We start from the raw sequence: 144,179 nt of genomic DNA, 5'->3' as shown, positions 1-144,179 counted from the left end.
TACAGTAATTTCGGCCTTTCCTGTTGTGGGAATAGGATAATCCCCTAGAACACATACGGGCCTGTACTCGTGGCTCTGAAATATGGTATGTACACAGACCTTGAGTTTCAATATACTTAAGAAATTGAAGTATGATCAGAGTTCTATACTTACTCGTCCTTCACAGGACTCCGTGGCATGTCCGGAGTAGCTTTGTTAGTCAACGTCAAGCAACCCCCCCCCCCCCCAAATAAATAAATAAATAAATAAATAAATAAATAAATAAATAAATAAATAAATAAATAAATAAATAAATAAATAAATAAATAAATAAATAAATAAATAAATAAATAAATGAATGAATGAATAAATAAAAAGATAAAATAATAAAACCCACCTACTTCATTATGGCGTTTATGTACGTTGTGTTGCGTGCGGTCGCTATCAGAACCCCTGGCACTTTTTTACTAGAAGCAACCCGTGAAGGTCCCGGGGTAGAATAGGCCTTCAGCAACCCATGCTTGCCATAAAAGGTGACTATGCTTGTCGTAAGAGGCGACTAACGGGATCGGGTGGTCAGACTAGCTGACTTGGTTGACACATGTCATCGGTTCCCAATTGCGCAGATCGATGCTCATGTTGTTGATCACTGGATTGTCTGGTCCAGACTCGATTATTTACAGACCGTCGCCATATAGCTGGAATATTGCTAAGTGCGACGTAAAACTAAACTCACTCACTCACTCACTCACTAGAAGCACCGCCTGGTTAGGTAATTATCATATCACACACTTCAGCTTTGACAGATCTGCGGGACTGGGAACTGGGAACCGATGACATGTGTCAACCAAGTCAGCGAGCCAGACCACCCGATCCCGTTAGTCGCCTCTTACGATAAGCATGGGTTGCTGAAGACCTATTCTACCCCGGGGCCTTCACGGGTCGCAAGATATTCATATCGATAAAGAGGATGATAATACTATGAGAAATGAATGGGGTCTTCAAAGTGTTGTAACACCATATACATCAAACGCAAGAGAGGTTGTTATCCTATTTAACAATAAGTAGGAAGTAAATATCCACAAATTCAAGACTGAAAACAATGGAAACTATATAATAGCAGATGTAACTATAGAAGGAATAAGAATCACACTGACTAATATATATGGGCCTAATTAAGATTAACCTGAATTATATCACGCCTTATTTCACAATATCGATGAATTTGAAATGAATCTCTTGTGATATGTGGAGACTGGAACATAGTTCTTAATCCTTCCATTGACTTAGAAAATGATACAAAATATTAACAATCCAACAGTAAGAAAGGTATAGTTAGATAATATGTAATATAATAATTGTTAGAAAGTATGATTTGCGGGGTAAGAAATTTTGACGTAAAAAAGTACATATGGGGAAAAAACCCAAAACAACAGTCTAGACTTGATTTCTTTTTAGATTCACAAGGTTTAGCAAACATGACTGTTCAATACTTCCAGGATATAAATGTGATCATTCGGCAATTACCACGTCCTTTTCCAGTGAACTTAAAAAAGAAGGGTGTGGTGAATACTGGAAACTAAACACATCATTACCGTATAATCAAGAATATGTAAATATGGTCAAGGACATGCTTTTAAAAGCAAAATTAGAATATTTTAACTGCACTGAAGATGAAGTAGGTGATACTGAGGACTCAAAATTAAAACTTAACATAAGTGACACATTGTTTTTAGAAGCATTTTTTATGAAAGTAAGGGGGGGAACAATATCATTCTCGTTCTACGTAAAAAAATCAAAACTGAAAATTTTTTTTTAAAAAATAGAAAAAAAACCAAAACAATTTCGACAATGGAAGAAGAAATCGGAGAAAATTTGCAAACTACTTTTGAAACTAAACTTTCTGAACTATCCAAATATAAATTAGGATTTGAAAAAATAATAGAAGATGAAATAAGAGGTTTTACAAATAAGACAGAATTCAGTGGTTCAAGGAAGGAGAAACAACAACCAACTATTTCTGTCATCCCGAAAACAGAAATTAGTTGGAATATTACTGAGTGCGCAGTAAACCTACATTCATCTCTAAATTTATTCATTCATTAATACATGCAGACACGCAATCGCAATAAATCACACTTTTGCAGAGAATATGATAAATAAGCAGTCGTTCAGTGCCGTTCCATAAACAGAATAAGAAACTATTCACACAGGAGCTGGCTAGCTCCAGGACAAGTTCCTGGCAGCCTTATTACAATGTGCTAGATTCCATTAACCAAGCGAATACTCAATACGCTAGATTTTTATGACCAATGTCATTAGATCGGTGTGAGCTCAATTTAATTTGTGCTCCCTTGGGAGAATACAACGCAGTCTGCTTTGTACCTCACAGCGTGCCTTGTATCTCCACTGGAGTTGTACAGTCACATCCCCAAGTGAGAAATCCGTGTAAGAGATCCCTGCAGTCCTGTTTCAGGAAAGAAACAACTTGACCTGGAGGTCGGTTTTGGTGATTTGGTTAAGTGTCGTCATAGCCGGACCTCGTGGATCTTGGTTGACCTTGATTTTCTGGTCGATTATTTTGGATAGGACAATCCAGTGATCAACGTCATGAGCATTGGTTTGTGTAATTCGGATACGATGACATGTGTCAACGAAGGCAATGAACCAGACTGCCAAATCCCGTTAGTCGTCGCTTACAGCAAGCGCGGTTGCTCGAGACCGATTCTAACCCGGATGTTCACGTGTATTGGTAAATTATTTACTGGATGGATGACTAGTTTGAACAGAATCCCATTTACTACTGGGCCAATGCGGAATAAAGGAACCATATGTAAACCGTATGCCATTGTCGTTAAGCACCGACGCACAAGAATGTCATATGGCAGAGGACGTGCGTGTCACACTGCCAAGCACGGCCACGGTGCTGGCACCTTTCTTCATCGAACTTGTCTGGATTATGGTCAGTGTTCTGTTATCAGGACCAAGTTCCATCAGTTTCGGCTGATTGGTGTCTAGTTTTACATATCGTGTCTGTTAAGTGTCTGTTTCCAAGATAAATGAAGACTCCATATTTGATTAGGAGGAAATATATACAACTGTTTTGAAAAACATATCATATTTTCTATTGTGGTTTTGTTTTTTATTACAAGGTTCAAAGTACTGTCAAGGCTTCACAACATGTCAATATGTCGCCTGTTGTTTGTTAACGTGTTATCGAATACATGTACCAATGCAGGTGATGTTAATCACTGGTTTGTTGGGACCAGACTGGACCTTTACAAACCCCGTCATAACGTGGTTAGATATTATGATAAACAATAACCTCCAATAACTGGATTTTACATTTGCAATTTTTCATTGTATTAGCTGTATTATCATCAATCTCAGTTTCACCTCAACCAACTCGTGCACTCATGAATGTTACAGACACATGTATAGAAACAAGGTTGAGGAAGATGCTATGGTTTTCTGTGTGTGATCACAATATCTGCTCTGAATTGAAGATGGTAGCAGATGTGATACACCCTACACCCCCAACATACACCCACGCGTGTAACTGCTTTCGCCAATTGCAAACATATTTAAATGTAAAGTTTAGTTATTTCAAATAAATGGGAAAACTTTAAAAATCTGTTTTTTAAATTTCAAAACAGAAAATCCGTTTGAAACAAAACTTCTAATAAATGTATTGATATTCACGGTTTTAGTATTTAACAGAAGTTTGCCATTTTACTGATGTCGTTTTGTCAAATAATATTCCTTCTCATCAAAGGGAAGAGTTTTTATGTAAGGATATGAAACAGTTAGAATATGTGGACATAAGAACATCTTTATACTGACTTGAAATGAGCATGAATAAAACTTTGAATATTGCACAATCCACCTTGAGAACAGAATGCGTGTCAAGTCATAAATCTTTCAAATAACTTGACACTAAAACAACATCAATGTAGGCGTAATGTTGTCTTAATTATCGAACATTGGATTACACAAGATTCAGACTGACCAATGTTGTGCGATATGACGATTTGTTTTTCTGATGGTATAACAGAACGCGAACATCTCAAAACATGAAATGTGCACATGTTGCTGGAGACAGAAGAGTATGCCTTGGTATGCCTATCTGAACGCCATTTACAGACTGCGTCTTGGTTTAACACTGCGTGCACATTGTGAACAAGTATTGTCGACATGTGGAACAGTTCCATCAATTCGTTTGCTGTCATATGCTGTTTACCAACGCTTGGGGCACTGACGGCCATGTCGCAGAAAGCACCGCAAATCGTTGCACAGAATTTCGTCCCCTTGAAACCTGTGTTGTGAATGTATTTGTCAGAACCATACCGGTGCCAGTCTTCCCTCAAAGAACCGATATTAATTTAGCCGGATTACTGTTCAGTGTTAAAACACTTACTGACAGATTCCCTCTCTAATAGTCCACTATAAGACACCATGTATATTTGGGGTTCATTTGAAGTTTTAAACTTGACATGTTACTTACAGTACTGGTGGGTTCAAAGTCACAAAAGCTAAATGACGGTGAAGTAAGTAATGGTGAATAAATACATGTCAGCAATCACTTAAAATTCATTTAAATTCATGGAACAAATACAGCAAAAAACAATGACATGGGTCAGCACAATTATGCAACATATTTCTTTTTATAAATTATCATTCTGTTAGTTACCCTTTCTTGATTCCTGTTAGGTTCTGGACAAATTTGACTGTGGAGAGAGTGCTTGGTATCCACAAATTTGCAAATCAATATCTTGGTGCATCGGAAATAAAATCGGAAATACATCTTCCACTTAAAAGTTGGCTATTTCCAAAAGAACTTTGATAAAGTTATGTGGATTTGCATCTAAGTGTGTTCATATACTTTTTACAGAATTTTCTTCAAAGATATATTCATAGCATAATGTGCTTTTCTGAATAAAATATGCGGGCGTTTATTCATTGCAGATCATACTGATGATATTACTTAATGTCATGCTTCGTGGATTTACTTAAGGACCAGCAGGAACTGATCAGGTAATTCAATCAGATGTCTTATTAATCACATTCATATATATTGGATCAGTCTGGGGCTGATTCATCAACAGCCATTAAGCCGCATGATCTAAATAGACATTCTTAGAATCTGTCCACATGCAAGACCTGGAACTTATCTAGAAACCAGCTAAAATGTCTATCTCTTACAAGGATCAGTACCACATGTTTCATTCATTGCATATTTTCCCTATAATGTATAGAGTTATCAGGAGTTATTTAGCTGCTCAGGATTTTGATCAGATTTAACAGGTACAGCATCCATACTGAAAACATGAATTCACCCATCTCGTGGCCTTGAATTCATATGTCATTAGGAAGAGTGAAATGAAGAAAGTATGCTGATTTGCAGTTGAAATCTTGGATATAAAGTATTTTCCAATAATAATATAATCTTGTCATGTGTTTTGCTCTCACTGAAATGCGTCCACTGAGGTGAACCCCTCTATGCTCAGGTTTACCGTACAGAGCCTGTGCGACGTAACATTTTCACTCATCTACTCTAGTTTGCTGAGCATCTGTCTTAAAGGTGGGCGTGTTCCCAACCGTCTTCAACTAGTAGACGTTACTAGACGGCATCTTTTGTAAGCCTACCAGGTCGACGCCGAGTCAGTTAAGAGGGTCTAAGTGTCCATTTTATCTAACACCAAATCCAAAGGCTTTTTCAAGTCTCGCCTTAAAACTTGCCTCTTCCGATCACACTTCAACTTGCCTTCCAGGACTGTGTTTATACATGTGTATGCATTTGATTATAAAGTTGGCATCTGGATTGTTACAAGCACAAGAACCACGCGCGCACGCACGCACGCGCAAGCGAACAAACGGGCTCTAGGGTGTTCCTTGTTTAAAAATCTTAAAAATTAAGAATGCATGCTATCAATTATTCCCAGTTTCAACTCAAACAACACGTGTGTTCATGACAATTACCACAAAATCTCCTCTGATTTTGTTCTGATATTGATGGAAATACAAAAGTAGTCACCCACATGCCATGTTGTAAACTGATTTGTCTTGTCAATCTAGGTGCCATTGTACACAGCGGTGACCAGCAACTCCCATACCATAATGTATTCGTAGCGCAAAGGTTGGTCTGTACAACGGCACCGTATTTATCCATCAACAATAAGCTATCTTTGATATATTCTCAGAATGGCTCTTTTCGGGCAAATGCTGAAATACAGAATGGTAAAAAAGCTTTCCAATAAACATACGGGCTCTCTGTTATGTTTTCTTTGAGATATTCTCAGAATGGTTCTTTTCAGGCAAATGCTGAAATACAGAATGGTAGAAAAGCTTTCCAATAAACACACGGGCTCTCTGTTATGTGTTCTTTGAGATATTCTCAGAATGGTTCTTTTCAGGCAAATGCTGAAATACAGAATGGTAAAAAAGCTTTCCAATAAACATACGGGCTCTCTGTTATGTGTTCTTTGAGATATTCTCAGAATGGTTCTTTTCAGGCAAATGCTGAAATACAGAATGGTAAAAAAGCTTTCCAATAAACATACGGGCTCTCTGTTATGTGTTCTTTGAGATATTCTCAGAATGGTTCTTTTCAGGCAAATGCTGAAATACAGAATGGTAAAAAAGCTTTCCAATAAACATACGGGCTCTCTGTTATGTGTTCTTTGAGATATTCTCAGAATGGTTCTTTTCAGGCAAATGCTGAAATACAGAATGGTAAAATGTTATGATAATACCTTCGTATTGTTTGACAACCCCCTCCCCATCCTAGACCACATCACGGCTCATTCCCCACACCGACATCAAGACACAGGCATGAACAAAAACGCCGGCCATTCCAGATACACCGTCGTGTGTTACTGCTTTCACCAACATCAATCCCGTGTAAAATATAAAATACATCTATATATTCGTAAATGCAAAAGCAAATTGACTTCAAACGTTAAAGAATAACATTTTCCATACAAACGAAACATGATTGAATACATTCTCTTGGTCAGCTAATCAAATACAACAAATATATTTAGAAATAACTGTTCACATAGTACAGTCAGTGCCCCTCTGATGATGACAATGTTAAAACGTCACACTGAGTATGCGCTTCTTGTGATATTTCTTTGCACGTTTTCATACATTTTGTGTTGATCCTGTGTATACTTTGTAATTATATCATTTGAATAATGAATTATGACCGTCAAAAGAAAGAATACAAGGTTTTCAAGAGGATATTATCATTGAGCCAGAGTACCAAGAGTCAGAAACATAATACAGTGGTCTTAACAACATCTTTATTGAACCTGGACCTCACACCTACTACAGAAACACGTGACGTCAGACCGGCTGAAAACCTTATTTCAATCACCCACAGGACAAGCAGGTACAGGTCCACGCAATAAATATTCACTACCACCACTTTGTTCTCCTGTATGTCCACCCCTTTCATCAGTACAGGCACGCAGCCTCCTTCTAGCCGAAGACGTCCAACGTTGGACAAAGCCACGTGTTATGTGATGCCATTCGTCCTGGAGAGCTTGTGCAAGTTGCAGTCTATTCTGTGGTGGATTTCGGCACGCGTGTGTCCTGTGCATCAGCCATGTGCTCTATCGGGGACATGTCTGGAGAATCTTTACGTTGTTCCTTTTGTCGCTGCCAGAGGCAAACAACTCGGGCCCAACACAGTCTGTGACGTCTGTGTTCAGGGGTCAACACGTGTCCTTTGAAGAGTCTGTAGGCTCTGGTACCTGCTGCCCGAAGACGTCTAGTCACCGTGTATCGACTGACATGGTGGTCAAGGTTCAGATGATGTTGTTACTCCCGGTTTCCCACTTCTTGGTCTGCCCTGTGTCTGGCCTGTCTGCATGTAACGTTGCAGCAGCCAAGAGGCGGCCGCACGGGTGCAACCGAAAGTTCTTGCAACGTGTGTCGATCCCATCTAGTGCATACCTATGACCCTCCACATTCAACTGCTGATAGTCGTGACATATCTGTAGTGATCAGTTTCAAACTGCATGTGTAACCGGTCCGCACACTAACGTTTATACCGTAAGTGCTTGCGGAACTCTGACAGAGGAGCCCAAATCATGGTTTATGCAATTGACGTTTATGCAACTGACGTCTTCAACATTTTATTGACGACATCAGCGTGAATTTCACCGCAGCTGTCAAATTGGCGCGACATGTTTAAGTATATAATTTACTTATAAGAACGTTTCTTCAAAATTTGAGAAATGGTAACTTTTGGTATGCTTTTTCCTGCCGGCCAGTTTAGTTCATTCAATGTATGTTTTTCAATGTTATTAATCCTTTCTCTGTCATTTGATAATTAAATTATTCATCGAGAAAGGGAAACTTGTCTTGCCAATGTTTCTTTCAGTGTTATTGTCTGTTAAAAGGTTATAATTGTAATCAAAGAGGACCCTGTTTCAGTTTAACTGTTTCACTCCCAGGAGGGACGTGAGGCACAATGGGTTCGAAGTTTAAAGCGACCAAGCATTGTAATAGCATTCCTCAGAGAATACTCAGTAGAATGAAAAAAGACTTTGAAGATGCTGCTTTCAAAGGATGCTAATAGGACTGAAATATGGCATTGCTTTTTGAAATGGAATAGTTTTCTGACTTTTTTACAGAAATTAGGTCAAATAAGAGAAGACGACTAAGATTAGAGCGTAATTTTATTAGATGAACGGATAATATACACTGACTCAATTTGGAATAATGTTCTTTGATTTATCCTGCAGGGTGTCATCTGTGAAGATCCGAGTTAGAATCTTCATCAACGACGAACCATGGTCGTCGGACCCGGCAACTTATGTGATTGGTTGACACATATATCAGTTGCCTAGATCGATTATGTTGAATTTGATCACTGCAGGGTCTAATTCAGACGAGAATATATACAGACCGCCGTCATACAGCTGAAATATTGCTGAGTTCGGTGTTCAAAACAAATCAAACAAATATAGGGTATTGTTGAAAAAGTTTAAGAATTTGACAACTGGAAGAATACAAAGCATACACCTGTACAAGTATCCCATCGAAATACTGCTATCTTGTGACACTAATATCAGTTTGTAAATGTCTCTTTTCTTGAACTTTCAAAATGGGATATTTACCTATATTAACAGTGCCGAAGTTATTGTTATGTGAAATGGTAAACTAAACCATTATCAGCTTTGTCTTCATCAGTTACAGATAAAGTATACAAACATGAATATATTCCCAATCACTTCACTTTGAATATCAAATGCAAACAAAACGTGTTTCAGCAGTATTAAGATGTTGTGTCTGGACTCGAAAATGCCTTAAAATGGGTTTGTGTCAAAGTAAAGCATGGCTTTCCTGTCTTATTTGTAAAATCTGTACAAGTTCGCTGATGTTCCAGACAAGGGAACGTCTGGGCTTAATGCTATCCAGTATGTGATTGTCTGTCATTGACAAGAGACGTGCTTGGAATGGTTCGCTACAGATACATTTTTCCGCTAATGATTAAGACCTCACCAGACACACAAGATGTATTATCAATATTTACGTTAGACATACTAGTCCAATTAAAAAGATAATTATAGCTACAGGCCAGCAGGGACATAAATCGAACGACGTATATTTTAACTATCGTCTAAGCGTAATGTCCCTGAAATATGTACACACATGACAAAGTTTGATTCCTCCACCCGTCCTTTAAGGGGTTACGGAACCGAATAAAACCAAACATTGTTCAATCTCTAACGTTTCCTCAAGTGATCAAGTTATCCATTTTAGCAACTCATTTGCTGCAGTTATCAGATTTCTACAATACTGAAAGTATTTTCCCAACATAAACTCCTTTACCAGTAACGCTGACAAAATCACCAAACAATGACATGACAGTTTGAGAATATCTAACCGATTCCACAGCCTAATTCAGCCTCCGAGTCAAGTCCACATAATAGCATCATAGTCTGTTTCTTACCACGGGTGTATTTCACAAGGAAAAAATGTACAAGTATATGGAAACGTTAAACATTCATCGATACACAACATTCAAAAAACCTTAGGGATCACAAGAAGCAACATTTTTATATAAGAACACTAACATATATAACAGATACGATGCCAGTTATGAAATATAAATTGATCTCCCTTCCACTATTGTCCTAGACACTTAGAAACAACCTCAAAATCGACCACAGACACAAAGCTCCTCTGATTCTTGTCAGCTGTCACTATTGCCAACAATGACCGCGTCTGTAGCTGCTTGTTTGACATTTGCTGGCAATTGCTTTGACATGGTATGAATCTTATGGGGAGCCTTGTGGAAGCCATGTGGAAGCCTTTTGGAAGCCTTGGGTCATTGAGATCATATGGATGAGGAGAGTTGGAAGTTATCCTTATTTCCGCTTCTATATTCGTCAAACTTTGTACCCCAGTACTCAACCTAGTCCAAGTGAGAGATACGATGTCAACAATATTATTCAAGTTGTGCGTGTGTGTGCGTGCGTGCGTGCGTGCGTGCGTGCGTGTGTGCGTGTGTGCGTGTGTGCGTGTGTGCGTGTGTGTTCCTACATTGTTTCGTGCATACGTGTGTGCGAAAGTCCTTGAACAGCTATCTTTATGGAGTTTTGTCAGCGTATGCTCACTTCGACTTCGCCCAGGTTCCCATTCATTCCAACACCAAAATATTGCCTCAAGGCCAGAGATTGTCAAACAATTACCGTATTGGAACATGACATCTTTGAAGATCTCAATGGCCGATTACAAGCCACTAACACTGTGTGGGGCCATTCCCCCTGGCCTAATCAATGATATGGTCATTGTTTAGACGTAGCATCCTGGATTATCAATAAGTCTTGCGTTGGTGTCTCTCCTCGGAACCGACCTGTGCGTATATCAGCGTCTAGACAGGGATAAATTGGTATCAGTTTTCATCCCGACGAAGACAGACAAATCGGCAAGTTTGGAAATAAACGATTCCGGGATAACAGGATAGATGTTGTGCAATGAAGCTTTCAGATATTTCACTATTATGCCTCGTTGTGACACGAAGACAGCCGCCCAACCCGAACAACCACCGTTTTTGTGGAAGTCGCGGTAGCTGAGCGGGTTAGGCGGCTGACTGTGTGCTGCGGTTAGGTGCCTGACTCTAGGGTGTCGTTTCGATTTCCTGATAGGACCCCTAGAGAAGTACAAGAATCTGCACTTTACCAAGAAAGTGGTATCCCAAATGTAACAATAGTATTTGACCACTGTCTAAATGGCATTGTGTAATCAAACAGACCTGTGTTGTAGTATGTATGAGTCAGTCGTTTCCAAAGCAACAGTGCACCTGGAGGCCAAGTCTCATGAACCAGAGTAAGGCTTTAACAAAAGTGAAATCAAATCAATTTCGCTAGAAGTTAGGAGTCTGCTCCTGTAATGAGTGAGTGAAGTGAAGGCCTATTCTACCCCTGGACCTTCACGGGTCCTTCTGTAATGAGAATTTCAGGAAATGTAAATGTGTAACTTTTTCATGCATATATATGAGCCCACAAACCATTGCCAGTGTAATTGGTACTGAGAGTAGATCTAGATGTTTACATTTCAGCTGATACAGTCCATTATTGCCTGATCTGTTCATATTGCGCGAACTATTGCAGCATAAACCTTTACGGTCAATTATTGTTTTTATTAATTTGCCCTGTAATACTTTGGATTCGGGATACTCTGTGGTGTTTAAAGGTACCTTTCAACTTCGTCTTTCCTGTTGCATTTCTGAGGTGCACTGAAAACATGGGAAAATAAACCTTAAGATATTTGAAATCATTTATTGTGTTTATTGAAATAAACACTCTTAAAACTGAAACGCAAAGAATACCTTTTACAAATACTACTGTGCTTGATAAAATGCGCATATTTCATTTGATGTGATTGATACAAGGATGAAAGTTGCTGAAGTCGGGTTTAGAGCCGTAGATGCGGAAGGCTTTGGCAAGACACTGACCTCCGAATATCAAGGACTTCAACAGTGAAACGATTTGTGTGTGTTGTGTATTGCCTCGGTCGGGTGATAATCAGAAGAAGGAGACGTTAAAGAATTTGGTCCACGTAATTATCCCGTAACCATCGATTACTTGCGTTAATGTGAAAAATGCAGATACATTATTTTTCTGCTCGATGCAACCTTGTGTCTCCAGCTCATGAACATGAAAGTAAACACACCATTAAACTAAACCGACGTACAAAAGAAACTTTACACCCGCAATTTCGAAAATATTTTGAAAACTCATGAAGTGATCTTGAAATATGTGGTCAGCATGGCATATCAAACACACAACATGTGAATCAGTAGCCCAAACACACCAACTTCAGGTTGTATGGTATATCATACTGGCCACCGATTTCTAGTTTACTTTATGGGTTTTCAATATATTTTCGAAATTACAGGTGTAAAGTGTGGATAACACCTGTTTAAAAAAGGTTATTCATGTGTATTATCTGACACAGAACGACCTTTCTGGGACAATTTCTACTGCAGTCTATTCGAGCTCAGTCAGACGCACCTTTCTGGAGTTCCCTGCTGAGATATTGCTAGCATATTGACAATAGCATCGTATAACCAAACCTACTTAAGTTTCACGAGTTCAACATGAATCATTGACCTTTATGTGGTATCATCACTACTGAGTAGTGATTCCGAGCTCGGGCATTATATCTCATGATTACTTTCATGGGAATGTCTGTTGCACACTCCAGACTGAATCACACAGCAGTGATTCTGCTGAATGCGACCGTAAGCAAACACCTACCAATGATGTAGTCAGAATTGTTTCTTTTAGCAGATATTTCTACGGGTGTGGAAAGGGGTTTGTCTTTTCTATTTACACCGATCAGCTTTAATTATTCTGTACACGCTCTATCTCTTTTCCACTATCTGTTATCTTTAGTTGCGGGAATTTGAATTACCTATATACATAACAAGGTGATTGTATTCTAAGTTGGAGAACCTGTTCCTTGTCTTTTCTCTGTGAATGAAATATGTTTGCAACAAACAAGGATCAGTAGTTAGGATTATCTTGGTTGCGGTCTTTATATATTTTAGATGTGACGCTATTGTTCTAAAATACTGGATTCTGACAAAAGACAATGAGTGCTTTTGACAAATTGTCTCAAACCGAGTTGTCAGGTCACAGCATCGGATGTCTCATATCATCTCAGTTACAGTTTTTTAAAAATAATTGACAATAAAGAAATACATCTTAAAGCATGTTATATAATGGATATGCAGCTGAATGTCAAACCTGTCTTGACAAATTATTCAATTCTGAAATAATATTCAGAAATAATATTTCGTTCTATGAAAGTCAGGAAACATGGTAAGGCAGCTGTCGGGAAATCCAACATTCCTGTCATGGATAAAATCAGTTTCGTGATAAAAAGGTTAATGCAGAATTTAACCAAAATGTTGAAGACTTCAAAATGGAGTTCACTTCTTTGTTGCTGATCAGTAATGTTATAACCCTAATGTGTTTTATAAAACTGTTAAAAAGGTTGATCCTGTGCCACAATTAGATGTCTGCCAAAGGGCACAATAAACTTGCTAAGCGTCAAATGGAGGACACATTAAACGAGTAGCCATAGCTATGCTAGATTTATAGAGGGTATTCTGTTGATCACAGTATTGTCTGGTCCAGATTCAGCTATTTACAGTCCGTCGTCACATAGTTAGAATAGTGCTGTGTGGAGTTAAACCGCAAAGAAACACACATACAGGTTTTAAAACAGGACATAGAAGTTATCCTCATTCATAAATTCCTATTTAGAAGATCATATTCAGGGTTATGTCCAGTCAGTGGTTCATAATTATTCCATTTTGTCTCCATATTCCTGCATACGTTTTCGCGTTTATGATTGACGCCAGAAAATCCAGTGATCAACACTTGGATCAATCTTGGAAGCAGCTGAAATGTCAATTCATTATTAAACCCACGAATACCTGTTAAAACTATCTGCAATAACACCGCCACTTGAAAATCTGTAAAATCTACGTTATATTAGTGAATGGGATGTACTTTGATTGATATATCTTTTGTGGGGTACAAAATAATCACACATTAAATACTAGAATGATTAGTTCATATCTCATTAGTTCATAAGAAAAACAAATTCTCTCGGCAAACAGTGGCATGTAGATCATGTTTTTACTGAAGAAGAGACGAGAAGCCAGTTGGTAATGAATGAAATTTTGTTTACATTCTTAACATGGGTATTCACTGCAAGGCAATTGTGCACACTGCACCACATAATTGCAAGACATTGGACGTGCCAGCGAGACAGCGGATTTCATTGAATTTATCTTCTTCAGGCAACCTTCAACAGTTTTCATACAAGAATGTTTGCAAGTCTAAACAGGAAACACGGAATAACTGTGAACCACTGTCTGGACGTCAACCTGACCATGACCCTCTAAACTGGAATTTCCGAAGGGGGATGACTCCTTAGTGTTGTGCTCTGTTCAGAATCCTGTATTTTTGTTTCTTTGCGGTTTAACAAGACATTCAGTACTATTCCAGCGGTCTGTAAATAATTGAATCTGGACCAGACAATACAGTGATCAAAAGCATAAATGGCATGCAGGTCAGCGAATCTGACCCCCGGCTCAATTAATTACCTCTCAAGCATGGATTGCTGAAGATCCTTTCTACTCCCTGATCTTCGCGAAACCTTTATGTGACAGTTTGGAGCTATTATCATTATACCAGAATCCCCCTAAGCAAACAGTCTATTACTGATCTGCTAAATTCAACACTTGATTGTTGAAGCAAGCAAAAACATTACCACTGGCAAAATATGCACAATCCTTGAAAGGGCAAAAAAGCGTTAAATGCTCTTAAGGTGTTCTTAAGAAGTTACTGTTTAAAGTCATCAAGATGTCGATGTATCCAAGGAGATTTTACAAGCATGGTCGTATAAAAAATGCCATTGCCATTTTCTCTTGGAATTTAATTCAGCAGAATTTAATCCAGGTGGCAGTTGTGTTAAAAATACCTTGAAGTTCTATTAATCTGGCATGACCATGACTAGCTTTTTATTTGATGCATACCAAGTTTATTTCTGCACTTATTAAAAATCTATTTCTGACACAGAATCCACATTTCGCAGTTTTATAAAGCATATTAAGGTGATGACATTGATGACCAGGAACAAAGACCCGAACTTCATTTTGAAGTAGTAAAGATTTCGTAGCAGAAACCCTTTTTATTAGGAAACTGATATTTTCAGTGACAGAAATGTTTGAATTCCGGACAGCTGTGTTGCCATGTTTCCTGATTGTCATGGAAGAAAAGACATTTTCGTATCACTGTTTTAGAGATCATGTATGTTTCCAGACAGGTTTGACATTGAACTGCAGGTCCATTGTATAACTTGATTCTTTAAGATACGTTTATTCTCGTTAATTATATTTAGAAAAAACCGCGGCTGACGTGAATTGTGATATCCGATGCTGTGATCTGATAATGCTGCTGCAGACAATGTGTCAATGTATCATTATATGTTTAGTTAAGGAAATTTGATCAGAATCCAGTTTTTTAGAACAATAACTCCAGATCTAAGCCATATGAAGAAATGAACCAGGAAAAGAAACGGAAACGACAACCCCCTTTACACACCGTAGAAATCTCTGCTAAAAGGTCGAATTCTGACTATATCATGACTAGATGTTTCTTAGGAAAGACGTGCTCAGTCGCATCATACTTATGACAAAATACCACCCGTTCAAACCAAGATTAACAAATAGACATCCTAACATTTCACATGTAAAGAATGTTGTCGAAATTTCATATAATTCAAATATATACAACTCGAAGATAAACTGTAATGTACCATAATGTCTACAGTTTTAGTCTTCATGCCATAAGCATTTTAGTTAACGTTGTTATCTATTTAGTTCAGTTCATATTCTCTGTACATCTTGACGATCATTATCAAAATAATGATCATAATTCAAAGGTCAGTGTGTTGCCAAAGCCTTCTACATCTCCGACTCAAACCAGATGAAAATATTGTCTAATGATCTTAAGGCTTCTTTCCCATCTTTTTTTCAGTGTAACTCAACAAGCAAATGCAACACGAAAGGAGAAGATGGACGGTGCCCTTAAACACCACAGAGTATCTCGAATAACAAAATCACAGAGCAAATTGATAAAGACCATTGACAGTAAAGACAAGTAATGCAATAGTGCACATAGATCAGACAATAATCTACTGTGTCAACTGAAATGTTTCACATCTCGTTTCAACTATCTACATCTCGTACCATCTACTCAGAGTACCGAAAACACGTGCAGTGTTTCGTGGACTCATACTTAAACATCTACATTTCTTGAAATTCCCATCACTGAAGCAGATATCTGACGGATTGCGAATCTGATCTGATTTTCAAAAAATGCCAAATTAAAGCCCTGTTGTGGCATGAGGGATCTGGCCAGTAAGTATGTACGTTTTGCCAATGTCATGCTAGCTCATTTAAAGTGAGTCACTCTACATTTCAAATTCGCTGTAGATCGCTGTAAAACAGACGTTGGCTCATGTGATTGAGTCTGTGAGTCATTTTATGTTATATTTTGCGTTTAACTACCAGACAGTAGTATTCGAGCAGCGCGACTGAACAAATACAGTGATCGTGTTTAGACCTAACAAACCAGCAAGTGACGTCATCAAGAACGTTTCAAGCTGTCGTGAACGTGAGGTGAACGTCGCATTTTCAACATCCATTTCAGGAAGTTCATTTGTATCTGGAATCAACCATTCTTTACTCATGTTGATGACCTTGTGAAGATACTCTGACCTCAGGTCATGTCCGATATCCTACGTACCAAGGTGATCCATAAATAATGACTCTGCGTATTATGAAAGTGGTAACAGTATGTATTTCAAGTTTGAAATTTTGGCGAACTCTTTTCACAAGGATGCGTAATGGTAAAAGACCTAAAGGCCTCATTATACATCATCTATCCTGTTATCCCAGGATCGTTTATTTGTCAAATATTCCGATTTTTCTGTCTTTGTCGGGATGAAAACTGATACCAATTTATCCCTGTCTTGACGCTGATATACGCACAGGTCGGTTGCGAGAAAAGACACCAACACAGAGCTTATAGACAATGCCGGAGGATGTCTCTAAACAATGACCAAGTCATTTATTAAGCCAGAGCGAATTGTCTGCGCATTATGTTAGTAGCTTGTAATCGGCCATTGAGATCTTCAAAGATGTCATGTTCCAATATGGTAATTGTCTGATATTCTCTGAGGTCGAGACAAAATTGTTTTGAAAGAATGCATGGGTATCTGCGTGTCTGTAGCAGTGAGCTGTTAGAATGGATGATTTAAATATTTGTGTATTGGGGAAGTATTAGAAATTGAATAACGTTTGGTTTAATACACTACCGTAAAGCCTTAAAATACACATATTCCATGTGTCGGGTAAGTAAGACTCTTAGCATGAAGTCCAGACGTTCCCTTGTCTGGGACCTCAGCGAGCTCGTATAGATTATACAGATAAGACAGGGAAGCCATGCTTTACTCTGACACATGTCAAGGCATTTTTGAGTCCAAACTCGATTTGTTTGCAAACACATCTTAATACTGCTGAAACAAGCTTTGCTTGTAGTTGATCTGCAAGATTCAGATTGAAAGTGTATGGCATATATTTATGCTTGCATACTCTATCTGAAATGCTGACATGATGAAAAAGCTGACAATGGCTTTTGTTGGTGTTGGCCATGGTTGTACGTGAAATACATTACCATTTCTGCAGCACGTACATAGATAAATAACCCATCTTAAACCTAAAGAAATCAGACATTTAGACATAGATGTCAGTATTTTGTAGGATGACATATTCATACAGAAATTCTGTTTCTAAAAAAGCCTTATATTTGGTTAGTTTGTGTATTAAGGCCGCACTCAGCAAAATTTCAGCTATATGACGTTGGTCTGTAAATAATCGAGTCTGGACCAGACAATCCAGTGATGTCTGTAAAGAATCGGGTCTGGACCAGACAATCCAGTCGGCAACAACATGGGCATCGATGTGAGCAATTGGGAACCGGTGACAAGTGTCGTTCACCTATCCGCAGATGCTGTGTTGAGAAGACATATGTACGATTTTATTCAAGCCGACAAATTATGCCTGAATGTATGTATGGTGGACGTGCATCGATTTCAGTTTTATGTTTGCGCGAATCCTTCCCTTTCTACCAGTAAAAACATGTCAAACAATACTTTATTGGACAAGAAGGCTATACGACCATGATTCATGTTTTTCTCAAACTTGGTTTCTGGTGTATAGTTAAAAAAGAATAGGTTGAAAAACCCCACTGATACTTCGATTTCGATTGGTTTTCAGAATATTTTGGAAACACACACGTGGTCCTGATTACGGAACTCCGACCGCGATGATAATAATAAGTATGTCTCTGCTTTTACTTGGACTGACTCGCTGACTTGGTCAACATCGTATCCAAAATACGTAGATCGATGCAGATGGTGTTGGTAACAGGGTTGTCTGTTTCAGACTCGATTATGTACTGCTAATCAAATTCAATTAGAATAATTTACCAGAACATGAAGAGTCGAATCAAGGTGAACCAAGATCAATGACGTCTTTCTAAGACGACGTAAATTACTATCAACCAAACCACCATATCTGAACTCAGGTTGGTCCCATTCATTCTTTGGTCCATTCTCAACAAGAACACAGGGATCTCTAACCAGGAATTCTCACTGGGGGATGTGACTGTACCTACAAGGTAACCTGCGTTGTATAGTCCCAGGGAGCACAAAATCGAATTGAGCTCACACTGATCTAATGACTTTGGTAATTAAAATGTAGCGCCTTGAGCGTTACTGGGTTAATGCAGTCTAACATATAATAGGTCTGCTATGTCTGTGTGAATAAAGACATATTCTCTCTATACAATGGCACTGAACAACTGTCAGGTCACCATTAAAACTATGAAATCTCATTTAGGTTATAGAAAATGCTCTGTTTCAAAACTAAATTGACGACCAGCATCCATCAATATGTTTGTAACTGTACTAACTGTATTATACAACAACTTGTGTGATCTTTACGGTGTTGGCTGAGAGTCACACATGTCTGTTGAGGCGTATGTGGGTCGCAGATAGCAAGTACGTCTCATATCAGTCAGATTGTCAGATTAAAGGATGGAGTATCAGAAGCCTCCTAATGTGTGTACTGTATTTTGGTATTATAAAGAAGGCGATTGATAAAATATTCCAAATATGGATAAAATATACCATGCGCCGGTTGAGGTCTAACTCATCATCAGGAAAGTCTTGTCCAGGACAGACAGCTACATACTGACAAGCATCAAGCCTATTCCTTCATACAGTATAACATGCTGACCGGTAGTTGCCAGTGTCTGGGACACAAGTGAGATGATTTTACCCATGTGACAAGGAAGCCATTCTTTACTTTGACGCAAAGCCATTTTAGCACAAAAAGCCATGCTATTATATAACCTGCCTGTTTTAAGTTTAGCTCAAGTAGGAGATAGGGGTGAAGTAAAACTCCATGGTCTATCTGAAAAACAGACAGAGAAAACAAAATGGGATATGTTCGTAATGGTTTAAACCTACTTACAATAATTACGATTTGGGCAGTGTATTTGTAGAGGAATAGCCCTTTTCAAACCTTTTCTTAGATCCATAACATCAGTATTTCAGATGGAATACCCGCATGGATTCGATCAAGTGTAACTTAAAGACAATTTAATGCATGTTAGCACTTTTTCAAAGACAAATAAAGTTCCAAATTGTGAAGAATTGTATATACACTCTTCAAATAATAAAAGAAAAGCAAACCCCAAATATCAATGAAAATTTGGTGTTATTCAAGGACGTGTAGTTCAGCGGAAAACAAAGATACATGAATGAAATTTTGTGGAGCAATGCATTGCTATCTTGTCCATATTTCTTGAGAATAACATCCATCACAGTCATTACTGTTATTGGCCACGTAGTCCACGGCGGTGGCACGTGCTGTGTGGGGCCAGGTGTTGTCCTGTTTGAAGATTTGCCCTTGACGGCCAACAAGGTGAAGGACGTGCAGACGGAGAATCTAGTCGATGTAACGATTGGCCAATAGATTGCCTTGGACAAGCACACATTTCGATCTGCGGGTGTATGATGTTTGAGTTTACATATGTGTACAAAATTGTAAGTATCATTTTTGAATTTCATTTTACGTTTCCTTTTTTGGAGAGTGTAATTTTGAGTCGTGCTCTAGTAAATTACCACGAATCATGTTAGCACCATATTTAAACCCTATAAGTACATGTATCCTTGGAAAGTTGTGTCTTCAAAGCCTTTTCTTATTCTAATGAGTTTTTTTTCTGATTGTTACACCACTAAACTAAACCCGTGTGTCTAACGTTTCACAAGGAGGGAAATGATTAAAGTCAAATATGGAAAAAAGTGACATTATACCAGATAATAAAATGAAACCGGACGCTGAAATTGTGTTTGCGTGTGTGTGAAATCAAACAATCTCAAGTTATGAAAAGAATTATCATATGATACACCTGGCAGTTTAACCTTTCTTTATCTGAGAAGAATTGCGTGGGATGATTGCTCAAGGAAGGACACAAATCTTGATTGTGTCACGTCAGTTAACGATGTGATGCCTGAATAACTGGCCCAGAATATGGCTTTAACATCGCTGCATTTATGAAAACACGTTAAATCTTGTGACTCAAATAATAAACACTCATACTGCGACAATGAAACAGAACAGAAATGGTAAAGGACATACTTTCAAAAAATCTGAAGCCTTACAACTAGAGAGGGTTTACATGCCTTTTTCCATTCCGTCACAATAAATGCCGATGCCTCTGACATCACAAGCAGATGAAGCCTAAGCAATACCTGTCCTGTTAAAGGGGTGGTGACCGGAGGTCGGTAACTTCTGGGCCTGCCTGCTCTGTCTGCCTGGAGCGTCTCATCATCCTTGTGACTGCATCCCATGGTCGTAACAAATTCTGCACATCTGGTTCCCATCCGCATCATTCTCTTGCTTCCTTCGATAATTTCGGCACTTGGTTTTCTCAATGTCATGTTTCCATGTCATATCTAATTAGGAATATGTTTTCATGTCAATAATTTTTTATCCCTAATTTCGTTTCTGTAACCAGTTTGCGTAAGCACTGAATGAAACATGTAACATTGGTCACGGCAAAAGACACTGTAATATAGTATTGTAATCATTTGCGAGTAGTCTCTAAATCATATTCTGATCATGACTTGGATAACCTTCAGTAAGTCCAGAAGACTATTAATTAAGCAATGTCATCAATAATATTTGCTATGAACTGAGCCCTAAAGCCCACTCAGTCTTTACGTATATAAATATATGAGTATACTGAGATGCAAAACCAAATCTTTGGAAAACAGTTTTCATCTGTTTGACCATTGCCATGGCCGTTGTTGACAGACATTGTAATTCTCACAGCCCCATGTAATCCGACATATTTGATGCATAATATGAGTGAGTGAGTAAGTGAGCAACATAAGCAACATGATTAAACCTCTATCCCAGAAACTGTGCGTGTCGAATTTGTTCATGTAGGAAAATGAGAACGTCAGATACTGTGTACACCTGACTAGGCGTGATTAACGATGGCAGTGATCGCCAACATCGAGCTAAAGCAAGCGAACCCAAAGCCTATCATTGTCCAAAGTGAAACATAATAGATCCCTGGAATTCTCCATCTGAAAACCTGTATAGGAACCCTGGATGCTGATCAGTGATGTGCATAATCTTAATGGCTGTAACACAACAAGATTGTAACCGAGTCCTCACTATACTTGTAAAAGAGACACAACCATCACTGGTGAATATCCATCAGCAATCATCAAAGTCAAGTCCAAATTTAGTACATGTGGTGTACTGGGTAAGGTTGACGAGTGTATTTAGTAACGATCAAATATTAACTGTGATATCAGTTTGACTAACTGTTATGCCACTGTTATCTTCAGCTGTCTCCTCATCCCTTTTCAACCACTACATCGCATTCTATTTCCCAGAATGATTGGGCTAAGTGACAATTCAACCTAGTGCTTCCACCAAACTGTTTTATTATTCAGTTGTATGGAGACGTAATGCTGAATATATTGAAACCCTGTGGAGTTAAAGATGGTGAAATTTGACACCTCGTAATTGTTGAGGAGAAGAACAGTTTCAAACAGATTCAATTATATCGTTCACATGTAAGTAAGCAGCACCATCAAACAAACCTTGCCACAATGACGTTTCTCAAGCTACGTACTGTTAAATTTTGCAACCCAGAGCAATTGTCAAATACTGTTTTCTTTCAGTCTAGGTTATCTAAGAACCGCTGCGGTATATGGCTCAAATATCTGCGTTAAACAATCAAATGGAATTCCTAATGATCAGGTAATATGCTAACTGAATTTAAATGGATCATACATGTGATGACTCAAGAACATACGTTCTTGAAAACCCACCACATTTTTGACGTGAATATGATTTCGAAACCACTCTAAATGATCATAATTCTAGGATTACTGTGTTTGTCTTTTGCTGTGACCAGTGTTACAGGTTTACCGAAAATAGAAATTAAGTATGTTTGACATGAAAACATGGTTTCTGATTAGATATGACATGGTAACAATTCATTACAGCCGCCATGTTTGTTATGAAAATTGTTTTGCTGGGCTGCAACGTTTCTTATTGTGCCACGTCTTACTACACACGAAGCACGCGCATCATTTTGACTCAAACGTGAAGAGAACCGTTCTATGACATTAAGAGGACATCAGCAAGCATGGCGAGGCTATCGAAGGAAGCATGGGAGGGCATTCTGGGAACAGGAACCACAATGTGAACCACAGGTGCAGATTTTACGACGACCTTGAGCAGCGGTCTCATTACAACAACATGGATGATGAGACACTGCAGGCAGACAGAGCAGGCAGAGAAGAGAGGCCCGGAAAAGACAGATCTCCAGTCACCACCTCTTAACATGGCCGGTATGTACGTATGCTTCATCTCAGAAACCGTTTCCCGTCAGTGACGTCATCAGTAACGACATTGGCAATTATTGTGATTTATAAAATAATTGGCATGTAATACCTCTCTTGATTTAAGACTTCAGATTTTGTTCTCACCGCCGATTAAAGTAAATTACCCTGTATTTCTTTTATCAGTTCAGTTTGTGTGTCTCAGTGTGTGTGTTCCTAATTTTCCTCACACAATTTGATTTGATTTTGATAAATGGAGCCATGCTTTAGTTATCATTTTCTGGATCAATTATCCACGTATCATATAGTTAATTGATATGTCATTATCCAACGCAATTCTTCTCAGACAAATGTTGAACTGCTAGCGGTATCAAACAATATCTGGCATCATATCAATTTGAAATTTCTACAAACCCACGCACACAAACACACACGCGCTTACACACACGAGGACCTCTTTTGAAAAGAAACGATGTAGTGGGAAAATGGATTTGATCAACGCTAATGTCTATCAAAATGTTACTCTCAATGTTACTTTCTCAAAGGCATTCTATGTCAAGAGTCAGCAAATATATGTGAATTAGAAATTTCAGTGTTCTTTTTCATCGTTAATATGTGGTATAATGTTTCCATTTTCATAATTTAAAACCCATATTTGACTTTAATCTTGTTCCTCCTTGTGAAACGTTAGACACAAGAGTTCGCACATTAGAGTGTTGTAATATCATCTATCAGAGAAAACTAATTAGAATAAGAAAATGCTTTAAAGACATAGCTTTCAAAGGATACTAATAGGGTTGAAATATGGCACTGCATTCTGAAAATTGATTTATGGTAGTTTACTGGAGCATAACACCAATATATAGACAATTGTCCACAAGTGATAATATGTACTGAATTGTCTTTAGAATCAAATTAATCAAATTTCTCCAATATTCCAACTAATTTCCAAGTAATTTCATCTTATAGTTCTACACATGTATGATTTCATGAAGGATTGAAAATGGGCTATTTATCTACATAATTATACACTGATCTAAATATAATTATTGCAAATAGGTTTATTCCATCGCCAGTATATCCTATTATATTCTCTGAAAGTGCTTTTCAGATAGAGTACGGAAGTTGGATGACAGCAGGAGGACTATGAGCTCAAGCTGAAACTAGCAGGCCATATACTACAATGCATCTTGCGCTAAAATGTGTTTTTAGTGTCAAAGTAAAGGATGGCTTTCCTGACACTTCTGTAACGTCTATACAGTCCAACACGCTGACACATTCCGGTCAGTACCTTTGTCCCTCCATGAAGTAAATACGTCATGCCAACCTCTAGGTACACCTGTGTTAACTTGCAACACAAGAGAGAATCTTCAGGATAGAAAACAATTATAGACAAACAGTAAACATACACGGTGGATATTTACAGGTACGTTATCACAAAATTCTTGGCCTCTTGAACATGGCGTCCATAGAGCCTGGGATATAGGTTCCAGTGATCGATTTTTTGAGCACCAGTCTGGGTACGATGCAATGAAACCAACAAAATCAAACAGGGAAGAAGTTGTTCCAAAAATAATTGCAGCGCCGTGAAAATATGTGTGGTTAAAATGTTTGTTTTAAAGATGGTCGGTTCGTTAGGAGTATACCAGATCCAGATCAGTTCACCTAGACGCATCATATAGTAACGTGTCCCATAACCTTGTGTTACGCATGGTATCCATGGTTCAGAGCTATTTTTCAGAAAACATGCATTGAGAGATGATTTACCGATGGCCGTAGTTCAATAAGGCTGCTGTGGAGGTGACTTCAAATCCTATCCTTGGTATGAACAATCGTGTGAAATTTAAGCTGTACTAGTAGAAGATGTCATAGATGAACGACAGACATTCTGTGAGGTGAATGGACATTTGCCTGTAGTCATTGTAGTTGAAATAGAAAAGTGTGATCAGGATCATCCGGGTTTTTGATTCAGTTCAACGTAAACCATTTACTAAACAGTGAATATTTTCAGACAGAAAGACAATCCACACATAACAAAGCATAACGTGTGTCATGAATTAGATCTAAACCCAAAAAGCTTCAAAAACTCGCACTACATATACATATCCTCAAATGAAATGAACATTTATACAAAAGATACGCCCCAATATATAAGTATATTATATAAGCAAAGTAACTAATTCTCAAGCTCAAATTCGCCCATCTTGTCTGAATCAACCATCGCGAAGGGCTATAGTCCTTTCGTAATGAAGTACACTTCTCCCAGCTTCTCAAGCATTCATTCAGTTACCCAAATATTGCCTCGGGTCAAGAGAATGTCAGACAATTACCGTACAGGACAATGACATCTTTAAAAATCTCAATGGCCGATTACAAGCCACTTTGAGCGGACCACCCCCTTGGCTTCATCATTGACTTGGACATTGTTTAGTGGCAGAGTTCTGGCTTGTCTATAAGCTCTCCGTTGGTGTCTGTGGTCGAAACCGTGCTGTGTGTATATCAGAGTCTAGACAGGGATCAATATTCTTCACAAAAACGACAAAAGAATGAGCAAAACAAACAATCAAAATGGTTACACGACAGATTTTGACTTTATGTAATGGAACATTTATGTCCTTTACAATTCGGCACCGTTGCAGAAAGGGTTTGTAAAACATGACGATAACACTCTCAATATTCTCAGCGTGAATATATGTCCAGTAGCATCAGCACGTCATGAACAGTTGTTTGCAATTCAACGCCGAGCACCGCAATTTTTTGGTGATGTATTCCACTTCAACATCTCGAATGCCTCCTCTGTGTAGTCGACCTCCTGCTCCAAAGAGGCATAGTCTTCCCATTGACTTCATGGAATGAGGTGACTGTCCACATATTGTCCACAGAAAATTAGATGTTGTTGGATTTCTCGACAGAAAACGTTTTCTCGATGTAGGATGGTTGTCAATTAAATTCCCAACCGTTGCCGTTTCCAAAAAACTGACAGGTTTTTGCCAAAGAGTGTTTCAATAGTTCACCGTCGTCCATCACTAAAACAGGTCATTTGTGAATGAACGATGTTCTGGCGCACAGATTTGATCAAATAAAGTTTTAGCGGTTATTAAGGTCGATGATATTACATTAAAAAGATCATCTTAAACAAAAGTTACTAATTATTCTCTAAAAGATATTTTTGTTACATTTTAAAGTGATTTTACGAGGTACTATTTTCCATAGCGTAATTATGTTGTTTCCGGTGGAGAAGTTTAATACACGAATGAATCCGTATCAGCTGTTTGAGGTCACAAGTCCTGTCTGCGGGCGGTTTTTATTTCGTGATTCTACTTTTTGAATTACATTATGTGTAATAAACAGAATAACCAACTCCGAACGAGTGAGTACCGGAAATATGCCCTCGTTATATAAAGTTCAATGCCTCGCCAAGACTCGTGAGTGTGAACATTATTTCAGCTCGGGCATATTTCCTATAATCCATTTTTCTCTAATTGTTACCCATACATGAGTAAGTCACAACATGCAAATGTTGTATATATGTACATAATTCAGTGCAGTAGGGATAATGTGTAACTGAAGCCTGCAACATATACTCCATAAAAATCGGAGAAAGCAATAATGAGTAGTTGCACACAGTCTTATTAAACTATTAGGCTATAGTATTTCGTCATGCTTAATTGAATTCAAGAAACGTTAGGTGGTTACGTACGAACGTTTTACGCCAAAAGACAATCGAACTACTGTCAAAGAAGGATAAGTTTGATCAGCGCAGAGAAAGCGTTTACGAGAAGTAAGCGCTGCAGGGCAGTGAGCAAACCTATTTGGTTTGTGAAAGGGAGAGCAGGAGTAGGCCAAAGTATGTGCATTGCACGATGAAACTGACCCCGCACGTTGCTGCACTCATCTTGCTCAAAAGACTCTCAAGTGGTCACTTGATCGTTGACAACCGGAGGCCCCCTCGCGCACAATGACAAGCCACAGTGGACGCCACTCACACATTCTAATACGGGTCAGCTGTCAGGTCGGTGCTCAACTTATCCTTGTTTGCCACTAACTACATTAAGGACTGTCAGATTGCCGACGACTGAAAACTCCTATGGAAGGTACAAACCCTCTAAACATATTTCGTTCATCTTAAGTGCCGGGTTAAAATCGAGTGGCTTCCACGTTGCGGTTTGCCCAACACTGCTTTCGGGTATATAGCTAGACGACTTATTCGACATACGCACTGTATTCCCATAACGGAATATCTTGGAACAAGCACCCTCTGGAGCATGTTTGGAACAGTAGAGGTCGCAGGATGATCCTCCAAAGCAATGCTCCATCTTGGAACAAAACTTCATTCACGAATGAAAATCTCAACGTCAAATTCAATGTCTGATACAATCAATGAGAATGAGGGTCTAAGATGTCATTGCAGTTAGTACAGGTTACACCAGATATTTTTTCTGTGTTCGGCTTTTCGTAGTTATGTGATTTCGTGAGGATTGTATAGAAAGAAAACCTCTGTATTTGTAAGTGTCATACATAGTTATCAGTACCACAAAATGAGTCATTCTTTGTCACATTGCTTTTCTTCCTTTCTTAGAATTCCCATTTGATTATGGATGATGATTCTATCCAGACATTAATTTAAGATGATGTTTGGACACGTTCCTCTGCTAAGGTTGATCGTAACCTATTGATACATATTGATACATATTGATACCACGTAAAATATGTGACTTGGCTATACTGACGTTTATGCGTATTGTTTTTATATTTATGGGCCACTAATGATGTTTTCATCTGTTCATATCTTCATCTTTTATGAAGGCCATTGCTCTTCTCGACCAAACACAACACCTTGACACAATGTCATGTGACTTTCCGACCTTGTGTCATCTATGTTTTTCATTAGTCCATTTATATAATTCTGACAACTGTTTGCACCATATGGAATCTGTTTTTGAGGACAGTCAATACGAAGTATTGTTGTGTTCTTCCAACAGGAAACGGGTAACGGACCAGATTAGAAACAAGCGAAACAGATGATGAAGTAGATGACTGGATGACTGGATGACTGGATGACCGAATGCTTTCATACGATTCCGCAACGAGTATTTCAAAGCCAAATCGTTTTAATGCTTGCATGCACATTTTTGGTTTGTGCCAATTCTGCCTTGACGGGTTAATCAGGATAATGATCAGTCCATTTCCGCAAATGTGTCTCCTCCATTCAGCTACATGCGAAAGTGTTTATTTGATTGTGAATGATACTAATGAACTCCTCAAGGGTAACCCTTCTGCTACTGTGATCTATTTATAAGAAACTGGGCAGGCAGACCTTGGTTTCCGCATAGAATAGGACTGATACCATTTTATATTTGAATGTCAATTTAACAAGGTCCCATGCAACCTCTACTTGGCGGCTAAATGAATCTGCTGGAAAGATGACTTTGTTGTTGGCAACGACATAGTATCCCACTTGTATGAATCTTAAACTATGACATCTGAAGTCAGAACCATTATAAGTGCAGGCATGATAAGTGCAGGATTATAATGATGGTTTATTTCATGATATAACTGAGCACTGCTGGCTGTAAACAACAACCATACCTACCTTAAGTACTCAGAGCCATTTTGAACTACACACGACGTTGTGCTCATGAATAGCCCAAAACCCATAGCTAAAATTCTTTCAAAATGTCAATGTCACGATTACCTTTTCTGCTATTACATGCAGAAAAATTCATTTGACTTCTAATTATTTATACCTTCGTCATCATGTGTTTAGCCTGATTGGTGTATGTATGATTAAACACACCACGCATTATAGAAACACAAGGGAAATAAATATTTGTTGACGAAATATTCCCAGTCTCTCCCCAGTGTCTACAAACACCTGGTATTTACTGACCGTGACACGAAATATGAATTGGTTATTATTTATCATTCTCGGATGCTGGTTCACTTTTAACAAGGTAGAGAACTAAGGTCAGAGGAAAATTGGTAATAAACGAAACGTTTGCCTTTGAATGCGACAGGTAACGTAAGTAGTGAGCTCCGTTACCTGTACATAGTCACCGAATATTGGTGCACAATAACAATAGGTCATGATAAAACAGTTTTTCCTCACATTTCTTTGTTGGATCTAATTTGACATGTGTAAACATGGTCATGTTGTGTCGTGGAATCTACACGGATAGCAGCACACAATTGTTCGAGACATTTATTCTGTCACATATTTGTATGTGAACTTTACAACATCACGACATTTTCCTTAATGATCCTCCCACACTGCAGCACACTGCTCTGATAATATCCTTCATTGCTGCAACAAAGTGTTCTTCTGGATGTAACTTCGTAGCCACCAGTACATGATTCCATATAGCATGTTGTAGAGACTCCCTCCCACAGAATATTCCATAAACTCTTCTTCACCGCAGCCCCCTGGTGCAAGAATTAATTATCATTTAATTCTTGGTTTTTTAAAAGAAATTGATTTAATTAATGAAATTTCATAAATCTTTTCTGTAAGATGTGTTTTAATGACTGGTAGTTTTGATTAGTAACTTTGATTGTTTGTGGCTGTACCTTCAAAGGGGGTCAAAGTTATTGTCCCCAGAGAGGGTACGTAAGACCCAAAACTTTCAAAGAAAAATTTACACATACCAATTTTTTAACTGTAGCATTTTTGTTATTTTAATTTTCGGCTAGTTTTCCTACAATCGCCAGTGGCTGAGGTGAGGGCCCATACAGGTAGCAAAGGCACTGTATGTCCCCATGGTCTCTGGTATGGTGATCTACCCTCAGCTGTTGGCGATCTATAGCCCATTTTTACATTGTTTTGTCCAAAATGATTTTTCTCCTTTTTAAGATATCTGCTAGCTAGTTTTAAGTCAGTCTGTGATCATCTAGTGTTTCACTGTCCTTCGTCAGTAGGAGTTTATACATTATGTATCTATCTTGATGAATTTAGAACTAGTTTTAGTCAATATGACTTTACATCTGAACTCACTCACTCTGGTGCAATAAACATGGACATTTTTGCGAGTGACAACCGACCAGGAGAAAGATATTATAGATGATACGCAATAAAATAACACGGCATGAAGGGAGAAATACGTTTGCGTAAACATGAGCAAAAATGTCACATTGCCGTTCAAGCAGATAACATGTTACAGCGATAAAAGTTTCGTATTTTCATCACCCAAAGTGATCGTAACTGCTAAAAGATCTTAGGTTATGTAAATAATTCATGCCTGAAAGAACAGGTTTTACTGGAAAAATGATACAATCATAAAAAAACGACTGTACCATGAAAGTTAAACGAGAACAGCATGAAAGGAAGTGAATAATTTGTGACATGAATATTTTTCACGGCTGAAGCTATAAAACGTTCGAATTGATATTTGTCAGCGGTTATGTATTTGGCTGATGCATAGAATCATGAAATGCGTTCTATAAGTTTTGAAGATTTTGTCTTGCATTGCTATCGGTTTGACATGAATATTTCGTGTGTATGAGCTGTGTAACTACATCTCATAAATGTTATATTTTATTCAAGGTTAAATGTCTTTAACATTATAACTTTCTTATGTTTTAAGTAATTATCAGCTTAAGGTTCATGGGACTTCTTGAATTTGAATTCGGTCTTCTGGAAAATCTACAATTTATTTAACTTATTTATTTAACCGCTTGCCCGAGAAATATTTTTTGTGATAAATCTTAAATTTTGCAGTTATGCGACTTCCAGACCAACGTGACGGGTTTTCACCACTTCTGGCAGCATTCTATGGGTATCACGGTCGGGGACACCTGAGACTGGCTTTGTACAATGTATTAAGAGTTCAATTGAAATCCGATTCTCAGTTTGACAAATACGTTCTAGCCAATAAGATACCCAACCACCTAATGCTGTGACAGTATGACAATACAGTAATGAGTAATGAGAAGCGTTGTAATCATGCGTCGAACTATCGATGGATTGCAATTGTTGAGTCTCCGACAGCAATTAATCGAAGGTAGAAACGAAACAATGTGGATGCCTCTATTCTATATGTGATTATTGATAGTTCAGTAATTGATTTCCGTTGACATATGCGCGACGCAAGTACAGGAAATGGCAGTTTCGTTCACTTTCATTCAGAGTTATCCCCCCTGTTATCTCTTAAACAAACATGGCAGGAAACAGGGTCTGCGACTTGAACTTTGAAATTGTGAATAGCAATAATGTTCATGTTTTAAGTGTTTACTTGAATTTGGGTTTCAAGTTTCTTGTACACTATTCAAAGAGACCGAAACTACTTCAACGTGATCTATATTTCATATAAACTGTACATTCATTTGGGAAATGAAACAATTCAAGGAGAAATAGCATGCTGCAATAGACTTTCGTTATCGCATTTGTTGCTTCCCCTCAATAGTCAGACAGACAGGATTAAGATGACTTTGCTGTTTACATTTTAGCTCCGTCCACGATCCATCAATAGTCCACCCTGGTAATGAGTAAAGTCACTGAAAGTTATCGTTTCAACCTATCTGTTTTTTCAGAGCCTTTCATCGTGGGTTCATTGCAACAGACTTATTATCACTCAACAGCATCGTCTTCATGTGTCATAGTTTGATGCAAACGCAGTCATTGTGCTTTGACAATTTTATGTCCAAAGCAAATTGTTTTGTAAACCACGTCCATGGAATCATATGTAAACCTCGTCCTTTTTATTACTAATGATGTATAATCATAACATGTTTAGCATCTACCACATGTATTTTCCCATCTTGAGTACAAAAGATCTTTTTGCTCAGAACCACCGTAACTGCTATACATGAAATATGATGATGACTTACATTATGATTTATCCTTTAAGTGGCAGTTATAGGTATTATTTACCTGTGTTGTGGCACCAATGCACATTTCTTTATCATTACTGATCGATATTGATACTTTATATCGGATGCATTCCCTAAATGACAAATTAACCTTTGCACAAAACTGGTAGTATTGCTTTACTCGATATATTATAATACTAAAGGATATAGTGACTATGCAGAGTGATTGACATAATATTGCATGAACAATAAGTTATTCACAGGGATGAGATCACTGGCCCTCGTGAGCAACCGTTCATTCAAGGACAGAGATAATGCCTGCATCAACGTCAATGGTGGATACACGCGATACTGAATTTGTGAACTTTTGACATCACATCTACTCAATGGCGTCTGATGATGTCAAGTGTCAAATAAGAGGGATTCCGATTTATATCATTCCGATATTATAACAGTCAAACAGTGACTAATGAAAACACCGCGAATCATGTTATTAGCCTTTGGCAATAAAGAAGGCATAACATCAAGTAATGGACGATACTTTATTTCAGTTGAAATTTTGTCTACAAGTAGAGCCCTTGAGAAGATTCTGTCAGCATTGCTACCGATATATAGTCTGTAACATGACGTTAACATGCAAAGAAACACACACGTGACCTTAACATGGACCGAACAGAACCATTTACACATACACCAAATTTAAAGATCATGAAGAACAAAGTCACGGGTTGCACTGTTGGCATTACATGTTCAAACTTTCAATACAGCGCTGTGTATAGTTGTGCAATAGTTGATTTGATTTAAACCACGTGAAAAGGTTTAGGCGTCATCTTTAGTGGGAACTACCTTGTAGAGTTTTAGCTTAATTGGTCCGGCGCTTTCTGAAGAAATATAAACAAACAGCGAAAGTCTGATTATGGCATATGTATCGTTAAATATTAAATATTCGTTTATCACAGAAATCATTATAATTAAAAACCATAACTCCATTATTTTCATTTGTGATATGTTGTACATAATAACAGTTACAGATACATCTTGAACATAATAACAATTCATTAAGATGCATGTTATGGGCTCTTGATAATGCTTGCTTTGTCTTTGAACATCCATGACAGTGAACATGCCGTGGTCTCTTGCATTTTAATGATGACTTGTATCATGATTTATCATCTAAGTGGTCGTTATAAGAGATATCAGCGTGCACGCAAAAATCAATACTTGAAATAGGATTGTTTGGAAATGCCAATATTTTTGTAAGTGTTCACTAAGTTTCTATAGGCGCCAATGAAAACGGACGTTGATTAAACAAAATGGTATTGAACCTTACATAAACATAGGGTTCTTAGAGTTCTTAAAGTTCTTAGGATTGATATTCAAACATATCTTACCAAGGCTTTACATGTATTTCTTTAGCATAGCGCGATCATGCAAAGAAACACACATGTAACCTTCAGAGGTGTTCACAAAGCCAGGAGTACATAAAACCAAATCGAATCATCGAGGTAAGTCAAGTGTCCCACTCTTAGTTAAACGGGAATATCATTTAATTACCTATGAACAAAATGCTCCAGTAAATATTTGTACCTTTAATCAACGCAAAACCAATTGGGGCGATACTGAAATATTGAACCATTCGAAAAAGTCCGGTGTTATCACCGGTGCTATCGCTGGTATCACATTACTTTTCCATCTTAAATTTAAACGAGCTTCTTGCTCGGTACCAGTGTAAACCGGTGGCTCCCAGTATTAGAATGATGGTACTTATCCTTTAAGTGCCCGTTACGCGCATTATTTTCCAATATTGTGGCATTGATGCACATTTCCTTATCATCAGTAAACACTATCAATACTTTACGTGGGATACATTCCGTATAAGACAAAATTACCTTATGCACCCACATCCGTAAATATGACATCAAGCGAAACATAATGTGATCATGCCAAGAGAGACGAGATGCACTGTAAAACAAACTGAAATATCACGAAGAACACAACCCATGTCAATATCACGAAGAACAAAACCCATGTCAATATCACGAAGAACAAAACCCATGTCAATATCACGAAGAACAAAACACATGTAAATATCACGAAGAACAAAACACATGTAAATATCACGAAGAACAAAACACACGTGTCCTGTCAGGACATTTCGTTTTATGACAAGAAGCATACAATCGACTCTACTCTCGACATAAAGTTCTTATCAGTATGTAAAGAGTTGTGTTGTTTTCATTTATGTCGAAAGCATCTGCCGTACAGTATGCTATGTGCGTCTGCTTACACTGAAAAATCTTTGCTGTTCTGAAATTGTTGCTGTTTGTGCTAGTCTCCATTCGGAGAACTGACCTCCAGCCTTCTGTCCAGGATATCTAACTTCCTTATCCCATCTTATACTGATTGCGGAATTCCCTGAGGTAATAGATTAACACTTTCAGTCAACTCGTAAATGGTTACACCTACAGTTTCTCACTACAGGACTCAGTTAATTCATGTCTTTGCTTTTACAGAGTTAAAATGTCGGATATGGCAATATGAAGAGGGAATATTGACCCCTGGGTGTACGAAGACAACCAAGATAAGTTTATAATTAAAATGTGTGAATTGTTCTGGTCAGTATAAGGCTGAAACAATGCCGATGTTACGATTAATATTAACTCACTCATTGATGAAGGATTGTTTTAAAATAGTTGCTACTGTCAGTCTCCAATCCGAGAGATATATTAAGATGCCTGACAACGCTGCACTTGGAAGTGACCGATACCTCCTCTGTACATTACATCTAACTTCCTTATCCTATCTTATACTGATCGAGGAATTTCCTAAGGTGATATATTAATACCTTCAGTCAACTCGTAAATGGTTACACCTACAATTTCTCACTACAACACTCAATTAATAAATATTTCTTTGCTTGTCCAGAGTTAAACTTTTGGAGATGGTAATAAGATAAAAGAATATTTGCCCCTTGTTGCCAACGTGGTTCATCAGAAACAAACCCGTGAAAGCATTTATCCGTTTATCTGGGCACAAATGTGTTATTACTACACAATTATCCGTTAGAAAGTGGCCACAGCAAGTTTGATTCTATTTGGGATTACACTTTCAAACTTTAGTGCAGAATTTAATACTTATTGTGTTGAGTCTCATCCTGATTTCGAACCCACACTTTCACAGGGGGCACATAATCGGTCTGTACATAATCGAGTCTGGACCAGACAATTCCGAGAGCAACATTTTGAGCATCGATCAACACAATCGGGCTACAACAACATGTATCAAACGACCTCACCGAGCCGAACCACCCCTTCCCGTTCAGTTACTCGCCTTTACGACAAGCATTGGCTACTGATGCCTAAGAGACACCTGTAGATGAATTAAAATATGAGACAAAATTCACCTAGTTTTTAAACAAAGCCCCAAAACAGTCCTTTCGCAAACAGTACACAGAAACCTGCTTAAAGACTTGGAAAAAATGCTAAGTACACCCATTATATATTAACCACATAATGGGTCAATGCTGTTTCCATTTTGTGATTCTTCATTTGAACGATCCATAAAGTAATGCGTTTGGTTCGAATAAATATCATTTTGTCATAATCTGCTTCATTATATAGTCCATTTCTTTAATGAGAAAGCTGTTGTTCTGTGAGACCACACTGCTGGCATAAGTGGCCATGACGTTAGACCCAGCAGTCTTATCAGCAGAGTCAATCTAGATGTAGTATTAGCTGAAGATTTTTCAAGGAAGTGAAATGATTATCGATACACAGCGATCAAAGCGATTGCTAGAATGATACACAAGGTAATCAAGCATGAATTTTCAGAGGCACTTGACAGTCAAGCAGCCTCATAATGATGAATTGAATGTGTTGTGTGATCGAAACAATATTTCATCGTATCAGACTATCTTGGTTGATGGGCAAGACATGGTAACGATGTCATGACCATCGAAACATTAAAAAAGAATTCAAAATATAGTACGAGAATAGTGATGGTATCAGGTTTGATACTGTAACACCACTGAGTCTGGACGCCGATCTCTTGCTAAACCGAACCATGTACCAAGCAATAAAATGTGTGTATCAGAGAAGTATGTTTTTGCCAATCAAGAGATTGTGAGAACCTGAGAAGTAACAGTATGTGTTTGACAATGTAAATGGGTGAAGTTCCGATAACATATGATACGGCAAATGATATTTTGTAAATACTATTATATTTAGATTAGAAGGCCTTGTGGTCTTCGTCAACATTTTCGCTACGTGTGTAAATGTTTCTAAGTGGCCGAAGTTCGAATCCCAGATTTGTCCTGATTGTGACCATTAACACTACATTTTTTAAGGAACTTTAACCGGTTCATAAAGGAAATATGGTACATGTACTTGCCATCGATAATTCTGATGGCTCGTGACAATTATCTTCAGGACACTGATTATGTTCTGCAGACCCATTAAGGTCCCGGGGTAGAATATGCCTTCAGCAACCCATGCTTGCCATAAAAAGGCGACTATGCTTGTCGTAAGAGGCGACTAGCGGGATCGGGTGGTCAGGCTTGCGGACATGGTTGACACGCCATCGGTTCCCAATTTCTCAGGTCGATGCTCATGTTGTTGATTACTGGAGTGTCTGGTCCAGACTGACTGTTGTTATTTACAAACCGCCGCCATATAGCTGGAATATTGCTCATTGCGGCATCAAACTAAACTCACTCATTATGTTCTGCACAAATTGCTTCTGCGAGTAATTGAAAACAGGCTCACTTGACGAGTGTCGTCTTTGTTTTTTAGGTAATGAAGATAAGATATGACGATACAGAAAGGTTTCCTGCTGAAGAAATTCTACTACTTAGTTATGTCAAACAGTGTCCTGTTCAACTACATGTAATGCCCTTAGGAAAGTATTTCATAACCCGTAAAACAAATGTTCTGTTGAAGTGCAGGTAGGCATTATCCGAACATTATAAAGGCACGTGACACCAAAGGAACTTGACTCCATAGGCACAGCCTGTGTAATGATCCATTCTCTTACTGGAACCCTTGGGAAACCGTCAACATTTAATCAAAAGATGCCCAATACCATGAGCAAGCACATCGAATACATTAGTCTAGATTATTTTTCATGTTTCTAAGCAATGAGTGCCTCCTGATCCTTCTTTAGATATGTTTCAAATCAGCGTACTTCGTGTGTTTGTGCATATGCACAAAGTTTCTTTATTAATCCTTCATTAATAAATCATTTACAAACGTTTTAGTTTCAGTTACGAAGTAAAACGACATCGTAATTCTAGTCAAGTAAGTTACCACAATTCTCCATACAGAGTTGCCTCGCTTTGGCCAGCCAGAAACCTGTTATTGTGGTTCCAATCCCCGTTCGTCCTGATTGTGTTTTCTCTTTGTCAACGTCATGCTTGCACCTGAGGGTTTGCTTTTACTGAGTGGTAAATGTCATTATTTCAGGCTTTTCAGAAAGATGTGTCATCACTGTAAAACTCTTAAAAGTCTCAAGAACCCTTATAATATACTACACTAGTGTTTAGGATTGTATCTGTCAAGTGAGTAAAACTGACTTGTAAACATACGTTGAAAAGTCTGTTTGGTCACATGCGATTACTGAACCATTCGGCTGTCGGAAGGTACTTCTGTTTTATGAAACACAAGTAGTGTACCTTGTTGATCACTCTATTGCCCAGATGGTTCTTTCCCATCCTGGTTGTTTGGTTGTTTCAATTGGTCACCACATTAGAGATCTCTCCTCCCCACTGACTTGAGCAGACGACCCACACGGTCTTTCATCATACTGTAGTTTGCAGGAAGACTATCTGAGATGATTACCACTACAGACAATGCTGTCAGTGTTGTCTCATACTCCATTAGCGTGATTCCAACACAGTCTGACTATGTTTATCACCTTAAACTCTATTCACAGAAAGGCCAGTCACAATCTTTACGACCCCAATGGGACTGTCCCCGTGGAGTAATTTGGTTTAGGTGGGGCTGGCTTTCTTTATGATCAGTTCACGGGAGGCTGTAAGGTGCTGGTTGGAGTCCTCGGTAGGAACTGTTGGGCCAACGTTGTCTTATTACGTTGTAATATTAAGAGGGATTGAGGATGCTTCGCTACCTGCAATGAACTGATTGTGTAGTCATGCTGTTAGTTGTGATTCTGTTTTGATTTGTACAGGGCTCATCACACCTTAGTCCAGCTAGATGACAATAAACGTGCTAAGTGGATTACTGGAATGGGTGATCAGGTTTGCTAACATAGATAAATATGTCAAGCGTGAATCATTGCTCACGGGGCGTGAATCATTGCCCATAATATCAGTCACTGGTTTGTCAGACAACTGACACTTATACTGCCGAGTGCTGCGTTAAAACAAAGACACTAAAATGATGAAATCAACCTGTACGTCTTGCAATTTAAAGATGTATGAAGTATGTATGAGATTCAGCAGTTGGGATGTGTGCATGACTTCCTTCAACGATACCACATACTTGTGGCAAAAAAATGGAGACCACATTACTTGTACAAATCGAGTACTCATGTTATCTCATAGGTTTAAACGAAAATGAGGCATTTTTATAATCTGTATGAAAAATCACTTTCGTTACACATCTGCTGATGTGATGAGGATGTCAGGACATGTTGATGTTTGCATACTGCATGCTGTAAATGAGACAACATGCTGCTGTTATTGTAAATGGTGCTGGGAATAGACAGTAATAAGACCTTGACGTTTGCAACAAGGTGTCGTTTTTCGTCGGATCGATACATAAAGCGCGAGTTATCACTGTCCCAAGCCGCAAATGGAAAATAAACTGACAGTCTGTTCAATATTTACGACTGAACATCAGTGCACAAGGATTCCGTCCAAAGAAAAAATCCATTTGGTGTAAAAGGGGAAAAAAGCTGTGGAAATGGCATGAATGGATTCTGAAAGTCAGTGATCAGGTAAGGTGAAAAGGACAAGCAGCTACTGCCCTTCCAGTAGCACCGATCATACACAAATTTGCCGAAAATATAAGAAAGTGTTAGTCTGACGCCATTCACCGGGACCTTTTTCATGCGACGGCGGCTTATAAGCAATGAGGGAGTGAGTGAATGAGTTTAGTTTTAAGCCACACTCAGCAATATTCCAGCTATGTGGTGGCGATCTGAAAATAATCGAAAATAATCATGCGCATCGATCTGCGCAATTGGGAACCGATGACATGTGTCAGTGAGTCTGACCACCCGATTCCGTTCCTCACTTCTTATGACGAACATGGGTCACTGAGGGCCAATATTCTAACCCCGACCTCCACGGTTCGGCCTATATACAAACCAGACAGGCTTTCGATGCTCCAGAAACTGCAGTGAGAGTTACGACTGAGTGATTGAACGAGAGGAATGTTTCATATGTTGTGACATTAAGCATTGCCAAGGTTTACCTTTCATTAACGTCTTTCACATGGTATTTGCTGATCTCTGGGACATTTTACATAAAGTGTTTAACATGTGTCTGTTACAAAAAGAGCAACCATTATTATTCAATGGATCAATACACGAGCTTTAGACAATTTCAAATCACCATAGCACGACAGCACAACGAAAGACGAAAGGTTTCAACACTATTCTTTAATCACGACAGTATATAACCATAACAACCAGCAGTGGCAACAATCAGTATATGGTGGAGAGAGGAGCGACACTCCCAAAAGCTGACCAGGTATAACCAGGCTGTTCTCCGGGCTTCTCTTCTCACCTGAGCTGCTAGTCTTGACTGTTGGTCTTACAGGTCCAGGCTGTTCTCCGGGCTTCTCTTCTCAGCTGAGCTGCTAGTCTTGACTGTTGGTCTTACAGGTCCAGGCTGTTCTCCGGGCTTCTCTTCTCAGCTGAGCTGCTAGTCTTGACTGTTGGTCTTACAGGTCCATGTTCAGCGCCCTTCTGTGCCTCAAATTGCCTTTGAGTAGATTTCATCGACCGTAATAGGCGTGACCAGGGACGACCAGTTTGCCTTCCTTTGGACTGTTTGCCAAATAACCAAAAACTCAGTCTTTATCTGTCCAGTGTGTCATTCATTGGTGACGACCTTTACCATCATTCATATCCTTGAGTGGTCAACTTGCCATAATCATCAGGTGATCTTGACTAGCACTGAACGAAGTGAGTCTGGAAGCAGAATGCCTGTCTACACAGCCTCCATCCATAGTGTCATGATTTTCGTGACGATTTCCACATATGCCTGGATGTTGCTACTGATGGTCTCTGACGACACGAATACTCCAGTCACATGTAACAATCAATCTGGCTTAGTGCAAACAAGGGGTTAAATTCCTACAAGAAACTGTCATGCCAAACAATTTGTTTCCCACCTAAGTATAATGATTAAAATGGCTTGACAAACACCCCCTCTCGTTCTCAAATCATCCCATGCATGTATTTTGAAACATTGTTGCATTTTATTTTTTAGAATTTGTATTCCTGGAGGAAGTAGTTTTAACGATTTACATTTGGTTTACATGGTTTACCAGAGTTTACATTTAGTAACTCTGCTTCAGTTTGCTTGAAATATCTTCTTACACAGGACACCGAGTTCTTGGCCTTATCTCTAACAATTACACTATACCGAATGCAAAATGAAGTGTCTTCATCAGGGGAAAGGGTAACTGCTAAAGGTAGCACGGATTCAACTGTTAAAACAAGGCTATCAGTGATGTTTATCGACATCGTAAACACAAAAGAAAACGAAAAGGCACTCATGGGTTTTACTGTCTGCACTCATGTTGATCAAGTAGGGGTATAGCAGTGAAGCGTCATCAGCTGGCCGTTTCAGCTGGTTCCCATCTTGAGCTGCTCATTTGTGACGTCACTTTCCGACTTTACGTCGCAATATGATTTATGTGATGTCACAACTGCTGACGACATAACAAAATGAATGAAATGTGATATTTCTACGTGTCAATACGTAGGGAATAGTCTTGCGTGAGTGAGTGAGTGAGTGAGTTTAGTTTTACGCTGCACTCAGCATTATTACAGCTATATGGCGGCGGTCCGTAAATAATCGAGTCTGGACCAGACAATCTAGTGATCAACAACATGAGCATCGATCTGCGCAATTGGGAACCGATGACAGATGCCAACCAAGTCAGCAAGGCTGACTACCTGATCCCGTTAGTCGCCTCTCACGACAAGCATAATCGTCTTGTATGGCAAGCATGGGTTGCTGAAGGCCTATTCTACCCCGGGACTTTCACCGGTGGAATAGTCGTGCGATTTCCAGGAATCGAATACCATTCGATCACGATTTTCAACCAGTCTGATTAAAGAACACAGCGACTTTTGGTTTCCAATATTCATTAATTATCTGGAACCATCTTCTGAAAAACAAGATTACTTATCTATAACATTAGGGCTGTCTAATGATTAACATGTTGGCTCTTCGTCTGAAGTCCATTTCCGTTGTCCCATGTCGCTATATTGATGGTGTGAGGATAAAGGCCTTTGTAAATCAAAGCTCAAGATTATTCTACTCGATACGAGGCATTAAACATAAGCCGTTATTGGAAGTCTTGGTTCAGTTAGCAATAGCCTTCAGATATTTGCACATCTTGGCTATTTTGCCCTGTTCTAACAATACTGGAGTTTGGTCTAAATAATCAGTCAGAAACAGTTTCATTTTAAAAGTGAGTGAGTTTAGTTTTACGCCGCATTCAGCAATATTCAAGCTATATGGCGGTTGTAAGTGTGGACCAGACAATCCAGTGATCAACAACATGAGCATCGATCTGCGCAACTGGGAACCGATGACATGTGTCAATGTCAGCGAGTGAGCGAGTTAGCGAGTGAGCGAGTGATGAGCATATGTCAACCAAGTCAGTGAGTCTGACAACCCGATCCCGTTAGTCGCCTCTTACGACGAGTATTGTCGGTTGCTGAAGGCCTTTTCTACCCCGGGACCCTCTCGGGTCTTCAACTTGAAAGATAGTTGGAGGTTGTGTAGTAAATACATTCTTGTCTTCAAACATACGTCAGTTCTGAAACAGTGATGTCAGAAAGACATTAAACATGGCCGCACTGATGTCATGATTTTCAGCTTGTCTGCCATTACATGATGAACAAAGCACTGCCGAAGTGAAGGGTTTAAATGGACATGAGGCGAAAACTTGAACCAAACAAAACGAAGTTCAAATTCTGTTTTCCTTGTCATGAACATAGAATGAATAATAGAGCTTATGAAACTTTGATCATATTTCATCAATTAGATTTCTGTCAAAAAGGGAGATAACCTTGATATGGGTCAAATGAAGAATGAACTAATAACGTGACCTAATTTTAGAAAGCAGTACCTGCCAGTTACATGTCCTTGTTTAACTCAAAATGTCGACAAATGTGCTTTTCACACCAACCCTATTGATGATCTAGACAGATCAGTATTGGACTGCTTTTTTAAGGTGAGTTTAAGGGGATTCCCTTCTAATGATCGTGGCGCACATGCTGGTTTCTCAGTAAACAGGAAATAACATTACATTTTGAATTTGCACACACACACGCGCGCGCGCACACACACACAGACATCTTTCCATTGAAGGTGTCATTCTCTATATCTCTATGTGCAGGTGTTATTTGACTAAAATAATGTTGGTAGGGTAAATATCATTTAAATATTGGACATGCCATCTTGGTCGTCACACGTAGGTGGTCTTTCAGATGATGTCACGATAACGATTGTTTCCACAATTTATTGAGTTTTCACTGTTTCTGTCGTGTCAGGGGCGGTGGGGTTGCCAAGTGGTTACAGCGTTCGCTAGTCACGCCGAAGGTCCTGGTTCGACCCCCCACATCAATACAGTGCGTAAACCTGGTGTCTCCCGCCGTGACATTGCTAGAATATTGCTAGAGGTGGCGTAAAGTACTACTTAGTATGAGGTAATGTATTTGTTGTCTCGACTTTTTTTTACGGCTATGGTAATCAGTCACGTCACAGAGTTTAGATTACGGAGAACACACTAAACCCTCAACTTATGCTCCTGTTAAGTTACAATTTAGTACTTGGAGTTGAGAGGATAAATGAAGAATCACATTAAAAATACGCTGTTTCTAAAATTTATGCAGGTTTTATTTTTTAGTGTCTCGACGTTTCATAAAGATGGGAATAATCCATCACATCGCGTTGGGAGTTTAGATTACGGAGAAAAAACAAACCCCTAACTCGTGCTGGTGTTCGGGAGGCTGACAGGTTGAATGAAGATCCACCTTGAAAAACAGTTCCCCTTTGGGAATCAAACTTTCTTGTATTTCAGACAGGTCGGCCATCACCAAAGACCTCATGTAATAAAATTACCCCTTGTAAAAAAACTTGGGCTATTTGTTTACTGAAAGAGAAACACTTTATGGTGTGTTTAACGAAAGGAACTGGATGGTAAAATAGAATTCAAACCTTTTTAGGTTGCCTTCTAGTTCTTTTGATACATATATTCCAATTCTTTCATTTTTGTGAGCCGATAGCATACAGCGGCTATTAGGTTCAAGAGAATCAAAAGCTGAATCTTTACACAATTTCGGATTAATCAAAGTCTTCAATTAAGTTTACGACCACATCTCGCCTATTGTCTTAAAAACCAACTCTTCAAAAATGTGTTGCCGTCGACCTCCAACAAGAAACGGAAACTTCAGTAAACTGCAATGTTTTCTAACTCTCAGACAGTTTGGTTCATGCGGCAGATGTCTTTATTTACGAGAAGTACTAAAGACACTGGAATTAAATTGCTTTGTCTTCCTGTAGTAGAGCCGTCATCATTACCTTTTTACGGACTCTTGAAGATCCGGGTTAGATTGGAGTTAAGTCCGGGTGTGCGACGTTTAACGGTAAATTATATAATAACACCCATGCCTCACCCTCTTTACGTTAAGCCTGTCAGGACATTTTAGTCTCATAGTGGACGTGGCCTTATTTCTTTTGAAAGTGTGAAAACATAAACGAATCGGAAATTATTTGGTTCGTCACTTGCAGCATATATTCACAAATCCATATATCATGCCCAAAGCAAGCTAAACGGAGAATCCATCTTCTATTTGGTAGAAGTAAGAACTATTTCATGAATGATAAAAGGATTTCAGTCTCGATCTGTTGGCTGTTTTATACAACAATTTCTTCAGACTTTATAGATAAAGCCTTACGTGCAAGTATGAACAGGCTTTATTGATAGCTGAAAATATTGTCGATAGTAATCCTGCTTCACGGACTCACACAGGCCTGAAGTAATCATACCTGATACCAAAATGATCAGATTAATTTACTGGATTTTGACATCTTTCTGTTTTTGTGGTCGGTACTACATGTATCATGTACTGGACAGATTCCCCTACAATGCCAGGAACTAACAATAAAGACGTGACATAGATTTAGAATATATTGAAATGTCAATCTGACCATCCTTTGTCCTTGTGTCATATGTCACTATATTATAATCTTGGCATGTGTTTTCATTTCAATTCTCAGAAGTTTCATGGGCATTTCGAAATTGATAGGGTAATACAAGACATTCGTTATGGTTGTGCAACGTCTTTATTATTTACACACGACGTTTCTGGGCTAATACTTGCCCTGTGGTCTAATGGTGACCGTGGTTCGTTCCCCAGTTGTTTACTAATAGACACTAAACGGTGATGCCTGTTATCCCAAATATCATTTCGGTATACTAAATGGCTTGCTCACATATGGCATCACTGTATTGTGTTTGATTTGAGTGCCCATTTTTCAGTAGCGGGTATCGGTGACTCCGTTGGCGAGTTCTATGAGACTGGTACAACAACATGCACGCACACCAGCACGCACACCAGCACGCACGCCAGCACGCACGCCAGCACGCACGCCAGCACGCACACCAGCACGCACACCAGCACGCACGAGCTATACACGGTCAACAACCTTCGACGCCAGTCTACATCATTCAAATCAATTCATGACTGACGGAAGTGTATGTGTTGTTATATGTAGACATGCTATAAAAAAGTTCAGACTCTTGAAGATCCGGGTTAAAATTGGTCTTCAGCTACCCTTGCTTGTAAGAACCGACCAACGGGATCGGATGACGTGGATGTCATCGCTTCCCAAATGCGTAGGTTAACGTCAGACTCGATTATTACCTGATCGTAGTCACATTGCTGGAGTTTTGCGGAATGTGGTCTTAAAGAACAAAATAACCAAAAAACAACCGACCAACTGTTTGACATACTCAGACCCCTTCCATCCGCCATCCTCCACACACACTGCCCCCTAGCTGCTTTCTTATATACTTTAGGGTTGACCATTTCATTGCGTGAATGAAGGCTATACATATCTACAATTAAAGAGAAATGTACCGCGAGAACATAGACTTGTTCCGTGTGAATAAATGTGACGATGTGTGCTCGCATCATCAACAGTATTTGTTAAATTCCTTTACGTTTTTCCATCTAAAGTTACTGTTTTGATCACTTAATGCACTTTGAGGGGAAGAATGTACTGCCAAAGGTGATGTCAGTGTTACTTTCTGTTATGAGTGCGTTTAGTTTTCAAACAAAGAAAAAAACCATGTTCCTCCTTTGTAAAAATGACAGACAGAGCCTCGGGGTTTAGAGTAACAAGTATTGCCACAGCATCCCACAGAAAATACTAAATAGAATGCGAAACTGCTTTGAATACATGGTATTCAAAGGATACTAATAGGACTGAAATATGGCATTGCTTCATAATATTGTATTTAGTGTAATTTTCTGAAGAACATGAGTCCAAATCAAACGCAAATGTTTGCAAATAGGAAATTTATTCTTCTTTGATAAGAGATTATAAGCCTGGAATATCATCTCGGGGGACACCAGAAATCGGCTTCACGCATGTGGGGAAATCGAACACGGATCTTCGTTTTGTCGATTGAACGCCTTAACCACTAGGCTACACCAACGTCCCTAAACGCTGACTAAAGACCATCCCGGATCTTCGTTTTGTCGATTGAACGCCTTAACCACTAGGCTACACCAACGTCCCTAAACGCTGACTAAAGACCATTAAAAAATTAATTCTAAAAACCCATTTTATTCTTAGTCACTTTCATTTTCAGACAGAGTATCCACGTTGACTGTTCTGTGAGTGCTCAAGTTGAAACTCGTAGATCAAACACGAGCAAAGTTTCTCGAGCTAAATGGGTTTGTGTCAAAGTGAAGGATGTCTGTCCTGTCACATCTGTAAAATCTACCGAGTCTCGCTGATGTCCCATACACTTGAAACATCCGGTCAGTATATAATACACATAGGAACGTTTAGACTTTCTGCAAGCCAGTATGTGGCTGTCTATCCTGGACAAGTGACAAGCAATATATGATTTGGTTCTGTGGTTTTCTAATACATTTTCCTCCGTTACTGAAACAAACCTCGTGTAACAGGCATAAGTGAATGTCATCAGTGAACCTCAATTTGTGAAAGATCTTCTTCTACCAATTCTTTAATGTGATGTAGTGGATAGAGTGTTTCGACATGGAGTGAATGAGTGAGTTTAGTTTTACACCGCACACAACAATATTCTACCTATATGGCGGCAGTCTGTAAATAATTCGAGTCTGGACCAGGCAATCCAGTGACCAACAACATGAGCATCGATCTACGCAATTGGGAACCGATGACATGTGTCAACCAAGTCAGCGAGCCTGACCACCCGATCCCGTTAGTTGCCTCTTATGACAAGCAGAGTCGCCTTTTATGGCAATCATAAGGCCTATTCTACCCCGGGACCTTCACGGGGATTTGGAGATGGAGGTCGGTGGTAACCAAGCTACGTCATATTGATGTTTAGAGATGGTAGTTTTTGTTATCCTTCCTGATCTAGCTGGTATAACTATGATTGGTTGTTTAGTCCATATACTGGTCTCAGTTGGTTGTCAACTTTAAGCCGCGACATAGTATGGACTGGTAATGAAGAAAAACCTATAAGAGAGGAGAATACGCCACGACTAATAAACAGACAGACATACACGCACACATGCACACATTTCATATACATAATAATCTTGACGCTCAATTCATCTCTTCCGAAAATGAATTCAACCGTATCAATTCCTCAGCCACGCGCATATGTTAACATCCTTATCCATGCAATTCTAACATCTGACTTCTACAATAATCACTCTGCACCACACATCCCCAACATTTATTCATTTACCACTGGCAGTGACACCATGACAAACAATCACATACGCTTCACTCTCAGAATACCTTACCAATGTTCAAGAGCCAAGACCGTACCATCACAGACTGTTGCTAACAAAGGGTGTGTATTTCTCCAGGGAACACACTCAATCACAATCAGCAACACAAGGTCTCTTCTGACCTATGCCACTGACCAATAAGACAGGTCACTATTGCCAGCCACTACAATGGCAGCGTCTATAACAGCTTGTTTGACATTTGCTGATAATTGCGTTGAGATGAAATGAATCTTTTGGGAAGCTTTATGGAGACCGGTTGGTTTACTGAGATCGTGTAGATGAAGGGAGGTAAAGGTCGTCATTATTTCTGTTTCTATGTTCGTCAAACTCTATACTCCAGCGCTGTGTGTCCTTGTCTCGAAGAGTCTTGTTTTGTAATAGTGCTGTCAGCAGGTGATTGAAGTTATCAGCCACACTCCTTCACTATTGCTGAGCGTGGATGTACCATCTATGTAACAACAAGCCAGTACGAGAGGAATGAAATCAGTTTTCATCAGAAACATTCGCACTAGCTGTAAACAGGAGTAGGTGTGTCGTGGAAAGCATAGGCAGGGTTGCTAAATTATTTGACTGTCACATACTTTGTGATTTCCATAGGAACATTTAGTGTGCCATGATAATCGCTGCATCTTGTGACGATGTCCTTGGCATTCGATGAATGATTAGGAGTGGAAGTTTTGTAGATATTTCTCTAACAGGAAATTATAATATTAAGTGTAGCACAAGTTACATTTGTCCACTATCCACATGTGCACTGAAAGCTTTCGAGAACCGAACCAATTCTGCCAGAAATTACGTGGTCTGGACTTGTGGAACTTCCGATTCCTAAACTCATGCTCATGATATGGGCAGAATTGCATAACGGACTCTGATTTTACAAGACAATCCTTATGGTTCTGGTAAGGGATTTACCGCTTATTGTCACACAAACATAATGTCAATATCTATGAATACTAACGTTCCCTATGTTTCTAGTTAAGTCAGTAATGTTTTTCTTGTCGGCAGTTAAAGAGAGGAAATGTAGTGTAAAATGACTTTTCAATGCTGCAATACTTCATAAAGTGATGTAAACCACACAACGGAGATAGCTTTGTGGTGTTTGTTTTGCCAGCTAAGCACTGTTGTCTGTCCATGAAGGAAATACATCAGCTTTCATCGAGTGTTAACTACAGTACTCGAGGAAAGACAATCCAAGCGAAACAATGTGTACTGATAAAACTTTAAGGATATATCAAGTGAACGTTTAGATAGAGTAAAAATCTAAACGTCTGTGAAAACAGAATATTGATGATAATTAGGCATAACGTGATATGCCGCGCTTGGCTCCTTAGCCAGGATAAATCAGGGGTATATAAAAAGTTAAGCTCTTGTTTGCATTGACATAGACATATAAGAAATCAAACTATTTATCTATGGTCCCGGGTATGGTGATGTAACTTCAGTTGTTGGCGATCTATAACCCATTTTATACTGCGTTGTCCTGATTTGAAAACCAATTTTAGAGAAAGATGCTAATTTTAATTCTAAATACTTTGATGTGTAATTCAACTGCGTATGAACTTCTTTTATAACCTTTCAAGTCATGATATGACTGAAATATTGCCAATGTGACTTTTACTTTTAACCCTCCCAACATACATATATGTGTGAGGGTGTCTTAACACAGTTTACATCAGTATTGCTGCATGACGACAGAGCCCATGGCATGTATGATCCAGCAAATATTCTTGAAACTGAAACTGAAAAGTGCCTCAGCAAAGGTACCATATGGGTTCTGTGTAGAATGTCTGTTTCATAACACCACAGCGGAGTGCCATCCTTGGTAAGAACAAGCGAGTTTCAGGTTAAGTGGTTTCTTAGTATTTAATATTCATACTGGGCAACATAGAATGGATTTCATTCAGGTGTCTGTTCAGTTCCTTGTTATATTGTTTTGCTGGGGTCGAATATTTCTGGTTTAGTATACACCATAATTTAATTCCTTAAATTTCATATTTATTGACCCGTGAATGTGTTCTCCCAAGACTGGGGCATTGCATTAACTGTCTTCAAGCAAGTGACACGTGTCAGAGAGTAAATGAAGAGACATTGCTTTAATTTGTTGCATTATATTACGAAAAATCAAATGCATTTTAGAAATAAAGAGATTGACAAGTGTAACTGGCAGCCCTGTTGAAAAGTAATTGTCACTGTCTACGCCGGCATTTTGTTTCGGTCCCGTGGAATGCCGGTTTAGACAGGTGTAACTCTGTGACTGTTTTAATCTAGGAGGTTCAACCACCAGTTCTGAATAAACCATTTCCAAGGGCTACAGTCTTTAGATGATCAAGTACACTTCGCCCCGCTTCTCATGGATTCAGTCTATTACCAAAAAATTGCCTCGAGTCAAGAGAATGTCAGACAATTACCGTATGGGAAAATGGCATCATTGAAGATCTCAATGGCCGATTACAAGCCACTAACACTTTGTGGCGGCCATTCCCCTGGCCTAATCAATGACTTGGTCATTGTTTAGAGGAAGCCTTCTGGTTTGTACACATTGCGTTTGTGTGTGGTCGCAACCGAGCCGTGTGTATATTAGCGTCTAGACAGGGATAAATTGGCATTACTAAACTGATAACATCAGCAAATCTGGAAAGAACGATCATTTAATAACAGGAAAGACATTATATAATGAACTGGCTAGTTCACCACTGGACATCGCAGTAATAGGGTTTCTAAATTTCAGAACTGAAAACCTCACACTGATATTGCTTTCTTCATATTACAAATAAAGGGCCTCCTTGATATCTAGCTAGGGTGTCAAATAAAAACATTTATCTACTTTTCGATTAGGACTGAACATCTTGACAAAGCCATTAACAACAACGACCACTTAAGGTTACAGCTTGAGTCTGTTGAATCGATGTTGCCGGGTCAAGGTCATACTCTTAAAGGGCCAGTAAGCTCTCAAACCAAAATGGCGGAGACTTCGGGCTACAGTATTCCTGCTGAAGGGGTGTTGTAAAGCATCTCGTGCTGCTGACGACACAGTGAGGAACCTGTTAAGGATGTGCAGCAGGCAAACATGGCATGGTTACCCATTGTCTTCCACTCCGAGGTCTGTCTGATGTCCCACCAGTATCTCAGACGTTTCACCAAAACTGTGGTTTTGTGGCAACCAATGATTTTTGAAATCCTGATCCATCTGCAAATTTCCGTGACGATTACGTTTAGGAGAAGGTTTTTATAATGTCTGTCAATATGTTTTTTTTGTGAGGATTAAGATTGTGTCAACGTTTGTAAAAACAGCATTTCCTTTACCAATAAACATAAGCGACAATTCATTTCCACACGTATCCATAAAAAGATCTCAATCGTCGAATTACGACTATATCAGGAGCATGCAATATTATAGTTGTAGGACAGCTATTAGTAAATAATCGAGTCATGTGTGTCTGAGCGTCGTGTCCATGGTAATACATGTATATCTCTGGGCTGGAAGTACACAACTAGTCTTTTTCGAGACCATTGAAGCTATCGAGAGTGGTTTTTTTTGTTTGTATTTTTTTTTTTTTGGTTTCATGTTATTTTATGTATTATTGAAGAATCATCGCCTATAATCTTACCATTAAACATTATAATGTTTTCCTAAAGAAACTATTGATGTTCTATCATCGTAAAAGACAACAGAGTGAATGAGTTATAGTTCAGAACTTCAGAGCTGTCAAAGAAAAAGGAGTAAACAACGCTCCCCGTACCATATCGGATACTTAATATCATTGGGGCCATCAACTTCAACTTCTGTGGGTTTGTGTTATTTAACATCGCATTATGGAGCAACCATTCCAGTGACTGACAGCATGAGCATATGTCAACCAAGAATGGATTGCTCCTACGACAAGAATGGATAGCTGAAGATCAATTCCAACCCGACGAAATCATATTATCAGAAATTCATAAAACCGATTCGAGTCATAGATGCATTTTCCAAAATCTCTTCTCGTGGTTACAGCAATTATAAAATATCGAATGTTGACTGTTTTCGTCTTTTCTAGTTGATGTTACTAATGTCTGACTAATTTGTCTTCAATAATGTCCGTTGTCTTTTATTCCTTAAAGGCCATTATAATGACAGCGTTGATTTCGTTCACATCAGCAGCCTGACCCATCTTCAAGGCAGCGGTGGAGGTGACTTTCTGACCTTGAAACACAAGAATCGAGATTCCCCAAGAGTCCTTTAATGAAACATGCCTCTATTTATTCAGGACATACCACAGGTAATTCATCGATCCCGAAAATTAATCATTCTAATTCCGCTGAAAAGAGTGAAGTGATTCGTCTGTTGTAACGATCAACAGGGAGGTTGCCTGGTCAACGAACAGGATTTTAGCGATTTTAGTATCTAAATATGTTTGGATGAATGAATACTTCATTACGATTCTTCAGCTCTTAATTCAAGGTCAGATGTCGGTATTTGTGCAGCAGTTAACATTTTTTTCAAGCTTCTCAGAGATTGGCTCATCAAGTCAATGATTAGAAGCTCATGTCCGCAAATTTAAAATTGTCTCTTCCGTTGAGCATCCTTTCTAGATTGTTTATTGGACTTGAATAAGACTTGATGAACTCTTTCTATCCCCGAGGAGCGCAGGCTTAACCTATGCAAGAGACAAATAAAGACAAAAAGTAAATGGGTTCTATCTCAGCTCCTGTGATTTATTTATGGGAACTTGGTAATGCTGACCTTAAATAATCCTTTTCAAAAACAATAAATAACGTCTTGCTATTGGAATAACATTTCCTGGCATTTCAGTTCTCTTTACAGCCGGTTTCTTATCCTGCTTGTTTAGCCTGGTGACTTTGAACGAAGGAGCCACGCAATGACGTAACATTGTCCATTTCAACGGTATATAGATTGCTGATTATGTAATGAGCCACCAGATGATTCCTGGTCATACAGAAATAAATGTTTCTCACTGCTTACAATGTCTGATGATGACACACGTTTCAAGAATAATATCATGAGACAATATCAGCATCAGAGCACCATAATGAAGCCAGTAAATACGTAAGGGAGGAAGGAAGCTTCCGGCATGAACGGACGGACGGACGGAGGAACAAACGAACGAAAACACGGACGAATGAACGAACGGAAGAAAGAAAGGAGGGGCGTGCGGATGGAAGGACGGATCAAACGAATCGGGGTTGTGGATTAATATTGTTTTTTTTTACCTTGGCTCGGATGTAATGAGAAGACAGGACACTGAGAACCTCTTCTTCCCCGGGAGGAAGTTCCGTGGACAGCAGCACACAACCATGCTGTTACAGACACATATCTTGACATGTGAAACAGTTGGTACCTAAAACTACTCCCGAAACCACCCTCCTTACCGTATCCTGCTACACTGCACCAGTTCTCGATCTCACACTATCACCAAATACGCACAATGTCATTATCTTGCACGGTGTAATTTGGGACCCACACAGCCAAAGAAATTTATAGAGAGCACGCTCTGGTGCTTCGCATCATTCAAGCACAATATACATTCAAATGCATGTCATTACTTTCGGATCAGAATAAAAGCATCTAAGATAATGCTCAATAAAATAACATAATTTGAAATAAGGAATACAGTTCCATGTGAATTTGGAAGAAAAACTGATACTGCCCTCCAAACTGATACATTTTGGTTTAAGACACGTTCATATTTAGTCGCCGCTAAATAACTCGAACGGATGAAAAATCGTATGTTTTGGAAATTCCACGGAAAACTGGGAAAATATAAACTCATGTAGACAGTGGGATGAATAATTCTGTGCCAGCGGTAGCTGTAATGTACATATGACTCAGTCAACCGCTCACTGGTCACTTATGTAGTTAATGCTTGGAATCCCGTTCGGTATGGCAGATTTTATCTTATATGGGTATCACTTTCTCATAAATATTTCATGTGACAGAACTATGTAAATATGTTGGATAAATTGTGTTACTCAAGACTTAAAAGACAATGAACAACAAAGTATCTGGGTTTGCTGTCTTGAGGACTTATCATAACGGTTTCTTTTCGTATCTTTAACTTGAAAGGTTTCTTATTTTCCCCTATTTATGAATCAAAACCTCATCTCAAATAATGAATCGGAAAATTGTTTATTGATTGTTGTAACATGGTACAATGCTGTACTTCCAGGCTATACGTCTTCTCGGAATATATGTAACTGTGGTCGTGACAAATAAACCAATTAATATTGAGAATGAGCCCCAGTGAGATGTCACTTAGGGTTTTTAGGACATTGCAGGGAGCATTTTGTAGGCAAAATGATGTGATTCGGGGACTGTGGAAAAAATATGAAACGTACATGCTGTAAGGCGTTTCAACCATCCGCACATTTTCTGATCTATAATAAACCGGTCTGCTTCTCACGCAAAACCTTTACCAAAGGGATCGATTTTTGTATTGAAAGTGACGTTTATTCCAATTAGACTTCCGTTCTGTGGTGGAACCTCTGACACGAATAACTCAATTGTGACGAAGCGATTTAATAAATACGTCTGCATAAAATCACACTGGAGCATACTTTCAGTAAGGGCTTCATGTTTTCCTGTCTAAATGCCTCCTCCCGAAAAATAACTCTGGGCAAGCAAAGAAATGAATTAATGGAATATGTCGAGGAAACCAATTGCAACTTGCAGTGCAGGTATTAATCTATCACCTCAGGAAATTCCCTGAATAGGATAAGATGGGATTAAGAAGTCAGATATCCTGTACAGAAGGCTGGAGGTCCAAGTGCAGCGTTGCACAGCAAATTGATATCTCTCTCAAAATAGATATTGACAGAAGCAGCTACTATTTCAGGAACACTTTTCAGCATTGCAATCAGACTGTGAAGCAGATTTGATCAACATACAAGTCGACTATAAAGCAGATGTGTTCAAGCACAGGAACATCGCAGACTGTAAGACAGTTCAAAGTAACCACATGGACATTAAAGAATGTAAAGCTGGTTTCTCCTAAACAAATGTACCGTCATATAAATGAGAAATTTCGTCTGAAAGTAAAACACTACATGTTTCCCCCTATAATCATGATGTATTTTAGATCAATGTAAAAAAAGTGACGAAACCTTCGCCATATAAAAGGGACAGTACGTAATGTAACATATTTCTTCAGACTTACAACACAAATATTCTAGAATGTAAGGTGTATTTGTTACGCGTATGCGCACTAGCATTGCAGATTGCAAATGGGCCAAAAACTTGTATTTTGGATTACACTTAATTAGCAAACTACAGATTCTTATACTATTGTTAGACACACTCTCAGAGTCAGGTACTAAATTGCCAGCATGCAGTGGCAGCGGTCATCTTAAAGATATGAAACACCACACTAAAAGGAATTCAACAAGAGCTTGTGATATACACATTCCTTTAAACATAACATAAACATTAAATTTATCAGATATATATGTCATATAACAGAAAAGTATGGAATCCGAGAAGGGACATTGTCGCGTTGTCGCGTTGTTGCATTGTCGCCCTCTCAAAAACCGTTGAAGCAAAATGAGGCAAAAATTATCCAAAGAGCGACAATGCGACAACGCGACATTTCGCCTGTTTGTCGCATTGTCGCGATGTCGCGTTTCAAATAACATTTTCTCTGTTCCTCCAAAGTGCGACACGCGACACTTTTCAAGGTCAAAATGTGTCGCGTTGAACAAACTTGAATCCATCCCATGTATGAGCCCAGTCCATGCAATTGACTGACATCGAAATGAACGTCCCGCAGCGTGTTTACCCCCTTACATGTTGTTCTCCTTGAACTTGCATTCTGCAGGTGTTTTGGGGATTTATGTATTTTTGTCATGGAATATTTCCATGAGTAAAGACTCTTTGTCACTTTGGGGAGATTGAATAAAACAAATCTTTTTTATCTCTTAAACAAAAATGTAATCTGCTTTGAGGGCAATGTGATATTTTTGCAAATGCGTATACTGCATTCAAGCTGTGATATTGCTTCGAATATCATCAAAACATTTGCATCAGGTTTCGATGACAAATGTGTCTGGGTACTTCAAAGGTGTGATGGAGCAGAACTTTCAGTTTACGTTGCTCTATGTGGGAGGGAGTCTCTGAAAACATGCCAAATACAAGCATGTGTATGTATACACTGGTGAGTGTGAATTAGAAGGACGCTTTGTTAAAGTGCCTGCGTGCCTATAGTATCAGAGCCTACCGACTGTGTCGAGGAACGCTGGTGACTGACAGACATTGTCATCCGAGGGTGCAATGGCCGACAAGAGTTAGACGTTGGCAACTCCGTAACTGGCGCCGAGTTTCTGTATATCTAGAGGCGGCTGAAGGGCTCGAGTATACTGGAGAAGAGGCGAAAGGACACCTCGCTGCTGCGTCCAGAACGTAGAGCCGTATGGTGAAGAAAGCGTTATGGTATGGGGTGGCATTTGCAGGGACCAAAAGACAGAATTGGTGGTCATCAACCGTAATCTGACCGGCCAGCGATACACTGACCAGGTTTTTCGACCGGCAGTTCTGCAATTCCTTCGACAACAACGACTGGGGATATTGTTCCAACAGGACAATGCTCGACCGCACGTTGCTAGAGTTGTCCAGAACTCCTTTCACGTCAACAACTTTAACGTCCTTCCACGGCCTGCACGCTCTCCTGACACGTCGCCCATCGTGCACTTGTGGGATCACCTTGATCGACGGATTCCTTGGAGACAGAACCCGCTAGTAACAGTCGAAGAATGGAGGCGTATACCAGCTGACATCATCAGACGCTTCACCACTACAATGAGAAGACGCGGGTTTGCGCGTATTCAAGCCAGAGGTGGCATACTCGTTTTTAGTAACTTCAAATCCCAGATTGCTGTGTTTCACGTTTGGACCGTCTGACAGTGAAATCGCCATTTTGATCCCATGCCGACCAAAATGTGTTTAGAAAGTCTCTGTTAAAGCTGTCTTTTTTGCACTGAACATGTACATATGTCCTTTCTTAACAAATTACAACATTCAAATTTCACTTTGTTCTTGTCGTTTTTCAAAGCTATCAAATTGTACAAGGGGAAAGTTTCTTTTGCCCGTCAGTTTATAAATATATACATCTAACAGAACATTGTTTTAGCATTGATGACTCCAGCAGAAAGAATATCACTCTTTACTTTTTTCATATTTCATAGTTTGCTCTGATCCAATTTCAGTGCCTTTTTGAACTGTGTGTCATTGTCAAAGAATGGTAACATGTAACTAATGCTTATTTCCCGAGTCAGGGCCAGCAAATACCTTGTCTCAGTGAACACCCGTGGGCAGAGAACCATAACAGAGTCAGCAGTCTCTATTTCCTGACTAAATGGATTAGGCGACATTGTTGTGTGGTGCGTTTGATCATACATACACTCATCAGACAGACATGTGATGACGATGGAATCTATCATTAGGTTAGATGCATTTGTTCAGAATATTATGACTCTATTAAAGCCTCCAGACGGTGTAAGTTACATTGACATTTTGAAAGAAATGCGTTTGGCTATTCTTGTACACGAAATCAACCACAAAGTCATGTTCGTTCCAAAAGCCCCTGGGCACGCTTGGTTTGTTCGTTTGCTTTTTAATACCAACGGTGTTCTTTATTCTGTTTGTCGGTAAATGTTATGACCTGTACGACATCATGTTTCACATTGTGAAAAAATATGTCATCTTTACAGCCAGGCCCTTTACTATCCATGTCTTGTTCGACATTGTAACCAAATAAGTCATCTTTACAGCCAGTCCATTTACAAGCCAAGCAGAGGGTGCATGAAAGTAGAAGGTGCATTAAATCAATCAATATCCATTGCTTTGGATCCGAATGCATCTTTAAGAACCTCATTATGAAAGGGAAAAGTTCTATTCCACCGAGAAAAAGGCGTCTGTAGTTTCTTATGAAAAGATCAGTGTTGACTGTTACTTTTAGCTGTGCTGTTTTCATCTACAGGATAGAACTGTGCCCCTTGGGGAGTCCATCAAGTCACATTCAGGCCCAATAAACCCTTGACCGTGGTAAAACAATGGAAGAGACCAGACTCGTTCCCCTTAAGGCATCTTTCCTCTTGATTGTCACAGACGACGTAAATACCTAATGTCAGTGCATAAGAATAACCCGCATTAGCTTTTATAAGAACAGATTGCAAATGGTGTGTGTCTACTATACTAGAATAACGTTTGACTATGCAGCATGAGCTCAGAATGAACCAGTGTTTGTTGTTGTGAATACTGAAACCTGTTAAACAGTGGTTGATATCGAGAGCGACTATGTTTGCCCAGGTGAATAGGATTTCTGTTCCTACTCTTCACGATTATGCATCACAAGGGTTTAACATAAAACCTTAACTTATTTAATGACATCAGATTATGTGATAAGTGTGCTTTTATGCTATGGAATGAAAATACCACTCTCTCTTTGGAGTGTCATTCAAATTTTAGAGTTAGTCAGTCAATGCATTCAGCTGAAATGAAATCAATGCCGGTCCCATTTGTAATCTAACACCAACTCTGTTGCTCTTTCCAGTTTGAACGTATTAACACCAGATATGTACACAATGGGAGGCAGGGGGCAATTGCATCAGTTGCGTTTTCTTGCAATGAAGTTTATAGCACCGTATTAACGACTAATGTTGATCACTATGGGTGGTGTTCCACTAATATTTGGGACAGACTGTCACCTTAATATTCTGGATTCTGTCAGATGGAAACACCGCCTTCTGGATGATTGTTCCCAGGAGTCTCTAAACGAATTGAAAGGAAATTACTATGTCCCCATGATTTGTCAATCCGGAAATTTGTTCAAATGGATGATTTCACTGGGAGCGGTGGACTCAGAAGAGCAAGATCTCAAAGTTCTTTGGCAATTTAAGATAGTGGTATTTCGCAAAGAGTATCAGTCTATCCATGCTACCATATTTGGGTTTATTCATCTGTAGTAAATGAGTATTAGTTAAATAATTAAGAAATTGGTATGTTCACAGTCCACATACACAGACGTTCAGTATTCGCCACATCATTCTGTAAAATTAAGGAATAATGTGCTCTTGTGATTTAGGGGTTATATAGCTAGTATGAGCTCTTTGAAAAACCAACCAAACCTACCGTATTTAGAATTGTTATAACAAGACAGTTTTTATCCGTCTTTTAGATCATCGCAATGGAACATTTACACTATTTAATAAAATGTCCATCTTCCAAGCTGAATGTTGTTAAATGTTAGACTCCCAGACTGAATTTCGTAATCTCCTGTACGTAAATATTGTTTAATGTGAGTTCCATCAACAACATAGTCGACTTAGTTTGTCCATAAATATATTAATAACAATAGTAGGTTAAAGTAATTGTATGTCTTACTTTTCATGATATTTGTCTCTATGTATACTCGTGTCTTCTGTACATATTTGATATCAAATTGTGCTGATCATGTAAATACTCTGGGAGAGAGCTACCGGTTGTGAAATCTTCAGCATATGTCTTGTGCATAAAATATATCATAAAAAGAACAAGATGGCAGTAATGTATACTCAGCGTCATTATTGAGGGCTCAAGGACCAATTAAGAAGCGGAAGCATTAACCTTGCAAGGAGTTGCTTCTGGAATGTACTCACATTGACTTTCATGTAATACACTACACATTCATGAAATCCATTAGCTCTATGTGCAGTATATGTTATTTATCATGTGCTCTCCATATCATTTGTCATATATTGCACTTTACATTGTATTTTCAAGCTTCATTTTGTCGTCCACTTTTCTTTTGGCGTCAGTAGGTAATAACAGCTGTAAATCCGAGTTTGAATGGATATTCAGCAACCCATGCCGAGGCGATTAACAGCATCGAGTGGTCAGGTTAAGGGACAAGAGTGACACTTGTTATCGTATCGTGGATCAATGCTCATGCTGTTGATCACTGGACCGTCTAGTCCAGACTCAGTTTACATGTCGCTGCCACTTAAATGGAATGCGCTGAGAACCCTTCAATACCAACGTTTTGCAGTACACATCATTACACAATATGATCATGTATCTATTATGTATCTCTCATGTAACCATTCAGATCGTTTGTTACAAGAATTACTCATTCTTTTATCATTTTCGTAATGAATATTGATTCCCGCCTAGACGATGATATACACACAGCTCGGCTGAGACCACATACACCAACGCAGGGCTTATAGACAAGCCAGAAGGCGGCCACTAAACAATGACCAAGTCATTGATTAAGCCAGTGGGAATGGTCCGCACAAAGTCTTAGTGGCTTGTAATCTGCCATTAAGATCTTGAAAGATGCCATCTTCCCATGCGGTAATTGTCTGACATTCTCTTGACTCGGGGCAATATTTGGGTCATAGAATAAATGCATGAGAAGCGAGGTGAAGCTTACTCGATTACAAATGGACTATAGTCCTTCACGTCAGTTGAGTTAGTAATGATGGTTGACATTTGAGCTCGGAAATAACGTGGCCAAACTGCTTCCATGCGGGGATATATCGTTGGTATGATAGATGTCATTTTGTAGTGATATACTTTAGATATTAAAGTAGTCAGTGTTCAGGAATAGTGTATTTGAATGGTATATACGGAATTAATGCATGGCTACTTATGGTGGTCCTATTCATATGACCAAAGGTCTGAGTGTGTGGTGTCCATCCTAAACATCAGCTCTTCAGAAACCACTGAACAAGTGAACCAGAATGTTTTTCATACCACGGACGACCAGCTACTTTGTTCAGGAGGTTTTGCATGCCACCACCCCAACATTGCAACTATGTTAAAATACCAATTTCGTGCAATTGCTAGACCATCTTTGTACAAATTGTGTTGATAAATGTTTCAATGTTTAGTGAATAGTAGCGGGCGACATTCAACCCTGGCATAACATGACATTTCTCCACGTTATGCGTCTGTATGAACTGGTGACTACCCATGTGAAGGGTATCGCAACAAACAAAATGTAGGAAGTACTCGAAACATAAAATCAAAGAAAGAGTGTGAAATTCAAATAATCTAATATCCCCTGCCTCAGCTCTTCCACAACATAGCTGTGTCCTGTTTCCAACCGGCGTCTGACACAGTCTTGTTCGAAAGCAAGTCAGGGTGGACCACATTGTATCGTTTTCAAGTGAAATTATATGTTTGTGACGCTCCTCTACTGGCTAGACACCAGATTTATTTGCTTATGGTTCCACCAAACTGCACTGCACCAACCTTAGTAATGTACTAGGAACACAGGGTTTTCTTCTGAATACATTACTCACTGAGTAAAACAGCATCCTTACAAACAGGGACATGTTCTGTAAACGGCACTGGAGTAATATTCGTCAGTAATGCGGTCTGACGAATATAGAAGCAGAAAAAATGATAACCATTACCCTCCCTTCATGGACACGATCTCAATAAACCAACCAGCTTCCTATAAGCTTCCCACAAGATTCATTTCATCACAACGCAATTACCAACAAATGTCAAACAAGCAGGTACAGACGCTGCCATTGTAGTGGTTGGCAATAGTGACCTGTCATACTGCTCAGTGAAAAAGGTCATTAGCAGCCTTGAGTCGCTGGTTGTGATTGAGTAAGTTCCCTGCTGAAATGCAAACTAATTGTAAGAAACAGTTCATGTTGCCTAGGTCTTGTCCCGTTGTTAATTTGTCTGTGGAACTGGTATGATGTGGTGAGACTGACAAGTATCTGGTTGTTTGTTGCTGATGTTTGCGGCATTGTTAAATACGTTTATGAGGGGAACTTTTGTGGCGAGCGAGCGAGCGAGTTGATATTTAATGACACATCGGCAACACTTCAGCCATATCGTGACGAGAACCTGTTTGATATTGAAATTACATATGTATGCATTATGAAAACATGTCGTCGAAGGACAGTAAAACAACTAGACTATCACAGTTACAATTAAAACTAGTGTGGAAAGTTAAACTCGTGCCCCTATTTGGACAAAACAATATACAATACTGGCTATACACCAACAATGCAGATAAATAACCATTCTATTGACGGGGACTATTTTAAGTTGGCGCAGCGTGATCAATGAAGTGAGATGTTAAGCAAGAACGGATAGGAGATTCAACATGTGTACTTTCTTGAGGTTTTAGATACATGGATATTGACCGTCAAGTATATTTGGCTTAATTCTTTCCCGAAACCCATTAAAACCCATTACCCAAGTAACGTGAACTGGGATTCAAGATTGTCATATTTGTACAGGCCAGTTGCATGCATGTGTTTGTTGTGTGTATGAGTCTTTGTGTGTATCTGTGTATATGTCTCTGTGTATGTCTGTTTATACTACTTTCAGGGTAACACGCCGCGGTTTAATAATGACACCCAACCCACATAAGGTATACTAAGCAGCCAGCCCTGGAAGCTGAGGGTCATGAATGGTAACAAAATCTACAATTCAGTATGAATCCGAGGTGGCTTTTAATGAAACCACTGACTGTCATCTCTTAATACTCTTTCCAACACAATGGATCAAAGGATGAAGTCTATATCAAGGAGATCCAGTTTCGTAACAACATATTTCAGCATTTCTGATTTGTTCCTTTCATGACACACATAAAACCACAGAACTATTTATAGTGCGCCACTCTGGGTAAGGACAGACAGCTAGAAGTTGGATAGATTGAAGCTTACGTCCCTGAGTATAATATATTGACCTTTAGTTTTCAGTGTCTGGGGCATCAGTAAGACTGTATAGATTTTAGTGATGTGACAGGAAAGGCATCTTTCACTTTGACACAAACCCATTTCAGCTTAAGAGGATTTGCATTTGACCTGCTTGTTTCAACTTGAACCCATAACGAAAATAGTCACCTTCAATTCCCTATCTGAAATTCCAGTGACAAAATTAAACGGGACAGGCTGGTAATGGTATAATCTCATATATGATAATTTTGATTTGGCCAGTGCGTATAGAGATGAATGGCTGATACCAAGTCACAAGATGTAAGTATAATTGTTAGAGCATGACAAATTACTGTTTTTGTTCTCAAATTCTGACTGTATTTCATCAGTACCCCACAGGATAAATCAAACTCATTATTTTTACATGAACTGACAATAATCACTTATCAAAGAATAATCACTCATTTAAGAAAACCACCTTTCAACTCTGTAATATATTTCAATTAGGAGCATTTTGAGTTAAACAAATGTCTACTCTGTAATATATTTCAGTTCTGAGCATTTTGAGCTGGACAAATGTCTATTCTGTAATGTATTTCAATTAGGGGCATTTTGAGTTAGACAAATGTCTACTCTGTAATATATTTCAGTTCTGAGCATTTTGAGCTGGACAAATGTCTATTCTGTAATGTATTTCAATTAGGAGCATTTTGAGTTAAACAAATGTCTACTCTGTAATATATTTCAGTTCTGAGCATTTTGAGTTAGACAAATGTCTACTCTGTAATATATTTCAGTTCTGAGCATTTTGAGCTGGACAAATGTCTACTCTGTAATATATTTCAGTTCAGAGCATTTTGAGTTAGACAAATGTCTACTCTGTAATATATTTCAGTTCTGAGCATTTTGAGCTGGACAAATGTCTACTCTGTAATATATTTCAGTTCTGAGCATTTTGAGTTAGACAAATGTCTACTCTGTAATATATTTCAGTTCTGAGCATTTTGAGTTAGACAAATGTCTACTCTGTAATGTATTACAGGGGGATGATGTGGCAATACTAACTCAAAATTGAGAACCCTTGTGCCTCATATTTCGCCAAGAAGTGAACTCTATTTACATAAAACAAAAAAAAAAAAACTGTAAATTTTTCTTTAACCATTGATCCCAGCGGCTTAATACTTTGAAATCAAAATCAGGAGAAACCCACAAATTTATGAAAAGGCAGAGAGCGGGGGTGTGTGAGATGAAAACCTAGATACATTTGCTTCAATTGCTATATGAGCCATCTTATATCTGTGTCATGCCAAAGTCGGGGATGCGAATGTTACCTTTAACTGACAAATAGAAAGCAGACAGGATGTGATGCCATTACAAATGCTCAGCAAGTTTATGGCGAAAAGCCCTCTTACGGAAAATATGAAATTGTATTGACAGGATGTATGTAAGGTTTTAAAATCACTCAGAGGTTCTGATCTATCATAAGTCGGTCTGATTCACACATAAAATCTTTAACAAGTGAATCGATTTTTGTATTGAATGTGACATGAATTTCAATTAGGTTTCCGTTCTGTGGTGGAACTGTGACATGAGTAACTCAATTGTGGCGAAAAGAAAATAAATACTCGGGGTTGTCTTTGACGGACCATACTTCCTGCAAGGGCTTTAATGTTTTCTTATCTAATTGCCTCCTCCACAAAAATAAAGCAAAAAATGATAATGAAATCGTTTTATTGGAATGTGTCAGAAAAACCATTTGCATGTTGCAAGTAAATCTATCACCTCGGAAAATTTCCAGAGCTGAGAGTCACTTTCAACAGCAGCGTTGTAGATCATTTTGATATCTTCAAATAGAAATTGGCACAACCAGATTCCGTGTCTGGAATACTTTTCAACGATGCGAGCAGACTTTGAAGCAGATTTGATCATGTAAGTCCACTGCAATGTACAAGCGAAGAGAATTGCAGACTGCATGATACGTTCAACACACTCATAGCCGAATCTAGCACAGGTAACGGCACAGGCATTTAGGATTGTAAGACTGATTTTTTCAAAGATATGCATCTAAATACGTTCCATATTCATGGGAAAAATCTGGTACGACTAAAGTACTGTACGATTCCGAATGTGATCATGATCATGTATTTTGGGATCAATTTTACATATTCACGATATCTGTTGTTGAAGTCAGGGAATACAAACAGAAAATGTACACTTAACACATTTCTTCAGTCTTGCCACACAAACATTGGAGACTGTAAGTAAAACAGATCTATTATCAATGATAAAACAGATCTATTAAAAGAAACATATGCTCACGTTTAGTGATAAGAATTTCTTAGCAAAAGTAAACATTCTAGAGTTTTTGTCATATATTCGGTGAGGCATCTAATCACCAACGATCTAACCCACTCCGCTAGCGAGGCTTCACAAAAATGTAAATGTGACAGTTGGTAGTCCGGATCACGTACATTTTGTACCAATCTGACAAGTCTAAATTGGCAAGGCTCCCACGGCGGAGTGAGTGAGTGAGTGAGTTAATATTTAACGTCACATCGGCAGTATTGCAGCCATATAGTGACGAGAGCATTCTTAAAAAAGGAACCTATGTATATGATAAAAACCTGTCGACGAAGGACAGTAAAACAACTAGAATATCACAATAAGAAATAAAACTAGCGTGAAAAGTTAAAACTAATATCCCTATTCAGACAATACAATATAAAAACAGGCTATATAGATCACCAACAACTGAAGGTAGATCACCATACTAGGGGCCATGGGGACTTACAGTACTTCTGCTACCTGCATGGCCCGTAGCTGGATTTACACCATCCCCTCAGCTGCTGGTGATTGTATGCAAGATTAGCCACAAATTAAAATGACAGAAATACTACGGCTAAAAAAATGGAAGATCAAATTTGACTTCAAATGTTTTTGGGACTTACGTACCCTCTCAGGAGGACAATAATTGTACAGTGCTTTAACCCCCTCGAGGATGCAGCCACTAACACTCTAAGTTACTAATTCAAACTTCAAAGCATAAAATATTTTTCTATTTACAATTCATTTAGCAAATCTAAGTCTTTTAAAAATGCAATAATTAAATGAGAGCTAACATTATTAAAAAGATCCTTCAAAGTTCGTGAATTAAAATATTTATCCCTTGTGATGGAATAATCAACACAGTGAAGCAGGACATGCTTGACTGTGATTCTTTCATGACAAGGGATACAAAACGGAGGATCTTCAATAGATAATCGTGAGTATACCTCGTATGGCCAATGCGACATCGTCGCATAATGACCTCCCCAAATCTGGACTGACAAACCAAGTAAGTATAACCGATGTAAGGTTTTATTTCATGTAATTTATTTATCCCACGGCGGAAGCTATGAATAAACAATATACAGAAAGTTGTCAAAGAAGCGCATGTTGTATTTGGGATTTCACTATTTCAGTCATTTTTTACCTATTGGCTATACATCGAAGTGAACTGCAATACAACTTTTCCATTCATTAATACGAGTAAGGTTACAAATGATAGCACATAGTGATAGGCAGTGAGAGACATTTGAAAAGCTGGTTTTAGCCAAAAGTTTGGTTATGGAAACATTCATTCCATTTTTATATAGATACCTGTAAAAAGCACTTACATCTTCCCATGTATGGTTGCCATTACCATAATCCCACATTAAGTATATTATTGTTTACTAATGATAAGGAAGTGCATATCGATGCCACAAGAAGCGTAGATAATACATATGACCACCACTGACTCATACCCATTCGTTAGTTTGGAGTTCACTTGTGCAAATATTTACCGGTAGTGTGTAGACACCATGTTTAAGACGATGCGGTCTTTGGTTGATTATCACGAAAAGCATAAGAAGGATTTCATGCTAAAAATACATCACTGAAAAGCATTAATGTTTCAAACTGATAGAAACATAACATTCGTGAGATATATGTACACAACTCTCACATATAAGGTGTCCATGCCTAACAAATCTTCAACATTTATAGAATGCATTCTATGAAGTAGCCAAATGCATGACCACGGACTAATAATTAATGCCTTAATTAAGCACCAGCCTATTTTCAACATAAGATAGTTAGGGTATAGTCATCAGTGTAATCAGCCTCTAGTTGAATGATCTTGATGTTGATGAAAATGTAATATGACTGGATTTTATACCCAAGATAACTATTCATCTCTGGCTGAAACTACACAGTTGAATTACGTTTTGACCAAAAATAACAATTCTGTGATGCACCAAGATGACATTTATCAAATATATCAAAGATTCAGATATTTTTCCAACAATTCAGATTGCTAGTTCACAAAAAGAGAAATGTGCCACATTAATAAGATATTGGAATAAATAAATGATTTTGAGTTTACTGTGTTGAATTGCAACTTTAACTGTTTGACAAAATTTACTTTTTTTAAACTGTAGCTTTTCCTGTATCTTAGTTTACAAACTGTCATCCATTCCCAGTAAATAACGAATTTATAGACCACATAACAATCAGCTGTTACGTTCACTTTTCAAAATAAGGTAACTTGTTTTAGGACAGAAAAACACTTGCTTCAAATATGGGCAATTGAACAAATTAAAATCCATGGTAATTGCAATGATGTTTTAGTTTTGTAATGCTTGCTCTATCAAATTATAAAGGCTATTTTTCAGAAAGAGTTTAGAATATAATTTCAGGTAAAATCAATAGGTAGTGCTTACTTTATGCACGGATGTATAGTTTCATTACCAAAATTTATAATTCTGTTGTCATTTTCGTAATGAATATTGATCCCTGTCCAGACGCTGATATACACACAGCTCGGCAGAGACCACATACACCAACGCAGGGCTTATAGAGAAGCCAGGAGGCGGCCACTAAACAATAACCAAGTCATTGATTAAGCCAGTGGGAATGGTCCGCACAAAGTCTTAGTGGCTTGTAATCGGCCATTGAGATCATCAAAGATGCCATTTTCCCATACGGTAATTGTCTGGCATTCTCTTGACTCGGGGCAATATTTGGGTCGTAGAATAAATGCATGAAAAGCTGGGGCAAGTGTACTTGATTACAAATGGACTACAGTCCCTCAAATCAGTTGAGTAATGATGGGTGACAGTTGAGCTTGAAATTAAAATGGCCAAAATGCTTGCATGTGGAGATATACTTTAGATCTTACACTAGTCAGTGTTCAATAAATGGTTTATTTTGAACTGAAATACTTCATACACGGCTGCGTATGATGGTCCTATTCACCTGACTAAAGGTCTACCGTGAGGTGTCTATCCTAAGCATCAACTCATCAGAAACTACTGAACACGATTTGTCATAGCAAGGATGACCACCTATTTTGGTCAGGAGGTTGTGATGCCACTACCAGCGCAACTACATTAAAATACCAATTTCTTGCCATTGCTGAACCGTCTTCGTTCAAACTGTCCGAATTAATGTTTTTGTTTAGTCAATAACAGCGGGCGACATTCAACCCTGACATAAGATGACATTTCACCGCGTTATGCGTCTGTATAAACTGGGGACTACCCATGTGAAGGGTATCGCCACAACATACACACTATAGGAACAGCTTGAAACACAGAAATCACAGAAAAAAATGTGACGATCAAATAATCCAATACCCTCTGCCTTGGCTCTACCACAACACAGCTCTGTCCTGTTTACAACCAGTGTCTTACACAGTTCGTTAGACAGTAAGTCAAGGTGGGCCACATATTTTTTTCAAGTGAAATATCTTTGTGACGCCCCTCTTCTGGCTAGACAGCGGATTTATTTGGATATGGTTGCACCATCCTATATTGCACCGAGTAAGGTTATGGATTAAGAACACGGCTATGTCTACTGATTACATTACTCACTGAGAGTTTTATAGCAACACAACATTCTTACAGATAGGCACATGTTCTGTAAACGGCACTGGAGTATACGGTCTGACGAATATAGAAGCAGAAATAATGATGACCTTTACGCTCCCTTCATCGACACGATCTCAATAAACCAACCAGCCCCCATAAGGCTTCACATAAGAATGATTTCATTTCAACGAAATTAGTAGCAAATGTCAAACAAATCGCTACAGACGCTGCCATTGTAGTGGTTGGCAATAGTGACCTGTCATACTGGTCAGTGACAAAGGTCAGCAGGAGCCTTGAGTCGCTGGTTGTGATGGTACGTTCCATGGTGAAATACACTCTAATTGTCAGAAACAGTTGATGGTGCTATTATAAGGTCTTGGCTTGTAGTTGATTACCCTGTGTAACTCGTATGATGTTGTAAGACAGATATGTGTGTGGTTGTTTGCTGCTGATGTTTGTGGCATTGTTTAAAAAGTTAATGTCGGAGAACTATTTTAAGATTGTGATGCAGTGTGATCTTTGTAAAGAGATGTTAAACAAGAACGGATAGGAGATTTCAATATATGTATATTGTGGGGGTTTTAGACAAATGGACATTGGCCGTCAAATGGATTTCGTTTCATTCATTTCCGTAGCCCAACAAAACCAATCAAAGAGTAAGATGAACTGGGATTCGAGATTGCCATATTTGTAGAGCCAGGTGCACTGCATTTGTGTGTGTGTGTGTGTGTGTGTGTGTGTGTGTGTGTGTGTGTGTGTGTTTATGTGAATGGCCGTTTATGCCAGTAGTTTTCTTTTCTTCATAGTGCCAGCCCACCGAGGTACAATTTTACAGCTTAATAATGACAATCAACGCACACAACGTAGGTTGACTATGGAAGCCGAGCGTCATGAAGGGTAACAAAAACCATCATCTTTCAGCAGAAATTCGAAGTAGCTTGTGATGAAACCACTGACCTTCGTCTGCAAATACTCTATCTAATACAACAGATCAAAAGATGAAGTCTATATCAAGACGGTCCAGTTTGGAAAAATATACAGATACATATTTTGGCATTTCTCATTTGTTCCTTTCATGACACGTACATTAAACCATAGAACTATTTATAGTTTACCACTCTTGTTGAGGACAGACAGCTACATGTACATACTGGCTAGCCTGAATCCTGCACGTTTGAGTATAATATATTGACTGGTAGTTTACAGTGTCTGGGACATCTGCAAGACTTACAGATTTTACTGACGTGACAGGAAAGACATCTATCACTTAGACACAAGCCCATTTCAGATTAACAAGATTTGTTTATGACCCGCTAGTTTCAACTTGAACTCACAGCGAAAATAGTAACCTTCCATACTCTATCTGAAATTGGAGTGACAAAGAATAAAACGTGACATGCTGGAGATGGTATTCAATTATTTACAATAATGATGATTTGGTCAGTGTGTATGAAGATGTATGACCCATAAACAGTCACAAGATGAAAGTATAGTTGTCAGAGCATGACAAATTATTGTTCCAGTTCTCAAATTCTGACTGTTACTCTTCAGTACAACAGGATAAATCAGTTTCATTATTTTAGCATATATCACAGAAGAAATAGATTTGTGTTTGATTTAACCTCATGTCCTTCAAGAAATTACAATAAATACAATTTTAAAATGCAATGTCATATTTCAGGCCTATTAGTATCCAAAAACATGCATTCCAAGCAATTTTATTTTCCATTCCATGGTGCAAGCACATATTATCGCATCTATTCATATAGAGCAAACACATTCTGAATATTTTTTTCCCTTTAAGCATAGATCCAAGCGGCTTCATACTGCAAAATGAAACAGTGAAAGGGTCATACCCAAAGTATATGGAGGGGCGACACTGGACACTACGTGCTTGCGCGTGTGTATGTGTGTATGTGTGTATGTGTGTATGTGTGTATGTGTGTGTATGTGTGTGTATAAAATACCCGGACCTTCATAAAATTCCTTCAGTTGATATATTAATCATATTATCATACTATATATGTGTTATATCAAAGTTGAGGATGCAGTATCTAAACTTAAACTGACAAATAGAATGATGTTATCACAAACGCTGAGCAACTGTATGGCAAGAGGCCTTCTTGGCAAAAATATGAAAAGTGATTTCTGTATAGCGTTTCAAACTCACTCACATGTTCTGATCTATCATAAACCTGTCTGTGATCTATTATAAACCTGTCTGCTTCTCACGCAAAACCTTTCCGAATGGATCGATGTTTGCATTGAAAGTGACATTAATTTCAGTTAGGTTTCCGTTCTATGGTGGAACCTGTGACATGAATAACTCACGTAAATAACGATTAAACATATACTGCCGTCTGAAATCTTCCAGGAGTTGTCTTTGACAAACAAAGGCTTTAATGTTTTCCTATCTCATTGACCCCTCCCAAAAATTATCTCTGGGCAAGCAAAGAAACGAAATAATGGAACCGTGTCTTTGGAATGTGTCTAAGCCTATTGCAAGCTGCATTGCAGGTATTAATCTATCACCTTAGGAACATCAGATAACAATGGATAAGGAAATTAGATATCCTGTACAGAAGTCCTGGAAGTCACTTTCAAGTGCAGCGTTGTACAGTATATTGATATATCTCTCAAAATAGAATTTGTCACAATCAAGAACTACTTCAGGAATTATAAATGATGCAATGAGACTGTGAAGCACATTTGGCCATGTAAGTCGACTGCAAGGCGCAAGTTAAGACTGCAGGTTGCATGATACGTTTCTTACACACACATTGTCGAACGTAAAGACTGTTAAGCTGATTCATGCAAAATATCTGGCAAACGTAAAGCACTGTGCGATTCCTTATCAGATCATAATGGTGTATTTTGGATCAGTTTTAACTAGCCACGATACCTCTTGTAGAAGGCCCCGAATACAAATAGACTTTAACAAATTTTTTCATTCTTATCAAACAAATATTGGAGACCGTATGGGATATTTGGTAACGTGAGGACAATATTAATGCAGAATGCAAACGGATCTATTACATGTAACACATGTTATATTAGGGATTCGAATTTCTCAGTAAAGTATAGATTCTAGCATTTCCATTTGACGTTCGCTCAGGCACGTGATCTAACCCACTCAACTAGCGAGGCTTAACAAATACGGGACTTTGACAACTAGTCGCCCAGATCACGTACTTTGTGTGCACATCTGACAAGTGTAAATTGGCACGGGTCCCAAGGTGGAAGCCCTGAATACACAATGCCATGTAGAAAGAGGTCAAATATCACATATTTGGATTACACCATCTCTGCCAATTTAAATGTATTGACTAGACATCGAGGTGAGCTGCAGTACGTTTTTCTATTCATCAATACGTGTGAGGTTACAATGATCGCGCATACTGATGGCCAGTGTGAGAGTCATGTTTTTATTAGCTGGTGTTAGCCAACATTTTGTTGTAGCAAACACTCAGTCTATTTTGATCCCTCATTAAATACTGGTATTGTTTACTAATGATAAGGAAGTGCATACCGATGCCACAATAAACGTAAATAATACTTGTAACCACCACTTACAGGATGAATCATGATACAAGTCATTATGATGATGCAGAAAACCAATGCATGCCCACGATCATGATGGCTCAGACAAAGAAGTCTCTCTTTATTTTAGGATCTTTTTAATTCAGGAATAGATGACATGCACATTAAGGATCTACTTCCCTGTCAATGTTTCGTTTCTGTGGAAAAAAACGATGTGTACATATGCTTTCAAGTGCCAGGTTTGCATAACAGCCAAAATAAGCTCGGGACGTATCTATACAGTTGCCTCCAGACTATGACTGATCAGGCAATAGAGCCATAACAGTGGAACCACGAACACATGACAGAGCTAGAGCAACTTTGTTACTATGAAGCTACGACAACAAGCTTTGACAGAACAGTTGAACAGTGGAATCACGAACACATGACAGGGCTACAGCAACTTTGTTACTATGGAGCTACGACAACAATCTTTGACAGAACAGTTGAACAGTGGAATCACGAACACATGACAGAGCTACAGCAACTTTGTTACTATGAAGCTACGACAACAAGCTTTGACAGAACAGTTGAACAGTGGAATCACGAACACATGACAGAGCTACAGCAACTTTGTTACTATGAAGCTACGACAACAAGGTTTGACAGAACAGCTGAACAGTGGAATCATGAACACATGACAGAGCTACATCAACTTTGTTACTATGGAGCTACGACAACATGCTTTGACAGAACAGTTGAACAGTGGAATCACGAACACATGACAGAGCTACAGCAACTTTGTTACTATGAAGCTACGACAACAAGCCTTGACAGAACAGTTGAACAGTGGAATCACGAACACATGACAGAGCTACAGCAACTTTGTTACTATGAAGCTACGACAACAAGCCTTGACAGAACAGTTGAACAGTGGAATCACGAACACATGACAGAGCTACAGCAACTTTGTTACTATGAAGCTACGACAACAAGCCTTGACAGAACAGTTGAACAGTGGAATCATGAACACATGACAGAGCTACATCAACTTTGTTACTATGAAGCTACGACAACAAGCTTTGACAGAACAGTTGAACAGTGGAATCACGAACACATGACAGAGCTACAGCAACTTTGTTACTATGGAGCTACGACAACAATCTTTGACAGAACAGTTGAACAGTGGAATCACGAACACATGACAGAGCTACAGCAACTTTGTTACTATGGAGCTACGACAACAATCTTTGACAGAACAGTTGAACAGTGGAATCACGAACACATGACAGAGCTACAGCAACTTTGTTACTATGGAGCTACGACAACAAGCTTTGACAGAACAGTTGAACAGTGGAATCACGAACACATGACAGAGCTACAGCAACTTTGTTACTATGGAGCTACGACAACAAGCTTTGACAGAACAGTTGAACAGTGGAATCACGAACACATGACAGAGCTACAGCAACTTTGTTACTATGGAGCTACGACAACAAGCTTTGACAGAACAGTTGAACAGTGGAATCACGAACACATGACAGAGCTACAGCAACTTTGTTACTATGGAGCTACGACAACAAGCTTTGACAGAACAGTTGCCATACTATTACTTCACTTAACAGGTCGGGTACTTACAGTTACAGCAGTCACTCGTCAGTTACGTCACCCCATATCCCCACCGTAATGTCGTTGTAATACTGACTAAACTCAATCATCGACTTGGTGGTTGGGTTAGAGTTTACTGAAGCAAATATCTACCCGTAGTGTTTTTCACAGTGCTTATCATTATACATGTTTCATGTTCCAGACAGTGAGGTCTTCGTTAAATTTGACAGAAAACACTGAAATGCATTCATATTCTTCTAAACTGATTAACACGTTACATTGATCAGACATCTTTACACAGCTCTCACAAGTGAAATATTCCTGTCACGCTGATAGCAATGCAAAACACATCTTTAGCATATATACAATGGATTCTATGCATTAGCCAAATACACAGCCACGGACTAATATCGATTTGAACGTGCCATAGCTGTCACTGTGAGAAATATTCATGATACAAAATATTCATTTCCTTACATGTTGTTCTCTTTGAACTTTCATTCTGCGGATGTTTTTTATGATTTTCAAATTTTTCCAGTATTTCTGGGGCTTTAAAACATGTTATTTCCATAACTTAAGATCGTTTAACAGTTAGGGTCATTTTTGGGACATTAAGTATGATATTTCTCACCTGGTCAGTTTTAACATGATAAGTTTTATTATGTTTGAAGGCTGTTCCGTTGGTAAATGAAATACGAGCATGTGTATGTATGTGTTTGTGCGTGTGAAGTGGAAGGACGTTCTGTTGCAATGTGGAAGTATGCTGTCAGAGCATTGTGTTACAGTCGGGAACGATGCGCTGCAATACACCAGGATGACAGTGAAAAGGTCGTGTTGCAATGTTGTTGATGATGTTAGGGTTGGAATATGAGAGAATTATTGAAGAAGACGGTTGTAATATGGTAGTAGCAAGGTTCACATGAAAATATGAGAATGTCTGAAACACCATGATTGTTTGTAGATTCCAGGGCAGATGCTGCCCCATCTTGTCACTACGTCCAACGACGTTTGTTGCGCAGGTGCATATTGTGCCCCAACACCACCCACTGAACCAATCATCTGTGACTATACACAGGTCACGGTACTATTCTTTCAATATTCATGACCACAACAGAAAGAAATAACTCACCTCTTACTTGGTCTGTAATATTTATAGGCAGTCATTTCATGTTTTCAGTTTTTGCTCTGATCCTATTTTTGTGAATTGTGAAATGTGTGGAATGATCAGAGAAGGGTAAACAGTGATAAAGTCATATTTTCGGTGCCTGGCCTAGCAAATACCAAGTTTCTGTGGACACAGGGGAGAGGCAGAGAATCATAACAGATCCAGTGTCTATTTCCTAGCTAAACACATTATGTTACACCAATTTGTGGCGTGCTTGATCATACATGCACTCATCAGGCTGAACCTGGGGACGAGGCAGTCTAGTAGAGATTAAAATAATCAAGAGCGGTGTTAATGGCTACATTCGAATCAGTCAGACGCCTTCGTAACGATATTAGCGACGTTGGTATGTTCAATGAACTTTGAGGTTCAGGCTAGTCTTGTACATCAAATAAAAAGTACTAAGTCACGAATAGTTTTGAAAATGGCTCGGACAAGTTCTCTTAATTGTTGTTTGAAGACTCATATGTTTCAAGCGATATCATATCTGTAAATGATATAATCTGGAAGAGACTATCCAGTTTCTCAAGTCATGAATAGATTTATGCAATAGTGATATAATAACACTGCGAACAGAAAGGTCATCTTTCCAGCCGATCCATTTAGTCGCCAACCAAAGGTTCATTTAGGTTATGCCACATTTCATTCCCGTGAGATCCACACATGAACATGAGGCAAATCTATCTGTGTTTTGCCTTATTTTGTTTTGACTATATTCATCGGCTGAGCTGAGGCCAAATAAAAAAATGAAATGTTTCTCCGACATCGGCGCGTCTGTTTTATTTGTGAGAATAGCAATTTCTTATTGCCATTTAAAAAAATAATTTTCACTTGGCCGCCTCCCGATCATCCATTTGTCCACTATAAGAATCAGTGTATGTAAGAACCAGTGTGCCTGAATCTACAACTCATGAACACGTGAACATGAAAAATTTCCCAAGCTGTATTTCTGAGAGAAAAAACCTCCCTTCACTCCCTTGTCACTTTACTTCTATCAAAAATTAAAAAGTAATACCGTCCTCGTCACTTTTGAAAAAAATGTGACCAAAACAAAATTAATTTGTTATGCAGTCTAACCAAAAAGACTGGATCCATCACAGATAATGTATTTACTATGATCCAAAAACAGCCAGTCCCCAGTATGACTGATAACGTGAAGGTAAATATTTTTTGCTTTAAGGTAGTGCCATATTGCCAGCTTGAAGGATACACATGACGTCCCTTGAGATTGGCTTAGGAGTAACCGAGAAGCTGTTGAATGTAGCATTTTTTCTTTTCTAAGCTGCAACATTCATTTCCAATCTCTTGTTGACTTTCTTAAGACGATTAATCTCCCAATATTGGTATGGTTATTACATTTCCATTTAATATTTAACATAAAAATATTTGAGAAAATCATTGTTTGGTGCTGGTTGTTCAGGAATGTTACCAAACATTATATTACGTTTATCCAGGAAACTAAGGACATATGCCAAAGCACTTGGAAATCCACATGCACCAAGGTCGAGAGAAGTAAAATATGACATTTTTTCTTTGACAGGTTTCAGTTACAACATAACAGATATGCAGAGGTCGGAATAAATGAGCTCTAAAATTGTGTCATATTGACGATTTTTGCGTTAATACAGGACGTTCGAATATCTGCTGGGTTACTTTTACAATACTAGAAAACGTTGGTTTGTATAGTAATAGGGAACTGAAATTTTATGCGTAGTCAAGAATTAGTAAAAGTGTGTTTTGGCTTTGCGGAAAGCGTGTAATATTGAAACGTGCAAACACTCATAGTCTAGTATACAACAAGTGCAACTATCCATGCCAAGGAATAATTACATGAAACGGAAAAGAGAATCAGAATGTTCAGTTCCTCTTCTTCCTTGATGTATAATAAAGTCGAAATCCCATATCCAGATTTCACTCGAAAATCGTCCGGATAGCGAGACGTCCGGTTGAGTGGAACAAACAAGCAAACCGTCATAATTAAGTGAAAGCAAAAAAAAAAAAAAAGAAAAAAAATCATGCATGCATGTACACGCCAGAGGGAGTAAAGCTTTCAGATTATGAGTTACATTGTGGATTACGTTATGGAATGAAGGTACCATTCTCGTTACTGGAGTAACCTCTCACATGTGATAGTACTTTTTGTGTGAAGCATGCAGCCGGCTGAAACTGAAGCAATATCAGTCCCAAACCGACTCTACTGCTTCTTCCAATTTGAACATTCTAACACCAAAGATGTGAGACAATGATACTTGCTTCACTTGCATTTTCTTCCGATAAAGATGATTGCACCTTATTCGGGATAAATGTTCTCATTTCATTAGTGGCTTTCCAATAATTCTTGGAGTACAGTGTCACCTTAATATTCTGGATCTGTCAGATGGAAACACAGCTTTATGGATGATTGTCCATGGGACTCACTAAACGAATTGAAAGGAAATTGCTACGTCCCCATGGTTTGTCAATCCGGAAATTTGTTAAACTGGATCATTTCACTGGGAGCGGTACGCCAAGAATAGCAGGATCTAAATGTTCGTTGACAGTTTAGGACGGTGGTATATCACAAAGACTACCAGTTTATCTTTGTTACCTATGGTTTCTATGTCTTCTGTGATGTCAATATTTTAGGAGAGATCTACCGACTGTCAAAACCTATTCCTATATAATGGATAAAACGGTTCATAAACAAGAACAAATGGTAGATGACTGCATTGTATACTCAACGTCATTATTGAGGCGTTACGGATAAACGAAGAAGCGAAAGTATTGAGAAGAAATACATCAGGAGTGTACCCATATTATACGCTATGCATTCATAGACTCCACGAGCTTAATGTGCAGTATATTGTGTTTGTCATGTGCTCTACACGTTACTCGTCATACATAGCAAAGTATTTTCATGTTTAGTTATGTTGCTTCATTTTAGTCGTTGACCATTATTTTCTAGTTTCAGAGAAAAAATAACTCATAGAGGCACTGGCACTAACATATTCTTGAACTGTTAATTCAAACCTGTGCCGATCCGGCAGTGGATGTGATCAATCCATGCTTCTGGTAAGAGTCGGTTAACGTGATCGAGTGGTCAGGTTCACTGACTTGGTTGACATATTTCATGGTATCCCAGTTGCATAGATCGATGCTCATGCTGTTGGTCACTGGATTGGATACTTGTTGACCTACATGTATATGTTCATGATTCACGCCCTGCGTGACTAGATAACACTTGAATACCAACACTATGCCCAATAGTAAAGGAACTACACACGTGCACTTCATTACACAATACTTGTCGTGTAACCATTTTGATCGTTTGTTACCATAACTGCTCATTCCTTTGTCATTTTCGCGATGAATAATGATTCCTGTCTAGACACAGTTCTTTTGTGACCATAAACACCAACGCAATGCTTATAGACAAACCAGAAGGCTGCTACTAAACAATGTCCAAGTCATTGATTAGGCCAAGGGGAATGGTCCCAATACGTATTAGCGGCTTGTAATCGGCCATTGAGATCTCCAAAGATGTCATGTTCCCACTCGGTCATTGTTTGACATTCTCTTGACACGGGTCATTATTTCAGTAATAGAATAATTCCATAAGCCGTGTGAAGTGTATCTGATTACGATGGACCATAGTCCCTCGAGATGGTTGATTTAGAAATGATGGGTGATGTTTGAGCCTCATTATAAAAGTTATATGGCCTAACTGCTTTCAAGTTGGGTCATTCCTTTTGAACAATTGTTGATTTCATTTTGGGGATAACATATGTTTCGGGGGTAAATTTTACATTTAGTTCATAAAATACGTAGACTTGTGATGCTATAGCGATATTCTAAAGATCTAGAAATATTGAATGATCAGTAAATGATACTTGTTGACGCCAGTTGAAACCCGTTTAATCAAGTGGTGCATCTTAATAAATAAGGACTGCAAGCAAATGCCCATTCACACTACTGAAAATCAGCCATATGTTATCCACCCAAAACATCAGCTCCTCAGAACCAGTGAAGCTGAAACTTCGCTCGATCGTTCATACCAATGTTTATGGGTCTAGACGCAAACTTCATTTTAATAATATACATTTTACATTTTCAGTGCATTCTTCAATAAAGTTCAACATATTTTCTCAATATTTTGAAAAAACATTTTCGTCCCATGGTTGATATGGTTGATTTCAAGTCATCATACCCAGAAGGCACAGACTGATGCTCACAATATCGATCACTGCGATATATGGTCCAGACCCTTTCAGGGTAGCATGTCTAATATGCCATGAATATATTAACATGCTATGATATTCCCACTCTATGATAGCATTGGTTCTCATAAATGTGCCTCTAGATTTGGTTCCTGTTAGTTAGTGTGGAATCGTTTTCTATCTTTATTTTCAGCCCCAGTGTGTTACAGGTTAACACTGGAGGAAAGTTTACTTAGCAGTTGGCATCACAACATATTTCCTTCATGGACAGATAACTGTGCTCAGTTACCAAATAACCCAAGGAAATGTCGCGTGTGAGTATCGGTATACAGCCCTCTGTTAAGCAGCACAGCAATACCAAGGCCTTGAATGTCAAAGCTCAAGAAATAATGAAACCTTTTTTCCGCAGTGGCAAACTCCTACACTACATACTGATGACATCTCACCTTATTATTAATAAAAATGGACATTTAGTTGAATATAAAAGTCCAAACCTTCCAATAATGATAATAAATCCGTGGTCATTAGAGACTTTCTTCTACGACAAAGCATGTTGTACAAACAGCACTGGAGTATAAAGTTTGACCCATGTAGAAGCAGAAATAATGCTGATCTTTACGCTCCCTTCATTGACACGATCTCAGTGAACCGAGGCTTCCATAGGCTTCCCATAAGATTCATTTCATCTCAACGCAATTACCAGCAAATGTCAAACAAGCAGCTACAAGCGCAACCTTAGTAGTGGTTGGCAACAGTGACCTGTCTTACTGGTCAGTGGCCAAGGTCACCAGAAGTTTTGTGTCGCTGGTTGTGATTAAGTTTGTTCCCCGGTGAAATACACACCCGGTACAAGAACCAGTTCATGATGCTATTAGAAAGCCTTGGCTCGTCGTTCATTACCCTGTGGAATTGGTATGATGTTCTCAGATTGATACGTGTGAGGATGTTTGTTGATGATGTTAGCGGTATTGTTCAACAAGTGTGTGTGTCGGAGAACTATTTTAATATTGTGGTGCAGTCTCATCATTGTAAGGACATGTTAAGTAAGAACGGATATGGGATTTTAACAGATGTATATTGTGGAGGTTTTAGACAAGGTGGACACTGAGAGTGAAATGATACATCGCTAATGCTATGTCCTTTTCTCACAACGGATAGGAGATTTTAACATATGCATATTGTGGAAGTGTTAAAGTAAGTGAGTGAGTTTAGTTTTATGCCGCACTCAGCAATATTCCCGCTATATGGAGGCGGTCTGTAAATAATCGAATCTGGACCAGACAATCCAGTGATCAACAACATGAGCATCGATGTGCGCAATTGGGAACCGATGACATGTGTCAACCAAGTCAGCGAGCCTGACCACCCGATCCCGTTAGTCGCCTCTTAAGACAAGCATAGTCGCCTTTTATAGCAAGCACGGGTTGCTGAAGGCCTATTCTACCCCGGGACCTTCACGGGTCGGGAAGTGTTAGACATATAGACATTGACAGTTAAATGTAAGATGAACTGCAGCTGGGATTCGGTATAACCACATTTGTACAGCCAGGTGCATGAATGTGTTGCGTGAGTATTTATCTTTGTATGTGTCTGTGTATGGATCTGTTTATGGCTGTATATATTCGTCTTTTTCTTCATTTAAAGATGATAGTTATTGTTACCCTACATGAAGATGAGGACATATATATTTGTTTGATTTTGTATATGTCCTTGTTCTGAATTGAACAAACACAAAACAGGTTCATTGATGACATTCAGTGCCTGCTAGATGGGTTATATTAAATTTGCAGAGTAAAATGTATTAGAAAACCATAGACCTATTTATAGTGCTCGACTCTTGTCCAGGCTATAATGAGGTCTACACCAATGGGTACAATATACCGCCTGGTAGTTTCCAGCATCTGGGGCATCAGCGAGGCTGTACAGACTTTACCGATGTGACAGGAAAGCCATCCTTTATGTTGACAGAAACTCATTCCAGCACAGAAGACTTGCCATTTTCAACCGGAACTCTTATAGTTAATGATCAGCTTCAAGATTCTATCTGGAATTACTGAACATGTCAAATTGTGACTGTTATTCATCACTTCCCTATAGGATAATTAAAAGTTCAATATCTTGAAATGTCTTGACAATTCAAGGCTTTTTGTCACAATATCAAAAAGAATAACCTACCGATTTGTAAATATTTGTTTTTGATTTGACCTCGTTTTTCTTAGGAAACTACAGTAAATACAATTTTGAAGTACACTGCCATATTTCAGTTAAATTAATATCCTTTAAAATCATGTCTTCAAAACAGTTTCGTATTGCAGTTAGTATTCTCTGGGGAATGCTATTATTATCACTTCTTGCCACTCAAAACCTGGTGCCGTATTTTTCACTTATAGAGTGAAAGATATAAAGTAAAATCGTGTCCTAACAGACATTTCTACTGCAAGAGAACTTTGGGGATAGATTGTCACCTTCTAAATTTAGTAGGTGAAGAGAATAGCTATGATTATTAGAAAACAATAAAAAAATCGTATGGATTGGTGTCTGTCATATTATACTTGAGTCATGTCAAAGTGGAGAATACAACTCCAAACTAAAACTGACAGATAGAAAGCACATACGATGTGATGCTGACAAATGCTGACCCAGTTTAGGGCAACAAGCCCTCATGACAAACCAATTAAACGTACATGCTATATAAGATTTCAAACTCACTCACAGGTTCTGATCAATCAAACCTGCCCGCTTCTCACATAAAAATGGATCTACTTTTGTATTGAAAATGACATTAATTTCAATTAGATTTTCTGTGGTGGAACCTGTGACATAAATAACTCACTTGTGGCGAAAAGATTTAATAAATACAACCGCCTAAAATCTTCCTGGAGTACTCCCAGCAAGGGATTAATGTTTTCTTATCAAATTGCCCCATTCCAAACAAACAAAAATAACTCAGGACAAGCACAGCAATGAATTAATGGAATCGCTTCTTGGAATGTGTCGGAGAAACCAATTGCATGTTGCAGTGGAGGTATTAATCTATCAACTCGGGAAATAACATTAATGGGATAAGATGGTATAAGGAAGTTAGATATCCTGCACAGAGAGCTGGAAGTCACTTTCAAGTGCAGCGTTGTGCAGAATATTGGAATCTCTCTCCAAATAGAATTTGGCACAATCAGCATATATTTCAGGAATACTAATCAGCGGTGTAAGCAGACTGTGAATCAGATTTGATCGTCAGCAAGGCACACCTCTTCAAACCCAGAGACACTGCAGACTGTGTGATACTTTCTTGGTAACAACATACAATTCGCCGACAGGTAGCGACATAGGCATTTATGATTGTAAGGCTGATTTATCCCAAATAAACGTGTCTAAACACTTTCCATATTCACGAGAAATGCCTGGAAATGCAGAGCTCTCTGTGGCTCCATGATTATGATCTTGTATGTTTGGGTCGTTTTTAAATATTCACGATACCTGTTGATGTCAGTGCAGTGAATACTAACTACGATACACAGTGTTTCTTCACTCTAACACACAAACATTGGAGACTGTAAGCCATATTTCGTGAACGTGAGCGCAATGACAATGTAGAATGCAAATGGATCTGTCAGATGTTATATTAGAGATTAGAATTTCTCAGTAAAGTACAGTTTCTAATATTTTTTATTTTATTTGGTGTATGGTCAGGCACCTACTCGTCAGAGATGTAACATACTCTGGTAGCGAGGCTTCACAAATATGGAAGTCTGACAACTGGTAGTCTAGATCACGTACCTTGTGTACCAATCTGGCAAATGCAAATTGGCAGGACCCAGACGACGAAAGCTGTGGATGCATAAAACCATTTAGAAAATGGTCAGTTGTGGCGTGTTATAGTTGAATTACACTATCTTTGCCAATTTACAATTGGTGACTATACATCGAGGTGAGCTGCAGTACTAGTTTTCTATTCATTAATACGCGTGAGGTTACAATGATCGCGCATACTGATAGGCAGTGAGAGAATATTCCTGCAAGACATGTGTAAATCTGGATTTAGACAACAGTTTGTCGAGCAGTGAGAGAATGTTCCTGCAAGACATTTGTAAGTCTGGATTTAGCCAACAGTTTGTCGAGGGTAACATTCAGTTCCTTATGATATATGCCTGTAAAGAGCGCTTACAACATCTAAACATATAAAAAACCCACATAAAATTGCCATTTTGAGAACGTATCCCACATTAAGTACTGGTTTTGTTTACTAATGATAAGGACGTGCACACCGATGCCACAATAAACGTAAATAATACTTCTAATCGCCACTCATAGGATGCATCGTGATACAAGTCATTACTATAATGCAGAGATCCAATGCATGCTCACGATTATGATGGTTCAGACAAGGACGTCAGTATTCCATTCAGAATCTCGGCGTAAATCTGATAGATGGAATGGGCGTTACGGATCTATATCATTGTTATTATTTCGTTTCTGTAGAAAAGACATTGAGTACAGATGCTTCCAAGGGCGAGGTGCCTTCAAACTATGACTCGTGATCATGCAATAGAGCTATAACAAGTTGTAACAATACAATGGGACAATGAAAAAAGACATTGATATTACAGACTACTCTGTTGCCGTATGGTTACTATATTAAGTGCAAGTGTGTCTCAGTATCCTGTTTCAACATCGTTGGAATACTGACAAACGTCACTCACGTTTAGTTGTTAATTTCGATTTCACTGATGTAAATATTTATTCATAGTTTTATACTCTGGTTGCCGAGTACGAAACACTACCATCTTCAAACATCTTTAAGCATGACGTGGATCTGTGACCACTCACTCCTCTACAACAGATTAAATGGTGTGTGTATTTGATACGAAATTGTGGGTCACTGGTGACATTCAACATCTGATAGGTGAGTTTATTTAAGCAGTAGGAAACAAATAATTATTAGAAAACCACAGAACCATTTTTGTACATATCACTTGGTCAGGACGCACAGCTAAATATTGGCTACCAGAAATGCTTAGACGATCCCATGGACATAACATACTGACCGGTGTTTCCAGTGTCTAGGACATCAACTAGACTGTACAGAGTTACTGAGGTGACAGGAAACCATCCTTTACTTTGACACAAACCTGTTAGTAGTTACTTGACGTACGCGTTCCAACATGAACACATACATACTCTATGTAAATATGACAAAAAAATGGAAAATGGAAAAGAAAAAAAATTTTGTATAAAAAAACCACAAAAAGCTATTTAATGTGGGATGTTCATTAACTTTTGATATGGTATATTTATTTTTGATATTAAACTTTAGGATAATAGCCCATTTTCAAACCTTGAACAAATGAGTCATACATATTCTGACCTTAATGTTACAAGATTAAAGTCTTTTTGTCGGAGCATTACATTAATGTTATGGTTTCAGATGTCAAAGCTTTATTATTACTTTATCAAAAGCAAGTTAATGCAAGAAATTACAGTAAATTTAATTCTGAAATTCGATGCCAGATTTCAGCCCTATTAGTATCCTTTGAAACCTATGTATTCAGAGCATTTTCTTAGCCTATTTATTATTCTCCGAGGGATGCTATGTCAATACATGTCATTCCAGTCTGTGAGCCCCTGTGTTATATCTTTCACCAAAAAATTCATATATTTTCTTTTTCTCTTTCTTTTTTTGAAAACAGTACCAAACTTGAACAGAAATTAATCCTGAATAGTATCTTCAGAAGTACCAGAGGTGGCCAAACTTTGTTTCACATGCATAGCCGTGCATATGTATGGGTGTGCTTGTGCACTCGTGGTGTTGTTTGTTTTGTACGTTTCAGTGCTGATGCCGTATTCATAGCACTAGCCCAGCGAGACTTCATCTCGCATCTTCACATGGACGTCAAAATCCGACTCAATACATTGATTCCGCGAGGGCAAGTCCTTTTGTACAAGCGCCAGGTGAGGTAACAGGTAACATGGTTTTGCGTCAGTTGGCAGACAACATTGGATCACACTACCGACCTTTAGGACAAGCATATTCTGTGCTCATTAGACCACTGTTAAATGTTGGCTAAATGTATGACAAGACTATAACGTAACACATGTAAGATAACACATATCCCCGTGCACAGCTGCATCTTTATGCATTTTAATATTCATAATGATCTGTGAACACATGACCAAGCGATAATCCGATTGGTAATTTCAATGTGGCTACCTTTGAGCAAATAACCCTGAGAATGCCTGTCAGGGAATCACCAAATCTGACGCAAAGTCCATTTGATCTGGATCCCCACCGGGGTGCTGTGACCGTAATCTGTCAAGCGCAACGCATGGTAGCTGGCTTTGTATATTCCACAGGGAGTAGAAACTTAGATTCGAGCTCTCCCTGACAAGCTAATAATAGTGGCGTCTTGAGCATTCACTTGGTTGATGCAATTCTTGTACATAAGGAAAGGCGATACATGATCTCGCCTACGATCTCGCTAGCTGTTCTGTGAATCTATTTATGTTTCATCCACACACAACTACAGTCACAATCTTGTGAAACTGAACATTCTGTGTAGATTGAATATCAAAATATGGGTCTGTAGGAACTGACAGCTTACATCACCAGAAGGCAGATTATACAATGGTACTACATATATTATACAACAATTTTGTATGAAGCTTGCCTTGTGAATGTAGGGACAGTCACTTGAGGCGGTCGAAATGTATGTGGGTTGTAGATGACACCTACGTCTAAAGAGTTGAGGGGATGACATTTGTCAATGTCAGACACTGTGTACGTTAATACACAAGACTAACGAGGTATCGGCAGTGATCATAAGCCTTAACCAAAACAACACTCTTAAACACCAGTTCCAGACCACCGTCTAATTTGCTTCCGAAGAGGGCACCGTTGGGGTCAACATTTGTACTTGATATATTTCCTCATATATTACCTGCTGATCATAATTGATACTTTGTGCTCGAAGTTCTGAAGTATCGTGAATACCGTCATCTAAGAACACAGCAAAAGTGAGTTACGAGTATCAGTGCTTGGTATTTACGAAACACAACTGACAATAACGAAAACAAACCCATTTGTTTCCAGCCTGACGGTGACCATAAATTCCTTAAAATTAAAATTCCTTAAAACATAATCATTATTATTAAACTTCATACACCGTTTCCTTGCTGGGCGTCTCTCTAACTAGACGCAAATACAAATAATGGCTACCGCAATGAAAGCCACAAACATACCTGACCAACAACTTCTCAAGACGTCTGTTTGAACCCTATAAAAGACCTTTGGTGTGAAAAGCCAGTGATTTAACTTGACTACTGCATCACACCTTCAGTGGCGTGTAGATATATAAAAGATATCCGTGGGCCGTCTTTGCCAGTGTCCGCATATCCACCTATATATGAATCTTTGAAGGGCAATTAGAAGTGGAAAGCATGGGAAATGCCAGATTAATGGAATTCGCCTTCTTTCCTGTGGATAACACGACATTTCGGAGCGTATGCTTGCGCCTTTCTCACGTATGTATGAGTCAGTCTGAGCATGACTCACCCTGTTGTGTGTGATGCAGGATGCAATGTGTGTGACTGCATCAGATGGTTTGTAAGTACAGACAGGTGAAGACTGAACAACAAATGATTACAGCAAGACGATATCTTAAGCATTCAAAGGGAAAACATAGGGTCACTACTTTTGTGACATCAAATAACACGATATCTGGTCCCTCAGTGAAACATTCATGTAGGTCTTTAACTCATGGAAATCAAATAGACCGAATGAGCCGTAATATGCGTCTAGGATACAAACTAAATGTGTAACACAGGGCCTTTAGTTAGGAGGTGAGACCAGCAGTGGAAAGTATACCCTTTCGATTTTTGTTAAATGGCTTTTTAAGGTACACTTACAGGTCTATGTTGTCTGCGAAAACATTGATTATACACTCAACATACAGATAGCTATAGAAATGTCCATGTAAGGATTCCCAATTACCAATTAACTGGTAGGGAAAGTGGAGAATGCTTAAAGAAACTCAATACGGTGAAAATGGTTCAGCAAAAAAGTCACAGTCTTGAGATTATTAACAACAGTTTTGATTAGTATTAAATAAGTTCCTTAAATAGCTACACAGTGAGTGAGTGAAGATGGTTTTACACACCTTTTAGCAATATTCCAGCCATGTCACAGCAACAGAAATGGGCTTCATATATTGTGCCCACGTGGGGAATCGAACATGGGTTTTTAGCGTGACAAGCGAACGCGTTGACCATCTGGCTAACCCACCGGCCCAACTTTAAGCAGATACTTAAGAGATTGTGGACATACTGCGCTGATGTGTGTTACAAATTAACTTAGTTTCAGCTATCATTGCTTGTAGGATCACGAGTGGATCGGGTGATCAGAATCGTTATTATGGTTGATACACGTCCATCTGCCAAATGTGTACATCATAGGGTCTGTCACCACATTTTCTGTAAAACATAGCTGAAATTAGCTTCCAAATAAAGAAACTCATTGCAGTTCATTTGCTTATTTGGAGTAATATGCTATTTTGCATGAAGTGTCCAGCAAAACCTTTGGAAGGCAGGTTTGTTGAGGGAGAAGAACGGTCCAGAAAGGTTACACGGTTTGCTTGTTTCACAGGTTCCTTTACTTGATCCAGTACACAGAGCCGTAAGAAGGTAATGGTGGATGTTCTACTAGAGGGAAACAAAGCAACATAATTCATTAGTACTTAACGTCCAAGAATGAGTTTACACCTTCTCTCCCCCGACAGACAAATCAATTTGATTTACGACCTAGATGATTTACGTAACAGTGATGTAAAGTATGCTAGAATTATTTATTTATTTATTAATGCTAGAATTATTATTTCACTTTGCAGTGACATTAATGGACATTAACTAAGGTGGCATGGGGTTTTATGAAGTTAACACTGACTATACTATTGTCAGTTACTTATAATAAAATATCATTACTCCACAAACATCATCATTTTCTTATACTTTTTCTTCACTTACGCTTATGTGTCTGTTGTTTCTTCACTTACGCTTATATGTCTGTTGTGTACTTTACAGTTTTTATGTGTAAACAAGTGTAGCATATTCGTGTATTACAATGTTTGTGTTATATGTCTGTTGTTTCTTCACTTACGCTTATATGTCTGTTGTGTACTTTAAGTTTTTATGTGTAAACAAGTGTAGCATATTCGTGTATTACAATGTTTGTGTTTATTTATGAAAATAATTATACACATAATACGCGACTGCAATGTCATTTATTTTCGATTTATAAATAGATAAACAGATATAATACTGGATATGTGGCATCTCAACTGTCTTAGAAAAGCCCAAATGTCTCTATCTGTATTTCGTTTTCTCATTTGAGTACAGTGGAAGCTGTCTAACCCGGCACTCACTGGAACAGAAGACATAATCCTGTTTAGACATTGTGCCGGATTGTAGAGCTGGTGATAAATGTACAAGCCATAGACGGGACTTAGATTTTATGCTGGTGTTTACAACTTGCCGGGTTAGGCAGATGCCGTCCGTTTTTGACAGCTTCCTCTGTATCCTACCAGTGGTACATTTTTCAAACAGCCTCTACACATACCTTTAAAATACCCTTAAATGGGAAAGAATCTGGATTTCAGCCTGATTATGATCGTTCAAATGAGAAAATAGCAAGGGAAGAAACTCATCAAAATGTTAATCTCTGTCGTCACAGAAACCTGCATGTGCACTACGATCATTGGGACGGAAATGTGCTTGAACAAGCTGTCCATTACTGATCTGCTTCAGCTAACACCAAATTGAAAGGAGCTCAGCTGATACCACAGGCACATTAAGGGGAACTCAAAATGGCAAAACATCGTACATTGCTCTAGGACGCTCTTAAGAAGCTTGTGCTTAAAGTCATAAAGACTTCGACCTTGTATCCAAGGAGATTTGTTCCACCATGATTAGGGATCTTGTCAAAACACATTGTCATCATCATTTGCGTTGAGTTAAACTCCTACTTGTATAGTTAGTCTAACAGGCGATCAGTAACTCCCATAGTTTACGTAAAGTGTTACTAGTTTATTTACTAGTTTATTTAGTCTTCCAATTGATTAGTTCTCACTTTGACAGAAATCTAATTGGTGAAAGATTCTTTAATACATTCCAAGTTCCAACTTCCTGGCAGAAGAGACAATGAAGCAAAAACTGACCCTTATTAAACCGTTTTACTTCGAAATTCTTTACCGATCACGAATTGACATTTTCAATGACAGACATGTTGAAATTAAGGGCAGCAGTGCAGCCATGCTTCCTGTGTTTTTGTCATCACTGCTTCAGAGTCGATCCATGCTTTAAGACATGATTGACATTGAGATGTATTTAATGCAGAAATCAGTTTTTTAAAAGTTGTATCTGTTTCTCATTAAGTAATTAAAAACACTCGTTTCTCACATAAAATAAGACATATGATGCGGTGGTCTGACAATACAGTTTAAAACATAATGTGTCATCAGCTCTCAATATTACATAAGCTGCGAAAAAAAATAAATAAATAAAATAATAAGACAATACAGCATAATAATTAAGATATGGCAGTATCGGAAGGATATTATGAATTGAACCAAGGCTATTTTACCAATAGCAGCAAACGATCAATACCTCATGCTGCGTTGGGTAAATCTTGAGCTTTGATATACAACCGCTTTTATCCACATTCCTGTACTATAACAGCAGGGGCACCAGAAAATGACTTCAGTCGAAGAACCAACGCATTAATCATTACGGTACATTCGATGTTTCAGATTATACTGCTGTCTTTCAGAGAGATAGTTTCGTGTGGTAACTGACTATACATGAGTATGAGTCTTGATATTTGGAATTATTACAGATAAGACACGTACCCTGGGGACCGTCAGCCTAAGTCCTAAGTAAGAAGGGATTTTCAAAAACTGAAGTAAAGTTAAATCCGTTTCAATCATACTATTATGGGCGGTGATATTGATAGACCGAGATATGCATATACTGAAAATCGACTCATTTTTTAAATTGGATATTGGTATTGTAACGAGTGTGTATTTTCTGTATATTTTGTTATCAAGTAAGTAATAATTATTATTGAGTCACAACATTTAGTGTTTTGAATATTAATTATGATGGGTCACATTTCGTTTCAATAGCTGGTCAACACTTTTAGCATTCTGGGTTTCCGGAATTTATCTGCTCCTAGTTTTCGATGTGTTTACATTCTGCATTGTTGATTACCTCTCGTACTGAGACTTTGTTGAGTTTGCTGTATTGTATTTTGTGACCCATTGACTTAGACTTTGTCTCTCTTGAATTGTATTTGTAATCAGCATTGTTATATTGACTTGTGACTTTGTATACCTTGTTCTCGTTGCATAATAATACAGAATTTGAAAAAGACCTGTCTTTGTTCTGTTTTGCTGGTCCACATGGGATTTCTTAAATTGATGTCACGGTAAATTAATTCTTAACCATAACAGTATGACCGTTCTCTCTCTCTCTCTCTCTCTCTCACACACACACACACACACACACACACACACAGACACACACCAACCAGAGTTTGTTCCTGAAGGTAGTTAAAACTGGGTATTTTTCTGCACTGACGTTTTATAGTTTGTACTGAAAATATCATCAATTGTTCTTGAGGATTAGGGCAGTAATAGCACACATATTATGTATCGACCATGTTAAACCGAGATGAGAGACCTCGTTGAAAATGTTCAGGTCGTATTATTGCATATTTTCCCCGTCATTTACAATGTCAGCAGCATGTTGCATTTAAAATATGCAACATTTAAACGATAACGTGTCTTGACATTCTCATACATCAGGTGACATATAATGTGTTGGGAATGTGATTTTCAAATGGATTTCAAGTTTGTCTCATTGTTTATTAAAGGCCAAGTGTTCATGATTTCACATGTCTATTCGATATGTGAACGTTTTTCTAACGCATGCTCCCAACATATTGCATCGAGAATGGGTGACGCAGACTTGATCTGACAAATGAGTCATACCTGTTTCATAACGTCTACGGCCTTTGTTACTTTCCTAAAGTATTGAGATAAAACCTTGAGAAGTACCTGACACAAAAATAGTTAGGGATATATATATATATATATATATATATATATATATATATATGATGAAAATGAAAATGCAGCTGTAACACAAATGACACATTGATAATATCTTGTACATTACTCTTCATCTACATGTATCTTCTTTACATTACCCTTTTATCAGAATGGTGACAGCTAGAATCAGATGGTTTGAGTTAGAGATGAAAAAATGGAAATATCTTTCCACGTTAGATTATCATGAAATAAGTCACAAATTTGCAAAGTTACGCTACACCGCCTAAATCATAATTAGGCTGTTACGTTTGAGTAACTACTTACAAAGACTCAAAAGGGATACGTATCAACTCTAAATAGAATATATCTACTTTGTTTATCTTTATTTACATACTGAATTCATGCATCACACACTTACACATTACACCGCGTTTAGAACACTCTGGTAATATCACGCCCGGGGACACAGAATTGGGCTTCACAATGGTATCCATTAACAATCTTAGACAAGTATGTATCACTGTTGGGTGTTTTGCAGCACTAAACATAAACAGATACAAATCAGAAGACACCAGAACCAGCATTGTCAACAGAATTTTAATTCCATATGGTGTAAAAATATCCAACTGACTAGACACAAAGAAATACACATACACAAATGTGTAGTTAATACCTACTAATACAGTAAATACTTGTGCATAAATACTCAAATGATACAACAGATTTCTATATTCCTTTGTTCCTGTTAGTGGCACAGAACACAGCATGACACAGTTTCCCCATCTGAATCAGACGACGTCAATACACGCAATGAAGAACATAGATTTATAGTTCAAATTCTGGTTGTTGAGCAACAGGAACTGCAACAGTTGCTGCAACCGTTGACTTCAGCTGAATAGAACAAAGTCCGACTACCGAGTGCAGGAAGAATTAATTAAAGCTTGATTTAAAGCAGGTATTTTGGGTCAGTGGATACAGACTCCCAGTGGCAAAATCAGGCCTGTGGGATTTAATAGGATTTGCAAATTACATGGACACGACCTTGTTGAGTTTGACATGTGTTAACATTATGTCATCGAGTACGGCTGGCGTTTCTGTCAACATTACATAACAATGAAAGTATCTGATTGCACATGCTGATGGCATCGCGAATAAACCCCCACAGATTACAGAATGTGTTTGAGGGCACTGTGACATTGGCAACACATAGATGCAATAGTCCAACTTTGAGAAAAAATGTCGTTTGATCAAAACTTTAAACCAGACAAACAGGATGTTTCCATTTTGATTGTAGAAGGCCTAAAAGGATACGGGACAAGCTGTTAGTAACTGATGACAGATATGGGAACTGTGTAAAGTTTGGTTTGTAATGTCCTTGAAGTTTAATGAGTTAATGATGGTAACTGTGAGTGAGTGGGTCGGTGGATGAGTGTGCGAGTGTGCGAGTGTGCGAGTGGTTAGTTGAGTTCATGTGAGGTTTAATACTTCATTCCAAGGGCAACACAGAAAACACTGTGACTATCTCCGACATTTTAACTACTAATACAGTGTTCATAATAACGTTTATTCAAAACTATTTCACAGGTTAGGTCCCTTGAGCAGCCATAATATTGGTATGTTGTATAAGCACCATTTTTCTGTCCTGGGTGAAATGTACTGTGTTTCGAAATTCGAGTTTTGTTTACTGGGAATGATATTATTACATATTAATTGGTTAGTGGTGCCGCGGGACATTAAAGTAAACGTGACCTCAACACAGCGTAGTACTGAGCAGTACAGAAATTCAGGTAACGAACAGGTACCATAAAGGCTAAACAATTCTAACACATGTGGTACTGTGCCACCATCAAATTACATTTAATTGTATTTTTGGTTCTTGTTACAACACGTAGATCCTTGAACACCTGCAAACGCTTCGGCTTATTTCAGATTATGACAGAGAGGGACAGAAACAGCACAGACCACTTCATGATCCCTGAATCAGATGATGGCTGATGGAGATGAGAATGGACTTCACACCACAACACTATATCCAGAGGATGACTCAAATTCTGTCAGCTCTAAAATGGAAAAAAGTTAAAAACTCAGTTATGACCAGTTTTGTTACAAAATGCCTCACTTAAACGTAAAGCCTGAAGATATGCTTTAAAAATATCTGCTTCCATTAGTCAAAGCCAAACAGGACTTTGCTCCTTTACATAAATACCTTGAAGTATTGAAGGGATTGAAAGGAAACTGCTGCATTATATTGTCAGTATAAGTGAGCTGACTTAGCTCAACTTAATCGCCCTTGAAAAAGATCAGGGACATCAAGGATCTCTTCAACCCCTCTACAATAATGTGTGTAATTCTACTTTATCAATTCCATCAGACATTGCAGTAAAAGGTTGCAAAGAAAAAAACTTGCAAATCAAATCTATCATCTATCCAACAGTAAACCAGACAAGAACAAAACTGAAATTCATGACATTTAATGAGACCTGGTGAAGAAGTTACTATTCCAAATACGATCAGTGACACAGAACAAACAGCAAACCGATACGCTAATTTTGTATGCCATTAATCAAAGCAAAAGTGTTTCAATTCATGGAAAAGTTTCATTTTGAAAACAGCAGGCAACCCTGTAAGCTGGCGTACTATGAAAGAATTAACGTTTTCCCGACAACTGGTTTTGGATGAGAGAATATTTAGTGATCTCAGAGAAATCTCTGCTACAACATAATTGTTACATGAATCATTGTGATAGTTACGCCTCTGACAACACGGGCCTTGAGCCTCGTTGGAATATTTGGTTGTCTAAATGCTGATATCAATGTTTTGAAACACAACTGTGTGACTGATTTGAAGCTACCCATTCAAAAAATTTAGCCCACCGTTTTCCATTTAATCTGTTTCAACCGTAAGCAAGACTGGCCAGTCTCTGGTATTGAGTTTCATATTTACATGGTCTTCTGTCTTTTCTGTTCCGTCACATTGTGTCATAATGTATTTTAATGATGTTCTATGGAAATATTTTGTGACGTCATGATAAGAATATTTGGTGCTTGTACTGGAAAAGACCCTGACTTTGGCCTTGGGTTATGAATGTGAACAAATCTGTACGTTTTTCCTCTTTTGTTTCTAAAAAGAATAGATATCTGAATGTCCTGTCAGGGATAGCAGATTAGTCCTGTGGAATAAAATACGTGGATGTGCATGATTTAAACATTAACGGAGGGAGGGACACCAAAATTGTTACCCATCAGGTACGGATGCTGGTCATGGGTGGGATAGAAAACTGCTGTATCCACAAGACTACCCTCCTTGGTCAACTCTGACCTTGATACTGGTTATCTGACCATCAAATGCATGGTCGAATGACCCGCTTTGCCCGCCGACATTACACATATAAACTTGGCATCTACCTGATGAAGACTGCTTTAAATGACCAGATCTAAAACTTTGTGGAACTAGTAAGGTTTCCAACTAATGTTGCTATGTATTGATGTTCCGTTAAACACCCAGATTACATCAAAACATCGGGGTCACATTTTTCACATGCATGTTATAATCAATACGCAAAGCGTAGAAAGAAATAGAACGAAAATGATTAATCGTTTCAGTAATGACCTTCGTTTGAACATTACCTTATTCACTTAACAGTTGTTTTACAGTTCACATTCCCAATCTGACTCATAAGAGGGGTACAAAATATCACCTCAAGGACTAGAGAGCGTGCATACATGGGCAGGAGCTAATGAGCATGGGCTAAAAAATCAGCGCAGTTGAAAGCGATCGATTAATGACCCTTCATGTTATTCTTACGAGTACTCGTTTGGCTTTTCCATTTACTACAGGCCTCACATTAGAATCAGCATACAAATTGACCAGTGTTTAACAGAGAATCTGCACTTACAGTTGAATCTGACATGCTTCAAAAACACATGTAGCATTCCATGAGCTGATCGCAGTTGAAGTGATCTGTTGAAGACTAATCAGGCTTGAAAATGATTACGTCAAGTTTAGAATTACTACACGTCCTAAATTCGTCTTGATGCCGAAACGACAGTTTAAATGTTTCGAAAGTAATTGCTTCATCAAAGTGCAATCGAAAATGAAACCAGATTCCAAAATGATAACGTGGACTTTAGTGTTTCATTTTCTTCGTCTCGGAATTTACATACGGATCATGTCCATGATCACAGAGGATTTAAGATTTTCATAATCAGTATGTTTTCGTTGGTTACTCTGTACCTACCATTACACCTGTAACTATAAAAATCACTTTGTCAAAGTCAAGAGAATTCACAGTGAATGTCATGAAATATGGTGAAGTCTGAATCAAAAAAAGGAAGTCGAAAATTCTGTCACCCAGATGACTTTCCACAGGAAATGACACCTATTGGATAAACAATAGGCCAACCGAGTCAAAGAGACTGACCACACTATCCATGGTGTTACCTTTTAGATCCTAGGATCCTGCTAACAGCTGCTGGATTAACCTCTAGGGACTGTATCTAAGTCAGTACCCAAATAGAGCTGTCATCACAAAATGTATGCATGTATAGTTATAACCCAACCAGTGATGGTTAGAGTTTAAAGGCACTGCATAATCAATATTAAAATGAGCCATGATGTTTTTATAAAAATTAATTTTTTCATGACAAAGATACAATTCTAACCTTGTATTACTATGTTATGTTATACAACGATCAAGATTTGTGTCCAAGTTAGTCATTAGTCTGTGAGCACCACTCCCATAGTCACTGGCTTTACTAAAGACGAAAACTTTTAGGGCCTACTTGAGTATGCCCTCACCATCACGTTTGGTACACCATAAAATTCCCACATTTTAGGCAAGCGGACACACAGTACTACAGTACAGTACTACAGTACTTCTAAATTGCTGGAACTTTCAAATAATTGAAATAGTGTATATATCAAACTGAATTATGTGATTACCTCTATCACGTTCTTTCAATGTCCATAATCCCTCATACATTGTCCATAATCCCTGATACATTGTCCATAATCCCTGATACATTGACTGGTCTTTGCTTAAAACGTCCATATCTGGGATTGACCATGTATGTTTGGCACGACCATTCTCAGCACTTCGCTACCCCCAAACCATGAACTTAACAGATGGGTAACAATACAACAGCCTTTCACAAACACACAATTCAAACTTTGAACTTGACAGGTACTACAGTATGGGTTGGGTTTAGATGGGACCGAGTTCAACGGCAAGATGAGTGAGTGAGTAAGGTTTTACGCCACTATGAACAACATTTCAGCAATTTAAGGACATGTCTGTCTGACAAAGGGCATAATCTTCACTTCTACAACACACTTGTTCTGAAATCTTGGAAGCAAATGGACACGTGTTTAGTTTGCAGAAGATCAGAAGAATAGGCGGAAATATCAGTGTAATTTTACCATTGAACTCAGGTGCTTATGTCGCCATGGAATTTGTAACATTATCTCATGCAACATATCACTGATGCATGACGATAAGCTATCATCCAGAAATCAGTTGGCAGCTAACTGATTCATGCTTACAAAGCGGTATTGAAAACCACCAGCCTTGATCATTCCCTATGATAAAATGAGGCATTGAATGAGACATCAAGTGAAACAACGACATAACAGCCTGTCGTGGAAGAAAGGTCACAAGTAGTGTAGGTTGAAGATGCCTCCATACTTTGACCATGTATGATACTGGTATTGAAGTACTACAGCTGATCCTGGATCCTAAGGAATGGAACCTTAGAAACTCAATCACCTATGTCCAAAACTGTCAGAACTAAACGTAGACTTTAAGAGCCTATAAAGAAATAATCTATAAAGACCAGTTTGTCAGCTATGGTAGCGCAACACCATGCTACTGTGGCTCCCGCTAATTAGGGCGATACTGGTGTCCGACGTTACCACTATACACGTTCCGTATCCATCATCGATCAATCACAACCATAATTCACTGGGAATGCATATTTCACTTTGTCCTCTGTTGACCCTACTAGCCCTTGTTTGAAGAATCAGAGACTAGAAAGATACATCCCAGGGTGCGTGCCAAAGTCAAGATTCCATCATCTCCAGGACACTGAAGTGGCCATATTCCAATGACTCTCTCCCGCCTATCCTGTCAAAGCATTGATTGCCCTATCTTGCACAAACAAAGGGGTGTCACCTTTGTAATTCCTGTTTAGCCAGGGACCACTGTCAATATTTGCCCGTGAAGGAAGACGGGTAAATTAACGGTCAAATCCGGTGAATTAGGAGCAAGTGATGTTTCAAAAAATGATATTGTTTCTTAACAAATTTGTAACAAAACAATACTGAGATTGTTTTACCAGGGAATGTCTAATGATTGAGATTAATACACACAAGTGCATTACAATTTCTTAGAAGGAACCTAGCAAATATTTGCCAGCTTGAGAAAATATGAGGTCTTCAGTGTTTAGAGACTTCCTTCGTTAGCCTTGAAATTCTATTTGTGATCCTAAAGTTGTGATGAAAACTTTCAAATTATGTTTGTCTGGTGTGCGTGCGGTGTGTGTCCTTTCACAAGTACTACAAGAGTAAACATTTTCCGTTGATTTGACATTTTTATTGCAGCAAATAGGTGTATCTGGAACAAAGGAGACCCATACAAGTGGGGGTTTTTTTTAGAAATAAAAGTGGAATTTCACCTAAGGTATTTTTCAGCACTGGGTGTTTATTAGTTGTTCAGGTTGAGCATTTATCGTTTTTCTGAGTTGAAACATTATTGTCATTGATGTGCAGGATCACATACCATGATTTCTACATCAGATTTCAGATACTGTATTGACAGTGTGACAATCATTTAGATAATGCGTTTGCTGTGTGTATGCGTGTTTGCTTCTATCTCTTCTTGCTCATCCCAAGAAAAAGACTCCAAAGTTCATAGGTAAACATAATCCGTTATCAAAGAAGTGTTTTATAAAGAAGTCATCATCAAATGTATTACGTGCAGGTAGTATTTTTCTTCACGACGAGCGTTTGTCATTTTTCCTAGTTTAAAAATCATCGCCATTGGTGACCAAGGAAGTAATAATTCAATGCCGTGTTTTTTACATCATAATGCCATACTGGCATGCTGAAGTCAGTGCATTTGATGTGTTTACATGCTTGCTTCTTTTTATGCCCTTCTTGTCTGGTGTGTGTGCGTGCGCGTGTCTTTGTCACTCCCTTGCTGTGTTATAGTTCTGTCCCACTGAAATATCATTCCCCCAATTGAGCCTGCTCCAGAAACACACTTCATATTCATTCCCTTTACGCCTTATGAAGAGTTCACCAAGTAACGCCTTTGGCAAATCTTGGTACAACTCTTGTTGGCAAGAACCTCAACTCTCCACACTCTTATCAACAGTTTTACCTAAAGAGAGTACCTTGTGTATTCAAAGTCATATACTAATACATAATGATAAGGTATATGCCATGGTAAAATGACTTGAAAATGTAGACTACCCGTATCTTTACTAACTTCCAACAATAAATGTAATACTGTAACACTGTAATTATGTAAGCCTTCATGTCATTATGTATTTTTTCAGAAGGCATGTTATTTCTGTTTCTTAATCTCCCCATGACATCTCAGTATCAAGCGTGTTCCTTAGGACAAAGTTTATGTCATTATGAGAAGCAACATGGCAACAAATCATGCATTGTTGCTCAGGGACAAAAAAATGATAAGGTTCTTTGTTGTTTCGCTATAACAACTATTTGAGGCCGATCTCTAAATGACCAAGTCTGGACCAGGCCATCTAGAAAGTGACATCAGGTGGGGTGAGGTGAAATAGGGTTTTATAACGTCGTACTTGTCATCCAGTGACTGACATCAGCATTAATTAAAATATGTTGACATAGGTAACTACAAAGTGATTTGAGGCAGATGTTTTTCTTTTCATGTTTAAAAGGGCACTCACAGCTATTCCGTTCATTTGCAACTCATTTGATAACACAATTTCAGGTCCTACTTGAACAATCGTTCACTTTGTGAACCTGCTCTATGAGTACTTTGAGAGCAGTATGATGTCAGATGTGTTAGGTAGTACATCTTGCTCTGATAAAAATCTACGGATTAATCTCCTTACATCTATGTACCTACCCTTATACCCAGTCGTTAATATATGGAACAAGTACATGATTACGTACTGGGGAGCAATTTTGTATTCAGCGCCTCAGCTGAATCATTGATGTATCTATAATGCCAATATTTGGACCAGGCGACCCAGTTATTGACACTGTGAGTGCTTGCGATTGTAAATAGGAGCATTGTCCCTGTTTATACAATGACAAACTGACAGGACACAATTCTGACCATCCATTACAAGGAGTCACCCCAAACAACATGCAAAGGGCTTGCGGTGTGTGTATTCTAACCTGGAATTCCCACACAGTTCCACACTAGCAGTGTCCCTACATGCGGGGACAAGGTGGACCCTTATCAGTTGGTTTGAACAAACGCTGGACACACAGGACACACAGGACACAGTGATCATCCTGCTTGACAGTCGAAAGGCTGAGCGTAGACACAGATGAATCCTTATCACCTGGCTCGAACGAACGCTGGCACACTGGAGACAGCTACCACCTGGCTCGTACGAATGCTGGCACACTGGAGACAGCTATCACCTGGCTCGTACGAACACTGGCACACTGGATACAGCTATCACCTGGCTCGTACTAACGCTGGCACACTGGAGACAGCTATCACCTGGCTGGAACGAACGCTGGCACACTGGAGACAGCTATCACCTGGCTCGAACGAACGCTGGCACACTGGAGACAGCTATCACCTGGCTCGTACGAAAGCTGGCACACTGGAGACAGCTATCACCTGGCTGGAACGAACGCTGGCACACTGGAGACAGCTATCACCTGGCTCGTACTAACGCTGGCACACTGGAGACAGCTATCACGTGGCTCGAACGAACGCTGGCACACTGGAGACAGCTATCACCTGGCTCGAACGAACGCTGGCACACTGGAGACAGCTATCACCTGGCTCGAACGAACGCTGGCACACTGGAGACAGCTATCACCTGGCTCGAACGAAAGCTGGCACACTGGAGACAGCTACCACCTGGCTCGAACGAACGCTGGCACACTGGAGACAGCTACCACCTGGCTGGAACGAACGCTGGCACACAGGAGACAGCTATCACCTGGCTGGAACGAACGCTGGCACACTGGAGACAGCTATCACCTGGCTCGAACGAACGCTGGCACACTGGAGACAGCTATCACCTGGCTCGAACGAACGCTGGCACACTGGAGACAGCTATCACCTGGCTCGAATGAACGCTGGCACACAGGAGACAGCTATCACCTGGCTCGAACGAACGCTGGCACACTGGAGACAGCTAACACCTGGCTCGAACGAACGCTGGCACACTGGAGACAGCTATCACCTGGCTCGAACGAACGCTGGCACACTGGAGACAGCTATCACCTGACTCGTACAAACGCTGGCACACTGGAGACAGCTAACACCTGGATCGTACGAACGCTGGCACACTGGAGACAGCCATCACCTGGCTCATGCAACAAATGCACAGAGGACACGGAACAGATTGTACCTACTCGCCCGAAAGGCATAAATACCCGTAATTGCACTGACCATACGAACAAGTGCAGTTGCATTTGAAGAATTCCATGTCAGGCAAAAATTCTGGTGGCACAATAGCACGAAAAAATTGTTTACCTTTCCTAAAAGGTTTCGACAACAGCAGTTGAGGCACACTTTGTCAAATGGGTTTGTCAGCAGCAAGGACAGCACTGTATAGCATAAACTTACCATCCAAACCACAACCCCTACATTCTACCCTTGGCTGTAAGACCCTTCGTATTACTGGTTCCTAATTATATACTTGAAGCCTTTCTTTCAGAACTGTAAACCGACTAGTGTGGATATATCCTAAATGTTGCAAAATATTCCATACTGTTTAAAGGTACTGTTTACACATAACGTTGAAAATATTAATGTCCTGAGTTAATAAATGATAAAAATAAGTACAAACTGGCGCATTCTTAACAAAACTTTACGCCGAAACGCAGCTGTTAACATAAACGATATTTGCACATTCATTTCAGCAATTTGATGCATGATCCTAATGTATTTCATATGCATTAGGTTAGTTGGTTCCCCGAGGTTAATGGAGAAATCAATCTTCGATGCAACCATATATAGTTAGTGTTTTAGGTGAGTCTAAAATCTAAAATTTTGAAAGAAAGTAATTTTATGTTTTGCGGGCATTGACCGGCGTCAATACTATTTTAAGAAGATGAAGAATATCCTGTGGGTTGAACTAGAAAAAGCAGTCAGTACAATGCGAACACGTCCTGGACCTGAGTAGATTAACACACTGACCATCATGCAATATTTGATGAGAGGCAACATAAGTGTTTTAACAACGTTGACAGACCACTCGAGGCAATGTCTCAGACTCCACCAAACAGTCAAACCAAATTCATACCATTTGGATTCTGGCAAACGTCAGTGATATTTGTCTCTAGAAACCCATTTTAGAGTGGCACACTTTTTACTCTTTTATACTCTGTACCATATGTATTTTATGTACAAAATTAGTTGCGACTTTAATAATCTGTCTGACTGTCCACATGTCGTATAAATGTCCATTTTCCTCCCCCAATAAGGGTCCTTGAAACACCCTCATGGGACTAATTTCTTTCCAAGGCTTGTACAGTCAACAGGCATGACTCTTGAGGAGACTAATAGCTACAAGAAGGTCGAAAATGTGATTAGAATTTAGACAAGAATCACAATGAAGTGGACACAAGGTGGTCCAGCAAGATATTTGGTACAATTGATTGAGACCAGTCAGCTATACAAGGACGGCTGGGATGACTACCAAACACAGTTACACAGTCTCCACGACAGTTTTAAGTATTTTTCAGCTGTCTTCTCATACAAAGCCACTTATTGGCACCGACATTCAACAACCTCCCACTATGGTAGCATCTAAAGAACAACTGTGACAGTTATGTTCTTCTGGCACGTTTTCTATACTTTAGATGCAAAGACCGACCTACTCTAGGGGAGGACAACAATAACAGCGCATCTTATTTAATAAAGAAAATAAGATGTAGTCAATTTAAAAGCACAAGCTGTATAATTGGATTTCTCTTGTGGTGCTGATAATTCTTTTTAAATCATTTGAAAATCCCCTCGAACATCTTCCCAAAATGGGCAATGCAACCCCAGTTTATGAAGGGCTAGCAGTCACTTGACCATTGGCACTGTCATCTGTCAGATATGAGACAATTCTTTTCCTGGTCACCATACAGAAGATATGATATTTATAAATATGTTATTGTCCTATTCAGACATTCAAAGCCAGAAGGGTTGAAAAGTTACTGAATATGTTTACAAATCTGTCTACGATTGTCAGTATACACAACTTGTGAAATTCAGTGGACATAAGGCACTTGTGGGAAAAAATGTCATTACCTCCAGAAAAGCATGTAAGACCAGCTCACACGTCGCCGATATAACTAAATTTATGGCTATATAACCACCAGTAAACATTCCCAATTCGTCACAGCACAATTATGCCCTAATTATATTCATTTCACATTTCGAGCAACACCTCTCAGGAACTCAGCTGTGGGAAACATGAGAAACCACACTTCAGGAACATATTGACTCTCTGGTGTCTATTCAAATCTTTACACTCCTAGATAGATAGATAGATAGATAGATAGATAGATAGATAGACAGACAACTTTCTTTCAGTGGCATAATAGAATTTGTGTTCACTTTATATACAAATCTTATGGATAACATCCTTAATTTCGTGAGTGTGAAAGATAGCTGTCTATATATGAAAATCCAACACAAATATATCAGTTTACTGTCCAACCAACATTAGAATGAGGTGCGCGAAAGACAAGAGTTGGGGGCATGCCGTGAACTGATCCAGTACCTACACGAAGGGGGAACAGGTTTGAAAATTTTGCGCACATGATTTTTGTGATCCTTGCAGCAATCATCATGTTTCTGCTCAAGCATTAGTATACTAGTATCTCGTAAAGTGGACTGTGACAATTAAGAGCAGTAAACTCTGTCGGTATTTGAAACTGGTCATACCGCACTCTAAACTGGGTACATGGGGTCAGGTCATTCATGCACAAACACGTAAGGTTGTCTACAAAATCATCCAGCACATGTGTACCATTTCTGACAGCGAACACGGTGCACTAAAAAAGCCAGCGATGCCACTGGTATATTGTCTTTGAAGGGCATTTAGATGTGCTACACATACAGACAAGAGTTTTTTATGGATGACAACTTCTTTATTGTGATGAGTCACCGAGTTTCGAAGTATGTTCTTACTTCTCCATCAGGTGAATGAAACAACTGAGTACAGCCAGCTATATATATACATGTAGAAACAACAACAGTATGACAAGGAAGCCACTAGTTAATTGGTAGATGGACAGGAGTGCAAGCCAGGGGGTTGTTAATCCAGGCGTGGCTGATGTGGTAACAGTGGCGGCATGTAACAAGTGGACGTGGGCCTTTTTGGTAGTATGTACAAGGATGAAGCGGGCAGCAATGAAATTATCCCAATATCAATAAGTCCCTTGCTTCCCTTTCACATTGAATTCCTTGACTGATACTCATAGGAGCAAGGAGCACAAAGACTAGCCCGGCCCCTACCTCCCACCCTTAGCCGCCATGTTACCTCCTCCTCACCAAGAGACTCTCACAAAGATTGCCACTGACAAGCCCTAGCCCCCAGCTTTCTGCCGCTTGCCCACACTCAGGTGAAACTCTACTCACTGTATATATACCGAAAACTACAAATCTCCATCAAATTATCCTCTCTCTCTCTCCACTCCACATTTTGTAAATATCTGTCTCATGTCCAACGTTTTTTTCCATTGTATATAGCTTTTTCATTCCCATTGTATAAAACTTTTTCATTCCCATGTTTTCTACCTCATTCTCCCTATTGTATGTCTTACTTGCGTAAATATATTTACTTCATCTTCATCAACATTGTCCTCCCCTCACCCCACCCCACCAAGCCCCCAACCCAACAGCTCTGCTCTTCTCCACCCAAAACAAAGATTCCCCACCACCCCCTCACCTCCCCACATCAAACTGATCCCATTCCAATGAATTTCGGCCTTGACCTCAACTCACTCATAACCCCATAACCAGCCGCCCAACCAATCAAGCCTTGATCAACAAATAGCCAACCCATTCCAACCACAACTTCAGCTTAACAAACCCCAATCCCCCCTGCCCCTACCAGTCAACCTATAAACACTGCAAACACCACAAAAGACACCACACATCACTCACAGACAACACCCAAAACCCACAAAAAACAATGCGCACAACCCACCCCACCCCCAGCCTAACCACACAAATACATACTCCTAGCATTCGCCACAAATACTAACACCCCCCTAAACCACACTTACTCCATCAACAAGTTTGCTCTCTGCCTCAAGAAATATAACATCCAATACAAATACAAAAACAATTGTGGCTGAAGCTTCAAAATTACTTTCCCAGACAAACACACACTAAATAACACCCTCTGCCAGACACTCATAGACGGAAAACAAATATGCTGGCAAATTCCTAGGTGGCAATCACAAATTCAGGGTGTTATCAAGATTGACTGCATGGAAACAGAAACAGACATACAAAACTACATTGACATAGCAAATACAATACCCATCCAACCAAAAATCACCCATTTCAGAACTATCAACAACTGAGAACCCACCCACCCAATACAACACCAACACCCAAACAACATTTCTCACATTCAGCATAACCACTCTAACCACACATAACCTTCGGTGCTCTCACCTACAAAGTACACCCACTACGCAAAAACCCACAATATAAATACTGCTTTTCAAGCAAACACACAACAAACACATGCAAATTACTCATTTTAAGTCCAAAATGCGGGTCGGACACTCACACCATCGAGGAATGCACATGGGATAAATACTGCATACACTGTCACACACACGAACACATAACCATACAAAACACTTGCCCTATCAAACAAAAACACATCATCAACACCAACAAACACATTAAACACACCGACCTGCCCAAACCAGCACACCCCCATTTATCATACAAATCCATACTATCAGCATCCTCCACCTCTCCCTACACCTCTTCTACCCCTAACACATCCTTCTCGTCACTCCCCTCCCCCAACAAAAACATAGCAAACAACCCCCTCCACTACCCCTCACTAAACCATCCCGTCCCCAACAACCCAAATCCAACTCCCCTCCCCTGCCACAGCCCCGCTCCAAACCATGCACCAAAAACCCCTCCTCTCACTACCCTCTGCCCCCTGCAAACCTTCTCGCCCTAAATCACCTCACCCCTCTAAACCCAATGCCCCCTCCCTCATCCACCATCAACATCCTAACTCCACCCAGATTACAACTTAACAACAAAACCTACCCACTGCCAACCTAAGAAACAACCGTCAACCGCTCAAAAATCCACACTCACCCTCAAACCACAAAAATTCAACCAAAACCTAAATAAACTAATTGAATTTATCATCACAGCAACACTCATGGACAAACCTACAGCCAAAAAACTCCACACTCTTGCACACTAAGCAAAAATATATCACAAAAGCCTAGCCAGTTTACTGACTGCCCTTATAAGTCCATTCTAAAGTTCTTTCTCATACTAAGCTATCCTAGCAGTCACTCTCACTATTCAAAATTAAGCCCCATCCCATGGTATTCATTAAAATTCTCTTTCAAATTGCAGTAACCATGGCTATCATACACTGGAACTGCAACAGTCTCCGAGCAAATGGGCATGAGCTCAAGGCACTCAGGTTTTGGTTGTTTAGCCAACAAAATTTCCCCCGACATCATTGCTCTGCAGGAAACCAGATTATCACCCAAAAGTGCCTTCAAAATTCCAGGCTACGTTTTCATTCGGCAGGAGAGACCTCGGCCCACTAACCACCCAGGCCCTCCCTGCAGGGGTCTGGGCTTCTTTAGAGCAGAGCAACTAAACTATCAAGTTTTCCAAACTCCGGTACAAGAACAAGAAGTCCTGGGTATTAACACTAAACTTAATAATAAAGATCATACTATCATACATGTCTACAGAAGACAAAATTTCAAAATTACTACCCAAGATTTGAACATCCTCTCAAAATTTATCTCCCCCCACCCCACACCATTTTCCTTGCAGACTTTAACGCACACCACCCACTGTGGTGCACTAGAGACTACACCAATATAAATGGAACCCGCCTTACCGACTGGCTAAACAACCAAAATCTAAACACACTAAATAATAACCAACCTACATGATACCCGCTCTCAAATCTACAGTCCCCCACAGCCATCGACATAACAATCACTACACCCAAACTTACACAAGCTTGTACATGGGAGGTCCATGATGACACCTGGGGCAGTGACCAATGCCCCATCAAAATCACAATAAACTAACACATCCCCACCCCCAATCCATCCACCAACACCACACGTACAGGAACTAGATATAACCTTAAAAAAGCAGACTGGCACAAATTCAACACACTATGTAAACAAATCGACATCAACACCATCCAAGGCTCTGACATCAACATCTTCAACGACAACAACACTAATAAATGCATTCCCCCTTTTCGAATCAACCCCCACAAAAAACAGTATCCTGGTGGTGCACTGAAACAATCAACGCCAGAAAGGCAAGAAGAGAGGCCCTTAATCAATCAAAAAGGGACCGTTCCAAATTACCTTTAGCTAAAAACTAAGAAATTAAACCAAAGAATTAATAAGGGCAGCAAAATTTAACCACTGGAAAAAAATCTGCTCTATCCTCAGACTCTCAAAACAAAATTCTAGGCACATGTGGAATAAATTTAAAGCAATAATGGGTACATAAAAAAAACAAAAAAACATTTCGCCTAGTTTCAAGGATCTACTCACAAACACAGCTAAGGCAAACAAGTTTGCTGCGCACTTTTCGGACACCAGTAGCTCCACCAACTACTCACCCACTTTAAAAAACATCATTAAAAAGCCACCCAACATACATATAGCTGCCACCTTAAACAGAACTCCCCATAAACAAAATCATCAATATCCACAAACTAACATCAGCACTTCAAAACAAAAAACAGCCTCAGCCCCTGGTCCAGATGCAGTCACATACACAATACTCAACAAACTCCAACCTAACATGCAACACATGACCCTTACCCCTTATAATAAAATCTGGACCTCAGATTCTATCCAAGACACTTGGGAAAACAGCCAGGGTAGTGTCAATCCTCACACCAGGGAAACCCAGCTCTGAACCCAATTCTTACCTCCCACCTCTGCAAAACTTTAGAAACAATACCTAACAACAGGCTCAAACATCAAATTCTACCCAAAAACCTTATTAAAGAGGACCAGAGCAGCTTCACTCCAAACCGACAATGTTTAGATCACATTTTACATTTGGAGCATCACATCAAGGTAGCCCATGCACAAAAACAGAACACTATGGCCATTTTCATTGATTTTTGCAAAGCTTTCGACATGGTTTGGTGCAATGGCCTACTACAAAAACTCAAAAAAATACATGCCATTCACGGATGCATTCTAAATTTCATTCACTCATTCCTTAACAACAGACAAATAATTCTCCAAACTCACAACATACTTTCGGATCCTTATAAATTAGAAAATTTCACTCACTGGGCTATGGCCCAACACAACCCACTATACAAATGTATCACACAAAAATATGACAAAAATAAGAAATCCACACTCAAAAAATATAAAGGGGCACTGATGCGGAGCGAATAATGTTTCTCGCCGACGGTCTAATTACGAAATCAAACCGCAAATTGGTCAGCGCCCGCGCCTTCGACCGTGACGGACAAAGGAACTGGGCTCCTGTCCATATTAGCAGAATTTCTTCACCTAAACAGTCGGGAGGCCGGATGCCCATCATATGCCATTTCTTCAAAAATATCCATGGTATTCCTTGTTTGATTGTAACCAAATATCCCAGCAGTGTAGTTCTTTTCGGATGCTTGGATGGTATAGTTACTGATCCAATTTGATCCTATTTCAGTGTTTTTAACCTGATATTTAATCATGTTACATGAAAATATGATGTCTACAGGCACGTAGCCATTTGTTTCAGTACGGAAGATTGCAAAGCTTTATATTTAGGTAATTCTGAGTGTTGGTTCAGCTGTGATAGCAAATATCTTACGAAAATTTTGGTAGCTATGGTAGCTACAATGGTTTATTATTTATGATAATAAAAACACATAGTTGATTTATTTGAATTCGTAAACAAAAAACGATGACTTTGCCTTTGGTAGAGAAATCTGAACATTTTCTTACGTAAAAAACCCTTATTTCACCTATTTACCCAAGTACACAGCAAATGCCCGTGTGTATTCCTTATGTAACGAAATTCCGTTGGTATCCTCAAAACAGTTTCGGCCCAATAGTGTTTTCAGGCTGCATGCGACACAGAGATTACATCTTCCTTGCTGTAACTCGCGTTTGATGGTGTAAACCTACACATGTTATTTGTCATCATTCTCTGGATGGTCAATTCATGAATTTATAACAGGTATAATTAGTAGTAACACAACTTCGGTTACTCAACAATGGTTCCCATTTGGCATTTCTCCTGTCTTAAGTAAATACATTATAAATTAAGGTCTGTAATGGCAAATGTATTGTATGTTATGTAATATGTGCATGTAAGTGATGCAAGAGGGTTTATCAACTAAGTTACAAAAACAAACATCGATCAAAGGATTAACCGATAACTCACTGATTGATTAATTACTTTTATCTTTTAGCGGATTTGTCAAAAGGCAGTGTGTGTAGATGACTACACCCTGTCGTAAAGTGTAAGTGCAAAAACAACATCCTCCCTTCAAAGAATTAACCACCCTTGCGTTGATTGATTGATTGCTCATTATTGGTTAACTAAATTACTTAGAATAGTGGACATCATACAATTAGTTGCCAGGTGTGCTATCTTGGGAGACCAATCAGAGGTTTATCTGGTTTTCACCAACGAAAGACGTGAAACGATGTGTTACTTTTTCGCAAATGAGACAGTTGTAAGACACGCGACACAGAGCAGGATTACTTACCAGCTGCAGATGAATGGAATACGATTTCTTTTACGTGGATATTGATGGATACATTCCTGAACAAGGTACGTAGCCTGACATCGTTGCTATAAAATTAGTCTGTTTTACATTCATTTTTTTGCATTTTGTTTTAATTTATTTGTTGTAGCATTCAGCAGAATCTGTATGACAGAAAAAAACACACTAGATCGCGTATGTGTGTGAAATAGGATCCACATTGGCATTCTATACAATGTATAAATGTTGCTGTTATGTTAGAAATGTACTATGAGTATAAGCAGATCGTGTGTTCTTTTATTAATTTTCAGAATCATACAAGTATGACAATAAACTAACTAGGGTTATGAGACAAAATATAGAGACGTTTTCCGTCCTAATAGTTTTTTACCATTTCTGCCACGGGCAGATGATTAACCTTCAAAGTGTTTCATTTGTTTTCATAATACATTTGGAATGAAGTAAAATGACTTCACCTCAGTTGATCTGTCTATAATTAAACTATCAATTGCGCTTACGGACTGCGCAGCAGACGTCACGAACCAGTCACGAATTCTGGGATATCATCCGGGTACTCACGGGAGAAAAACAATAACAAAAGTTTACACCAGTCCACGGAAATTGCTCCGCATCAGTGCCCCTTTAAATCCAACCCACATAAGGCCCCCTATCTCACTCACCTCCACAGTCTGCTCACTACTAAATAATGTACAGCACACACCTCCCATTACATTCGCAAGAAACCACCACCCACCACTGACACCAACCTCAACTCCACCCTCCAACACTTACCCAATAACATTACCAAACCAGCCACAGCAAACATCTCACTCAACTACATCAACTCAAACTACCCTACCCACACCCAAATATACACTGACGTATCCATCAACCCAAACAAACTCACCGGCATAGGCATACATGTACAACAAACACCCCCTATTACAAACAACCTCCATTACACCAACAACACCTCCATAAACACTGCAGGACTAACAGCAAACCTCACTGCACTTCACCTAATTCCCTCCCTCCCCCAATCTAACTTCCTCGTCTTCGATTCAGCTCTTTCAAACAAATATACAACAAGCACTCCAAGTCACGTCCAGATCTCATCCACAACATAGTCATTCAATAGTCATTCAAACAGATTCACTCAAACGCCTAAATAAAAACATTACATTCCTATGGATCCCTAGCCACACAAAAGACACAGCGGCCAAACTTGCAACAACCCAAATATCACCCTACATTAACTTCCACACATCCAAAACTGAAATCAAACAACTCACTAAATCCAACACACAACATATAAACTTTCAACATCACATCAATACCAATAAATCCACATGGGTCAAATCTATAATAACATCACCAATCACTAAAATCTCCACATTCTCAAACATTAAACACATTGATACAGCCATAAACATTAACTTAAAAATAACATAAACAGACTCATTACAGGCATCACAAACTTAGACCACACTCTCAACAAACAAAACAGACATACGGACGGCCTGTGCACTCACTGCAATACACAATAAGACATTAACCATATACTCACTCAATGCACAGCACAACAAACCAACATATTACAGATACGTAACAGTATACAACCCAAATACCATAACGACATTCACTTATTCCCCCACCCCACCCCTACACACAAAAGCACATTTTTCAAGCTTTATCTGTCTTCCTACAAAATTCTAACATCCTCCACAAGATATAAATACTCCAGATACAAGCCCACTCCGCTCCACAACCGCCATCTTGTAACTTGCAACCAGCTAGCCTCAATCACCCATACTCAACACTACCGTTAAAACTAGCCCTTATTCACTGCCACTCAACCGCCCCCAGTTATCCGCACACCACACATACGCTTCCCAGTCCCAACACCGTTAAGCTCTAAAGTCAAGGTCAAGGCCACCACACTCTGTCAGCCTCTCGCCAACAAATTAAGCTCTACAGCTCATCCCCGGCCTCTGCACCACCACCCCTCTTGCTCCCTTCCCCTCACCCCCAACCCTCACATTTTAACACCTCTCTCTTTCTTCACAGGTTATTATTTAACCTAGGCAGCTTAACTGTCCTATTATCTAGGCCCACCTACTTTATCCACCCCCCCTCCCACCTTTTTTCATAGGTTTACACCTATTAATTAAAAGCCGACGTAAAACCCAGAAATCTCTCTACCTGTTTCATTCACCAAGAAATAAGAACATACTTCGAAACGTCATGACTCTTCACAATAAAGACGTTATCATCCATAAAAATCCTTGTCCCTACTGCTATATCTTATGCAAAAAATATATGACGAAGGTAAATGCGTTCCCACGATGGGTACCTGTCAGTTCACAAGTTCAGGGAAAGTGCGTACTGGTACCGAAGGGAAAACTGAATTTGATGATTTTGATAAATGCGCGATTCGCCAGTGCATTCAACGCACTGCGTGGCGTCTGAGATATATCAGAATTATTCGCAAGTCCCATAAAACGGCCAATCGTGTACATCGACGAAACGGGTACACGCCCATCACACGGTATCAAAATGTTGGCAAACTGATGAGGAGGGAGCAGTTGGTGGTATTTGGGTACCATCGGGGACAGGTCCAAGATTAACTATAGTCCATGCTGGTATATGATGTTTCTTTGATATTAAAAAAGCCAACAAAAGAGCCACGATCACCATGACGAAATGAACTTCAACAATTGCTTGCAAGAAAAACTTTTTCCTAATCTGCCCCCCAAATCAGCAGTTACAACGGACTTGTATATCATGAATTCTGAAAACCCATGGACATACTGTTCTCCGATTACCGCCTTTTCAAGCCGATTTCAATGCCATAAATAAATTTGGGCGAATTTTAAAAATTGGATTGGACCCCACAATATAGATTTCAAAGTAGCTCCTGTACAGAGGGCATGCGAAGAACGATTGTCATATGCTGGTCAGAAGGAATGGTCAGACTTTTGCAGACATGTGATGGATATTGAGGATCGTTACTGGCATCGTTAAAATGGCATAGAAGATGAAATCGAAAAACTTGTCCGCGTCGATACTGATGACAGTAATATCAGTGATATTGATAACGATATTGATATTCAAGAGACTTGCATGTAGCAAATAACAGATACACTACCACTGAGCAATCAAATTAACCACTGAGCAATCAAATTACTAAGTTTTGTTTGTTGTATTTATTAGTACCCCGTTTAAGTGTGCGGTGTGTTCTCGATAATATAATCTCCCAGCTCGATGCGGTTGATGACTTTCTTGAGCATTTCGTTTCCACTAGTCAAAACTTCGCAGTCAGTTAAAACTACATAAATCTTGAGGTTCACGATAATTTCTATGCCGTTGTATCATGAGTGGCAACGCGTTTATGAGCTATTTCAACATTTAACTCCAGATTTAGTGCATCACATGGTGTTGGCACTAACTGGAGAGAAGTGGGATGACGTTTTGAGGAGTCAATGCTTACCATACTACATTCAGTTAAGGAATAAAAAGACACTGAATGACAATTATAACTTTTTAGCACATGCTATAGCATGTAAGCAAGAAAGACAGGAGAAACGATTTTCATTCTGACCTTTCGTATTCACCACATGATATGTTTAACTGTAAGACAATGTGAAACGATGGGTTAACAAGACAAGAATAATTTCCATTTCAAAAATCGAAAGAACTTGAAATGCCGTTATCTTTATTTCTCACATGGCTGAAAGTAAGACCAGTGACCCTTAAAACCAGAATACACTGGGACATTTCCAGATGTTTAATGTCCAGCCTGGAAAAAAGTATTAATGAATCTTGCATTGTTGGAATAAGTTTTGAGGAAGTAATACTTCATACATCAGGAACCGACGAGCGGAAAATGAGCTGCGTCATCTGAAATGTTTTGCACCTCGTCTAAACTAACGAAATTCTATTTCAATCTATTTACAGTATCTTCTACGAAAGCATCAACGTATTGACTCATTCAAAACACATTATTTAAACATTTACATAAGCTGATATATAATATGTAGCGAATGTGATTTCGAAAGGAAAATGAGTCACTCACACAATGCAACTGCTAACTGACTGCAAACTTTATTACGTATAGGTATATTTTACTGCTTGTGATGCCAAACGTCGCACTCAACGATATGGCTGATCAAATGAATTGATTATGTTCGGGTCCGAGAAACCAGTGATTGATAGCGTAAGCAAAGATTTACGTTGTCAGGGGTCATTGACAAGCTTAATCGTGTCGCCAAACCTGATCACCAACCCACTAAGCCCCTAAAACACACATGAAATCAGTTCAAATCCAGAACAGCCACGGGTCGACAAGCAGCCAGTGCATGACGTGTTTAATCTGTGTTGGTTTAAAATCAGACGTGTCCACCAGCATAGCTAGAGTGGTTAGCCCTGTGTAAATCAAAACAGAGTCACTACCAACAACAAAACAATATGATCAATTCATTACTTGTAGCTCCAGTTTCCCATTAATCTCTCCTAACATTTACAACGTAATGAAACCACGCTGGTCCAATAGTTCCTACGAAGGACACCAACAACCACGGTTCAGCCTCTCATAAACTAATCATGAAGAAAAACAGCACCAATGCAACCTAAACCAAATTACATCACGGCAGATGCTCCCAAGAGTCTTCACGATTGTGACTGGCTTTACAGTGGACACGGTTAAAGGTGATAAAACATAGTCAGGCTGTGTTGTAATTACGCGAACCGAGTATGAGACAGCAGTGGCAACCCTGTGTGTCGTCTAAATTATCACATGAAGTCTGGTTAAATTAAACTATATAGTATGATGAAGGCCGCGAGTGTCGTCTATTCGTGTCACTGGGCAGGCAGTGGGTCTGGTCTGCTAGCTGTTTCGTGATAATATTGGCAATGAATTTGAACAAATACACCTGGGTTACTTGTGCGTGCGTAATGTCATATAACCAATCTCTAACACATTAGCTGCATTTATTTTTAAATTTGGTCATGATTTTCTGTGAAATTCTATTTCAAAACATCCATTGAAATCATGAAACCCGCTGACAAGTATTTTGCAACATTTTTTGTTTTCTAGGAAGGGTTATTTGTTAAAAATGCAAGCAGTTACATGTATTCCAGTTTGTTCCCTAAAATTGTGACCTGAACCTCTCCCAGTTGCCGTGTGCATCACGTCTGATGTTCATTTCATGATTAACTCCAAATGTCTTGGAGGCTTACGTGCGCATACATCAAAGGTTTTGATCTGACACCTCTATTTTATGTATTTGGTCATAGTATTGGCATGTTTCGTTTAAGGACAGGTTAATGGTTTCCCAAAAGAGTTCTATAAGGAGAATCATTCTTTAGTCTACTGATTATACTGACATTATATGTTTATAATATACAGATAATGTCAACTTTAGTGAACATTTATAGAACATTTTTGGCAGGTTGTAAATGATAGTATTATACTTTAATATTACTGAGCAGGAAACGTGACAGTGTTTCTCCGTTTTCATATGTGAGTAGGAAACAAGGCAAGAGAAACGAAAAACCTATTTTCAATTATTTGCAGGAACCTATTAAGTGCCCTGCAGACAGTAAACTGCAGCACTTTCCACGACTGAACCAACAGGCCTACAAAACCATCTTCAAATTCCTCAGGAAACCACAAGTCTAATTAATCAAAATGCCAAAGTACTGACAAAATAAATAAATGTGTTATCACTGTTTCCCTATCCACACTGTTAAACACACTTAGTCTTAATCTTACTGAGATCTCATTTCAGTTCACTCGCTATTAATAAATAGTATCATCCTCTTCTGATCCACCCGTTGTATTGCTTTGTTACATTGCTGACTCCAGGTCCGATGGACATAACAGTCAAGCATGCGGTTTTACCGTTTCTGATCATCAACCAGTATAAACGGATACGATAAAATATTGTTTGGATCTCAGAGGACATTCAGTTCATCAATCTACTATCAGGTGCCTCTAAGAAATACTCGATTACCCATCACATAATGTCATTCTGGTTGTCATTTTGATCACCTTGCTCCGATAACTGTGTCACATTCCTGGGAACTGTACTTCAGTATATCAGAGCATGTCAGTTTAATATGTGAAGCCGATGTGATGCAGGTCTTAGAATTCTGTGAGACCATGAATATAGGTATGGTGCGCATGTAGGTTTAATAAATGCAGCTATTTGTCAATGCGCCGAGTACCCATTACGGCAAAAACAATATTGACGTCTTCCGCCACTGAGATTGACTTTGCCGGTAGTGCTGGTGGTTCTTACGTCATGACCACTTGTACCAGCAGTGTATTCTCATAGAACAAGAGTGGGTGAGTGAGTTAAAATTTTACATCGCATCGGCAATATTACAGTAAGTGAGTGAGTTTAGTTTTACGCCGCACGCAGCAATATTCCAGCTATGTGGAGGCGGTCTGTAAATAATCGAGTCTGGACCACACAATCCAGTGATCAACAACATGATCATGGATCTGCGCAAATTGGGAACCGATGACATGCGTCAACCAAGTCAGCGAGCCTGACCACCCGATCCCGTTCGTCGCCTCTTACAACAAGCATAGTCACCTTTTATGGCAAGCACGGGTTGCTGAAGGCCTTTTCTATCCCGGCAATATACAGCCATATAGCGATGAAAACAAGGTACTCAATTTTTAATATTTGTCAAAAAAGGATAGTATAACTAACTAGACTATCAGAGATATGCATTATATATTACTAGTAATGTAATCCAAAATACTTTAACTAAAGATGACGATACCATATAAAAACAGGCTATAGCTCGCAAAGAACTGAGGTAGATCACCACACTATAGACTCATAGAACAAAAGCTTTCTCGTTGAGGTAATGGATTATATAATGAAGGAAAAGCTTATGCCATACTGATTTTATTGAGGGTAATAGTGAGTGATATTATTAAATGACAGTTTGAAAGACACCATGCTGATACACTTCATACAACATGTATATGCCTTATTGTTGTACGCCCAGTATATTCTTGCTTCCCCGTATATGTTTCCTTGGGTACGGGTGAGCCTCTTGCTTCCCCCTATATGTTTCCTTGGGTACGGGTGAGCTTCTTGCTTCCCACTATATGTTTCCTTGGGTACGGGTGAGCCTCTTGCTTCTCCGTATATGTTTCCTTGGGTACGGGTGAGCCTCTTGCTTCCCCCTATATGTTTCCTTGGGTACGGGTGAGCCTCTTGCTTCCCCCTATATGTTTCCTTGGGTACGGGTGAGCTTCTTGCTTCCCACTATATGTTTCCTTGGGTACGGGTGAGCCTCTTGCTTCTCCGTATATGTTTCCTTGGGTACGGGTGAGGCTGTTGTTCAAATCCCTTAGGCTTGACAGGAATCTGTGATCATTTTATTGTGTCAAATCCAGCTTCGCCCTGATAAGAGTTTGTCAGCAACAAACATGTAGACATAATCAAGAAACGAAAAGTAACTGCAGTGAAATCATTACATTATCTGAATGGGGAAATGCTGATCAAGCTTATAACAAGTGGTGTTATAAAATATACACTTCATACTGATTAAGAGCTTCACTTCCTCGCTCCACATGTATCACATTCCTGCATGTGTTTGGAATACACATGGAATGGACGTTTACATCATTTTGAAAGCCATGTCACAGGTGTAGGAATAAGGTCACGTCCAAGACAGGACAGTGATATGTCATGAGTGTTGCTTTGCCACTGATTAAGTCTCCGAAGGAGACCTACAATATATTGTGTTGTTTCGACGAACATTTTAACCTGACTATATATTTCAAATGTAATTATTTCATTTGGAATGTTTTTTGTTTGTTAATTATATACGATGGACATTCACTTTTAGCATTGATAGAATTATCCATCTGTCAAAGGTGCCCAGATCGCCTAGTTATCTCGCACTTTGCTGTGCAGAGTTGCTCCCCTTGGGTATATCAGAAACCTACGATTGGTTGCACCTACAAAGTGAACATGTTGTTACGAGAGTGTGTTTTCTGTAATTTGATTATCATTGATTAAGTGATAGTTATCGTTGGCTCACAATGTTTAAAGTTTTGTGTGTGAATTGTGGGTCACTTTTCATATTATATATGTTCTATGGCAATATTATTTTTAGGTGGAGGCCTTCTTGATAGCGCTCTAGTTACCTGCCTTGGCTATCCAGTGTTTACTTCCTGTTCATGAAAGTTCTGACTCAATGGCGATACAGCCACCCTTTGCTCGAATGTTCTTGCTGTGTCAATGTATATAGAGGCTGGTTATTGTGTTGACGCACACACACACGAACTTATACTCGGAATTACTGGTGTTGTGTGCCTCTGCCTATCACTGTCTGTTTACCAACAACATCCGACTTACAATCTACATTCAAGATTGACACTTCGTGCCAGACTACTACTTTCAGTTAGTATATCTGATCTTACTGTAACATGCCAAGATTCTGGTGAGTTGATACTTTACATTTGTGACCCATTACCTTAGATGTGTGACTCAACTCTATTGTACTAGAAATCTGTATTGTGATTCACTAAATCTTGCTCAGTGTTTGCTCAATATCTTATTGAATATTTTAGACTTGTCTGTGTTATATTTCGCTAGTTCAAAGGGGATGCTTGTACCTTTTGTCACGGCAGTTTATTAACCGTAACAATATGACGAAATTCATCACATTTTGAAAAGAGTCATTAAAAGTCATACATAAGTAATCAAACACGAACGTAAAAACCACGTTCTATTGACCAGTGGTTGCATGGCCATTGTATAGTAAAACATGGATAACATGTTCGTTTTTTCGATGTTTGAGTTCGGTTTCGGGTAACCCCCAACAAACCATTACATTCTTAATACGTTACAATACGAGACAACGATTACATTATTGTTTGTCTTGATGTGATGCCAACTTAAACAACATTATACAATGTTGGATTGCTCTTCAATATAAAAGAAAACAAACGTCTTTCTCTGTATTTCTTTTTCTCAATCAGTTATCTTACCAAAATTGCAGTTTCAAACAGCCTCTGCTCAAAAAAATGTGGAAACCAATAATCGCAAAATGGAAAATAATCTGAATTAAAAAGTATCAGGAGTTCAGCTTCACCATCACCTTCCAGGCTCCTGAAAGATTAATCACTGTTCTCGAAGAAACTTGTATGTGCACCACGATCATTAGAACCTAAATACCCCTTAACAGGATGTTTATCTCTGAGCTGCTTAAGCTAACACTAAATTGTTGAAGGAAGCTCAACTATTACCCCGGGCAAACTAAGCACAGCTCATGAAAGGGCAAAATCGCTCTTAGGATGTTCCAAAGAATCAGTGCTGGAAGTCACAAAGTGGTCAACCTTGTACCCAACGATATTTGTCCGAGCATGATTAGGGGCGTGTGTAAACGCATTTGTCAATATCGGTTTGAGTTCAATTAAACAACGACTTGTAAAGTTTGGCAAACGATACTTTCACTAACTAATGCACGTTGTCATTAGTTCAGTTTGTCCTTCATATGACTCAAACCAAATATATTTCCCTTTTAGAAAGAAATCCAATGGATGAAACGTGATTTATTTAGTTTTAAAGTGCGTTCCAACTTTCAAATTATTAACAGACAAGAAAAACAGAAATAGAACTAATTTATATTACGAAGACTTAAAGTTTACGGTTAATGGCGGGCATTATAACCTTTAATATGGGAATGATTTGCCGGTCGGCAGCTGACAGTTTCAGTGACAGAAATCCTGAATATCATAACAGCACTGTAGCCATGCTTCTTGTTTTCTGACAACTTTTTCAGAGTTAATGCATGCTTCAAGACAGGAATGACATTCAGCTGTATTGATTACAAGAACTCTCTTTTTTAAGTTGTTTCTGTTTCTCATTAACATTATAAAAACAACCCTGTCTCACATACAATGAGACATATGATACTGTGATCTGAAAACGCAGTTTAAAACATTATTTTACAAATTGGAACAAGACTATTTAACCAAGTACATCTAATGTTTAATGTATCATACTGAGCTTGAGCTTGGATTTACAACCTCTTTTATCCACATTCCAGCAATATAACATCAAGACACCTGAAATGACGACGACCCAACACGTTCAACATCAGACAACCCTCGATGTTTCAGATAAGTGCTCTTGTTCTCCAGAGAGACGTTTCTGTGAGGTAAATGAATATTTATTATTGGTCTCCTTGTTTCGCCAGCTGCACTTCGTACTACATTTTGCATTTGTCTCCCTTGATACGGACACTTCGTTTTGACGTCATCGGAAACAGGCACTATGTTGTATATTGACATAGCGACTCATTTGCACTCACTCACAGTGAATTTATGGAAAAAGCTTTTTCACCAGGTGAACGTAGATATTCGATAATTTGTCAATGTTCTGCTAGCAATGTAATGTCTCATAATTCTTGCATGAGAATGAGAGAGGATCCATGCAACCAGCAAGAATATTCAATCCTAATGACAATATGGAATACTTGTACACAGTAGTCATTGTATGCAGGTGTGGAAATACATTATTTGGCATGATTATCTCTTGTGACAATTAAAGCACTTATTTATACAGAGCAAGAGTGACTGTCTTAGAAATGCCACCTCAATGCAAATGTCGAAGTCGTATTTTCACCATCATTTGCATTGGCAGCAGGATGTTGGCTTATTCAAAGCATGCATTATTTAAGCATTAATTTATCCTGACATCTTCATCACAACAAGTGATGTGGTGTGTACCGAATGTGACTTTTAAATGGATATACATTTCTCTTTTTTGTTAAAGTCGGGTTATAGTTGATTTCACATCATAACTCGACGTGTTTCTCACGCAGTTACGTTAAAGGTAGCTGTCCATCAACTTCTAAAATTTACAACGTAACGAGAACACACTGGTCCAAGAGAACTAAGGCACCAGCTAGTACCTCGCAGCCCCGCAGAACTAAATCATGAAAAACGCAACCCTCACCTGAACAAAATTACGCAAAGGTAGAACCTTCAAAGAGAGTCTTGTAGATTCTGACTAGCTTTACAGCGGACACAGTTTATGGCAATAAAACATAGCTAGACTGTGTTGGAATTACGCTATAGGAATATAAGACAACATTGGCTGCTCAGACTGTCGACGTAATCATCTCAGATTGTCTGGTCTCCCTGCAAACTCTATAATGATGAATGCCTGGTGGGCTGTCTGCTTGTGTTAGCGGGGAGGTCATGGGTCAAACCTGTATGTGTAGCTTCCTTCCTAAACTCGGTGTGTTAGCAAAGGTGATTGGTATAAGTATTTCAGAGCTTTTCACTGTGGGTTACCATGAGGTGTGTCAAGTGTAAACTACCTAGCCAGTCTCTGAATTTCGCACTTGTTGCTTCTTGTGGCATTTCTACATATGTCAAATCACCCACAAACGGTTTTGTCAAACTAGATTTTCAACATGTACAAAATTTTGCAGTCTGATGAACAATTGACTAGCCCTTGCATGTATTTGAGATGCGTTCCACCAAACGTAGTCATCTTTCTTGGTATTGGAAGTATTTAACAGTCATCTTTCATAGTATTGGAAGTATTTAATAGTTATTCATCAACTCATGCTAAGCACATAATCAGATTCCTTCAAAATACTGTGGTTTGCAGGATTGTTATGATTATGGAATGGGCTTTTCATGCATTGTTTGATGGTAATTCCTTTCCTATTCTGAAGACAATACAACTGAATGAGCCAACATGCTGCTGCCATTGTAAACGGCGCTGAAAATATACAGTAATAAGACTGTTGTAAGGTCCATTAAAAGTCGTAAGGAAATTAGATATTACAATTTATACACTATCCAAGGAATTACCCTTGTGTGATGATTCTGGAAGTGTCAAAACAGGTGTTTTGGGATCAATGTTTCTACTTCTGGAATTAGCTGAGTGATTTTTCCATGATATAACAAACCATCCAAAACCGTGTGCAACCGATCAAGAATTTTCATTTATGAAAAAGACTTTCCAGAATTTCTAGGTCCATTATCACACGATACTGACGACTAACTCGTTCGTTACATTATGACAGCAACCGAGACATTTCGTGTACTGAACATCATTTGAAACTACACAAACACTGTGGCGAGTAAGATTACTGACTGACCAGTGATGAAATCCTCACTAATGAACAGCACATAAACAGATACAAATTAGAAACCACCTACACCTGCATTTGAAACAGAATTTGATTTTAATCGGTGTGAAAATATTAAACTTACAAAACAAAGAGGGATACAAATATACTTCACTCATAAGAATCAACCAGCCTGACTCAGTTTAACTCATCTGCACCGTTGGACCCTATTACTTACAAAGAGGAATATGACAAGAAATGATATGTAATAAATAGCGATTAATACACTCGCGAGTGTGTCATATTGTTTTTACGAAACGCGTGTCAGAAAAAATACTTAAGGATTTTTCTGACACTCGTTTCGAAAAAAACAATATGACACACTCGCGAGTGTGTTAATTTCTTTATTATCCATTTGTATCTAACTTATTATTTCTAAACAAGTCCACATAAAACGAAATCAGCTGTTGTCGCTTGACGTAAAGGTCAAGGTCGCGTAAGAATACAGTGATACGGCACTATGGACGTAAACTCCCTGTGTAATGCTACTAAGTACAGAGCGCGACATATTGACTAGCTACTCTTGCATGAAGGCAAAAAATACAAACGCATTTTGCATTGAAATTTAATCTTTATCAACGTAAGTAACTGTAAGAATTGTATAACTGGAAACATTGTTAATGGGAAAGTTATTCGTCGTCAGAAGAGTCACTGAGAAGAGAGCAAGCAACACGGTGGCGGTTTGTAACGGCTCGGTCTCACTCACTGCCATAGAAGACTTGTCAATTTTGATGTGGAATGTCCCCCCGTATATTGGACCTCCGAGGATAGTGTTAACAACATCACTAGACAAAGCTTTGTTTGTCTTTGTGTACGACATGCATTGGGATGTTAGATTTATATTGACGGAACGATTGAAGACGCGCAACGCGCGCATGGAAACATGGCAGGCTGATTTCCGGTCGAAGACAGCAGATTTCCCACTTCCCCTGTGTTGTGCATCGAAAACGCGTGAAATAATTGATCACACTCTGTACATTGTTATGTCCAGATACTTGCATTATTTGCGTTGAAGCCACGTTATTGTCTTGCAACTTCTGAATCAAATGCTGCGGTCACTGTGATTGGTTAGCCGTTTGTCGCCAGTGACGTGTGCTCCCCTTGTCGTTATCCAGCCGAGTTTATTTTTACTTGTTCTTGAAATCTCGTATCAATAAACACGGTTTGTGAAAACAATTGCTTGTTATGATTTGTATGTAATCGGCTATGTTTCACTGTATGGATAATAAATAGATTTGTGAACTTGATCATAGATTCATAATTAGATTCTGGGAGTTGAGCAACAGGTAAATACTGCAAAAGACTGCTTTAACTGAATGAAAAAAGGCCGACTACAGAGTGCAGTAAGAATCTGATGAAAGCAGCAACTTAATTGAAAGGTCTTTTGTACCGGTGGACACAGACTCCCCGAGGCAATAACAGGGCTATGGGAATTCATAGGAATTACAAATTGCATGGGAAAATCCTTTTTGAGTTTGACATTTGTTGACAATATCTCCTCGAAAAAGACTGGCGTTTCTGTCAATATTACAGAACAATGAAAGTATCTGATTGCACATCCTGACGAACAAATCCCTACAGACTACAGAATGCGTTGAAGGGCACTGTGACACTGACAAAATATAGATGCAACTACGAGAAACGTTTAACAAAACCAATTCTTTGATCCAAACTTCAAACGTGACAAACAGATATTTACATCCACTTTTTATGCGTGGCAAGCTGATTATGTCAGAAAATACCAATTATAGGAACTTCATAACGTTTGTATTGTAATGTCCTTGAAGCTTAAGGGGCTCTTTTGTTCTGTGGAATAGTGTGCGCGGAGGTCAGTGAGTGAGTGGATAAGTCAGTGGGTCAGTCAGTGAGTAGGCGAGTGAGTAAGTGACCAAGTGAGTGAGTGAATGTGAGGTTTGATATTTCGTGCCAAGGGTATTAAATAAAATCCTGAGCAACTCACATTTTATCTATCTACCGACCGATGGACGGACCCTGTCATTGGTTTACCTTTATTCCCTATCAAGACTAGGTTAACCAACTCTGGCCTTGTTGGTATCTTTATATCAACCAGGCCACATCGTGGGGTCAAGCCACTTGCCTTTCACTCTCAGGACAGATGCTGTCTTTCGCCATTAATGTCACTTATGAGATAAGCATTATCAGCAACACTCTGGCTACCTCCAATATTTTGAATACTATTACAATGTTCTTAATATTGATTATGCAATAAAGGTTTCACAGGGTAGGTCACTTGAGTAGTCACAATGAATGATCGATTATCTTCAGGTAAGGAAAGCGAGTCAGACAAGCAGATGATGTACATTTCACAGATAGAACATTAATCATTCTAAATTATTAATTATTTCACTGAAATGAATATCAGCAGATAAAATAAAACGGGTTTTTATTTAAAAACTTCTTAATAGTTGTAAGCTGTTTAACCATCATTTGCCTGTCATTCTCAGTTAAATTTACTGAAATTCGAGTTTGCGTTAACTGTTAACAAAGAATCATATTATTGCATATTAATTAACCATTTTTCCTACCCCGGGACACTATATGCTCCCTCACAGTTCACATCCCACCAGGGCCAAAGCATCACAAGGCAGCACCAAACAGTGTATAAATTCAGCTAATGGCCAAGAACCATAAAGGTTAACAATTCTAACATTTAAAATTCTGTGCCAAAAACAAATTACATTTAATTGTATTGCTTGTAACAACACGTAGATTCCTCATTATGAGCAAATTCTTCAGCTTATTCCATCCCTGTTTAGAACAGATGCTGGAAAGGTTTATGACAGAGAGGGACAGAAACGTTGAACAGCACAGCCGGCCAATTCTTGATCCCTGAATCAGATGCTGGATGCTGGATAGTGACAATGGGACAAGTCATCCAAGGGCGCTTTGAAAGGGGATGACTAAATTCCCGCCCATGACTAAAATGGAAAAAAGTGAAATACAAATACTTCATGTACGACCAGTTCTGTTGCAGGATCCCTCATAGCATAACGAAATCTCAAGATTGCTGGTATAAAAATATGAACCGCTATCATATCCAATATCTGCTTCCATTAGTCGGAGCCAAAAGGATTTTGCTACGGAAAAGTATCCTTGCCTGTGGCGGCCTTTGAAGGAAACTGTCGCATTATATTGTCAGTAAACGAGCGCTCACTGAGCAAACCTTTAATAGCCCAACCGACTGATCACGGATATCAAGCTCTTCAACCATTCTACAATAATGTGTGTAAATTCTACTTTATCAAATCCATCAGACACTACTGTTAAAGGTAGTTAAGAAAAAAACTGTGCAAATCAAATCTCTCATCTATCCAACAATAAACCAGACAAGAGCAAAACTGAAATTCATGACATTTAATGAGACCTGGGTGAAGGAGTTACAATTTCAAACACAATCAGTGACATGGAACAAACAGCAAACCAATACGCTTATTTCGTGTGCCATAAATCAAAGCAAAAAGGTTTCAATTTAGAAAAAAACAGTTTACTTCACTTTTGAAAACAGCTGTCGATCCTGTAAGCTGAGATACCATCAAGGGAGTAATATTTTCCCGACAACTGGTGTTGGTTGAGTGGTTGTTTAGTGATCTGAGAAATGCGTGCTACAATATAATTGTTACATGAATCCTTGTGATAATCATGGAACGTACAACACGGGCCTTGAGCGTGGTCGGAATATTTGGTTGTCTAAATGCCGATAATAATGGTTTTCAACACCAGTGGTAAATAATGTGACTGCACATTCATACCAGCACGACTTGAAACACCTGGTGTTGTCACTGGTGACCCATGCCAATAGAAACTGTTTCAGCAGCTAACCAAGGCTGAGCATTCTCTGGTGTTTCGCCTTCTTTTGGCTTCGACTAATGCACATTGTGGCATAATAATGTGTTATAAAGAAAATATTGTGTGATACCATGATAAGAATGTTTAGTGTTTGTGCTGGGACCAGACTTGGTTTATGAATATGAACAATCCTGGTCGGTATACGATAAACAAATAACAAAATACAAACAACAACAAAAATAAAAACAACTATAAAAGTAAAAACCATTGTAGTGAATGTGTTGTCTGTGTACAGATTGCACCAGGTGCTGTTGAATAAAGCAAAGTTAAACTCTAGACATTTTTGGACGTTTTCTGATGTACATATTTTGCTTTTCATAAACATCATTGAGATAAGTTTGAGTCAAGTCTACCATGACCGTATGTGTCCCACAAGGAATAATTATATGACGTGTACTATTACTAACTGGATGTTATCACTACTCATATGATGGTTACTGTACAATTACACGATGACTGTGATTTGAAAGCTTGTTGTATGTTTGTATAAATGTATTCAACACATAGTGCATGTTATGTACAAGTCTGCCTTGACCTAATGTGGTCCCACAAGGAACAATTATATGTTGATGATGATTATTATTATTATTATATTACTATTAAACTGCATGCTATATGCAAGCTTACCTTGACCTACTGTGACCTCACATGGAATAATTAAAGGATGATGTACTATTATCAATGAGATATTATCAGTAGTGTGATAATAATCACTGTACATGTCCATGATGACAGTGACTTGAAACCTCTGAGTATATATACAGGTACTCGATACAAATTACCTGTTATATGTCACTATTCCTTGACCTACTGCAGCTGTGGTCCTGCGTAGAATAATTATATGAGGATATATCACTGAGAATGGTTTAAAGCCACCTTTAGCAATATTCCAGCAAAACTACTGCAAATACCATAGCTTGATATTTTACCCATTTTGGGGATAAAACCCTGGTCCTCGTCTTGATGTGGAAATGCTATAATTACAAGACTGCTCTCTTTGGTCACCACTGACCTTGTTACTGGTTACTTGTCATCACATTCATGGATGAATTACTGCTACAGATATTGAGCATAGAAATCTGGCATCTACCTGATCAAGCTTCAAAAGACGTTATATCGATGTATCGATTCAACAAAATACACTGATCATAACAAAAACATCAACGTCACACTTTTAGCATAAAATCTCTTTGAATGCATGGAATAATCAATACCTGATCTCCATACACTCGATGTAGATGCAAGAACAAAATATTCGATACTCGCATCAGAGTTTATTATACTATTCATATCCAGTTACAATTTATCCTTGAAAACATTCTTGAGACGTTGGCTGACAGATAGATAAATGCTAGAACAATACATCAGGATAGACGAAAACCGTTTCATGAATGAGGGGCATGAAGAAATCTGTTCAGCTCTGATGAGGTCCAGCAAACTACAATGTAAGCAGGAAACAATTCCATAACCTTTGCTCAATGTACTTCAAACTTATTTACTTTAGGCATTAACAAACTTTACAATATGTATTAAAATTGAACAAAGACATTTGGTTGAATACACATTTGAACAACATGTCATTAGATTTAACTAAAATTGTGTACCAGTCATTATATATAATTTATTATTACTACAACTAATATAGGAATAAAGGTAGAAGTGATATGAGTTCATAGTAACTTACATTTGTTCCTTAACATGCTGTAATTAGCAGACAGTGAGGTGAGCAACTTTCCTGCATGGTGGTCAGGCACAGACTGAAGTGCATGCTTTTTTGGACCATGTGCTACCTTAGGGGATGTCATGTGATAAACAAGTGCTGGAAACGAGGCTAATTTCAATACATTATGAATGTTAGCTAAATAAGTTACAAACGTTTTGGCTGGTGCAAGTGGGGTTTGGACCTGTAAGTTTAGGATTCCAAATCCACAGCCATAACCATTAGTCCAGCGAGTTAAGATGTTTGAATTTGAAGTTTTAGTAAACTTGAGTTTAAGATGAAGTTTAAACTTTAAACAATGTTAACACATAACATTCGTGGGATACTGAAACATGCACTCTTGCATTTACACTAGAATATCTCTACACAAGACCCTATGTGTTCCTACTTGGTACCTGAATGCGCTAGAAAGAACATATTGTCACCTGTATCAGCTCAACACCATGCTACTGCGGCTCTCGCTAATTAGGGCGATACTTATGTCCGAAGTTACCACTACACACGTTCCTTTTCCAACATGGATCAATAACAACGATAATTCCTTGGGATTAAACATTTCAATTTGCCCTCTGTCGACCCCACTAACCATTATTTGAAGAATCACAGATTATGAAGATACATCCCAGGGTGCGTGCCAAAGTCAAGATTCCAGTCTCTCCAAGACACAGAAGTGACTATATTCTAATGACTCTCTTCCGCCTATCCTGTCATACCATCGATTGCTCTATCTTGCACAAACAAGGGGGTGCCACCTTTATAATTCTTATTTAGTCAGGGTCCACTGTCAATATTTGCCCGTGAAGGGAGACGGGTAAATTAACAGTAAAATCCAATATATTGGAAGCAAATGATGCTTCAGCAGTTAACACTGTTTCTGAACAAATTTCAAAGAAAAAAAATGAGATTGTTTTACCGGGGATTGTTTTACCGGGGATTGTTTTAACGGGGATTGTTTTACCGGGGATTGTTTTAATGATAGAAAAATAATGCATACATGTGCGTTACAGTTTGTTTGAAGAAGCCTGGCAAATATTTGCCAGTTTGAGGAGAAAAAAAAGGGGAAAAAAGGAGGTTTCTTTCCTTAGCTTTGAGATTCTATTTCTGTGATTCCGACGCTGTGATGAAAAACGCCCATATTATGTTTGTCTGGAAGGTTGAAAAGACTTCACAGAGGAATGGTCTTTCATAAAGTACTGCAAGAGTAAACATTATCCATTGGCATATTTTATTGCAGCAAATATGTGTATCTAGATCAGAGTTTAAAGAAATAGAACTGTAATATTATCAGAAGTATTTTTCAGTAAAGGGTGTCTTTTTTGCATGAGTGGACCATGTCACTCCCTGTTTTATAGAGCTGGGGCGGTGGGGTAGCGCAGTGGTTAAGGCGTTCGTTCGTCAAGCCGAAGACCCGGGTTCGATTCCCCACATGGGTACAATGTGTGAAGCCTATTTTCAGGTGTCTCCCGCCGTGGTATTGCTGGAATATTGCTAAACGCGGCGTAAAACGTAACTCACTCACTCACGTTTATAGTGCTAGCCCACTGAGATATCATTCGGTAGTTGATCCTGATCCAAGGAGTTCTTCAAGTAACTCCTTTGGGCAGGCAACTCTTGGTACAACATGAATGTTGGCTAGAACCTCCAACTTTACACACTCTTAATAAACGTTTCTTCTTAATGAGAGTACCTTAATGTAAATGTATTTGTATCAGAAAGCATCGTATTTCTCTTTGTTAACCTCCTCATGACATCAGTATCAAGCATGTTCGTTAGGACAAGGTTTACGGCATTATGAGAATCAACATGGCAACACATCATTCACTGTTTCTACCTGATGATTCTCGGGGACAAAATAACATTGAATTAACAGCTATACGACGCCGATTTCCAAGTCTGGACCAGGCAATCCTGAGATGAGGAGTTGAGTTGAGGTGAGGTGAGGTGAGGTGAGTTGAGGTGAGTTGAGGTGAGTTGAGTTGAGTTGAGTTGAGTTGAGTTGAGTTGAGTTGAGTTGAGTTGAGTTGAGTTGAGGTGAGGTGAGGTGAGGTGAGGTGAGGTGAGGTGAGGTGAGGTGAGGTGAGGTGAGGTGAGGTGAGGTGAGGTGAGGTCGTACTTGCAGTCCAGTGATTGTCATCAAAATCAACTGAAATGCGTGGACATATGCAACTACAAAGTGATTTGAGGCAGATTTTTTTCATGTTTTAAAGGACACACACAGCTTCCCCCTCATCTTGAACTCATTTCATAACACAATGTCAGCTCCTACGTGAACAATCCTACAAAGTACACTTTTGAAACAACGCATGTAATGATTACTTTGGGAGTAGAATGATATGAGATAACGTGCCAGGTAGTACATCTTGCTGTCAGGATCTATTTGCATGTATGTCCTTAGGTCCAGTCGTTATATATGGAATGTGTATATGATTGCATACTGGGAACCATTTTTATTCAGTGCCCCAATATTTCAGCTGTGTCATTGGAGTATATGCAAATAATGTGGACCAGACGACCCAGTGACTGACACTATGAGTACAGATCTCCGCAGTAGTATATGATGTCATACACCAACCAAGTCTGTGAGCTTGACAAAATTAGTTGTTCTGACAATAATCAAGAATATAGTTTTTGTTGCACACCACACAGATGGTTTCCAGCATCATTATGCCGACGTGATATCTGGACCTATACATATTCGCGTCTTCTAAATATCTGTGTGTGTCTGTTCATGACACATCAGTGATTTAAAATAACAGCGCTCTACATGCTATGACAAACTGACACGACACAAATCTGACCACTCATTACAAGGAGTCACCCCAAATAACATGCAGACGGCAGCTGGATGTGTGTTCTAGCGTGGAATCTCCAAACAGTTCCACACTATCAGTTTCCCTACATGCGGGGACAATGTGGAGCCTTATCAGTTGGTTTGAGCAAACGCTATCCTCACGGACACAGCTATCACGGACAGCTATCACCTGGCTTGCACGCAAAAACGTCATGAGGCTACTATCACTCATTCCACCCGGATGGTTTAAGCGTAGACACAGAAGGACCGTTATCACTCGGACTCGGACCAAGACAGGACGTGCTGTAGACCGATATCACCATTCTCATACCGTAAATGCAGAGGGACAGGGGATATCTTTCACATACCTGGGCCAAAAGGTAAAATTCCCCATCATTCTACATCTATCCATTAACAAACCATACCCTTCACCACCATTGCCATGCCTCAACCCCTACATTCCATATTTAGGGGCATTTCACTGACTGGCGTACATACAATTATGAAGAGGAACAGCTTGTTGGATGGAACAGAGGTGCCAGTTCAATGCTAACATATTCAGAGCTTGTGTATATTAAGTCACTCCGACCACCACGCAGTGCTTGATGCGACCGACCGAAAATGTTACAGCAACCTTCGCAGACTACGCTAAGGTCAAGGCCTCACCAAGCCTCCATCAATCGGTCAAACCAAAGTCATACCCTCTCGACTTTTGGCAAACGTCAATGATGTCTACATATCATATGAATGTCCATTGTTCTCGACCAATCAGGGTCATTGAATCACACTCATGTCTTCCCTGGGGCTTGTGCAGTCAACAGTCAAGACTCTTGAGGAGACAAATAGTCACAGCAAGGGTGAAAATGTGATTAGAATTTAAGCACAAAGTACAATGAAGTGGACGCACGGTGCTCTAGCAAGGTATTTGCTACAACTGATTGAGACCAATCATATTTGCAAGGACGCCTGGGATGACTGCCAAACATAGTTACTCAGCCTGCATAATAATTTAATGTATGTTTTGGTGTCGTCTCATACAAGACCAATTATTGGCACTGACATTTGACAACCCCCCTCTGTGGTAGCGTCTCAAGAACAACTGTGACAGTAATGTCCTTCTGGCACGTATCTCTGCTTCAGATGCTGCGACTGACCTACTCTAGGGAAGGACAGCATTAACAGCGCACCTTATTTAATACAGAAGGCAAGATGTGGCCGATCTAAATATGCTGCATAATGGGATTACTCTTGTGATGCTGTTGGCGGATAACTTCATTTTTAGATCGTTTGAAAATCCACTTAGTTCCAATATGGGCAAAGCAACCCCAGTTTTGGCAGGACTAGCAGTTATTTAAACATGGCACTGCCATCTGTCAAACGTGGGACAAACCCATTTCTGGTCTCCACAGAGAAGATGATATTCATAAATATATATTTGTCAAATTCAAACATTCAAAACCCGAAAGGATGAATTAGGTGTTACTGAACATTTTTACAAATGTGTCTTCGACCGCCAGTACACACAATGAGTGAAACTGAGTTGACATAAGACATTTGTGGAGACACATCATTACCTCCAGAAAATTATGGAGAACTATAAGAAGCACCCAGTTTTAAGGACATGTCAGATATGACATTATCCTCTGATTTTTAGGGGGCAGCATTAACTCCGCTCAGACGATAGGTCAATCGTACCGAAACTGTTACAGAAACTGACGGTGGTGAATTTGTGGTCTTTGGAGGCAATGGAAATAACGATATGACGGGTAACTACCACGGTTTTCACCTTCAACTTCAGTTTTCACAAAAAGCATCAAAATCTCTTCAGGATTTAACCACAACCACTACACAAAGTGGATTTCGGATTTCAAAATCATTTATTCCTCCAAACTAGACTCGAACACAACCAGTGTTACTTAAACAATCCTCCTCCCCCACGCCCCTGAAACTCTGCTTCGCACAACACCGTAAACAAGAAAACATCACATGTCAGGAACATATTGGCAGTCTATCTTCTCTCAAGTGTCTCATATCATACCATTTACAAACACACCTAGATGATTTGCTTTTATTTCATAATGTATTTCACACTTACAGAGTGCCAGTCATAATAGTTCATTTAACATCTATGTTTAAGGTTTCCGTAATGCACACATTCGTTCGGCATATAGCTTAAATCAACGTTCCAAAGCAGAAACTAAACGGCAAGTGAAAAGCATGAGAATGGATAAAGGTCGTTGGTTTTCCGTGATACCAAATCACTGTTTGTTTCAACTGAAAGTGCAGTGCAATTCTAGGGTTGATGTGGATCCCCATTGATCATTTTACATGCTAGCATTGAATAGGCAACTTGGTTTGGGTTTAATCAAGGGAAATATTTAAAAGTGTCTCGGAAAAAAGAGCAGATTATCTAGGAATCCTACAAGTTGAGAATCAGTAAAATCAGCTCGACCCAGAGCGTCCTTCACAAAAATAATGACCCACTTCCGTTTTGAAATTGTCACACAAAAGACGAAAGACCTGACGAAACTGAGAACAACAGTAAATTATGGTATAGTATGGGCTATATTACAGCGACAATAAAAGTGTTACCTGAAAAATATCTTTAAGTTACACAGTAAAAACATTATTTGGATGTTCATTTACGAAAACTTAAATTTTGTTGAATGACACTTTATTTTGTATATCCAAAGCAATACTGCATCGTTATACACACATACAATGTTGTATCCATATATATTTTTGCTAGGCCATCGATGGTGACTAACAAAGGTCTTTTAACAGGTCTGTGTCCTATCTACAGTACTTTCTAAACTGTATAGTGTGAATGAGTTAAGTGTGCGGTACATCCTCGGTAATATAATCCTCCGGCACGATGTGATTGATTACTTCCTAGTGCATTTCGTTTCCACAAGTCATCACTTTACAGTCAGTTAAAACTACGTACATCTGAGGTCCAAGATACTTTATATGCCATTGTATCATGAGTGGCAGCTCATTTATGAGCTAATTCATCATTTATTGCCAGAGTTATTACTTCACATTATATTGACATTAACTGGAAGGAAAGTGGGTTTGGTGTTTTATGAATAAGTATTTGCTATAAAGGAAGGAATAAAAATTTAAGGAATAAAATGACTCTCAAAGACAACCGCTCATGCACATGCTATAACATAAACGATTTTCATTCTGACCTTCCGTATTCACCACATGATATTTTCAACAGTTAGGAAACGATGGGTTGACAAGGCAAGCGTAATTTTATTTCAAAAATCAAAATAACCTGAAATTCCTTTACCTTTATTTCTGACGTACCCGCAAGCTTTTAACACGAGAGCATATGCACGCAGAAATAAAGGACAACACCTTTCAATGGAACAAGTATATATCACAATATAACCTGTATTAAGGACGTTTGGTGCCCGTTGTGTGCCCCACAGTACCTGCTTGTTGATGGAGGCAACTAACGCGACCGGGTGGACAGGCCCACTGATTTGACATCGCACCTCAGCTGCATAGCCCTGGCATGTCGATGCTCACGGAGTTGGATTGTCCGGTTCACATTCGATTATTTACAGACCGCCGCCATAACGTTGTGTGGCGTTTAACATCAATTACAGTAGCAGTAGTATCCTTGTGGCCAGGACTCTGAAAGTGAGGCAGAACGATATCTTACAAGTAGAGAGAATCAACTGAAAGATCACTAACATCATGACAAGGAAATCAACAGGGATACCACGTCATAACTTTCACCATAATGCCAAGCAACCATTGCATGACATTTGTGTGATATTTGTGCTTCAGTCATGCCAACCAGCTGCACTAGAGAGAGGCAGACCTTGTGTAAATCAAGTCAGAAGCACTACCAAAAATATAATCATACAGTCAATTCATTACCGGTAGCTCCAGCTCATCTGGCATGGAGAGGTTTCAGGGTGCTAATTCGTAAACCAACACGTTGATCACACCATCCTTCAGATTCTTGGCCACACAATGTTTTTGCAAAGCCTACTGCTCTCGTGAAAATAATTCGTGGCAGGCTGGGGTACGTTGACGCAAAAGTTTCTAGGTGCAGAATATTTCTGGTTTACTTTATTTACAATGCAATGCACCAACGCTGGTCCAACAGTTCCAACCAAGGACACCAGCCACCACATTTCGGCCTTCCGCGAACTAATCATAAAGAAAAAACAGTCTAAACCAACTTTCACCATGGATGATCCTCCCAGGCAGAGGGTGAGTGTCTTGGAGACAGTGGCTTTAGAGCGGACACAGTTTATGTTGATAAAACTTAGCGTAACCCCCAAACAGCCTGACTAACTGAGTATGAGGCCACATTGGCAGCCGTTTCTGTCACCTTAGTTATCCCAGATAATTTGATCTCCCCGCAAACCGTGATGATGAAGGGTTGTATGTTCATGTCAGCATCCCTGTTACATTTGTTTAGGGACATTTCTGGATTTGACAAATCATGATATTCTGTGAAATTCCATTTCAAAACATCCACTAAAATCTGCTGATAATCATCCACTATAATCTGCTGACTAAAGTCTGCTGATTATCTGCTGTTGTTTCTCTGGGGAAGGCCATGTCTTAAATGTGCAAGCAGCTACTCCAGTTTGGTCCACAAAATTTTATCCTGAATCTGTTCCACTTACCATGTGCATCGCTTCTGATGTTCACTTCATGATTACCTTCACATGTCATGGAGGTTTACCTGCACACATCAAAGGTTTGATCAGACCCCTGTGTTTTATGTATATGCTCAGTATTATCGTGTTTCGTTTAAGGACAAGTTAAAGGTGAGCCAAACGGTCGACAAGGAGAATGACTCTTTGGTGGACTGATAACAAATAAGTTCAGTGGAAGCTGTCTAAACCGGTACTTTTTGGGATTGAAGAAATAATCCGCTTTAAACAATGTGCCGGATTTTAGAGCTGATGATATATGTACAAGCCACGAACGGGACCGAATGTTGACATCTTGCCGGATCGGACAGATGCCGGTTCTCACAGGTTTCACTGTATATAATGTACGGATAATTTCTACTTCAACAGATCATTTGTTTGGCAGGTTATGAACTATATTTAATTTATTATATGTGATTTAACATTACACTGTGTTCATCAGTAAATAGTGTTATTTCTAGACAAAGAAACTTGACACTGCTCCTCAGTTTTCACATCTGAGGACAAACCACGGCAAGTGAGTCCAACAGTTTGGACGCATTCGGTGTTATTGTGATAACTGTCACGAACCGCCAGAAGTCCCGATTATACTTCATTGGAGTTGATTTAACCCATGTTCCTAAATGACTCAGTCACATAGTTTTGGTAGTGATCACAACCAGGACAAATCCCTGATTGGAACACCACAATCTGTGTCTGAGGTGCGCCACTCTACACAGTAAACTGCACCACCTTCGACAACTCTACCTTCAGGCCTACAAAATCATCTTCAAATTTAGCAAAAATCATGAAACCGCAAAGTCAATCAATCAAAATGTCACAGTATTTGCAAAACATGATCTGTGTTAGCATGCGTTACACTCTTGTTTCGTCCATCCACATTGCTAAACACACTTGATCTTTATCTTATCAAAATGTCATTTCATTACACCATCTCTCGATAAGCGCAAAGATACCCTACTGATCCACACCTTCCGTTGCTTTGGTACATAATTCGGATTAGCAAGAGACCGACACCTAGAAATGTCATAAAACCTGATGCTATTCTTGTCTGTATTGACTTCTTTTTTAAAGCTTCAGTGGGCATAACAGCCAAACGTGTAATTTTCCCGTTTCTTCCTATGAACCAGTATAATCGGATATGATGAAATATTGTCGATCTCAGAGGACTTTCAGTTCATCAGAATGAGGGCTCCTGAGAAGTACTTCTGACAAGTACTCGATTATCCACTGTATAATAACTTCACTCTGGTAGTCGTTTTGATCGCCTTTTCCAATAACTGTTTCACATACTTCACTTATATGAGGGCATGTCAGTCTTATGTGAGAGTAAAGCCGATATGATGCACGTCTTAGACATTTAATAACTATCCCTGTGAGGCCCGTTAAAATGGGTATTGTGAGCATGTAGGTTTAATAAACGCCCCTATTTGTCAATGCCCAGAGTACCCATTACTGCAAAACATTAATGACGTATTCGGCCAGTATCACATCGAGAATGACTCTGGTGATAAGGCTGCTGTTTCTTAAGTCACTATATGGCTGGAAAAACTGCCGATGTGACTCAACTCAACTTACGTCATGGCCACTTATACCAGCAGTGTGTTCTCATACACCAAGCGCTTTTTCATTGAGGTAATGGATTATCTTACGAGGGGGGTGATGACAAAATGATATTGATTCATATAAATGGTTGTTTGACTCTACTTGCACTACGTTACGGACAACTAAATTGAAGAATCACGAACAACACGAATTAAAAGGCAAACAGGGGAGATTTGTTCGACGCATTACATGGTCAGTATGTATATTTTATTAAAGGGCATCTGCCTCATTCTTGTACACGTAGTGTATTTTTGCTTCCCCTTACATATTTACCTGGGCACTAGTGAGCCAGCTTTTTAAAGCCGTGATTCAGCAGGAAAGTTGCATCCCTCAGGCATGGCAGAAACTTGTCATCATTGGATCGTGGCAAATCCAACTTCCTCCAGATAAGAGTTTGTCAGCAGCAAACATGTAGAAGTTGGTTTCATCAGTGGTAAAAGGCTGGAACATGCATCACTTGGGGCGTCCCTCACACATAACGATGATAATACCCAGTCACACGAAACATAATCAAGAAACGGAAAACCTGCCATGGATAATTATATTTTTATATTTTCTTAATGGGGAAAATACTGACCAGGCGTATAGCAATAAGTCTTGTTAAAATATATGTTTCATACTGAGTAAGAGTATGACATCACTTCTTCGCGCCTCGACTTTTTGTTTTGTTTTGTATCGTCATCATTATTTCTTTTTTGCATACACGTGGAATAGACGTCCTCGTTTTTGCGAAAGCCACGTGACAGGCAAGTGTAGGAATATGGTGCAGTTCCGAGGCAAGATTGTTGCTTTGTCATTGTTTAAGCCTCCTAAAAAGACCGAAAATATAATGTTTCGATGATCATTTTTACTAGAGTGAGTGAGTTTGGTTTTACGCCGCTTTTAGCAATCTTCCAGCAATATCACGGCGGGGGACACCAGAAAATGGGGCTCACACATTGTACCCATGTGGGGAATCGAACCCGGGTCTTCGGCTTGACGAGCGAACGCTTTAACCACTATGCTACCCCACCGCCCCCATTTTTACTAGAATATATATTGCAAATTCTAGTATTTTATCTGGATCTATTTATTCCGTTAACTGTATATGACGGGCATTCACTATTATCGTTAGTTAATCCAAGTGTCAAAGGTACCCGTATCGCCCAGTTGTCTAGGGCCACGCATTTCGGTCAAAGAAAACAACGTAAAACAACTTGATTGTCACAGCTATGAATTCAAAACTAAACTAGTACTTAAATCTAAAACTATACATGACAACACTATAAAAAACAGGCTATAGATTGCCAACAATCGAAGGTAGATCACCATACTAGGGACCATGGAGACTTACAGTGTATTTGTTTCTTGAATGGACCTTAGCTGGATTTACACCATCCCTTAGGATGTTAGTATTTTTTCACATTTTAGCCACAAATTATAACAACACATGTACTACGGTTAAAATAGTAGTATGTTTAAACACAGTTTCATTATTTTGGGACTTACATACCATCTCAGGCGAAGACAGGTTTCTGAACGAATAATGTCACTCACATTACGACTACAATGTAGTTTTCACAGAATCCTCGCCTTCATCCAGTGCATAGAGCACAGAAAGTAATATGGGCCCTACTAGAGATAAGCAAAGCACGACAACTTAGAGATTCTAGTCCTCAACAGATAACCAGTTTGTCTGAGAGTGAAAAAAACCCTACAAATACGTTGACGGCATTTGAAGTACTGGTTCTTAGGACTTTGAGTGAGATCTTTTAGTGAGGATCTAACTGAATCGTATCATTGTTGATCAATCTGAAAATGCAGTTAATGTAAGATGTAACCTGGTTCATCGTTTTGTTTGTTTGTTTGTTTGTTTGTTTTGTTTTGTTTTGTTTTTATAGTCGTATCAGATTAGGTATATGGTCAATGACCTCATACAACGAAATAAAAAAGTTGTAACGTGTTTCTTATAAAAAATATAAAGACTGTAAAAACATTTCTACGAAATGTTTGGATTATATTTTACAACACAGTTGAGTTCGTTAAACACGATGCTAACGGGGTTCTCTTTGAGTAAACTGATATCCGATTTGATGTTCAAAGAGCAATTTCATTGTAATTCCTTGGCCTGTCTTCAATAAAAGGTTTTATTTCACCAAATGGGAACTGTTCTTTACAAGATAGTTCTTCATGCAACCTACTTTCTAAACTTCTTTAAGTGGCACTTTAGAAGTTGGTATGATGAGGATGAAGATGTTTATGGATAGACAACTTCTTTCTTGCAATGGATGCGACGTTTCGGTGTAGATTCTAACACCGTTATCAAGCAAGACCTCATCATACCAACTTCTTAAATGCCACCAAAAAGTTATACGCCGTCTTCACTGAGTCGTGGCAATTACACTTGTCAACAAACTCAAAAACTAGGAGAAGAAATACATCCGCTCTTACAAACTCCTGGCGTTCCTCATGAGATGTAGAGATCAAACGGCTTATCAAACCTAATCAAGAGTAACCACCCTTGCCCACTGGCTTCGTCATCTCTTATCACAACAAGCCTCATGTCATCACACCATACATCAACCTCCTCACATCCTTCCCATGTATATATTTCTCCTTGTGCATCTTTTGCTTGATAACGGTGTTAGAATCTACATAGAAACGTCGCATCCACTGCAAGAAAGAAGTCGTCTATCCATAAACGTCTTCATCCTCCTCATACGTTCTAATCTGCACCTAACCAGGTGTACGGGTTAAGGGCTGGGTGTGTTCTTTGTGATTTAATCTCCCAATACAGTGATTGATTATTCCCTTTTTCATCGCTTTTAAAGAAATTGACAGGACAGGCACAATTAAAACTGCATAAACTGTGGAAACAGCGTAACCTTGATCCTTTATCATTCCATTATTGCCACGGCTACATGTAGGTGACATTATCTGATGGTTTGCGTAACAATGATACATTGTATGACCTCTTGTATAACTAATCTCTCCTATAAATTCAACTACACCAGGCTAAACGTGGAATCGTGCCATTTAAGGATCTGTGTGATGAACATGGGTTTATATACTGTGATCATTTGCAGCTTAAATTTGATATACGAGGTACACACGTAGATCTTTTACCTGAACCGTGGACAAAACGCTATAAAAGAATATGGATCCATAAACATCAGTGACCTTGCTATAAATTCTCTCCAAAAGAATTTCATATGCCCAAGAAAAGGCTCAAGAGTCTTCTATGATAAATTGGTAACTGAAAAAGTTAAATCTCGCATGTGCTAAAAATGAGAAACATTATTTCAATGTATTGATTTGATTGGCGTTTGATTTTTGGTAGTTGTAGAAAGACTATATATAAGAGATGTGAAACTGTTAGATTTTCAATATTAATTTCAAGTGAATAATGAATTTGGATGACAATACAATATGTTCTTTTCGTAATGAATCCATTTAGACCTTTTTCCATGTATTATGGAATTGTGATGAAACCAACACTTTGTGGAAGAAATCATGTCACAGCATGTCCTGGAACATTTCTCTCGTTCATTAATTCAGTCGTAATTCTATTTGAAGTTTCAACAGTACTATTATGTGGCGTCAGGCAAAAAGCACTTTCCTTTTAGACAACGATTGTCAATAGGTGGTGCCTCTTGTAGAGCAGACAGAACATGTAAATCGACTCGCGAACAACTCTGTCATCACTGATTTTCAGTTATACATTCAAATACATTCAATTCTCGTTGAGGATCCGTCCAATAACACACGCGCCATGCATCGACGTTGAACAGACTCATCGCTGCAAATATCCAAGCTCTATTACCGCCTATTTTCAGCATCACTCACAACTGAAAGGTAAGCTCAACAATAGCAACACCGTGTTGTCTCATTCAAAGCATGCAATATTTAAACATTGGCATGTCCTAACATTCTCATTATATCAGATGAGATGTGATATGTGGTGAATGCGATTTTCAAATGGATTACAAATTTGTTTCATTTCTGTTGCAGCAAAGGTGTAATTTGATTTCACATGGCTGCTCGAAGGGTTTTCTCATGTTATGTTATCTCCACTTGTTGCATCGAAAATGACTCATACATACATTTCATCTATTTAATGTGCCATACCTGTTTAACAATGATGTGATGTTGCATTCTGTACAGATTGATTTTATCGTTTCTTTGTTCTTTTACATGTAGCGGCCACAAAATTTCCGACTCCCGTGCTGGGATTCGAACGACGGACCATCCGATCCGAAGTAGGACACCTTGCCCACATGACCAATGACGTTAATTCCGTCAGCAAGCTGACCAGGTATGAATGTCATCTGTGGGATGACTCCACGCATTACCACATACACAGAACCCCTCAATATTCCAGATATGATCACAAATGAATTTCCCAAGTTTGACAAACCGGTGAGTGATATTATGAGCGGCAATTCACGTCCTTTAGAAGGATGGCATATTTGACTTTGTCACTGAACCTGGCCACATATTCCAGTCATGCTCTTAGCACGTTCTTAAGATGTGGGGAACATCTGATTCATTCTGATCTGATCCATTGTGTAAGCAGCGCTGTTCCAAACCCAATACTTCCACCCATCTGGACTAGACTGCGACTGGCCCTGTATAGATCAAAATAGAATCACTACAAACAATATGACTACACAACCAATTCATTACTGGTAACTCCAGCTTCCCATCTATCTCTCCCAATATTTACATTGTTAGGAAGCCTCGCTGGTCCTACAGTTCCAACCGAGGACACCAGCCAGCATCTTTCAGCCTCTTGTACTAATCATTAAGAAGACTAGTTCCACCTACAGCAAAATACAGAGATGCCCTCCCAGGGGGTACTTGAAGATTGCGATTGGCTTTACGGTGGAAACAGTTTAAGATGTTAAAACATAGTCAGGCTATGTTGGGATTACGCTAATGGAGTATGAGACAACATTGGCAGCCCTGTCTGATCGCTAATCATCTCAGATAGTCTGGTCTCCCTGCAAACTTCATTATGATGAAGGCCGTGTAGGGTGTCTGTTCATGTCGTTGGAGAGGTCGGGGATAATGTCTGAGTATCTTCCCTCCTGAACTCCGTGTGACTGCAATGGCAATTGTTGTTGGTACTCATTCAGTTTCATGGCTTTGATAATTTTCTATGTGTGTTACCTTGGGTTGTGTGAAGTGTAAAATAACTCTCTGATTTTCCCACTTACTGTTTATTGTGGCATTTATATAAGTGCCACATTGTGACAAAATGTTTTATCAAATTCCAGACTTGGACTTTCAAATCGATGTGAAAATACCAAACTGACAAGGCACAGTGGGATAATAATATACTTCACAACGTAAAATATAATCGATAATCTTGAATAAATACTCAAAAGATCTAACAGATTTCTGCATTTCTTTGTTCCTGTTGGTGGCACAAAACATCAGACCAGACTGACACGGTTTCTCATCTGAATCACAGGATGTTAATACTTACAGTGAGGAATATGACAAGAAATAGCATGAAATAACTAGATTTAGATTATATAATGAAGGGAACTCTCTGCCTTCCGGTTGTTGAGTAACGGAAAATTGCTGCAAAAGATTACTGTAACTGAATGAAAATGGCAGACAACAGGGTGAAGGAGGAACTTGATGCAAATACCAGCTTAATGGAAAGGAGCCATTGTAGATACAGACTCCCCGAGGCAATATCTGGGCTATGGGATTTCATGGGAACTGCAAACTACATGGAAAAGACCTTGTTGAGTTTGACATTTGTTGACATTATTTCCTCGAATACGGCTGGCGTTTCTGTCAATATTACATAACAATGAAAGTATCTGATTCCATATTATGAACAAATCCCCATAGATTACAAAATGCGTGCTGGTCTCTGTGACACTGACAAAACATAGATGCAGTTGTCCAACTTTTAGAAAAAAAGTCCTTTGATCGAAAATTCAAACGTGAAAAAATGACATTTTCTCTTTGTTTGTAGAAGGCAAGCTGATTCTGTCAGTATAACTGATTAGGACAAAAATGAGACCTTTACATTCTTTAAGTGGTAATATCCTGGAAAGTGACTGAGTTAATTATGTATGTTGTGCTGTGAGTGAGTGAGTACGTGACGTTTAACTCTTCAAGGCTCCTTGAAAGGGGAGAACTAAAACCCTGAGATGGACAAATAAATAATACATCCAGTCTCAATTAATACCAATATTCAATTCATATTCTGTATCACAAAAACCTGGGTCTGTCATGACCATTTCTGTCCCAGAATCAAAGCATAAAGACATTTGGACATTATTTTCATATTTCTTTTAGAAAATGCCATAAAATGCGGTATTTGTATACATTTGTGATTGACATTGCTACTTTAATTAAATACCATGAAGTATCCCCACCGGTGGAGGGAATGAAAGGAAACTGCCAGACATATGGACCTGACTGTGCTCTACGTAATTGCCCTTGAGAAAGATCACGAACATCAAAGAGCCCTCTACAACAATGTGTGTAAATTCTACCTATTAATTCCACCATACATTTCAGTAAAAGGTTGTAAAGAGAAATTTGTGCACATCAAATCTATCATCTATCCAGCAATACACCAAACAAGAACAAAACTGAAATTCATTACATTTAATCAGACCCTTGTGAAAGAAATTCTATTCAAACACGATCAGTGACACAGAACAAATAGCAAACCGATACGCTTATGTTGTCTGCCATAAATCAAGGCAAAATTGTTTCAATTTAGAAAAAAGCAGTTTAATTTTGAAAGCAACAGTCGAGACCGTAAGCAGGGACACTATCAAGAGAGTAATGTTTTCCTGACAACTGGTGGTGGTTGGGTGAATATTTAGTGGGCTGAGAAATCTCTGCTACAGCTTCATAGATACCTGTTGGTTGCCGAAATGATAATGCCTAATAATGCTTCGCCGTACCACCGTGTCACTCACTGGTAAAGGATGTCACTGTACATTCTTACCAGCACAACTCATGACACCCAGTGTTGTCACCGACTTGTGACCCATTCATACAAATTACCCTATGTTTCAGCACACGGACTTGCCAGATGCGGTGCATAGTCCATCGGCTGCTTTCTGTTTCGGCTTACGTACATTGAGGTATAATGTTTTATAAAGGTTATCTGTGGAAATATTTCGAGATATGACTCAGTGGATGTGTCACTCTTAAATGTCACTGTCAGTTTTTTCTTTGGTTCTCAAGAGCATATCTTAGTGTATTTCCAGGGTTATCTGCAGATTTCATTTGGTGATGTGAAAATAAATCCTGTAAGGTCTGTCTGTCTGTCTGTCTGCCTGACTGTCTGTCTACATCTGTTAATGGTGATTCGGTCTTCACAGCCATGGCTGAAATGTTCCCTTTGCCTACTGACATTGCACATAGGAATTCTGCAACAATATCATAAAGATGCTGCTTTAAAAGACGTCATATCAAAATTGTGGAACAAGCAATTCTTCTACTGTTGTCATATACTGATGTTCGACTAGCCTAGATCACACCAAAGATATCGAGGTCACATTTCTGTCATTAAATAATGGAATATGCAAGGGTAGAAAGAAACAAAATGAAAATGACGAAACCTTTCCTCAATGACCTCGAGTCAACTTTATTCACATAACAGAAAACTGCAATAAATTACTTAAGTTAAAACGTTAAGAAATTCCCAGTCTAACTCAAACGTGGGGACAGAATATCACCCCATGGTCCTAAGAGCATACAGGGGATAGTCAGCATGAGCTAGAAGATAGGCACAATCACAAGGCGAGTGATTAATAACTCTACATGTTATCCTACGAGTGCTCGTCTGACTTTTTCATTTACCAAAAACTTGGCACTGAAATAACAAAGAAACTGACGAGTGTTTAACAGAGATTCTATAATTATAATCGAAATTGACATGCTTGAAAAGCAGATTTTGCATTCCTTGAGCTGATCGCAGTTGAAGTGATCTATTCAAGACTAATGAGGCTTGAAGATGATTACGCTAAGTTCAGAGTTATCACATGTCCCAAATTCTTCTCGATGCTGAAAGGAGAGTTTGAATGCTTCGAAAGTAATTGATTCATCAAAGTGCAATCTAAAATGACATAAGATTCAAAACTGAAAGTACTGCCTTTGTTTCATTGTCTTCGTATCCTTAAATGTCAACGAAATTTAACTTTATTCAAAGTTTGCTTTACATGGTCTGTTTGATCCAGCTCTTTGATGTGCATTTTAGGAGTTGTAAGATGAAGGAAAACCATGTTGGTCTTCAGCAACCAATGCTTGCCACAAAAGGCGAAGTTCTATGCTTGTCGTAAGAGGTGACTAACTCACCCTCGTTTACTTGGTGGACACATGTCATCGGTTCCCAATTGCACAGATCGGTTTTCATGCTGTTGATCACATGATTGTCTGGTCCAGATTCGATTATTTACAAACCGCCGCCATATACCTGGAATATTGCTGAAGACAGCGTAAAACTGCACTCTCTCTCTCGCACACACACATACACACACACACACACGCCTACGTCGAAACGTCGCACTCATTACAACAAAGAAGTCAGTTATACATAGAACTTTTTATTTATTTTTTTTTCGTTTATGTTTCAATAGCTATTCAGCTGTCTACCAGCTATCAAGGTCACGGCATCAAATGGCAAGGTCATGGGAATTGGCAGCTAGTGCCATGAGATGTGATGAAGTCTGAAAGAAATTGAGAATTCTGGCATCTATCATCCATAATGGATCTCAGGAAATGCAACCTCTGTAAGCCAAGTCGTGGATCGTAATCATTGCTCACGTTGGGCAACGGGCACATATTACGTTGTTTAAGGGTGTGAGTGAATAAGGCTTAGTTATACCATCAGCCGCGGACACCGGAAACACGCTTCACTCATTGTACCCATGCAGGAAATCGGAAACAGTTTTACCACCAGGCTACCCAACCAACCCTCATAATTTTGGTCCTATAAAATTCCTTAAATACCATAAAAAGAAGA

The sequence above is a fragment of the Haliotis asinina genome, chromosome 9, assembly GCF_037392515.1.
Source record: "Haliotis asinina isolate JCU_RB_2024 chromosome 9, JCU_Hal_asi_v2, whole genome shotgun sequence".
Classification (NCBI taxonomy): Eukaryota; Metazoa; Mollusca; class Gastropoda; order Lepetellida; family Haliotidae; genus Haliotis; species Haliotis asinina.
This window is presented reverse-complemented; position numbering follows the sequence as displayed.